The 109,155-nt window shown below is 25.9% G+C and overlaps 6 protein-coding genes across 11 annotated transcripts; 3 read left to right on the top strand and 3 right to left on the bottom strand.

Moving 5' to 3' along the window:
• Positions 1–15,832: 15,832 nt before the first annotated feature.
• On the bottom strand, positions 15,833–24,608 carry LOC113552928. Of its 4 annotated transcripts, none has more exons than XM_026955963.1 (8): positions 24,273–24,608; positions 23,752–23,766; positions 21,896–21,949; positions 21,697–21,735; positions 19,594–19,629; positions 17,134–17,166; positions 16,658–16,711; positions 15,833–16,062 (listed from the first exon to the last, which is right to left on the bottom strand). In XM_026955963.1, exons 1-8 carry the CDS (start codon positions 24,289–24,291, stop codon positions 15,989–15,991), a joined length of 324 nt encoding a protein of 107 aa, XP_026811764.1. In that variant the 5' UTR covers positions 24,292–24,608; the 3' UTR covers positions 15,833–15,988. The 4 variants fall into 4 exon arrangements, with proteins under 4 accessions (XP_026811764.1, XP_026811767.1, XP_026811766.1 ...); XM_026955966.1 differs by having other exon boundaries at positions 15,833–16,076; XM_026955965.1 differs by lacking the exon at positions 17,134–17,166.
• Positions 24,609–52,125: 27,517 nt separating this feature from the next.
• On the bottom strand, positions 52,126–58,719 carry LOC113555087 (formin-binding protein 4-like). The gene is made up of 10 exons (XM_026959416.1): positions 58,280–58,719; positions 57,548–57,628; positions 57,353–57,472; positions 56,577–57,239; positions 55,358–55,588; positions 55,167–55,282; positions 54,255–54,388; positions 53,346–53,562; positions 53,062–53,274; positions 52,126–52,339 (listed from the first exon to the last, which is right to left on the bottom strand). Exons 1-10 carry the CDS (start codon positions 58,404–58,406, stop codon positions 52,247–52,249), a joined length of 1,995 nt encoding a protein of 664 aa, XP_026815217.1. The 5' UTR covers positions 58,407–58,719; the 3' UTR covers positions 52,126–52,246.
• A 191-nt stretch (positions 58,720–58,910) lies between these two features.
• On the top strand, positions 58,911–62,999 carry LOC113555088 (1-acyl-sn-glycerol-3-phosphate acyltransferase beta-like). 2 transcript variants are annotated; one of them, XM_026959417.1, is made up of 6 exons: positions 58,911–59,225; positions 60,900–61,130; positions 61,198–61,331; positions 61,405–61,586; positions 61,826–61,991; positions 62,323–62,999. In XM_026959417.1, the coding sequence occupies exons 2-6, from the start codon at positions 60,937–60,939 to the stop codon at positions 62,475–62,477; spliced, it is 831 nt and encodes a 276-aa protein (XP_026815218.1). In that variant the 5' UTR covers positions 58,911–59,225; positions 60,900–60,936; the 3' UTR covers positions 62,478–62,999. The 2 variants fall into 2 exon arrangements, with proteins under 2 accessions (XP_026815218.1, XP_026815219.1); XM_026959418.1 differs by lacking the exon at positions 58,911–59,225 and adding an exon at positions 59,346–59,910.
• Positions 63,000–63,953: 954 nt separating this feature from the next.
• LOC113554629 (EH domain-containing protein 1) lies at positions 63,954–74,662 on the bottom strand. Its single transcript, XM_026958555.1, has 6 exons — positions 73,523–74,662; positions 66,930–67,038; positions 66,635–66,799; positions 66,300–66,492; positions 65,310–65,480; positions 63,954–65,021 (listed from the first exon to the last, which is right to left on the bottom strand). The coding sequence occupies exons 1-6, from the start codon at positions 74,320–74,322 to the stop codon at positions 64,816–64,818; spliced, it is 1,644 nt and encodes a 547-aa protein (XP_026814356.1). The 5' UTR covers positions 74,323–74,662; the 3' UTR covers positions 63,954–64,815.
• Positions 74,663–85,331: 10,669 nt separating this feature from the next.
• LOC113554630 (crossover junction endonuclease MUS81) lies at positions 85,332–87,767 on the top strand. The gene is made up of 8 exons (XM_026958556.1): positions 85,332–85,516; positions 85,849–85,990; positions 86,075–86,205; positions 86,456–86,559; positions 86,650–86,851; positions 86,916–87,122; positions 87,201–87,314; positions 87,384–87,767. Exons 1-8 carry the CDS (start codon positions 85,391–85,393, stop codon positions 87,624–87,626), a joined length of 1,269 nt encoding a protein of 422 aa, XP_026814357.1. The 5' UTR covers positions 85,332–85,390; the 3' UTR covers positions 87,627–87,767.
• Positions 87,768–87,976: 209 nt separating this feature from the next.
• LOC113554628 (DNA ligase 1-like) lies at positions 87,977–99,970 on the top strand. Of its 2 annotated transcripts, XM_026958554.1 has the most exons (10): positions 87,977–88,047; positions 88,170–88,329; positions 88,518–88,607; positions 90,642–90,957; positions 94,877–95,055; positions 95,533–95,656; positions 96,729–96,844; positions 96,923–97,096; positions 97,299–97,883; positions 99,519–99,970. In XM_026958554.1, the coding sequence occupies exons 2-10, from the start codon at positions 88,183–88,185 to the stop codon at positions 99,780–99,782; spliced, it is 1,995 nt and encodes a 664-aa protein (XP_026814355.1). In that variant the 5' UTR covers positions 87,977–88,047; positions 88,170–88,182; the 3' UTR covers positions 99,783–99,970. The 2 variants fall into 2 exon arrangements, with proteins under 2 accessions (XP_026814355.1, XP_026814354.1); XM_026958553.1 differs by lacking the exon at positions 87,977–88,047 and having other exon boundaries at positions 88,056–88,329.
• Positions 99,971–109,155: the final 9,185 nt, after the last annotated feature.

Raw genomic sequence — 109,155 nt, forward strand, 5'->3', positions numbered from 1 at the left:
TTATATTATTTATTTATTTATAATATTTGAGTATAGTCGATGTAGATTAAAATTCAAAGTATTATATTCGAGTACCTACTATATTATGTTCTTTCATAAAGATGTATAATTATTTAAAAATAATATTAGGTATTATGTAAAAGTTGAAATTAATGAAAAGATATATTCAGACCATTATACGTACTTTTCATTCTTTTAAAATAATCATCGAGAAGTGTGTAGTAGTTTACTTGATTGCCTAAAACCAAAAATGTTTACATTTTGATGAGTAAATACTGTGAATAGTGAAACTATACTACTATAATTCTGTTATTTCATTTTTTATACTATTTATTACTAATACAATTATATTTAGACATTTATTTATTATTGGAATACACTAATATAGTATAATATGAAAAAATAAATCTGTATGTGTGTATTTTTTTTTTTATTGATATTTTTTATTTTATTTTTTTAGTAAGCTTTGTAGAGTAATCGATATATTATGTCTTCACATTTTATAAACCTATTATTTTATGAAATAGAACACAACTAATATGATCAATAAACCTCAATCTCAAATTTATAAAAATTTTACAATAAAGTTATATTTAAATACGTATCATGATACGTAATCAGATATTAAAATAAAAATTACCTGATGACAACACGACCTTTATTAAATCATCTTTAACAAAGAAAATATACGTTATTAAATGTAGCTAAGAATTAAACTATTTTTGTAATTCTTATATTAATAATCAATTCATCATAGTACTCAAAGTAGTATACATATAACATTTTATCCTAGGAAGAGTAAAGATTTAATATACACTTTATGTTTTGGTTTGTTATTACCTGCTGTGTTATAATTATCAGCCTCTAATAAAGTAAATACGAATAACTTTAATTAACTTTGATACTATGTCTAAACTAATTGGTTCATAGGATTCAAAGTATCAAACTAAAGTATAAGTACTATGCACTAAAAAATTGTATAATAATTTTCTTACGAAATTTTAATATTCTCATGATATTGGAGTATGGATTCTCTAATAAATACATAATAATTATTATTTGTCATATAATAGTCCATCTATTATTTATATTTTTCATTTCAATTCATAACAGCATAAAACTGAAATTTAATTACCAATTTTTAACACTTGATATGTTAAACATTTATATTATTATTTTATACCTATTGTATAGGCAGCGAAATTTGTTGTCTTTAAATATTATCATTTAACATAGGTAATCAATTTTTCAAACCACTGACAATGTACGGATATATAAAACATTTCTAAAAGTTTTTATAAAGTAGAAATGTATGTGATTCTTATATTTTTAGGTTGAAATTTTTATTCAATGAAACATTATCGTCTATGAAAAATGATTCTGAGACGGTCTGTCAGTGTATAAATACGAGTATATGACAAAGAATATTTTATAACAATTTGTTTTTTTTTACACAGCTATTAATATCATTTATTTTAGTTTTAATATTTATGGTATATTTATGATTAATATCTTAAAATTTATGAAAAATTTCAATTCATATAATTAAATTTATATTATTATAAAGTATATATATATATATATATATATACGTAGAAGTATTAAGTTCCCATGAATAATGTGAAAAAAATGAACATTTTAAATCTATTAATAGCTTGGTAAGAGTTGAAATATTTTGAAAATTATATTATAAACCTTTGGTTTCCAGAATATACCTATAGTCATTCATTTACGAGTTAAATAAAAAAAAAAACAAAATTACTACTTAAGTAGTAAAATACAATTACTACTTAAGTATATAATTTATATTTACAATATATACTTTTTGCATTTAATAGTACAAAGTGTTCGCATTATAAAAATCTGAAATGAATATTTTTACCCGGCCGTATATAAAGTTACAGTTTTCACAAAAAAAATTATAAATAGCTAGCTTACTTGTAAAAAATGATTGAATTATTGAATCTGTTAAAATATTGATTTAATTATTATTTAATTAATTTAAATACCATATCGACATCTTTGTTAAGCATTGATGGGATAGAACGCTTTCATTTTGTGTGAACTGCGTTCAATCTTCATGAAATTAATGTTATGAATTTAAAATTGTATTATTTAAAAATAAATATCTGTTCGGAACACCGATAATTGATAAGGTGAAAATGATATTAGGATTTAAGATATTAGATAATAATACGATACTGCCGTTGTCCGTCGATATCTCGATTTAGAACTTTAGTATACGTGATTTCGCGACAATCAACGGTCAACAATCTACATCAAAAATGATGTACTAATTTTAACTCAAAAATAAAATTTTGTTATTGTTAATTATATGTGACATTTAAATGTATTAATAATTCTTTTTTTTTTTTTTGTTATAATTTCATACTTGGCGTTTTAAACTATAAAGGATTTTGTGATACAAATAAAAAAAAAGATTTTTTAATATATTATTATAATTAAAATAAACTCGAAACGTACGAAATTAAAAAAAAATGTATAACTAATTTCCCGTTCCACAAATTAAACAATATCAATTCATAGTTATAGCATAGCATTGTATAATCAATGGTTATAGGTAAGTGATATATTGTATAACATCTTAGTGTTAAAACTTCGTTTCATTTTTTATTAAACAAAATATTTTGTTGTAGACTATTGTAAATTTTTATTTAGTGGTACGAATATTAGAAATGATAACACAACAATATTATTAATCTTATATAATAAACAGCGAAACTCGTATTATATATCTAAGTACCTATATTTCTAAAAAATTATTTTTACAAAAATGTATGAGAAAAATGAACAATTAATACCTATTTACTATTTATAGATTTATATATAAAAAAAAACAGAAGCTAAAAGTATCCACTTACCTTTCATTGACATTATTATAAGAAATTCAAAATTTAAGATATATTTATGAACCATAATTTTGTGTGTCATGATATTATGTATATTATTGACTATTTTCTGACTATTACATTTTGTTACTAAGATAATTTACCAAAAATACTAAAAATAACTTTCCTATCATTGCAATTAAAGTATATTAAATAAATCAAACAATTCGTATATTTTACCTGTACACACTAGAAAAAATCAAACTATTATTCTCATAGTTACATATTAATGTACCTATTTTATAATATATTTAATCTATATTTACAGTATCGATAAATCATTATAGAATTTAATAATTACAAAGTACGTGTTCCTCAATAATAGTTATAAATTATATTTTGGAAAAAAAAATTAATACAATTTAAGAAATGTATAAAAAATACATAATAGTTCAAACTATTGTAATAATACCTTTAATTTGTGTAATTTTATTTTCACTCTCTGGAGCTGTAAATTCAAATATTAATGTTTAAGTAAACGTTCTGAATTGTGACAAATATTAATATTTAAAAAAAAAAACTTCAAGTTTTTACAAAAATGTATTCTTACAGTGCTCTAAGAATATCTAAATTCATTCGTATATATATAAGTGTTCAAAGTTTTAATTTTACAAGATTGAATATTTTTCATCGAATATCAAGGCACCCTGAATAAGCAAATTTTGTGTTTAAGTTACAATATAATAATTTATAAGGGTATAATAAAAATGAATGATAAAATAAGTTCATTGTTGAAACTTTAAATCTTCATAATGTACAATTTTAATTTATTCTATCTAGAAAAATATTTTAAAAATATTTAAGTTTATATTAAATTATTATATTGTATGTAAACGTAAAATATGTTCTTATCATTCTAAGGTATATATTAGTACATACGTCATACAATATTATATCAACAAATTTCACATTTCTAAAATTGACCTTATATATTTTACTTTTCTTTCGAAGTTCAGAACAACATTAGTAATTACAATAATTATTGACAATAACTGACATTGGATTTCACAAAGTAGCAACTTAATCCGTTTTTCAAAAATCGAATCAATTTTTCTTTCCCAGAAAGTGATGATAGAAAATAAAAATAAATCATTTTAAAATTAAAAAATACAAATTTTATCCAAGAAACGACGAATTTAAATTTAATAAAAAGAACTTCGTGCAATTTTTTTCAAAAAAAAAAAATAATATTTTTATGTTTTGCTGGATAAATAACTTACTTCTTAATATCGATTTAAGCATTAAACCTGTTGAAAAATCGATTTATTATTATTATATTCTAAATCTGTCAATTATACTATATCTACATCTTTGTTAAGCATTGATGGGAAAGAACGCTTTCATTTTGTGTGCACTACGTTCAATTTTCATGAAATTAATGTTATGACTTTAAAATTGTATTATTTATGAATGCTTGTCAATTCATAGTTATAGGTAATTGATATCTTGTATGACATCTTAATGTTAAAACTTTGTTTTATTTTTTATTAAATGAAAAGTTTTGTTATAGATTTTTGTAAATTTTTATTTAGTAGTAAGAATTGATATATTAAAAATGATAGTATACAAATAATAATATTAATCATGTATAATAAACAGGCAAACAGAGTAACTCGTACAGAAATTAGTAAGCTGTATCTCTGAAGAATTATTTTTACAAACAATAATAAAAAAAATTGAAGATTTATAAAAAAAAAGGAGCTTAAGTTATCTACTTACCTTTTATTGACATTATTTTAATAAGTTTAAAATATAAGATATATTTGATCCATATTATTGTGTCTTATAATATATTGTGTTTTATTAATTTTTTTTTTTTTTTACTTTTGCTGATAGCAACAAAAAAATTTTTATTAAAATAATTTACTAAAAATACTTAAAATAACTTTCCCATCATTGCTATTTAACTTAAAAAATATTTAATATAAAATAAATCAAACAAATTGTTTATTTTAGTTGTTTACGCTAGAAAAATTAAACAGTTGTAAATAAAACTAATATTTTCATAATTACATAGTAATGTATTCTATAATATACTTATACTATATTCACAGTATCGATAAATTATAATAGAGTTTGATATTTACGAATTACGTATTCCTCAATAATTGTTATAAATTGTTTGTTGACAAAATAAATGAATACAATTCTTAGTTATGTATGTATGATATTAAAAATATATTATAGTTTAAAATATTATAATAATACCTTTAATTTGTGTAATTTTACTTTCACTCTCTGGAGCTGTAAGTTAAAATATTAATGTTTAAGTAAACGTTCTGAATTGTGACAAATATTAATATTTTAAAAAAAAAACTTTAAGTTTTTACAAAAATGTATTCTTACAGTGCTCTAAGAATATCTAAATTCATTCGTATATATATATATAAGCGTTCAAAGTTTTAATTTTACAAGATTGAATATTTTTCATCGAATATCAAGGAACCCTGGATAAGCAAGTTCGTGCTTGGAAAGAACTTCTTAAACATATTAAACTTAAGTTATAATATATTAATTTATGAAGAAATAATAAAATAAGTTCATTATAGAACTTAAAACTTTCTCATATTATATGTACAACATTTTTAAACAATTATTTAGGTTTATATCAATTTTTTTTATTATTTGTAAACGTAAAATATGTTCTTATCATTCTAAGATATATATTTTTATGTATAACATACGTCATAGAATATTATATCAACAAATTTCACATTTATAAAATTTGAATTTTTATATTTTTCTTTGCTTACGGAGATCAGAACAATATTGGTATGGTGACTTTGGAGGATCTGTAATGAATGAAAATAAAGATCTTATTTTAGAAGATAACATTATTTTTTTACGTAATAAGTATTATATAAAATGAGTTTGTATGAGTTAAATTCAATTAATTCTTTATATGAATTATTATAAAAACAATTACATTCAAGAATTATAATATGTACTTACCATGCTCATCACATTTTTGTTGTTTGGTATAATTAAAAAATTGTATTACAATATCTAGAAAGTTAAATACATATTTAATTATTATTTTTATTGTAAATATGAATTTTATTAAATGTATTGTATGTATTAGTTACACCACTTGTATTAACTAAGAGTATTATATTTTTAGCAGAACTGACTTATCGGTCTAATTTACTATTCGAATTATAACAATTAAAAATTATTGTTTTAATTTGTTAGGTAGATAAAAACAATAACTTTGATGTAGATTATTGAGAATTACCTATGTATGTCTCCTGATTTTTCCTATTGTTATAACTATATTAAAATACCATCTTTCAAATGAAAAAAAAATACGTTTTTACTTTTATTGGTATTTTAAATAAGTTGATCCTAGCCGCGGCTATCTACAACTATGGACATTTACAATTATGAATTTTTAACTATTTGAACTTTATAACATGGGCATATACACGGGGGGATATGGGAATGGACCTCCCCCGTGATCTTTTTTTTATATATTATATAAACTTATGCATTATACCGAAGATAGAAAAACTGAAATTGCTATGCCATTAATTTTTATACATCATCGTATTTTTTTTGTTAATTTATTAATTATGTAACCTAACTTTGATACTTTGTATAGGTCATATCCAACCAGTTGCATGTTAGATAAGTTGTACATGTTGCATGAGAATACACGGTAATTTAGTATAGCTAATTAGACTTCTTTAGTGAGTAAATTTAATAATATTTTATTTACGGAGTACCCAAAGTTTTTCCAAATTCGCCTAGTGATATGTTTATGTAGAATAAGTAGGCAAGTTGGCTCAATAGAGACATGTATAATGAGTATTATAGTATATTGTGTGTTGGCCATAAATTGCTGTAATTAAATGCGGTTCGGATTAATGACCGCCACAGTTAGTACCTATGCGTAACGACGTTCAAATCACCTGTCAATAAAATTGAGTTATCCAGATTTCCTTAATGTTCCTTATACTTTTAATTATATTAAAATACTATCATACTTTTTTTTCAATGTAATCAAGAAATAAAACAAAAAAGAAAATTATTTTGTGATTTGTAACTGTTAGAATTATTATAAAAAAAAAAAAATTGTTGAAACTATAATAGATTTATAATTGAAAAAAATATATATTTACGTTGATACGCATCTATAAAAATATCCTTTCTACTGGTCCCCCTTTTAATCAACTATATTTACTTGGATATAAGAGATATAACCATTAATTTATAATCATCACTCTTTTCTAGATCATCGTACTTTTAACAATTATATGCAGACTTTAATAGGAATGAAGAAAAAAATATATAGGTGTATTATTAGCACAATAATTTGCTGGCATTATTGATCAACATGAAAAAGCTAAATTATTGAAATACTTAATTGTTAACACAATGAAAAAAAAACGTAATTCACGATAAAAAATTAAAAAACATACCGTCGTAGCTTGGTTTCCATGTATAATGTACTAGGTTTTTTTGCACAAAATTTATAAAATCGGTAGAATTATCTGTAATAATTAATATTTAAATTCCAATCATCTGCACTCATAAAATACTATTTAAATCATGAAATAGAAACATTTCTATTAAAGTATTATCAATTACTATAGACATTAATAAATAGTGATTCCATCTCATGTGTCACGGTTTGCATATTTATATAGATTGCGTTTTATTTGTTCAAAGTCTATATAAAAATACATATCTAATGCATAATATAAAAATATCACAATAATATATTACAGTGACTTGTGAACACATTTTTAGTTTCACGTTTATTTAAATTTTTACGAATAATGGTCTGAAAATAAACTGGCAGATGGTAGACACAGGCAGTTATCTAGTCAGTTTATATTATGATGAATATATGTAGCTAACCGAACCTAGCGCTCGATACACACTTGCTATTTTTCTACAAGCGAATTTGTTTGCGAAAAGAACGCATCTCACTCGCGCATCCAATTTAACACTCTCTACTGTTTCCAGGTTTAATTCCCCTCAACCCCCTCCCCACCACATGTGACTACGGACTCATCGACAAATGTGCATGCCATTCGGTGGTGAGAATGTTCAATAATCGACGAGTTTTGATTGCCGACCAGTTTATATGACTATATATATACATATTATTATTATTAGGTACCTACATATATAATACATTAAATACTGGCTTTCCTATAGTTTTTACCTATTCAAAATATACAAGATAATGGATATCAATAGCGTTGAAAACTGTAAGAAAATGCTTTCTAAATAACTATATATACTTCGATGTAAGTAGCCTATAGGAGCATCTTATTGTTATAAGTTATAAAAAGGTGAGCAAGTGAGTATCGCTCTGCTGTATAGTGCATAATATGAAGAGTAGGTCACTGTAATGGATGTGTTAAATTTGAATGCAATGACAGATATCATTGTACATGAAAAACGATTCTGAACGGAGTTGATTTGTCAGTCTAGGATTATTAATAGGATATATTATATTATTACCTATATTTAAATTGTAATATATCGTTATTTTACTCAATTGCGTAAAAAAATAAATTTCATACGCTCATAAAATGTGTTCTATATTGACACTAGAAATTTTTTCACAGTTATTTGAAAAAAAAATTATAAAAACCTTGTATTCAATTTTAAAAATTTTCTGAAAAGTCACATTTTTTTTACCGGCATTTCATAGAAAATTTTTTAGAAAAATCGAAAATGTCAATAATCTTTAAATAGTTTGAAAAAATTCTAAGTATTTTGAAAATTTAATCGTTAATAGATAACGCCAATATAGATAGTTCAAGTATTTACAATGATTTGTTTTTGAGTTACAGCAAAATCATAAAGTCGATTTTGTCGAAAAGTAGTTATGCGTAAAAATTCTTATTTTTCCATTACTTTTTCAGGGTTTTTCCTGACGCGTTTGAAAACTACTGGAAATTTTTTACTTTTTTCTCCCTAAAAGTACCAACTAGATTCAATTTTCTTTCAAAGAGGAACTAAAGTCAAAAATCAAAGCACTACTATTACTCCAAAACGTAATGACAGACACAAAAAAAAAAAAAATAATAATAAATAAAAAAAATACATCATTGTAAAATCAATACATTCATTACTCCGTTCAGAATCTAAAATGAAAAAATAAACTTCAATTTTCTAAAAAAAAATGTATATATAATTAACCATTTAAATTATATAAAAACAAATTGTTTGATTATTGTTGAAAGTATTAAGTTTGATACTTCAGGTTTGCAACGCATAGATGCTTTAGACATTTTTGAATAAGTTAAAAAAAAAAAACAAATAAGCCGTTGTTAGACAGATTATCTATATAGTCTATATTAAGATGAATATAGGTAACTGCAGTGGTGAATGCTGATTCCGATGTATGAAAACGCTCATTTATCATACTGTATTATTATAGTTCTGTTTAATTTATAATAAATAAATAATACACAAATTTGTATTCATTTATAAATAATGTCGATTCTTCTTTCTTTTTCAACGCACTTTTCTCTTTCTTTATCGTAAGACTCGGGACTCGTTTTTAAATTTTCTAATACTGTTTATTCAAATGATAATATTCCAAGAGAAGTCAATATAGACTTCTTGACCTTGGGTAGACCTACAATATGTTTTTATTCTTTTGAGGGCTGAAAATGTTCTTTCCGCTGATGCTATTGTATTTAAAATAGTTATAATTAATTATTTAGCTGGTTTATATAACTTCTTTTAGCCCTATGTCTAGTTTTTTTAAATTCATGTATTTGATTATTTCGAAAATTTTTTTATCTTTAATTTCTGCTGAACTGTACAAAACATGTGGTTATTCATTTTTTAACCTGCAAATACAAAGGAAACTTTCATACTGCTTCTCTATACTAAAAATTTCATGGACGACCATTGTATTTATGTTACTGTTATTACTTATATTAGGTACCCAAAAATAGTTCTTTCAGTATAATTTTCAATAAAATTATTAGGTCTTCGGATGTCTTTGTAACATTATGTTGATATAAAAACTTACTATTGATATAATAATAAGTCTCTTATAAATTAACACACTTGATTATTGTGCTATTCAAACATAGATTGTAAACATACTTTATAATTAAAATTAAATAAACAAATAAAATTATAAAACTTTATTAAAACCTCTTTAAAATATGTAATTAAACTATGACGTAATTTTAATTTATAGATTTATATGACTAAGCAACTTACTAAATTGCATCACATTATAATAGTTTTTATATCCATTTTCTATAAAAATTATATATTACAAGTAAATTTATATTTTATTTGAACGCTAATTAGTTTAAGAAGTAAATTCATTTTTAATTTGTAAATTATATCAATTACAATCATTATAAAATAGTTAAACCTATTTCATATGAATAACATTGAAGCAATACTTACAAAAATTGAATTTATAACATGTGATTTTCAACATAATTCAACATTTCATATTTCACAAATAGGTTATTCAGAAGTTGCAGTTAATATCATAGACTTATACTAACTAGATACTTACTTCCAAGCTCAGACCTCGCTAAAGCATCTGCAAATTAAATACTGGCATTATATTTATATTATTTAAAAACATAAAATATATTTTAAAAAAAATATTTTATGGAAACTATCTTCAACTCAACATTAAACTTCAAATAATTTATGCTAAAGAATGTTTTTAGAAGAAATGAGTTCCAAAATATTTGTGAAGGTTTGAGGGAAATAGGATAAATTAATTTTAAAGTAAAAAGTGTAATAATCTGACATCCCTTACCACAGCAATCTAAACAAAATAATAAAGTTTTAAGTAAATTAATATAATAAGCATAAATGACATACAAATAGAGATTTAAAAATTAATTTTTTAAAGCTATGTCACTAAGTCACTGAATGGATATAAGACATTATAAGTATATAATTGAACTACTGAAGTAATATAGATTAATACATTATTATAATTTATTGTTTTTCAAAATACACACATAAAAATCGTTAGTTGTTTTAATTTCAAATGTAGTTAATGTCCGATAAATTTCAGCGTTGATTTTGACTTAGGACTCAAGTGTTGATTTTACTATTATTCAACATAATTAGAATAAATAAAAATATATTATTAGGACAATTACATCATAATGCTATGTTAAGATATCATAACGTAGTGAGATTAACTTTCGTAATGTTATAAATTGAGTTTTTAAATTCGTTTTTAATAGAAACTACGTTGTAGTTGAAATAACCCCAAGATACGGAACAATGATGTTATAAAAATAAAAATAATCATTGATATTGAATTGAGTCCATGCTACTTTTATGTGTTTGAATTGAGTCCAGCTTATTATCTTGATATCTTTGAATTGAGTCCGTCTAGATTAAATGTCATAACTACTTACACACTAAAATTCACTCAAAGTCAAATGCTTTTTTTCATTCGGGACATCCAAATATTTTTAGTCTTGTAGACATTCTTCTGGGAATACACTCTGATAAAAATATAAAATTAAGAAGCAAAGCAAAAAGACCATATAATGAAACATCAGAAAAAGAAACATTTTTATCGGAACAGACAAACAAATATATCAATAAGCAAATTATGGAGATTTGCCTTTTTAAAATCTATATCATTTAATTTTTTACCAGCCACTGTTTAATTATTAACATTATTGTACTACACATAGTTGATATTATTATTTTAAAAACAATGTACATATATCATAGGCTATATATAAATATACATATAATATGATACATATTATAGGGTATATATATATATATATATATATATACATCAATAATAGGCTGAAGGGACTCAACTCGAACAACCTAATAATATTGGTCGGACTCAACTCCGATATTCCAAAAGTATTTGTGGGACTAAATTCAATGTCAGCCAAAATAATTTGCTTCCATAAGGGATTCAAACCCAAACCCTTAGCGCCTTATTCTACCTACCTAACGGGACTACATACTGATGGTGATAAGATATACCATTTAAGTAAAAGAATTTCGTAAGCTAATGTAGGTCTTTAGTACTTCACCCACTGTTTGTGGAGAAAAGTAAAACCTTCATAAATTTTAATTTTTAAGAATTATAAGTATACGGTCAGGGGAGTACATATTATTATTTTTTCTTTGGGGAGTGGTGAGTTAAATAATAATTTTTTTTTAACTATTCAAAACCAAGAATTAGAAGTTTAGAACAGCCCCCCCCCCATAAGCAGACTTAAAATATTATTATGTTTTGTTTAATTATTTGTAAATACTTGTTTTAGGAGAAATGAAAGATGGATAAAAATTGGAGTATAAACGTATATCTATGCTTTTTTATGAGATCAGAACTACTACCTAACGTTTTACATAACACAAACTTTTTAATAAATTATACAGAATAAATTTAAAGACTAATTGTTTATTGTTACAAAAACCAAATTTACAAGACGTAAATTGAATTTATAACATGTGATTTTAACAAATAGGTTATTCAGAAGTTGCAGTTAGCATCATAGACATATACTAACTAGATACTTACTTTCAAACTTAGATTTCTCTAAAGCATCTGCAAATTAAATACTGGCATTATATGTATATTATTTAAAAACATAAAATATATTTAAAAAAAATATTTTATGGAAACTATCTTCAAGTCAACATTAAACTTCAAATAATTTATGTTAAAGAGTGTTTTCAGAAGAAATGAGTTTCAAAATATGTGTGAAGGTTTGAGGTAGATAAGAGAAAATTGATGGGACTAACTTCGCAAACATGAATAAAAACTTTGGTTTTTTTTTTTTTACTTTTAAATTCAATTTTATTACACGATTTACGTTGACCCTATTATATAAGTATTCTAAAGGTATGCAAACGACGTAATATTTGTTTTATTTATCGTGGTTAAAGTGTATAAATTCATTTTAACATGAAAAGTTTAATATTTTAACGTCCCATATCATAGCAATTATTTTGTTAACAAACTCTTAATTAAATTAATATAATATAATAAGCATTAATGACATACAAATAGAGACTTTAAAATTAGCTTTTATGTCACTGAATGGATATTACTAAATAAGTAACATTATTATATTATTATAATTTATTGTTGTTCGAAATATATCTTATATTACGAGATCATATTTTTAAATAACGAACGTTTTACGTTATTCAAACTTTTTATTAAGTTATACACAGTAAATTTAAATAAAAATTAGTAATTACTACTTTATTTATTCCATACTTTTAGCTATTTTAATAACTGCATCTATTAAATATGTAGGCTCAGATGCAATTAATCACGTGCAAAATATACCCTACTGGCCACTTCTAAGTTCACTTTGTCAGATACTTATTTATTATTTCTGAATTTTAGTTTTGCTAGAAATTTGCTTTGAAATATCAAAATATTGATTGGTAGATATTATGTATTTTGAAAAATACATATTTTTTATTATTATACTATTGTACTTTGTTAAATATTTTTGCGATTTATTGTTACTGATTTCTAAATTTAAAAGACGTATAGGTAGTTATACAAATAATATAACTGTTTATACGATGTGGAAAAAATAAATAATTATTCTTTATATATTGTATTTTATAAATGTGTATAAGACCAGTTAACATTTTAACATTTAATAATTACTAAAATATGTAAAATATAAAAATATTAATATCACTTAGTTAAATTTCATATTTTAATTTAAATATAAAATTAAAAATCATTGTTAGTTGTTACCTTCACTGTCAGCATCACTTAAGTTTATAATAGATATCAATGTCACTAACGAAAATGTTATTAAAACTTTGTAAGAAATCATAGTTATTAACGAGAGAACTACAAAAAAACAAGCATCGATATGGCGCTGCCAAAATAAAATATTATTTTCTGAAAAATTACGATGTCAATATTTGGTGTTTATTTTATTAACAACTTTTGAAGTATACAATATTTAAAAAATTGTGACTTGTAAACACACGGATGCACGTATCAGTATAATAATATTACATCATTTAGTTTAACTTTTTATCATAATATGAGGCAATACTTATTAATGTCACACACTAACACATACATATATATGATTATATGACGTCAATGATGCGTAAATATAGGACTTTTGGTTTTTACAAAAGAGTTACTCAGATACGTTAGGTCATACGATTTGTTTCTAGATCAGTTGTATATTTTATGTTACATTTATATTATACTATTATTAAAATCATTAAGTCGTGTTACTATCTATGTTAAACACTTCAATCTTAAATTACACTCAGGCTTTAATTTCAACAACAACTAAGTATACATTTCAAACATAACTATTACAAAAATAGTATTGATAACTTGTTATCAATACTATTGTTAGTATGGTCTTGTTAGATTCACATTGGCTAGGACAAATGCAGTGAAGATTTTCGGAACTTTATCATCAATCGTTAACTCACTACAAGGGGAATTATTGATTCCGCCAAAACTACCTTTTTAGGAATAAGGTTTATATCGATTCCGCCGGCTACTGTTTATCACCCCCCTCCTTGTATATGTATTTTAAAATATATAGTATATAATAAGAATAAAATAATAATAATTGTATAATTCAAAATTAAAATATGTATTCCAATTAATTTGTATATGTGAATATATTATAAAATATTAAAATGTATATATAGTCTAAATTGTATAAAATGATAGATAATAATAATTATATAAATGTATAATCTAATTAATATAAATATAATATAAATGTAACTACTTTTGGTAATATTTGGACACATGTTTTAAATAAGTGATCTTAGAAATTTTATTTTTGTTCAAATCATTTAATAAATTTTTAATGCTTTGTTTTTTTTTTTTTTTGTTAAAAGCACTATTTTTACTGATTGTATTAATATTTATTCCATTTTTATGTATGTATCGAAGTGTCAGTTTGTATTTTTGTATTTAAAACATGAGTAAATATGAAAATGTTGGGATGAGCTTTTGTGAATTGTGAATTTAATTTTGAGTGGAAAGACTCGCAGCTATTAGTTGTACGTTCTGATGTTATTTCATTTGAAGCCCAAACACGTGGATTGAATATTTTCAATTTGTTATATTTTACAAGTATAATATATGTATTATAACGATATAAAATTATGACTGAGCACATCCAGCGACGTACGCCGTCGTATCTTACTGGTACGGTAGACGGCGGTCACAACACTTAAGATCAAATCCTAGCCCTAGTTATATTTATAACTGATAATTTATGACTCATTAGGTTACAACCAACTCTTCTTGTATACAAGCACGGTACACGGCATCTCCGTCGGGCACGTCCACAATGATCGGTGCACTAATATTGTTCGTAACGATATTATACAATTATGACTGAGCACATCCAGCGACGTAAGCCGTCGTATGTCATTGGTACGGAAGACCAGTGTTTGCCAACTTCTTTAACTCGCGGAACCTTTGCAGGCGCCTGGACGTTTTGTGGAACCCCCATATGTTTGTTGGAGCTACTCTGTGTTAGAAACATAGTTCAAATCAACAATATTGTTAATTATAATTTATATTTTAACCCTTGGCGCTGGCTGACGTAACCCTTAGGTTCCGCAGAAACACCTGTAGTTGGGAAACATGGCGGTAGACGGTCACCACAGTAGCCTATTACTACCTTACATAATAATAACTAATTACAATGTTTATTTATATTTATGACGGCTATCAGTATTCAGTATAAAACATTAAAGATTGAATTTTGTGATACGTTTATTCAAAAAGTTTACAAAAAACGAGTTATTTTATAGTACCTGTGTACATATATATATATATTTTTTAAACTAATAATTAAGCTATTGTTTAATACATTAATATTTAAAAAGAGCTATTTTCTAAATATCATATAATATTACAATACACATAATACATATAAATATATTTATATAACTTATCAGTCACCATTTAGCATTTACACTTAAAACATACTTAATACACAACATAAGTTGATTCACCGATTTTTTTTGTTAATGTTATATATTTTAAAATACAATGATTAAATAAAATTACAATACAATTGTTTATTGAAAACACATCTTTTAATATGCCTAATATCTATCTATTGAATCTTGAATCCGGCATTAAATTGATTTTCACACCATTTTTTGATGGCCAAATCTTCCGCGACTACATCTAAATATAAAAAGCTATATTACGTTTATTTGCCTATAAAAATATTACATTAAGTTAAATTTATCACAATATTTTTAATATTTAGCTAATTGTTAGATATTATTTATAATATGTAATGTTATGTAATAAAAACACTACTCCACGTAAAAAACAGCAAAATATTTTTATAGAAATTTGAATTTTGAAATTTAAATTTTTATAAAACTATGTATACAAACAAAAACATAAACATTTTAGTGTTGATTGGAATTTAAAAATTAATAAATATTAAAATTAATTTCCTTTTATAACTCAAAACTTTTTGCCGTTATGCATATATTATTTACTATACTAACACGATTGATATGTCACGTGGAAATATAAACAATTTGTTGTAGGGTTGGTTTATTATTTAACATAATAATATTATTTATTGTATTTATTTATTTGTAATGTTTGACTACAGTCGATGTACAATGTAAATACAAATGCAAATGTATATTCGAGTAACTACATTGTTTTTGCTTTCACAAATATGTATTATAATTTTAAATTCATATCATTATGTAAAAGTTAAAATTAATGAAAAGATATATTATACCATTATAATACGTACCTTGAATTCTTTTAAAATAATTATCGAGAAACGTGTAGTAGTTTACTTCATCATCTAAAACCAAAAATGTTTACATTTTGAGTAAATACTGTGAATAGTGAAACTATATTACTGTCAATTCTGTTATTTCATTTTTACACTTTACTACTAATATAATTAAGAAATACAATTATATTTAGACATTTATTTATTGTTGGAGTACACTAATATAGTATAATATATATATATGTATTATATAGTATGTATAAATATACCTGTATGTATATATTTATTTTATTATTATTATTTTTTTTTTTAATAAGCTTTCAGGGTATTCAATATAAGTCCTTAAATTTTATGTTATAAACCGGCTATTTTATGTAATAGAACACAACTAATATGATCAATAAACATTAATCTCAAATTTATAAAAATTTTACACTAAATATATTAAAATACGTATCATGATCATAAACAGATATTAAAATAAAAATTACCTGAAGTCAATATGCAGACCTCTCGCAACATATCTTTAACAACGAAAATGTATGTTATTAAATGTGCCACTAAGAACTATACAATGTTTGTAATTCTTATATTAATAATCAATTCATCATAGTACTCAAAACTGTATACATATAGCATGCTATTCCAGGAAAATTAAAGATTTAAATGATACTTTTTATTTTGATTTGTTATTACCTGGTCTGATATTAAAAAATACTAATAAAATAAATACGAATAACTTTAATTAACTTAGTTGTTATTTCTAAGCTAATTAGTTGTTAGAATTCAAAGTATTAAACTAAAGTATATTATGCACTAAAACTTGTAGAATAATTTTCTTACGAATTTTCATTATATTGCTGTATGGATTCTCTAATAATACATAAAAATTAGTATGAGTCAAATGAACCAATACAATTTATTATATTGCAAATTACATATTAATTTATTATACAAATTTATCAATTTTTAATACATAAAAACGAAATTGAATTACTAATTTTCAATCCTTGACGTGTTAAACATTTAAATTGTTGTGTTTATTGTTTTATTTGTAAAAAAAATATTGTATTTTATAATAGCCTTTCTTTTTTTTTCAATTAAATTCAAAGAAACACCATCGTTTATGAAAAACGATTATGAGACATTCAGTCAGTCTATAAATAGGAGTATATGACAAAGAATATTTCATGATAATTTGTTTTATTTTTTTACATAGCTAATAAAATCATTTATTTTAATTTTAATATTTATGGTAAAATTGAATACATTTTTCCGCAAATATTGCATTTAATATATAAATAATAATTAATTATTATTAAAATGTAACATATTTATACCGCATTATATAATTTTATATAAATCAAATTTTATTAACATCTTTCTACAAATTCAAACTATAGAAAAAATAGATAATATCTTAAAATTAATGAACAATTTTAATTCGTATTATTATGTTCATATTAGTAAAAAGTATAAATATACGTAGAAGTATTAAGTTCTCATACAATATGTAGAAAATAAAAAAACGCAGAAACTTTATAGTTTGTACTATTATATATATTAATCATATATAAAATATAGACGAGTTCATATAAAATCTGTTTGAAACAATAATTCCTTTAAAAATTCATAAGAGACAAAAATCCATTGCTGGTGACAATAATAAACTATTATATTTAGCATCAAAAAAAGAAAATTACATATTTTTAAATTCCTTCCTTAGTTATATAATGACATTTTATTTAGTTTTTACATTTTAATAATTGATATTATATATACTTTCTACTTGGGTATATAATTTATAAATACAGTATATACTTTTTGTATTTAATAGTACAAAATGTCCACATTCTGAAAATCTGAAACGAACATTTTTACCTGGCCGTACAAATAGCTTACCTTTAAAAAATGTATAAAGTATTGAATCTGTTGAAAATGGATTTAATTATTATTAGATTTTAGTAAATTTTTATTTAATAGTACGAATTGATATATTAGTAATAACAATATACCAATATTATTTAAAATAAATATCGTAAACCGTAAATATTTTAGGAACTATTTATCTAAAGAATTATGTACCGATAGCAAACACATTTTTTTATTAATTTAATTTACCAAAAATACTAAAAGTAACTTTCCCGCATCAATGCATGTAAAGTTTAAAATATTTAAAATGTAAAATAAATAAAACAAATCGTATATTTTACTTGTACACTCTAGAAAAATTAAACAGTTGTATATCAAACTAATATCTTCATAATTACATAGTTATTTAATGTATAATATATTTAATCTTTATTCAGTGTCAATAAATCAACATAGAGTTTGATAATTCCAAAATACGTAATTATCAATAATTGTTATAAATTATATTTAAAAAAAAAATTAATAAATTCTTAGAAATGTATAAATGATATTAAAAAAAATTATAATTTAAAATATTGTAATAATACCTGTAATTTTTAAATTTTGAATTTCACTTTTTGGAACTGTAAGTTTAATATTTGATTTTTAAATATAACTTATGAACCATAACTTTGTGTGTTATTATATATTATGTATTATTCAATTTTTTTGGTTTTGTACAGATATCAACCACATTTTTTTTTTTAATATAATTTACCAAAAATACTAAAAATGACTTTTCCATCAATACTAGTAAATATATTAACTAAATTAAAAAATCATTTATTTTACTTCTACAGTCTAGAAAAATTATAACAATTATAAATCGAACTAATATCTTCTAATTACATAGTAATATGTTCTATAATATATTTAATTTATCGATAAATTATCATAATATTTGAAAATTATGAAGTAAATACTCATCAATAATTATTAAAAATTATATTTTGACAAAATAGATTAATAAAATTCTTAGCGATGTATAGACGTTATTAAAAATACATTATAGCTTAAAGTTTAAAATATTGTAATAATACCTGTAGTTTGTGTATTTTGACTTTTACTCCCAAAACCTGTAAGTTTAAATATTTAATTATTAAATATAACGTTCTGAATAATGACATATATTAATATTCAAAAAAAATAAACAACAAGTTTCTACAAAAATATATTCTGAAAGCATTCTATGTATATCTAAACAAATTTTATAAGTGTTCGAAGTTTTAATTTTTCAATATTAAATATTTTTCATCAAATATCAAGAAACCCTGGATAAACAGAGATAAAACAAATTTAAATCAAGAAAAGGCGAATTTAACTTTACTAAAATAATAGAACCTTGTGCATTTTTTTTTCAAAAACAAATAATAAATTAATAACATTATCATGTTTTGTTGCATAAATAGTTTACCTTTAAATATTCTTTTAAACATTAAACCTGTTGAAAAATCTATTTAATTATTATTAAATTCTAAAATTTCAATGATACCATAATATCGACTCCTTTGTTAAGCATTGATGGGAAAGTACGCTTTCATTTGTGTGACCCACGTTCAATTTTCATGAAATTAATGTTATAAATTTAAAATTGTATTACTTATGAATGTCTGTCAATTCATAGTTAAAGGTAACTGATAATTTGTAGAACATCTTAGTCTTAAAACTTTGTTTTATTTATTATTAAACGAACCATCATGTGATAGATTTTTGTAAATTTTTATTTAGTAGTACGAATTGATATATCAAAAATAATAATATACCAATATTATGTAAAATAAATAGTGTAACTCGTACTAATTAGTAATCTATATCTCTGAAAATTGTTTTTACAAACAAAAAATTGAACAATTAATACCTATTTACTATTTGAAGATTTATAATTAAAAAAAACAGTAGCTAAAATTATCTACTTACCTTTCATTGACATTATTATAATACATTTAAAATGCAACATAAATTTATTAACCACACTTTTGTGTATTATTCACTTTTTTTCTGACTTTAACCGATAGCAACCACATATTTTTATTAAAATAATTTACCAAAAATACTTAAAATAACTTTCCCATCAATGCTAGTAAAGTTGAAAATATTTAATATAAAATAAATCAAACTAATATTATCATAATTACTTAGTAACAACGTATTATTTAATATACTTAATCTATATTCACAGTATCGATAAAGTGTTATAGATTTTGATAATTACGAAGTACGTATTCGTCAATAATCGTTATCATTTATATTTTGACAGAAAAATGAAAAAATAAAAATGTATAGATGATATTAAAAATACATTACAGTTTAAAATATTGTATTAATACCTTTATTGTTTGTATTTTTACTTTCACTTTCTAGAGCTGTAAGTTGAAATATTTGAGTTTTAAATACAACGTTCTTAATTGTGACAATTATTAATATTCAAAAAGAATAAACATCAATTTTTCACAAAAATAATTTCTTAAAGCGCTGTATGTATTTCTTAATTTATTCATGTATTTATAAGCGTTAGAAATTTTAATTTCACAATATTGAATACAATGTTTTGAATTTTGACAAACATTAATATTCCATATTATAATATTAATATATATTTTTTACAAAAAATATATTGTTAAAGCTCTATAAGTATATTTAAACTGTGTTTATAAGCGTTCGAAATTTTAATTTTAAAAATTGTATATTTTCATCGAAAACTAAATCGAGTTTATTTTGTAAAACTAAACACTTTTCAAATTCAATATTAAATATCGAATATCAAAGCATCCTGGATAATCAAAATTTGAACTTAGAGAGGAGTTATTAAAAATATTAAGTTTAAGTTATTATATAAGAATTTATAAAGATATGATGAAATTTTATTATTTGTTGATTTAAATGAATAAAAAGATAAGTTAATCGTGGAAACTTTAAACTTTCTTATGAAATGTACATTTTTATTATATTCTATGTACAATTTTTTTTACAATTGTTTAGGTTTATATCAATTAATTTTATTATTTGTGAACTTTGTGAACGTAAAATATTATGTTCTTATCATTCTAAGGTATATATTTTTATGTATAACATACGTCATAGAATGTTATATCAACAAATTTCACATTTATAAAATTTGAATTTTTATATTTTTCTTTGCTTACGGAGATCAGAACAATATTGGTATGGTGACTTTGGAGGATCTGTAATGAATGAAAATAAAGATCTTATTTTAGAAGATAACATTATTTTTTTACGTAATAAGTATTATATAAAATGAGTTTGTATCAGTTAAATTCAATTAATTCTTTATATGAATTATTATAAAAACAATTACATTCAAGAATTATAATATGTACTTACCATGCTCATCACATTTTTGTTGTTTGGTATAATTAAAAAATTGTATTACAATATCTAGAAAGTTAAATACATATTTAATTATTATTTTTATTGTAAATATGAATTTTATTAAATGTATTGTATGTATTAGTCACACCTATTATATTAACTAATAGCATTACATTTTTAACAGACCTGGCTTATCTGTCTAATTTACTATTCAAACTATAAATTAACAATTATTCTTTTAATTTGTTGGATAAAAACAATAACTTTGATGTAGATTATTGAGAATTACCTACCTAGAATTGTTAATCATAGATGAAAATTAATCATTGGTTAACAAACCCCGCGAAATATTATAATGAATAAGAAGAATACAGCATACAGTTCGAGTTGACTGGAATCAGAGGAATGTCATGAATATTGGACATAGATGTTGAATAGTATAGAACCACGTTGTGGTCTTTGAGGTACACGTACACATGCAGGTATATATTTTTAAGTGTGAAGGAGGAACTATTGTTTATTTTTACGGATAACTGTCGGTATTGCAGCAGTTTTCAAACGCAGTATTAATAATGTATTATATTTATTTATTTATTTATTTACTTATTAATTTATTTATTAATACAGACAAATGTCCAATTCACAATATATTTTTATAAATAATAATAGTATAATATATTTTAAAAATTATAAGATATGTATATTTAATTATTTCTGCATTTTGTTATAACCCAATGCTTATTATTATTAGTAATTTGTTTAATTTCATTTGGAGTAACATAATCAGTAGAATCTTGGACTGAATAATTTTGAAGTTCTAAGGTATGTTAACTCTTAGGTCATTACTTATAAGTTTCTTATAAGTTATAATATATGGTTTGGAAGAAGGTGTTGTGTGAAATATTTTAATAAACATTATTATTCTAAAAATCGGAAATGCGACAAGTATTGTGCCAGTGCAGAGAAGAGGAATGGTGTTAATTATACTACACGTATACTATATGGTAATTTAGTATAGCTAATTAGACTTCTTCGGTGAGTAAATTTAATAATTTTTTATTTGCGGAGTCCTTAAAGTTTTTCCACGTGCGCAAAGCGATATGATTACATAGAATAGGTTTGATCATTAGGAGAAAATTGTTGTAATTTAATGCAGTTCGGTTCAGTGGCGTCATTTGTACGATGCAAGAGTGTACAAATGCATCCCATGAACAAAATTATTATTATTTATTTTATACTATAATTTCTATAAAATGATCTACATTTACAAAAAAAGTGTGTTGAAAAAAATTCATGGGATAACTCGACCATGCGAGTGACTGGTATTACTTTAGATTTTCAATATTGGTTTTGCATCCCACGAAAAAATCTGAAATGACGCCCCTGAGTTCGGATTAATGGCCTGACCGCCACAGTTAGTATGAGTAATGACGTTCAAATCATCTGTCGATAAAATTGAGTTATCCAAACTTCCCTAATGTTTCCTATACTTTTAATCATATTGAACACTATCAATTAACATACTTTCTTTACACTGTAAACGAGAAAAAAAACTAAAAAGAAATATTTTGTTGTTTGTAATTATTAGAATTATTGTAAAAATAGAAATATATTAATCGACTGTATTAACTTGGATATAACTATTGCTTATAAATACTATTTATAATCATCACATTTTTATAGATCATAATATTTTTAACACTTATATGCATACTATAATAGGAATAAGGAAAAATATATATAGGTTTATTATTAGCATAATCGGCATTATTAGTAAACATGAAAAAGTTAAATTATTTAAAAACTTTATTGTTAACAAAATGTAAATTAAAATAGGTAATTTACGATAAAAAAAATTAAAAACATACCTTTGGTTTCCTCATCTGCAATCATAACATAGTATATAAATCATGGAATAAGAATATTTCTTTTAAAGTATTATTAATTAATTATTATAGACAAAAAAATGAACAAGACGTTATTTGACAGATTATCTAGATAATCAAATATTATTATTATTAGTCCATATTATCTAAGATGGATATAAGTAGCAGTGGCGAATGCTGATTCCGAGTTATGGGAATGCTCATTTATCATAATGTATTATTATAGTTCTGTTTAATTTATAATTAATAAATAATACACAAAGTTACATTCATTTATAAATAAAATCAATTCTTCTTTCTTTTTCAACGACCTTTTCTCTTTCTTTATCGTAAAACTCGGGACTCATTGTTAAATTTTCTAATACTGTTTTTTCAAATGATAATATTCCGAAAGAAGTCAATATAGACTTCTTGTCAACAGCGAACCCAGAATTTTACTACCTTACATTATGCAAACTTAAGTCTAAAATACGTAATTCACGATAACAAACTTAAAAACATACCGTAGTTGATTGGTTCCATATTATTATATAATTGATCTTTTTCCTCAAAATCTATAAACTGATTAAAATTATCTGTAATAATTAATATTTTGATGTCAGTCAACAGCAATCATAAAATACTATGTAGTTTATTTAAATTTTTACGAATAATAATTTTTTGATTAAATATTTTTGCTCAAATTTAAATTTTTTAAATGCTTTATTGAGTGCTTATAATGGTGATTATAAGCGCTTTTTTAAGCTAAGCTCTGGTTATCACTTATATTAGCTACTTAAAAAAAGTTATTCCAGTATAATTTTCAATAAAATTATTAGGTCTTCGGATGTCTTTGTAACATTATGTTGATATAAAAACTTACTATTGATATAATAATAAGTCTCTTATATAAATGAACACACTTAATTATTGTGCTATTCAAACACAGATTGTAAACATACTTTATAATTAAAATTAAATAAACAAATAAAATTATAATATTTTATTAAAACCTCTTTAAAATATGTAATTAAACTATGACATAATTTTTATTTATAGATTTATATGACTAAGCAACTTACCATATTGCATCACATTACAATAGTTTTTATATCCATTTTCTATAAAAATTATATATTACAAGTAAATTTATATTTTATTTGAACGCTAACTAGTTTAAAAAGTAAATTCATTTTTAATTTTTAAATTATATCAATTACAATCATTATAAAATAGTTAAACCTATTTCATATGAATAACATCGAAGCAATATTTACAAAAATTGAATTTATAACATGTGATTTAAAAAATAGATTATTCAGAAGTTGCGGTCAGTTCCATAAACTTATACTAACTAAGTACTTACTTCCAAGCCTAAACGCTTGTAAAGCAACTGTAAATTGATTACTGGCATTAAACATATAATATTGAAAAACATAATACATATTTAAAAAATGTTTTTTGGAAACTTTCTTCAAGAAAATATTTATCTTCAAATAATTTATGTTAAAATTGTTTTTAGAAGTAATGAGTTCCAAAATATTTGTGAAGGTTTGAGGGAAATAGGTTAAAGCTTAAAGGACGAACGAAAATGCTTTATGTAATTCAGGAAAATTGGTTCCAAATAGTTGTCAATAAGTCTTAAAATATTGGTGTAAGTTTGAGATATCTACCTCAGAGAGAATTTACGGTGCTAAGTTCAAACATAAATAAATATTTTTTTTTTAAATTTTAAATTCAATTTTATTACATATTTACATTAACCCTATTATATAAGTATTCGAATGGTATGCAAATAACGTAATATTTATTTTGTTTATTTTGGTTAAATTGTATAAATTAATTTTAACATGAAAAGTCTAATATTTGAACGTCCCTTACCACAGCATTCTAAACAAAATAACAAACTCTTAATTAAATTAATACAATAAGCATAAATGACATACAATTAGAGATTTAAATGTTATAAAATGATATATCACTGAATGGATATAAATATGTAACTGAAATAAAGATTGAGCATTAAAAATGCAAAACGCGGACACTTTGTACGGTAAGTTAAAAAGGTACATTGCAGAATGCGGACACTTTGGTTGAGATTCGTTTGCACACATACCAGTAGATTTAAAAATTCGCGACAACTCGTTTGCGGAAAAAATTGTGAATAACGAAAATCTGTTAATTATTACAATTTTGGATGTACAGAGTGTGTTAAAGTACAACGATTATTTTCAATCGTAGTATCTCATCAGTTGTCACCTATCAGTATAATAATACATTATGATCGCGATTACTGTGCTCGCCAATTAGTACATGTCGTGTGGGACAAGTTTTATTGCTTTATTTATAATCTAACACTATTTTTATTAAATGTTTCCAGTGATAATATTATAAGCAAACGAATTTTACCTGACCGTACAAATTGTCCGGGTTAAGCAGTTTAAACCAGGGACTGGAACCGTACTGAAAAGAACCGGTTTTGGAACCGGAACCCTTTGAATTTTGGGAACCGGAACCTCACCGAAACTCTGCTTTAAATTAATTTAAAAACCGGAACCTTACAGGAATCGTTACTTTTTTGTAAATGTTTTTTACGATTAATTTCGGTTTTTAATAGAGTAAATTGTATACTATAGATATAGTATGTGGTGATGATAAATAAAAAGTTGACGATATTTTAAAATTTGAAATACCGAATATTGATACAATAAGTGGATAGTTAGTAAATAATACATATATTACATAACAATTAAAGTATAAACAAGGTATACAAATTTAAAAAAACAAGGTTATGTTTAATATACATAACATTAATAGTGTTTAGTAATTGTTTTACTTATTTAGTCTTTTCTTTGACCTATATAATTAGTAGGAAATCTGGTTGAGGGCGGCCCCCTATTCGGCCAACACTTACCGTTGACTTTTCGGCCACGTTTACTTTTTAGCTTTTGAAAACTTATAATTTTCAAAAATTAATAAACACTTTCTCCAGTTACTTTCAATGAATTCAGCCATTATAAATTATTTTAATGTTTTTTAAAGTGTAGTTTAAAAATATCTATCATGACTTGGTAAACTAAAAAGTATAGGTACGTATGCTAGAACACTTTTATACTAAGTGTTTATAATTGTTTCATACAATGTGTGTGTGTGTATTTGTGTCAGTGTTAAATTGATGACCACGATAACATGTAATTGGTTTTCCATTATATATATGTATAAGATAAGATGAAAACATAAATAACATTTTGGCATTACTACTATACTCTATTGCTTATACAGTATATTGTAGGTATACTTTAGACACATCGTTATAACTGATATTGAATGGCGTTTTACATTGTATTAGGTATGTCAAACAAGAAATAACGCTGGTTTATCTTTACTTCCAAAAAACTAACTCGGAACGAAATTAAACTTACATTGGAGAGTGAGGACTACAAAAATAGTAAAAATTGTCAAACAAAAATTAATTTTTGATTTAACATTATTATTTTATTTGTATTCGACTAATGTATTATATTATAATATTTTATTGTATTGCCAATTTTTATTTTATAAAGTATAGGTAGATAATAATTTTTAAAAAAAATCACATTTTTGGATATAATCATAACTGATAAGTTGTTAAAATTGTAAATTTTAAAGAAAACTGTGCTGGCCGAAAAGTAAATGGTAAGTTTTGGCCAAAAAGTAACAGTGGCCGAAAAGGGAACTGTAAGTGTTGACCGAAAAGTGACACTGGCTGAAAAGGGAAGGGAACATTTTGGCCGAAAACGGTGACGCCCTCTGGTTGAAAATTGGTATTGACCTGTCATAATTGATGCCATTTGACACTACTAATATTTTATAATATTTTTTAAAAAATCGACACAACCAAAATTTTTGACAGAAGAATAAAACCAAAATAGGAAACGTATATTTCATTTTTTTTGAACCGATACCCAAATTTAAAAACCGAAAAGGAACCGAAACCAAAATTTTAGTTTTTTTAGGAACCTAACCGAAACCGGAACCGTAAAAATCATTAAGGTTCCAGTCCCTGGTTTAAACAATGGACCATACAAAGTGACCGTTTACCGAAGTAAAGTACATTATTGCTATAATTTATTGATCTTAAAAATATCTATGTCGCTTTATGAGATCAAAAAAACGAACGTTTTGCGTAACACAAAATTTTTATTAAGTTATACAAAGTAAATTTAAAGATTTATTTATTTATTATATTAATTATTTATATATATATATATATTAATAACTTCTTTATTTATTTTACACTTTTAGCTATTTCAAAAACTGAATATTATATTTAATATAAAGGTTATAGACGCATTAAGTCGCGTTTATTATATATTTGTATACATCACTATGATAGATATAATGTATGAATTTTAGCAAAATCACATTTATATTGTTAAGCATGTATAAGTGAATACTTCACACTAATTTGTACTTTATCAAGATTGATTTTATTTACAAAAATAAAAGAAAAATTCAATGAAATTGTTTTTAAAAATTACATGTGTTAAAAATAAGAAATTTACCTATCGAAATATTGATTGGTAGATATTATATATTTTGTAAATTACATATATTATTATTATTAAACTATTGTACTTTAATAAACATTTTTACGGTTTATTGTTACTAATATTTAAATTTAGAAAACGTACTTATACAAATAATATAATTTTTATACGATGTGAAAAAAATAAATAAGTATTCTTAAATGTTTTATTTTTATGGTACGTGATTAAAATAAAACTATATATATTTTACCTGTATAATTTAATATTTATTATCTATATACTTACTTTTAAATTCTAATAAAATAAATTTCTTTAAATTTAATTATGTATATATTATATTTTATTAAGTTCATTATAGCTATTACAATTGATTATTTTGTTACAAAATATCATTGTATTTATAAAATGAGAATAAGACCAGTTAGAATTTTAACATTTAATAATTATTAAAATATGTAAAATATAAAATTTAAAAAAACCATTGTTACCTTTATAGTCAGCATCGCTAAAGTTTATAATTAATATCACTATCATAGGCAATGTTATTAACACTTTATAAGAAATCATAGTTATTGATGAGAGCACTACAAAATACAAGCGTATATATTAAGTTGCAAAAAAAGAATATTATTATTTTCTAAAAAGGTAAGATTTAAAATCTGGTGTTTATTTATTTGAATAACAGCTAATTATATATTTCATTACACGTGTACGTTTATTAATAAACAGTTTCTAATAACATAGAATTTAGATAACCTAAATACATTAAATACATATTATACTATTACGTATATAATAGCGTTTAACATGCTCTGTGACTCTGTGAGTATAAATCCAGAAGATATCTATTACTATAAGTAAACTGTAAGAATAAAACATTTCAATGTTGTAATTAAAAAACACAAAAGTATTAGATACAAATCATGAAAAATATACTGAACCAATAAAAAAAAGATGTAAAAATTAAAAAAAACTGTATGCACATTTTTTTTTGTGTATTGATTGCATTGCTTTAAATTTGTTTATTATTATTATTTTTAAACTAGAAAAATTGTACAATCTGTAAAGATTACTTTACAGATTACAATAAGTACAAGTGATAAAAGAGTTAACATAGAAAAGACAAAATATCATAGAATAATGTAACAAAATAACAAACAGTAAAATAAGTTAGGTTAAGTTACGATTAATTACATTAATTCAGTCAGGGGGCTTGAGTGAAGAGGCCATCCATTGATATTACTTCATGATACGTGGCAGTTGTTTATTAGTAGATCACGACACCGTGTTTGTTTTAGACGCCTTGTATCAAGAATAGTGGGAACAGATGGTTCTGAAATCCTACCTATAATAGCCTACCTATAGTTTATGATTTTTTTTCCAAATCTCCTTGATTTATGACCATGTCATATCTTGATTAAATAAATAGGTTACTACATTTTCTGATTCTGTTACAACTTCTAAAATATATAATAGCCGATAGATGAAAAAATTGTAAATTAATATTGTTATTATTAATTATATGGGTAATGAAAATAATTTTGGATTAATTATATTCAGTATCTACAAAATACCTTAATTCTAGAATTCTAGATATTATAAAACAATATAGTTATTATTAATTCTTGTACAACAAAAAAATGTATAGTTTTACATATGTATAGTTACTATGTATAGTTTGTGGATGAAACAGTGACAAAACCAGGAATTATTCAAGGGAGAGGGGTGGTCCAAAAAAATCTATTTAATTAATGTTATTTTGTTCCTTTTCTAAGTATTACATACATTTTATTATTTAATAAATAAAATTATTTAATACATTATAAGATAATATTTTTGATTCTAAGCGAGGTAATACGTAAGTGTATTGATTTTAGAATGTGTGTTATTTCCTGTCTATAAACATTTTTCTAGTAAAAGTATAATGCATCAATTTCAACTGTGACAATGTCTGCATTTTTTCTGATAGGAAAGTGAATCTAATTGGTACTTTTGAAAATTTCTAGTAATTTTGAAATCCGTTAGAAAAAAAAAAGGAAAAGAAAAGAAAACACGGGACTTTTCACGTAAAATCAGTTTTTGATAAATTTTATTTGATTTTTGGTTAACTCAAAAACGAATTATAGTAGATAACTTTCAATTTTCACCGAATGTTTATTTTATTATATTCTATACACGATACAATATGTTCAAAATATTTTTACTTGTTTTGAGTTATTTATACATATTTCAAATTTTCAATTGTCATTGTTTTTTTTTTTTTCTATAAATGTCAGTAGAATTTTTTCTATTGAATTAAAATGCTTGAAAATTAAATACAATGTTCCTATTAATTTGTTATGATAGCAGTTGTCAACGGCGCTCACAAATAAGGGGGGGCATGCTCGCCCGCTTTTTTAGTCAATATAATATTTATTGTCTTTTTACCTATTTGCATGGCTTTAGTATTTATACCTTTAACTATGCCCCCCTCCCCCGGTGTATATTTCTGCATTTCTACGGGCACCCTTGGCAGTCATTTACGTGATGCAATAACGGTACAGAGTATTTGATTTCTATTTATTTCTTTTCAATGTTCAATTATATCGATCAACGAAGTTTTGTATGCACAATTTTTTTACGTTTTGTTCACAGGATAAGTTCTGGAAAAAGCACATTTACTTATAATTGTTCGTTATATAATTTCTTGCATGCAACATCAAACCGTACTTACGTGCGTGCAAATATTACTTTCGTATACTATAGATGACTACAAACATTAAAATTTAATACCTATATATCAAGCAATAGAAACACAACATTTTAATTTATATATATATCCATGTATATGATCTATATATGTTGTAACTTTTAAATTATTTACATAAGTAGTGCCCAAGAAGCAAATTGTGGTGAAAATCATATACAGGAATAGTCACTGTGTACGATCAAAATTGACAGATTATATATTATAAGAATCCTCATTAATATAAAAATTTAGAAACATTTAGAATCTTTTGTAGTCATATTGTACCAGTCATATGATAGTCATAGTCATATGGTATCTAGATTTTATAATTTATTTACTAGTTTTGTCTTATTTTTTTACGATATTAATGGAAATGTTTTGGTTGTTTGTAATAACACTTTAAGGAATAATAAATATTGTTAATCAATAGTCATCTTACACAATTGCGGTATGTAGTTAATGAATCAAATACTAATCATTTTTCAAATTATTTTCATCAGATAAATGTATCAGTAGAGTAAAATTGAAAGAAAAAAAGTTAAATATAAAAAAAGAACATCTAAAACTATAAAACAAGTTCAGAATAAATAGTAATACAAATCGAAATACGAACCATGGTATAATATATATAATTAATATTGAATATAGAACTATAGTTTATATAATTATAAATATAATATAATTTAGTCTTCTTACCGTACGTACCTACTACGTAATATTATCGTACTCGAAAAAAAAAAATTACATTAAATCCTAATGCTGCCCGATAAGAATGATAAACGTACTAGCTAACCGGGGCCGAAACTAGGAATTTTCTATGAGGAAGGTCCAATTCCATGGATAGGAATTTTATAACTTAGGTATTAGATGTTTTTGATTATCAGTCAAACTACCATTAGCATTTACAAACAATCCAACACCATTAGTTCGAGGATCTATAACATTTAAAAAAGCTTAGATATTAGGCAACATGCATTGGCAAGCTAAGAAAGTAAACTAATTAGCTATTAACTATTATTTAAGAAAATAAAAATTCAATTATAAAATTTTGTTTCAGATTTAGATAGATAGTAAGCTGAATAGTTACTTGACATAAATACGCAATATGTATGCATAATACCCAAAAACAATTCATAAATAAAAAAATAAGGTTTTTTTCCGCTTAAATTTTGTATTATCACTGATTTATTAACAAATGCATGCAAAAATGCATGAAAAATACGTAATTGATTTTGGTCAATACCAACAAGTGCTAATTCATACGATCTAGAAACAATTTCACTATAATTATCATCAACAGAAGTGTCTCCAGAATAATAACATATGATTTTTGTGATATGCTTTTTTTGAAGTATTTGAATACATTATAACTACACTTGCTAAATATTTTATAAAACGTTAACTAAAAAAAACTAACGATTTAAAAAAACGGGTATTAGTAATTCGTGGATCTTTGAATACAGGGTTGTGACTGATATCAGTAATATCAGTTTGATATGGAAAATTTAATATGGATAATTTTTTAGTATGGAAATATCGTGTGATGCGGTCATATGGAACATGACCGATGGTCAGCACACGGCATGCCTTTGAGTGCGGTGACAACGTCTAGTTGCGATGGCACGACGGGACTGAACGAGATCCAAATACATACATTTATGTATATATATATCGAGTGTGGACGTAGTGACGATGTATATATTTATTATTTATGAAAATTACGCGGTGACATCACTGCATCGTGTCGCGGACTAAACGGAGCACATTTATTTGCATCGGAATGCTGTACATATTATCAATAATCTGCTTGACTCGTCGACGGGCAGCACGGATAGGCACGATGCGCAAAATCAGTATCGAGATACTAGACACTCGATACTTACATTTTTAATTTTTAAAACGACGACGAAGAGTAATTTGATTGTGGGTGTCGCTGACCATCGCAACGCTGACCTGTGAAAAATCTCCGCCACCGTCGTAACGTGTCGCTATATCGCCGTAATATTTGGTACTGTAGTTATGGGGCGGCACCGTTACAAGCGCTTTTACAGTTAACCACTACCGCGCCACCAGAATCGTCGAGTGGACGAATAACAAGCGTAGTCGACTTACTGGCCTAAGTAAGTTTATTTACTGCAACGTTTTCTCCGTGTGTCGCAGTCGTCCTGTTCGACGACTTCGGCTGATGGCAAAAGTTTTCGGCGCCGTGTACGATATTTTCACAGACCTAACGCAGCGGAACCACACGCGTTTGACATCACTTCGCTCGGCGGAAATCTGTGGTCGGTTCTGCGGGGCACGTGGTCTGAAGGTTGCTCCGGATCCCGGACATCCGAAATCGTTTCTATAATAGTTATGACTTATATTATCACTTATTAGGGTACAGAACCGCCTCTTCTTCTATACATGCACGTCATTGTCGTCGAGCACGTCCACAATAACCGGTGCATTGATTTTTCGTGGTGCGCCATTGATGAGTATACATACCCAAGATCGCTTCCATAAACATGAGATTATAATAAATTTAATAATGCTGTTATCGATTGCCTCGTTACAATAACAGTGAATTCGACTTCATCAATGTTGGCTGATTGGTAGACTTCATACAACGGTATGCTAATAAGTAATAATCAAGCTTTTGTTTAATAAATTGATGTTAATAAGTGCTATTTAATTCGTATTTTAAATATCATATATTTGAGTACAAATAATAATTATATAATTTATCGGTAATCATTTAGCGTTTACATTAAAAAATTATATTATTTAATACACATCAGAAGTCTTAATGTTATATATTTTAAAATACAATAAAAGATAATTGATCAAATAAAATTACAATATACAACTATTTATTGAAACCACTTCATGTTTTCATACTTTCATCCCCGAAATGTACGTAAAAACTCGATGCTGGGCTTATATTCTTCAATACACCATTCTTTGGTGGTAAAATTTGTTGCTAATTTATCTAATAATACAAACAAGATTACATTTAATATGTCATTCAAAATGTTTAACGTCAAGTTAAATTTATCATAATACCTATTTTATATATTTTATGATAGGTCTTAATTATAATATGTAATAAAAGTATAAAACACTACTCTACATAAAACAATAAATTATTTTTATAGACATTCGCATTTTGAAATTTCAATTTTAATAAAACTGTGTATTTAAACAGAAACATTAAGATTTTAGTGTTTGTTTGAATTCAAGAAATAATAAATATTAAAACTAACTTCCTTTTTTAACTTAAAACTTTTTGCTGTTATACATACTACTATTTACTATACCTATATTAGAGGCGTAGCCAGGATTTTTTATGGGGAGTGCTAAATACTTTTAACTTGAATTATTGATAATCAAAAACAAAACAAAAATACTGATTACATATCAACGTTGATTTGCCGTTAACGTATTTACTATTTTAAATAATTAAAATTTGTAAGACAATTTCCATGTTTAAATTTAAATATTGCAAAACAATAAAAAAAATATGGCCAATTGAGGAGGCTTTTTAGCCCCCCCCTCCTTGACTACGCCACTGACCTACAAGATGTATATGCCTAGTTATTATCACATGGGAAATATAAGCATTTTATTGTATGGTTGGTTATCCACCAACATAATATTACCTATTGTATTTATTTATTTGTAATGTTTGAATATAGACGATGTAGATACAAATGCAAACGTATATTCGAGTACCTACTTTGTTATTACACTCATAAAGATGTATTATAATTTTAAATTAATATTGTTATGTAAATGTTAAAATAATTAAAAGTAATATTATACCATTATTTTATTATTTAACTATGGTACCTCATCTACATACCTTTCATTTTTACAATATAATTACTGAGAAATTGGTAGTATTTTTCTTGAACATCTAAAACCGAAAGTTTTTACAACATTTTGATGAGGAAATACTGTGAATAGTGAAACTATACTACTGTCAATTCTGTTATTTCATTTTTTATATTATTTAATAAATACTAATAAAATTATGTACTATAAAGTAGACATTTATTTATTGTTTATGCAGTACACTAATATATAGTATATATATATATTAGGTGAAGCTTCATTAATTTCGAATTATCGCCCTATCTTTAAATTTTCTATTATCTCGAAATTATTTTCACATTTAATCTCGTCAAAATTATCTAGCTAAAAATTTTACTTAAATTATATTGAAATACGTATCATGATCAATAAACAGATATTAAAATAAAACTTACCTGTCAAAGTTAATAATTGGAGATCATAGTTATCTTTAAAAACGAATATGTGCGTTATTAAATGCACTGCTATTTTTGTATTTCTAATATTAGTAATCAATTCATCGTAGTACTCAAAATCGTATATCTACATATAGCATGATATCCCAGAATGGATGAAGAATTAAATTATACTTTATATTTTACTTTGTTATTATTACCTGCTTTGGTAAAAAATCCATACTCTAGTAAGGTAAAGACGAATAAATTTAATTAACCTTTTGGTTATGTCTAAACTAATTGGTTCTTAGGATTCAAAGTGTCAAACTAAAGTACACTATACACTAAATAGTTATATAATAATTTCCTTACTCTGATTTAATATTTTCGTGATATTGGTGTATGGATTCTCTAATAAATACATAATAATTAATATTAATCATATAATAGTCCATCTATAATTTATATTTTTCATTTCAATTCATAAAACTAAAATTTAATTGCCAATTTTTAACACTTGATATGTCAAACTTAAATTATTTTGATTATTATTGTATACGAAGCAAAAATTCCTGTCTTTACATATCATTTAACATATTAAGTATTCAATTTTTCAAACCACCGACGTCCGACAATGTATGAATACATAAAACATTTATAACAGATTTTATGAAGTAAAAATGTATGCGATGCTAATATTTTCAAGTTGAAATTTGAATTTAATGATACAGCATCGTCTACGAAAAATAATTCAGACTCTCAGTCAGTCTATAATCTCTATGACAAAGGATATTTTTTGATATGTTTATTTTTATTTCCATATCAATTACAATTATTTATTTTAATTTTAATATTTACAGTAGGGTGGAATACTTTTTTCCGAGAATATTGAATTTGCGGTGAAAAAATGGATAATTAGCTGATGAATAATGACACAAAAATAAAAATCGTTTATAAAGACAAAGTAGAAATACAGAAAGAGAAGTGCACAGCGAGAGTACAATTGTCTCAGTGTGTGACACGACGAAATCCGAAAGCTGACTAATTACTGAAGGTAAAGCCTTTTAGTCTATCCTTTCTTGAGATATACCACGAAGGTTCTCGACGCTGAGGTGTCGTTATGTTCTAGATTCTAGAACACTCTAACCGTCACATGCATTTTTCTGTGCAATTGATCGAAAAGTTTTCGACACTGGGGCGGTAAAATAATCCAAAAAATTCAACAGCCACACAATTATTATATAATTGGTATTTAATTATTATTCTAATATATTTAATATTTATAGCATATGATATCAATTTATATAAATAAAATTTTATTAATATCTTTTTGAAAAAATTGTAAAAGAGTAAAAATAGATAATATCATAAAATGAATGAAAAATGACAATACATATCATTCAATTTGTATGAATATAAGGTATGCATATAAGTATTAAGTCTCCGCAAATAATGTGTGGAACAAAAAACTGAGAAATTTTTAAAAATTTACATGCTTATAAATATCTCGATAAGAGTTAGGCTTATTCTAAAGCACATTTGGATATTGTTCTGCGTATTTTGAAAAGCAAAATGCGCACTTGATAATCAATTTTAGCGTAATTGATTTTTTATATTTCATTGCTATATTATTAAGATAATACAGCAAATATTAGTTTCTATAGGTAAAATTAATATTTTTTTATTCATTTTAACATGTCTGGCGCCTGCTTTTCAAAATTGAGATTCAAGACCAGCAATATAGATATATAAATTATGAAATAATGAAAAAAATAAATAAAAGATAAATCATGAATTTTGCATCAAAGACTCATGTGCTGAAGCCAAAGAACAAGAACTGTTTAATAGGCTTTTTATGGCAGTTTCAAAAAGAAAATCTAATGATGAAAAAATATCAAACTGAATACAATTTAAAAAAAAGAACGTTCTAACATTAATCCAACACGATTAATTACGAAAAAAAGTGGTAAAGTAGATATCCCTCTGCTGTGTAGTAGAGATGGAGATGAGTAGGTAACTATAATGGATGTGTTAAATTTGAATGCAATGGCTGGTATCATTGTATATACAAAAAACGATTCTGAACGGAGATGTCTTGTCAGTCTAGGATAATTAGTAGGATATATCAATTTTTATGAATAACAATTTTCTGAAAATATTGTAAAAAAAGTAAAAATAGATAATATCATAAAGTTAGTGAAAAATGTCAATGCATATAATTAAATTTCTATTAATATAATATATACGTATACATATTAAGTCCCCACAAATAATGTGAGAGACAAAAAAAAACCGTAAAAATTTAAAAATGCACATGTCTATAAATAGCTTGATAAGAGTTGAAATATTTTGAACATTTTAATGTAGATAGAAAATGATATGATCGATAATATGAATATTTTAAATCAAATATATACCTATAATTAGAGAGCCTAGATTATTATCTAGGCTCTCTACCTATAATCATTCATTATCAAGTTCCGAAAAAAACACGAATAAATTGTGTAAAATTCCCGTTTTTATTTATTTTATTTTTTGTTTTTCCCAATTTTTATAATTATTGGCAATTCTGATATTGGATTACAAAAAGTTGGAATCAGAAAGTAAAATGATAGAAAAATAAAAATAAATCATTGTAAAATCAATACATGCAAATCTAATCTAAGGAAAGTGCGAAATTTAATTTAACAAATTGAACCTCTTGCAGTTTTTTTCGAAAACAAATAATAAATTAATAACATTTTTATGTTTTGTTGCATAAATAATTTACCTGTAAAAAATGATAGAAGTATTGAACCTGTTAAAAAATTGATTTAGATATTATTAGACTCTAAAACTATCAATGATAAAATATCAATATTTTTACAATCATTTATAAGAAAAATTAATAATTAATACCTATTTACTATTTAAAGATTTATAAAAAAAGAAAACAATTAATATAAGTATCAATTTAATTTTCATTGACATTATTATAATAAATTCAAAATTTAAGATATAGTTATGAACTATAATCTTGTGTATTATTAACTAATTTCTGAATTTTTTGATAGCAACAACATTTTTTTATAAAAGAAATTTACCAAAAATACTAAAAATAACTTTCCCATCATTGCTATTAAAGTTAAAAAAATATTTAATATAAAATAAATCAAACAAATTGTATATTTTACTTGCACAATCTGGAATTATTAAACAGATGTAAATCAAACTAATATTTTCATAATTACATAGTTTGCATTATATAATACATTTAATCTGTGTTAATAATATCAATAAATTATTATAAAGTATGAAAATTACAAAATATGTATACATCAATGATTATTATAAATTATATTTTTACAAAATAAATTAATAAAATTCATAGATATATGAAATATAAATGATATTAAAAATACATTATAGTTTAAAATATTGTTAAAATACCTGTAGGTTTTATATTTTTAATTTCACTTTTTGAAGCTGTAAGTTTAAATATTTTATTTTTAAATTCAACTTATAAAACATAATTTTGTGTGTTATAATATATTAAATTGTATTATTCCTTTTTTCTGTCTTCTACCGATAGCAACCACATTTAATTATCAATACAATTTACCAAAATACTAAAAATAACTTTCCCATCATTGCTAGTAAAGTTAAAAATTTTACTTGTACCTACACCCAAGAAAAATTAAACAGTTGGAAATCAAACTAATATTTTCATAATCAACATAGTAATTATGTATTATTTAATATACTTAATTTATATTCACAGTATCGATAAATTATCATAGAGCTTGATAATTACGAACTACATATTCGTCAATAATTGTTATCATTTATACTCGTATTTTGACAGAAAAAAATAATAAAATTCTTAGAAATGTATAGATGATATTATTCGTACATTAAACTATCTTATATTATGTATATTTTGATTATATTGAAATATATTCCATGTACAATTTTTTTTATATAATTGTTTAGGTTTATACACTTAAGTTATTTTATTATTTGTGAACGTAAAATATGTTCTTATCATTCTAAGGTATATTTATATATTATTATGTATAACATACGTCATAGAATATTATATCAAAAAATTTCACATTTCTAAAATTTGCTTACGGTGATCAGAACAATATTGGTATGGAGACTTTGGAGGATCTGTAAAATATGAAAATTAAGAGCTTTTTTTATTAGATAACAATATTTTTTTAGGTAATAAGTATTATATAAAATGAGTTTGTATGAGTTATATTCAATTAATTCTTTATATAAACTATTATAACAACAATTACATTCAATAATTATATTATTATGTACTTACCATCCTTATCGCATGTTTGTAGTTTTGTATAATTGAAAAATTTTATTACAATATCTAGAAAAATATAATATTTTTATCAGAACTTACTTATCGGTCTAATTTACAATTCGAACTATAACAATTAAAAATTATTTTTTATTAATTCTTGAATAAAAACGATAACGATAATCATAGATAACAATTAATCACTGGTTAAAAATCCATGCAAAATATTATAACAAATGGGAAGGATACAACAATTAATTGAAAAAATAAATTAAACTGGGTGAAGTAGCATTAAATTTACTTTACTCCCACATCATATTCCAAAATTATTCAATAAAAAACACAAAGTTAAAAGAATTTGCCAAATAATATGAATACCTAAAATCATAAAACGTCCAATCCACTTAAATAGGAGAGGATTTTGACAACTATATATGTATAGATATGACTCTTATAAAATATACCTATCAAAACTAAGCTGAGACACTACTCGACTACCTTATGGAGTATGAACAGCACCAAAGAGAATCCTAAAACAACGATAATAGGTTGATTCCTCTTCTTGAAACTGAAATAATAATATGAAAACAATTTTTCGAGTTGACTGGAGTCAGGGGATGTCATGGATATTGGACACATAGATATTGAATTGCATGGAACCACGTTGTGATCCTTGAGGTACACAAACATTTATATGTTTAAGAATGAAGGAGGTACTATCGTTTATTTTTACGGATAACTGCTTATTCCAGAGGTTCCCAACCTTTTTTGACTCACGGCACCCTTAGTCATTTTCTAATATCCTGAGGCACCCTAGGCCCAATACTCTACAGTCTATACTATATAGTCCATAGATTACTTCGGTTTTATTAATCAATGCGTCAGTGTTTTTTTAAGTATAAACAAAAGAAACAAAAGTAGTAAGGTGTATACAGTTATATACTATAATACTTAATACACATATTACATTTTATAAAACAAATTATTACATATTTTTATTTTTAATTATTATTTATTTATTTATTATTTGATTTACAATATTAATTTAAAATTAAGGAACTTATGGAACTAATGTGATACTTGGGCTTGTTTTTTTTTACACAAATCTTTTATTTGTGGTCGAATAGTTGAAAGACATACTCTCATTTCTTCTTCAATGAACTCCATTTTCATTCGTCTATTTGATTTTATGTTTACAAGTGTGGAAAATCCTTGTTCACATAAATATGACATCACAATTTGTATTTTCATACCAAGTAAATCCCATAGCTAAATAACTAATATTATATAAACGTATTTTATTTAAAGCAGTAGAACTAGAACTAGCTAGATTTGATTCACCGGATGTTAACTCAATATTAAGGTTAGATGAAATTTCGTCTTCATCTAATTTCCGTTTTTTAGTAATAAATTTATCCATTATTTTCACTAAAATATATAATATATATTATAAAATATCTAGAGATGACTGAAATATGTTTCGTAATGATGATTAAAACCAGACTGATTGTGCTGAAATTGTTAGTATATTATTAAATTACTATTTTCGATCCATGATTTATAAAAATTAAGATACGATAAAGTCACAGGTATTTCACATCAAAGCGGTAGCAAAAAAATCGGTATGAACATCAAAATAGACTGAACATCGTAATATTTCTACAAAATATATGAAACACAATAGGTTTTATATAATAGTCTGTTTTTACTCACAGACTTTTCATGAAATCGTTTTTTCTTAAAAAATATATTTTAAATAATTTCGCGGCACCCCAAATAAATTTCGCGAGACCCTTACAGATGTTGAGAATCTCTGGCCTATTCAATAAAAATGAATTAATAATATCGAATAGAAGTATTTATAGATTTTAATTTATACAAAAAATCGTCATGCCAAACTTGCAAATGACAATTTTTACGCCAGTGTGGAGAAGAGGAATGGTGTTGACTTTTTAGTTTGGTAATATTTTTGTTACTTTCTATAAGTTATATTCTACCACGTGCATGGTAGATAAATAAGTATCAAATCACCTGTCAATAAAATTGAGTTATCCAAACTTCCTTAAGTTCCCTATACTTTTAATTATATTAAAATACTATCATATTTTTTCCAATGTCAACAAGAAAAAAAAATTATTTTATAACTTGTTATAGTTAAAATTATTGTAAAAACAAAAATATGATAAAACAATTATAGATTGATAATTTAAAAAATATGTATTTGCATTATTACACATTTAAATAAAATATCTTTTCTACTGGTTCCCTTTTTAATCCACTGTTCCACTGTATTAACTTCGATATAACCATTAATTTATAAATCATTAATTTGTCCTAAATCATAATACTTTTAACAATCATATGCAGACTATAATTATAGGAATAAAGAAAAAAATACATAGGTATATTATTAGCATAATCGTCATAATTGGTCAACATGAAAAATCTCAACTGTTTAAATACCTAATTATTAACACAATATAAACTAAAATACGTATTTCACGATAACAAACATAAAAACTTACCATCGTAGGTTGGTCGCCAATACATTATTCGTATGTTTTTCGCAACTGTTATAAACTCGTTAGAATTATCTGTAATAATTGTTATTTAAATTTCAGTCAACTGCACTTATAAAATACTATGTAAATAATGAAATAGAAATATTACTTTTAAATTATTATTAATAATTATATAATAGACATTGATAAATTGTGACTACATCTCATGTGTCACGGTTCGTATATTTATATAGACTTCGTTTTATTTGTTCAAAGTCTATATAAAAATACATCTCTAATGCGTAATCAGTGCCGCAGCTACCGCCTGAGGGGCTTTCAAAATGTATGTATCAGGGCCTCAAATTTGTATGAACTTTTTTTTTGTATATAATAAATATAAGCAAAATTCCAAAATATAATAAAAAAAATATATATTCTTTATCAGCGTGAAATGTAAATAATAATTATGTGATGTTATATTGTAGTCAATTTCGTTCGAAAGGCTATTTTTATGCATACTGGAAACACTATACGGGCTAACTCTCACCAATCACAACAAATTATATGATCATAGGTATAATGTAGCTTAATATTAATAAGTAAAAACTCATCACTCATCAGTCATCATACGATTATGAGAACCGTCAACCGTTTATATTTTATTGTTAACGTTTGTTTTCGTACTTTGTGTCTTTGTTGTATGTGTTTGGTACTTTGGTAGTATAGATTTAGTTTGTATTTTATAGATAGGAGGCTTGATATAAATGAAGAAAATCTTTGTACAATTTCTGTACCACTACATACAGCAATCGTTGTTCCATAGTTTTCAAAAGTTTTTGAGGTAGAGTGGAAGTTGATATTATAAGAGAAAGTAGCTTAAATATTTATTTTTGTGGTGTATGATATTTGAATACTATTGTATACCCCATTAAATCATAGGTCATTAATTCATCGACGACTCAAAATTTAGACACCATATAATGAGGGGCATTAGGGGCCTCTAAAATGAGATGGCACCTGGGCCACAAAATTGTAGTTGCGGCACTGTGCGTAGTATAAAAATATCATAATATATTACTGTGACATGTGACGATATTTTTATGTGCACGTTTAGTTACATTTTTACGAATAATAGTCTGAAAATGAACTGGCAGATAATAAACAGTTGTCTAATCAGTCTATATTAAGATGAATATAAATAGCAGTGGCGAATATTGATTCCGATTTATGGACATACTCATTTATCACAGTGTTTTATAATAGTTCAGTTTAATTTATATTTAATAAATAATACACAAATGTGTATTCGTTTATAAATAAAAGTCAATTCTTCTTTCTTTTTCAACAAACTTTTCTATTACTCATTTTTATATATTTTAATACCTACTATTTTTCCAAACGATAATATTCTGAAAGAAGTCAAGATAGAATTTTTGTCTCTTGACCTTGAGTAGACCTACAATAATATGTTTTCATTCTTTTGAGGGCTGAAAGTGTTATTTCCGCTGATGCTGTTGAATTGGAATAATTAAAACTAATTTCGATAGCATAAAAATACTTCTTTCAGCCCTAAGTCTAGTTTATTTAAATTCATGTATTTGATTATTTCAAAATTGATTTATCTTTAATTTCTGCTGAACTGTACAAAACATTTGGTACCTCATTTTTTACCGGAAGATATCAAAGAAACTTCTGTTCAGCTTCTCTAAACACTTAAGGTCAATAAAAGGAAGTACTTTATTATGTTTTGATAGAAATAAGAATTAAGTAATGAAAAAATCCCCAACTTTTCCTTTGAATCATTTAATTCAAATCTACTCATAATTTGATTCAAACACTATCTAATATTTCACTTAATAGACGTCTATAATTAAAGTTATCAATGTTATCATCAATTATTCGATCTGTACGTATTCGTTATGGAGCTCACCTCCTAGCCTATCAGATAGACATACACTTGCTACTTTTCCACATTACACAACGTATTAGACCGCCACAACTCATAAATCCTAATAATTCATAAGTTTCATGGACGACCATTGTAATTATATTACTGTTATTACTTATATAGTTATATTAGGTACCTAAAAATTGTTTAGTAATTATCAATAAAATTATTAGGTCTTCGAAAGTCTTTGTAACACTATGTTTATATAAAAACTTACTATTGGTATACTAATAAATATCTTATAAATTATCACATTTGATTATTGTGCTATTCTACTACAGGTTGTAAATATTCTTTATAAATAAAAATAAATAAACAAATAAAATTATAAAATTGTATTAAAGTCCCTTTAAAATATGTAATTTAACTATGATGTAATTTTAATATATGGATTAACATGGCTAAGCAACTTACCAAATTGCTTCACATTACAATAGTTTGTATATCCATTATCTATAAAAATGTTGTATTACAAGTAAATTAATATTGAAGTTGAACGTTAATTAGTTTAAAGCATAAATTCATTTTTAATTTGTAAATTAGATTAATTACAAATATTTTAAAATAGTTAAACTTATTTTATCTGAATAGCATAGAAACAAGATACACAAAATTGAATTTATAACAAATAAGTTATCCAAAATTTGCAATCAGTATCATAAACCTATACTAACTATGTACTTACTTCCAAACCCAGACGCTATTAAAGCATCTACAAATTAAATACTGTCATCATATTATGTATAATATTGAAAAACATAAAATATATTTAAAAAAATATTTAAAAAAAATATTTTATGAAAACTATTTTCTAATAAATATTAATCTTCAAATAATTTATATTAAAAATGTTTTTAGAAGAAATAAGATTCAAAATATTTGTGAAGGTTTAAGGGAAATAGGATAAACTTAGAGGAATGTACGAAGTTGCTCTATGAAATTCGAAAAAATTGGTCATGAATAGGTCTAAACAAGTTCCAAAATATTGGTGTAGGTATGAGGTAGACATGAGAAAGTTGATGGGGCTAACTCGCAAACATAAATAAAGATAGTTCATAAAAAGATGTTAAATGTGTATAAATGTAGTTTTTTTTAAATTTAAAATTTAATTTTATTACACAATTTACATTGATCTTATTGTATCCTAAATGTATGCAAACAATGTACTATTTATTTAATTTATCGTGGTCAAATTGTATACATAAGTTTTAAAATGAAAAGTTTAATAATTTGACGTCGCTTACTATAGCAATCTAAACAAAATAACAAATTTTAATTAAATTAATATAATAAGCATAAATGACATACAAATAGAGATTTTAAAATTAATTTTTATGTTACTGAATGGATATAACTAAATAAATAACATATATTATAATATTATAATTTATTGTTTTTCAAAATATCTGTGTTTTTTATGAGATCAGAACAACTAAAATAAAAATTTTACCTATCAAAATAATTGATTCGTAGATATTATTTATGTTGAAAAATAAATATATTTTTTTTATTAAACTATTGTAAGTACTTTAATAAACATTTTTACGGTTTATTGTTACTGATTTTTAAATATACAAATGTACACATAATATAAGCTATAGCTGTTATACGATGTGGAAAAAATAAATAATTATTTTTATTACGCACAATCTTCGAATTGTTTTACCTTTATATAATACAATACCTTATAATTATAGTATGTGTGCAAATTTAAATTAATTTACCAATTGTCTTAGAATATTATTAGCGTAGTATAAATAATAGTTCTTTCTGTCTTTGAAAAATGTTTTTTTTTATGTAGCATGATTAAAATTAAAATATATATATATATTATTTTTAACCTGTATAATTTAATATTTATTATCTATATACTTACTTATAAATCCTAATAAAATATATTTTTTTTTAATTTAATTATGTATACAATATATTAAACTAAGTTCATAATAGCCATTACAATTGATCATTGATTATTTTGTTACAACGTGTAATTGTATTTTATAAAAAGAGTATTAGACCAGTTAATAATAAAGTACTGAAGTAAATATGTAAAATATAAAAATAATAATATCACTTTATTTAAATATCATATTTTAATTTAATTATAAAATTAAACAATAGACATAGAGGTCCATACTAGCCATTACGATTAACTATTGATTTTTTTGTAGCAATATATCATTGTAATTTATAATAAAAGTATAAGGTCAGTATAAAATTTAAAATTTAATAAATAAATTATATAAATTAAATTAAAATTAGTGATACTTGATATTTCATATTTTAATTTTAATATTAAATTATAATATCATTGTTTTTTGTTACCTTCATCAACAGTATCACTAGGTTTTGACAGATCGGCGCGCTTGCTCACTATATGTTAGATATAATGTATGAATTTTTGCATAGTTACATATATATTGTGAAGTATAGATATTATGTGAATTTATAGTTCTTCACACTGATTTGTACTTTATTAAAAATGATTTTCTTTATAAAAATAAAAGAAAAATTCAATGAAATTGATTTTTAAAATAACATGTGAAAAAAATAAAAAAATTATAAGTCAAAATATTGATTGGTAGATATTATATATTTTCAAATAAACAAATTTTTTGATTTTATATTTTGTACTTTAATAAGCATACCTATTCAGTGTTTATTGTTAATAATATTTACATTTACAAGACGTATTATTTATATAAATATTATAACTGTTATACGATGTAGACAAAATAAGTAATTATTATTACCCAAACGTCAAATTCTTTTACTTTAATATAATACAATTTTCAATGATAGTATGTATGCAAATTTATAAATTAATATTCCAATTGTCTTAGAATATAATTAGCGAAGTATAAATAAGTCCTTTCTGCCTTTGAAAAATGTTTTCTTTTATAGGGCGTGATTAAAATGAAAATATATTATTTTTAACCTGTATAATTTAATATTTATTATCTATATAGGTACTTACTTTTAAATCCTAATAAAATATTTTTTTTAAATTTAATTATGTGTACATTATATTAAAATAAGTTCATAATAGCCATTACAACTTTTTATTACCGTTGTATAATACAATAATTTAAAATTATAATATGTGTACATATTTAAATTAATATATCAATTGTCTTAGAATATTATTAGCGCGAAGAATAAATAAGTCCTTTCTGCCTTTGAAAAATGTTTTTTTTTATAGAGCGTGATTAAAATAAAAATAAATTATGTTTTACCTGAATAATGTATTACTTATATCTATATCCTTACTTTGAATTTCTAATAAAACAAATATTTTTAAATGTAATTATGTATACATTATATTAAAATAAGTTCATAATAGCCATTACAATTGATCATTGATTATTTTGTTACAACATGTCATTGTATTTTATAAAAAGAGTATAAAACCAGTTAATAATAAAATACTGATGTAAGTATGTAAAATTTAAAAATAATAATATCACTTAATTTAATATCATATTTTAATTTAATTATAAAATTAAACAATAAACATAGACGTCCATATTAGCCATTACGATTAATTATTGATTTTTTTGTAGCAATATATCATTGTAATTTATAATAAAAGTATAAGGTCAGTATATAATTTAAAATTTAATAAATAAATTATATAAATTAAATTAAAATTAGTGTTACTTAATATTTCATATTTTAATTTTAATATAAAATTATAAAATCGTTATTTGTTACCTTTGTCAACAGTACCACTAGGTTTTGACAGATCGGCGCGCTTGCCCACTATATGTTAAATATAATGTATGAATTTTAGCATAGTTATATATATTGTGAAGTATACATATCAAGGGCGCATCCAAGAGGGTGGCTAACGGGCTTTAGCTCCCCCCCCCCAAATGGCTAGCCCCAAACATTTTGATAATTTGATTAAGTATATTGACTTTAAATTATTATAGAAAAAAATTATCAATTAACGAAATTGAAACATTATAGGTATAACATAATATTATATATTTATACCTGTCATTCCAGGCCCCGGGAGAGACCTCTTATTATATTATCATAAATACTATTGATATTTAAAAATGATTTGAATTTACTCCCTCAAAAAAATATCCTGGGTGCGCCCCTGATACATATTATGTGAATTTATAATACTTCACAATGATTTGTACTTTATCAAAAATGATTTTCTTTACAAAAATAAAAGAAAAATTCAATGAAATTGATTTTAAAAATAACATGTTTAAAAAAAAAATTATATATCAAAGTATTGATTAGTAGATATTATATATTTTTTTATTTTATATTTTGTAGTTTAATAAACATATTCAACGTTTATTGTTAATAATATTGCATTTAATATATTGACGTTATCGTACAAATATTATAACTGTTATACGATGTGGAAAAAATAAGTAATTATTGTTATTACCTAAACGTCAATTTTTTTTACATTAATATACTTAACACTTTTCAATAATAGTATGTATGCAAATTTATAAATTAATATACCAATTGTCTTAGAATATTATTAGCGAAGTATAAATAAGTTCTTTCTACCTTTGAAAAATGTTTTCTTTTATGGAGTGTGATTAAAATAAAAATATATTATTTTTCTCTAACTTTTTCTAAACTAAACCTATATAAAGCCCTCCTTAAACCTATTTGGATGTATGGAATTCATATAAGGGGTTCTGCAAAAAATTCGCTTATAAACAAAATTCAAATAACCCAAAATAAAATATTTCGCTTAATAACAAAAGCTCCTTTTTATGTATCCAATCAAACTCTACACTCTGACTTAAAAATGAACACCGTGTTAGAAACCGCTATCAAATCCTACACTCGTTACAACAACTCTCTCTTCGACCATCCAAATATCCTAGCTAAGAATCTTACCAATCCAATAGCCGGCAACCCTCCCAAAAGATTAAAAAGAAAGTGGTGCCGCGACCTACTTCTCTAATTTAACCTTATAATCCTGACCATGGAGTGTCGTCAGTGGGCGGCTTCTCCAACATGTCTTCTGCCAGCAAGCGTAATTGTTCACTTTTAAGCTTATAATACATAACTTGTATAAATTGTTTAATTCAAATGAAGTACAAAAAAAAAATATTATTTTTAACCTGTATAATTTAATATTTATTATCTATACATACACTATTTTTAAACTCTAATAAAATAATTTTTTAATTTAATTATGCCTACATTATATTATATTAAGTTCATAATAGCCATTACGATTGATGATTGATTATTTTTTTACAAAATGTCATTGTATTTTATGAAATGAGTATAAGACCAGTTAAAATTTTAACTTTTAACTATTAAAATATGTAAATATGTAAAATATAAAAATATTAATATCACTTTATTTCAATTTCATATTCTAATTTAAATATAAAATTAAAAATCATTGTTAGTTGTTACCATTATAGCCAGAATCACTAAAGTTTATAATTGATATTACTGTCACTAACAATGTTATTAAAAATTTATAAGAAATCATAGTTATTGATGTGAGAACTACAAAATACAAGCATATAATATATTAAATTTCAAAAAAAGGATTGGTACCTAGCTATTATTATTTTCTAAAAAGGTACGATGTCAAAATTTGGGGCTTATTTATTTTAACAACAGCTAAGTATATATTTAAAATACACGTCATACGTTTATTAATATATAATTTCTAGTAACATAGATGACCTAAAAATATTATTTACATATTACACTATAAAGTATTAGCGTTTAACACGCTCCGTGAATAGCTCGTAGACAAATTAAGAAATGATAGTTTTCTGACATGACATTGTTCACTAATATTATATTCTTTCAGACTACGAAATATTTTGTTAAATATTATAATATTTTTTAGGTGCTATAATTTAAATTACTGATATCTATTATTCCTAATATAAAAAATGTGTACTATATGTCTATATACGTATACGGTATTATTAGAAATAAATTTATATGACAATGTTAAGTAAGCTTTAAAATATATAAAAATAAAACAATAGTCATGGGAAGGGGTGGTCTACGCCCCTGAGTGTAGATAAAAGTTTGAAACATATACATAAACACATATAGATAGGAACTTACGATTTACAAGCAGCCAACTAACTGCAGGCAACAGCTATATAAGTTATAAATTATGAATTTCAATGCATAAAAATATTTATTTCTTAAAATTATTGCGTACAATATTCTCCTCAAACCCACAATGATCTAGAATCTAAGTGTTGTGGATAATAATTGTTATTACTTACTTTCATTATTTTTTGAATTATTTAATATTTATCCTAAGAAGTAAGAATAAATTAATTTGTAATTTAGGTACTCTAATAATTAGAAAACGTATACCTATTTTTGGCTATTTATTTTGTTTTTGATTTGCTTCTCAATTTTATTCCATTTCAAATCTTATAATATTTAGTTTTATTAAATTTTTTTCTGCAGTATTTGCAGGTATATAATTGTATTATAATTATTTTAATGTTACCTGATCTTCAACACCATACAGTGGGTTTAAAATATTTTTTATCTTTTTGTCACCTTCTGTTCTTCAGATTATACAATACAGGTACATAGATTCAGAGGCGTAGTATTACATCAAGAATTCAAAAGTTGTATGTCTGTACCTTTATCTGTAGCATGGTTGTCCCAGGAGGGGGCAATACGGGGCACTTGCCTTCCCTAGAATAAACATGATAATATACCATAACAAAGTGTAAGTATAAAATGTATAAAAAACTCTTCATTTATTTTTAATTAATTATTCCCCCCCAAGAAAAATATCTGGGAACACCTATGATCTGTGCCATAGCTAGGCCAGCTAGAGGAGAGGTTAATGAATCCTCCCAAATTTTAAATCGATTGTTATAACATTAGAGATCAATAAATACTGTGTGTTGTTATGCGCTTAGACACAATACCTTGGTCTATATAATTCTCAACACAAATATTATTTGATTAATCAGTGTCATTTTTTAAAGAAAACCTTAAATACAATATTTATTTTGAATCTTATCACAATACCTCACTCTTATGTTATAAAACAATTTTGAATTTTTACTGAAAATACCATCGTCATAATTCATCATGTTCACATTCCACAATAGTACACTTTAACTTAAATAAAATAATTTAATAAAAATTCTCCCCTATCCTTAATCTTTAATCGCGGTATCTCAATTATGTAGGTACCTATGAATATTATAATAAGAAAGTAGTACACATGTATTTAATAATATGCCATAAGTATAATAATAAAGCTATATTACCAACTCAATTATGTTTATTGCTTGGTTTTTGCTAGATTATGTTTGAGAAACTGCTGCAGTAGTCATTGTGATATTCAATGACAATTTGTTAAATAACAAAATTGGTATTAAATTACTTCACACATGTACTACATGTTCGAATACTTCTACTTTGCTTGTTTTTATCCATTTTTTTTTTTTTTTAATATACATTTATTTGATAAAGTACAACTACAGAATTAATGAAAATACTATCATCATAAGAACGTATGGTTTAATCAATCAATGGTACAACATGGATCATATTAACGCCACAACAAAGACATATTAGTAAGCATCAACAATTAATAATTATGTTATATTATGTTATAAATTTAAAAATATATAACACTTAGTATACAAGAATATATCTAAAATAATATATAACATTATTGATTAATATAAAACATTGATTAAATTCACCAATAGCCATTACATTTTATAATTTAAGAAAAGTCAGCATATAAATTTAATAATTACAAAAATCTAAGCACGAAAACTAATTGTATGCATAAAAAGTTAAGTTGTATACTTTACTATTGAACATAGCATATAAATTAATTTCAATGGGATCTGTTAGATGTTTAATGTTCTATATTAAATTGTATTTATTAATACATACTACATACATTTTCCTTGAAAGAATGTCAGCACAATCATTTTTATGTGATTTGATATAAGCAATTAAACAAAATTTTATAAAAAATAAAGTATACATTAATTTTGAATTAGAGTTAATCTTTAATACTAAGTTTCAGTGTATAAAAATAAGTGTGCTGACATTTTCTTAATAACTGACTTTACACATAAAAATGTTTCAATACAAATTTAAAATTTAACTTATTTAAAATATATTTTATGATATATTTCTGAAAGTAATTACAATATTTACAAACAGATTATAAATAATTGAATTGGTAAGACTAAAGATTTAGAAATTAATCTAAAATAAACAAAATTGAATTATAAAACAGTCGTCATTTGATTTCGTTTTGAATTTGTTGCCATTTTTGTACCAGTGACGATACATATTTTTGTTTTAATCCTAAACCCACATCCAATTTTCCAACCTGTAAATAAAATCCATACAATACAATCATGTCAACATTATATTAATTATACATTTTAGATTAACTATAAGGAAATTTAATTCCATTTAGATACAACGATATATTAATATTAAATATTATTTCGATCATTGTTTTATTTGTGTTATAAAATTTATAAGTCGATTAAAAGTTTAATAAATTTAACAAGATGTAAAAATTGCCAGTCTCTGCAATAGGACGGATATTATACTAAATACGTACAAACTATAGTACAACTATAGTAGCGACCAAACATATGTGCAGTTGGTAACTCCGCCATTAAATTAAAACCTGTTATTTTATGTAATGTTCACACACCAAAGCTTGCAAATTTCATATATATACATATACAAGATTAAATAAAATAATTTTTTGCTGACTCTATGTGAATGAATACTATCTTGTAGAATTGAAAAAAGGCGTTAAAACTAATAATAAAGGTATTAGTTTTCTAATACTCCGCCAACAGCTGTTTGTGTTTGAAGACTATCTTGTGTAATATCGCCCCAGGTAAGAGGAGTCACCAATCACACATACGTTTGGCCGCTACTATAATATACAATTACATGTATATTAAACTGATACACATAGATTTCAAATTTTTATATTAATAATAATTTGTGTCAAAATAATATAAACAAAGACCGTAAAGAAATTATTACCTTCATTTTAATAATAACAACTAGTTGAAATGATATTAATACCTTTTTTTTCTTCTTTGGTTTGACAATTTCTTTTTCTTCATCATTAGTATTTTTGGATGTATCAACAGGGATTTTTAAATTTGGTGCAGTTTCAACTATTTCAGGTGATGGAACTGCAATCATTGTTTCAATAACTGGTTTTGATTCAAACTGAGCAAGATCAGCATAAAATGAATTCAATTCATACGATAGTTCATCTCCAGGGATTGGTGGCTAATGTAAAATAAGAGTTTAATAATTATACAGAAAAGAATGGCAAATACAATTATTTTTGTTATCCATACAACAATAATTTCAGTGTCTTCTTTATGGTTATCTTCATCGATATCCATGTCTACTGGTTCAGGGTGACAAGAATTTTGTTCGGAAATATTTGGAGGAGGAGGAGTACTTGCATTAGATATCATAGGTGGTGAAGGAGTATGTTCAGATTCTTCTGTTGGGTATTGCCATTGGGTACGACCATCAACATCATTCTGATAGTAATACCGCGTGTTAATTCTAAAATAATATCCATAACACAACATTATAAAACAAACAGTATTACTAGTTTTGAAAACACATTTAAAAATTATAAAAAAAAAAATTATGCTTAAAATATTACTAACAATTTTTTTTTTTTTTTTGTAAATTAATATTAATAATTTAGATAATAAAACTTTATTTAATAATGATACTTATGTTCGACTCAAATAACCATTTTAATAATGAAAAAATGTCGTTGTAGAGCCTGTTGGAGACAAACCTGTCTTGTAGATATTAATTCCGCCATATTATTCCACCTGCGCTTAACACGGCTCATATGCAAACCATACAATTGAATACTATTAAATATAAAGTAGTAAAAATATAATATTATTACAGTAATAATTAATTCATTTGCACATTTCAAGTCAATTTTGTTGATTTTTCTTCTTTTCAATAAGCATTGAAGTTGATCATGTTGTAATCTAGTGCTTCCATATACATACCTACTTGTTTTCAGATGAATATGATAAAACACTGCTTTAGCCTTTATTACAAAATAATTGCACTATTGAAAATCAATAGTACTACTAATATTTTGTTTAAAAACTCTCAATAACAATAAACCCCCTCCTAAATGAATATTATTAAATAAAATACATGTTTTAATTCTTTTATAATGAAACATTTTGTTAGTCCATAATCTTAACAAATTATATGTCACATACTTGTCCCATTGGCATGTCCATCCATCCGGTGCAACTGACTCTTCTAAAGTACATAACTCGATAGCCATTTCATCCAACCACTTAGAGAAATATTCATCATTCAAAGAATTATCTTTCCACGCCTCCATTAAAGTCTAAAAAACAACATAGTGTTATAAATTCAAGAGGATATACCTGCATGTGTTGTCTTCATCTTAAAAACAGCAGGGAAAATTTAAGTTTAGTAAAACCAATTTTGTATGTTTAGCTTGAATCTTGAATATTGGAGTAACATAATCTATTTTCAAACTTTATTTATTGAGAACATAATCTGTGTTCTCTCATTAGTTTTTAACAATATTTTAATTTTTAAGTGAGTTAAAAATATGTAAAATATTAATATTTAAAAATGCTCATAATTCACATAAAAATTAAAGTATTGTAAAAATATTGATGATAGAACTCAGACATAACATTTTCACCTTTATGTTTGATAATAGGTCATTCATTCTAAGCTATTAACAAATAAAATTGGTTCTACTGAATGGCTGAAATTCAGGCTACAATTGAAATTGAGACCAAAGAGGTTTTCACTGAGGGGTGAAAGTGCATAATTCACATACTTAAGCATGATTTTTTAAGAACATTAAAAGAAAAATCATTATAAAATAAATAAATGAAAAAAAGATTAAGGCAGAAAATTGTTAAGAATATTATAAATAATTGGTATACTTATAAAGTTATAAATATAATTGCTATTTTTTTTTTTAAACATTTTACATAATAATTGATGACTTTTTTAAGTATAGAAAATTAAATTTTAAATTTCAAGGTCATGCTCGTAAAAGGTTAGTAATTACTGCTGTATATAACTGTTAACATGTACTACTATGATGATAAAAATTGATTTAACTATAATAAAATTAAGCTTACATCAATTTTAATAGTCATAATTTGAACAGATGATAATTTTTCATTATTTTCACAATCCGACAGAAAATGTAATTTTGATGAGATCAGCAGTGATAAATCTTCAATATAATTTTTAGCTAATAGTAAAAATAAAAATACTTTAATAGTAATTATAATAAAAATATTAGTTTAAAATAATAACAATTCATTACTTTTTTTCATATCACAATTTTTGATAATGTCTTTTTCATGTTTTGTTAAAACATTATTTTTATTGGTATTATGATTATCATGTACATTAATTGTCTCGCCTTTAACAAAATTTATAGAACCTCCATTTTTATGATTGGAAGAGACAGAATAACCAAATCCAATTTTAATATTAGCACATGGGTCTTGGACATAAGAAAATGACTTCTCGTTTAATTCACTTTTTTGATCATCTGTAATATAATAAAAAAAATATTTTATTTTACCATGTATATAGTTAGTTTACTAATATATATTTAATTTCCTATTCCTTATAAATTATAAAATAAGATTTGGCGATTGTATTTGAAAATACTTAAAAGCAGGGTTAGATACAAGAGGAGGGATCTTACCTCAAAAGTCTTGTTTAGGAAGCGCCAAATTACCAAAGAATAAGTGAATATATTAACAGTTTTTATTCATAAAAATATAATAAGTATTATAATACAAATAACATTTTACTTTTACTTTGGCTATGAATACCACCATTTTCTAAGTAGATTATCTGTGTTAAAATTTTTTTTATCTAAAACGTACAAGTCAAGCAACAATTTTTATTTTAAGGTTTGTATTTAATACACATTTTTCCTAATCAAATATCTAAGATTTTTTTCTTTTCCTTTTTTTTCTAGTGTTTTTTCTAGCGGAGCTAGGGGAGGACTATGGGGGATAAGCCCCCTAAATATATACCCTAGTTATGTACCTACAGTTTTGTATCATTATTCATAAATATACTACTTAAAAGGCATATAACAGTACTTTTTTTTTTACTTACAATTTAAAATATTATTTAGTACCTAAAACAATTTAAGTTATTTCTTCTAAATCAGTTTTTTTATTTTGCAGTTTATTTTTGTATCTGTAGTAATATTGCAATACATTAACACATTTTAGTTTATTTGTTAAATTGGTGGCGGCTGATTATTATTTTTTTGTTTTTACAATACATAAACAAGATTATTTCTAACTAAATAAGAAGTTGTTAATAATTATTTTCATTAAGTAATCTGGAATTTGAGCCCCCCCCCCCCAACTAAATTTATCAAGCTCTACCTATGCTATAATACTTATGTATAATAGTAGTATAATAGAGGAGGTTAAATTGAGAGAGCACTAATTTTATACTTAGCACCGGTAAAAAAATATGTTAGATCCTGTCCTGATTAAAACTAAAATTTTTACCTAAATCTTCAATATCTTCTTCGCCATAATTGGCAATTAGATTAATAGATTTCAATGAATTTTCTTTAAGAGAATCTGAAGTCGAAATGTTTATTCTTTCGTCAGTACTTGAATGGTATTTAGATTTTGAGTCATTAATAAAAGTTTTTGGATGCAGTTTACTATTTGTATTAGTATCCAATGGAACAATTAATTTATTTTCTTCTTCAGTATTATTGTTTAAAGTGTCATCAGCATAATCAGGAGGTACTTCACTTTTTAAAATATCAAAAATATCACCAGTAGTTTTCTTTTCTGAAGATTTTGATGTATTAGATTTTTCTATTAAATAATCTGGAGGTACTTCTTTGTCAATAATATCTAAAATATCAGGCTGTCCATTTGTTTTACATAGACCAGGTGAAGTAGCTTTAGGTACTTTGGCTAATTCTTTTTGTTTGAACATTTCAGCCTTTTGTTGTAACCTTTGAAGTATAGTAGTTTTTTGATCTGTATCATCTTCATTCTCATCCTCGCTAGAATCACTTCCATAAGCCACTAATGCACTTAAAACTTTAGATTCCAGTTTAGATTTTTTAGAACTGTTACATGAATTTGGATCAAGAGTAGGTAAAGAATCACTTGAAAGCCGTTTTCTGGAGTTTTTTGTCTTGTTTAAAACATCTAAAACATTATTTCAGCAATTTATTACAACATTTATATTTAAATTATTATAATTCATAATATAATATAATCAGTTATATAATTTTGCATTTTATTAACTATGTCCATCATACCTTGGTTTTCAATACTATGTGCTGTTTCATAATGTTCAGGTTTTTCCCATGTGACTTTATTTGTTTGAGTATTCCAATAGTATATAAATCCTGATACATCGTCATAACACTCCTGCCATACTACATAAAAAAAATATACAAAATATACTTTAGTTTAGTTTAGTTTACCTAAGTAGGTACTTATTATTAACAAACCATAATCAGAATTATTATGTTCAGTTGTATTCATAATTTGTTCTTTAACATTATTAACATAATTTTCAACTTCTCGAGATTCTGTAAACATAAAATAATTTGGTATAGGTAATAAAATATTTTAATTATATCATATATATGATCAGATATTGATCACTATAACATTACTAATTATAAAAATTAATAATTGCACAAAGTTTAAAAAAAAATTATGACTTGGTTATTCAATTTACTAGAAAATACTACCGATAGTATTCTATAAAGAAATTAAATGTTAAAATTATGAAAAAATGTTATGGCTAAATGGTGATAAACAAAAAAAACCACCGACTTAATTCAACTAAAAAATTACTCAATGGTAATTCAATCTGCTAAATCACAAACACTGAGAAATAATGTATGGTTCCGTGTATGGTTAGGTTAGGGTGCAAACAATCAGCAAAACAAAACCAAACGGTTCTATTGGTTTCTAAAACAGTTCATAGAATGTAAATAGTTAGTACATCAGTTCAAAGCAAAAACTACGTTTTAAGGTCTGACCTGACCTACAACGACGATCACGTGAGAAAATTCCGTCGCAATCGGATGGTAAAACAATTGCTTAACACCAGTACAACACAATAGCACAATCAACTAATCGAATGTGTTTAAAAAGAGCCGATATAATCATAGTAACCAATCAAACGCGTGTACTAGTCTCGGCCTTTGCGGCGAAAGCTTTTGTAGACTTACCCCCATCCGAAGATGAGTGTGTCATGTCCAATTTCAGTTTTCTCCTGTTCATCGCGGAAACAGTGAAAACCCTCTGTGATGGAAAAGATTTGTCGGACGGAAAGGTGCAAGCTGCCCGTAAAACCATAAGCTCGTAGACGACGGTTCGATCGAAAGACCCGAACGTACTTAACGCGGAAACTCGAGAGTCAAGAAAATCGACGGAAAACCGGAATTATTATTACTATATTTATCACTGTTGGCGGTTTCAAAAACAACTGGCACAGGATATCGTCTCGTACTCATTTGAACGCGCGGTTGCGATGACGATACGGTTTACTGTTTTTTTTTTTTTTATTATTATCGTTCCGATGTTTGACGACAGTAATATAAATAAAAAAGTATAAAATAATCGCCTTTTTCCCTTTACGGTTTGTATATTTTGTAGACGGAAAATTAATAATTATTATCGCACCGTGATAACGACCAGCGGATTGTTCGGCGCGTGACATCATTACCACACGTCGAGACCAACAAAACCACTCGCCGAGCAATGTGACCAACCGACGACAATTATAGATTACGCACGGGTCTTATCATCGGGGAACAATCAGACTTATAAATAATATTATCATAAACGAACGTCGTTATATCAACGGCCGCTGCAGCTGTATGTGCTTCTCTCGAATTGTCCACCTACTTGGGACAAATTTTTTAATGGTTTTCGATTCTGGCGCGTAGCTTGCCTCGGCGGAGGACGCGACCGTGATACGATCGCCGCTGTTTTTGGCTCGAATTGTCGCCGACCGGACACCGTTTATCTCGTCCGATCGATACATATCATACCGCACGTGTTGAAATATTCCGATCTGACGATTTTCTCCCACCCGCGCATCGTTCTAGTTTTCACGCACTGTGGGATACGTACACGCGATGCGTGAGCGGCGGTATTCTTCAACTGAAAACGGTAAATGACTTTTTTTCTTCTTTTTTTTGGAATCGTTAACCGATCTATATAATATATATGATATGACATTAATTCTGTCCGTCGCCGCTTCTGTCACAATCACAATTAACGATATTGTATTCTTATCCACGCTTAGTGCTAACGCCGGTCGTCGTTCGGTCTAGCGGTTCGGTGCATAATCAGTCTAGTCAATCAATTATGCATGCAATACATTATCGTAACAATATCGTTTGAGTGTTATTTGTTATTACTATTATTACACTCGAGACGGTGAGACATTATTGACGCCGTACACGTTAGGCGAGTGGATTAGTGGAGCAATGTCATTACACGACGACCAGTTTACATTTGCGCAATAATAAGTAGTAACGCAACTCCGTCGTCGAATAAGCACTAGTTTTTCGTTTCGAGTTCGGCAACGACTCTTCATAATATTATTCTCAGAAACCCTATCGAATATGTTATTATTGTTATAAATTATTTCGACGAAATCGTCCAAACCGTGTAGTGTTCGGAATTCCCTTAAGTGTCAATAATTGAACATTTGTACGATATACATATATAGCCATATAGGTACCTATCGTTTCTTTTTTTTATTTCATCACCGTCGACCGTGTCAATGATGTAATATTCAATAATAATACCATCAAATCCGACTTTACACGATCATTGAAAAACTAATATTGTAAGTACGTTTTTTAAAGTATTCCGATCCGAGATGAAATCTTTTGGAATGTTCCACATCGAAATAATGTAATATTAAGAAGTACCTAACTTACCACGATGACTTAATAAGTAATAAAATAACAAGGCTTGTTCAAATTTCTTTATAAACATCTTAAACCTCGTGATTTGTATCTCAACATTTTATACATTTTTCTTCTTTGTAATGCTATTAAATTTAAAAATTGTTTTTGTCTTTGCACAATGCTAAGCAAATTCGTGCTTATCAAGTATTACGCAGCCCCTTTTTTATATTATAATACCTTATAACAACAATAAATGCTAAGTATCAAGCTCATTAATAAATTTTTTTTGAAAATTTTAAATATGAATATAAATTACTAACAATATCCGCTTATTTTAATTTGAATACATTTGATTAATGTTAACTCAACAACACTAACTTGTAAAAAATTAAATAATTCCGTTCGTTTATCTGCCTCTATTGTTACTATGTATAATTAATGTGTTTATTAATATTTATTATCATAACCAATTTATAATTTGTCAGAGTATGAATAATTAATAATGTTTGTCTTATTATTGTAGAAGACTTAATATCAAATAACCTAAAAATTGGCATACTCATATACATGTCATCAGAATTGCATAATAATGATTAAAATAATAATAATCTGTTCTGTTGATTAAATCATTAACGTCATATTATTACTCGGTATAAAAAATATGATTAAAATTAGATATACCTATATAATGTTGTACGGAGCTGACCTCGATAGCATATATCAAACACAATTATTATTTATGATATGCTACAAATTAGGGATCACAAATTATAAAAAAAAATAATTAATAAATTCAAGATTTTTATGTTAAGCATATAATATATAACTACACTCAATTTTCGTATCCTGTAAAGAATTTCTTCCAAATAATTTTTAATTTATACCTATATAGAATTGTTCAACAAAATAAATTATTGTGTTCCAGAGCTCCTGATTATGTTACGACCTTAGACCTCATAACAATGTTACTGATAAACGACTATAAGTTTGAAATAACCAGCACTGTCGCAATCATGTTTATTATTATCATGTACACTTCTAGTCATGCTTTTCGTTACTTCACCAAATATACCATATTCACTGTATTGTCATACATCTCTGCAACTGTATTCATACCATTAATGTTATGGAGACCGAGGGACTACAGGAATGGATTGTAAATAAAGACATGTGTATATTTCCATCAAATATCAAGCTTAATAATTTATTTATAATTTTATCAGACTACCAGCATGGGGTGGACGTCAAGTATCAAAAGTATTAGGGATAACTTGGGAAATAAATGGTAAAGAAAATATTGTACAAAATTCAGGATGTGTTGTTTTGATCAATCATCAGAGCTGTTTGGATTTATTAGGTAAATAGATTACTTTTAGGAACTGTTGTTATAAATAATAAACTGTACATTTTCTGATTAACTATTATTTCAGTTTTGTCTGAAATATATCCAATTATGGAAAAATGCACGGTGATCTCCAAAAAAGAAATATTTTACTTTTGGCCATTTGGTCTAGGATCATGGCTGTGGGGAACAATATTTATTGACCGTATGAATGCAAAAAGTGCTCAGAAGACCCTTAATAAGACTGGAGAAGCTATTCGTGAAAAACAAGTAATTAATAGCATAATTTTTTCTATAGTACTATTGTTATCTTAATTTATTTTAATTTCCAAAGAATTTTTGATGTTTCTTTTATAATAAACATTACATTTAAGTGAGAGTACATCATCAAAATGAAAAAAGGTACAACATTATAATAATCGTTAGTATCTTATTGATATTTTAAATTTTTGTTTAAATAAATATCACAAAGTTGTTCAATTGTTTTATTTTCTCTTATTTTTTGACAGGCAAAGATTTGCATGTTTCCTGAAGGAACAAGACACGGTGGACCAGAACTCTTGAACTTTAAGAAAGGTGCATTCCATGTTGCTATTTCAGCTCAATGTCCAATACAGCCAGTAGTTGTATCTCAATATTTCTTCTTGAATCATGGAAAACGTATATTTGATCCCGGTAAGTAATAAATGTCCGACACCAATAAATTTTACTCATAGAAATCAGTTATTGATATTATGTGTGAGTTTTTATGCTGTAATAGCTGTGAACATTTTACAAACTAGTAATTATTCGTTTAATCAAATAAATAATCTTAAGTTAAATGCCACAATAGCTCTTTTTAGGAGGAGAGAGGGGAATAAATTATAATTTTATTTGTATGGAGTAAGTTGTAATACTAATTGTTTTTTTGATAAAAGATATTTACTTTCCAATGTTTTAAATTTTAATCGATATAAATTATATTGTTATTATTATTATTTCTTATAATCATTATATTGTTTAAAAGGCCACGCAGTCATAACAATACTGCCTCCAATACCCACAGAGGGAATGGCCAAAGAAGACTTAAGTGGTCTTATTGAAAAGTCTAGAACTTCAATGCAAGAAATGTACACAAAATCCTCTGCTGAAGTGAAAACAAAATATTATAATGTCAGCTAAAATTATATTATTTTTATTTTTGTGAATATTTAAATTTAAATATTTTAGTGTGTATATTCGTGATTAGATACCATTGTGACTATGATTCAGCATTAAGATTATAGTTATTTGGTACTAATAACGTGTGCTTTACAGTATTTTTTATTTTTTGACAAAATATTTTTGTTTGTTAAGACATACAATATCATAACCTGTGAACTTTGAATTAGAGTCTCTTCATTTTTCATTAGCATTTGTCACGCTTTAAAGTAAAAAATATTTAAATTTATAACACTATTTTTGATTGAAAATAAGATAATGTTATTTTTTTATTAAAAAAAAATTATATACTGAATTAAACAAGCACATAAACTTGTTCACAGAATAAAAGAAATCAATCAGATATTTACATCGAAAATTACTTTTTATATTTTATAAATTGATGTGTTCTCAAATCAACCAAACAAAGATTTTTAAATGTATATCCACGATGTACTGCAACTTGTATTTTTATTTTAAAATAAAAAATGTATTTGTTTTAAATATGTTTTTTATTATGCGTTATATTTAGTTTACAGTGTTGTAAATGATATAATCTTTAAATTAATAATTTATTTTGTTATTAACATAAATTTAGATATAGTAAATGAAGTAAATGAAGTAAATGTTAATAGTTGATGATTATTCACAACACTTAGATTTACTGATAGGAGAAATGTCATTATTTTTAAAATGTAATAAATCATTTTACAAAACTTAATGACATAATTTCTTCTGAATTAGGAACTTATAGTATTTTATTGAGTTGATTTACACATCTGCATTGAAAACTTCAAGTATAAAACTAAAAAATTAAAATTACGTTTAAATGGCTACATTATTTCTCAAACAATTTTGATATTTTAGAAAAATGGATAATTATTTTATAGTTTATAGAACTAATAATATAGGTCGTCATTAAAGCATGGGAAAAAAATTATTAAATTTAAGCAAATACGATAATAAATACTATTTACTATTTAAAAATAAAAACAAAAATTGATTTACAAACTGGTATAATCATTTAAATGAATTGCTGTTTATTCATGATAATTATCTACAATTCTATTTTATATAATATGAATATTAAATAATGTGTCACTGTTTTTTAAATCAATTTTAGTAAGCAGCAAAGAACTAACTAGTTCTGCTAACTTACCGAGACTGAAACAATATACTATTGTACATCATTTTGAAGATATCACAAAAACATTTGTTGTATAAGCTATTTAAAAGCTTTATTATTTTCACCAGTGACATGAGAGAATACACTATACTTGAAAGAAAAATCGAAACATTGCGAATACACAAGCAACAAATGCATGTTGACACATTTTAAACAGATTTCAAAAATGTAAGGAAGAGCAGTGAAATTCTTAACTTCCCAGCACAGGAAAGTTAAATGCGCATTTCAGATTTCCGCTATAGCAATAAAATATTATTTAAATAAATAAAGCGTTTAATTTCAAAAATATATAATAAAATTCAAAAACATGTGTAACAAGAAATATAAATTAAATACATTTCTTTAAGATAAATTACATAAATATTTATTAAATACAATAAAAATATAATTTAACTAGGTATAAAGTGGTAGTTTACTTGTTACAATATATAATATGTATATAAAAAAAAAATATATTATATTATTATTGGTCTCTGCTGACACCGTGTATGTATGTTGTATGGGCAAAAACACTTTGGACGATAATATTAAGTCTGTCGAGTAGTACAAAATAATAATTTAATTTACATCGTATAATCTACATTAAAATAGCGTATAATTTATCAATGATTGAACAAAATTGACATTTTCTTCTCATTTTAAGTATATAATAAATAATAAATATCACATGGTCTTGCGATGTTGATACAAAAATTAAATGCCGCAAAAACAACAAAAAAGCAACACTTTTTCATCATACCGTAAGTGTATAGTAAAGTATTCTAAATTATAAAATCATTACCTAAAATATGTATTTATATCAAATAATTTATTCAGTTACCGTTCGGTGATTATAACGTGTGTTATTATTTCGTTTAAGCTCGCTGCAAGCGACGAATTTTGAGTGGCCGGGACTTAGGGGGGGAAGTACTTTGTGCTACGCATTTCGTTCGATTGACTATAAAAATTTATAAATTAATTAACGTACACGATACATCCATAATATATAATATACACAAAAATCGTATTGTATAAATGATATAAATATATATATATATATAATATTAATTGTACAGTCGAGAACGATATTTTTTCGCGTTTTGGTGTTGTGTCTACATAATATACATAATAGGATTCCTGTTTTTTCGTCTATCACTAAACGTCCCGTTTTGAAGGAGGAACTAAGTGATCGGGTATTTTGACGGGCAAATCGTGTCCGCCCAGCTTCACTTGTATCAGATGCATTGCCAACGCGAACTCGTCTATGTCCAGGAAACCATCGTGGTCGATGTCCGACAAATTCCATATTTTGCCTAGCACAGAGTTGGGTAGTTTCGATTTAATCATTTCCGCTTTGGCCACTGCGAAAAGAATAAAAAAAACTTGATTAAACAAGTCTTACAAGAAAAAAATAATTGTCTCTATTGCGACGAGAAGGTTAAAGATTAAATGAGCCAGGATTTTAAACTTTACAAGATTACAACTTGTTACTTTTGAACTGCTCATTTTTTAGTGATTTTAAATTAAGTTATAATAATTAATTCATTTTTGACAGACCAACCTATTTTATACATTTTTAAAAAAAAAATGTTCGTGTCTTAAATGCATTAATTCACAGCCATATTGCTACATATAATAATATTATGTACCTGCTCCCGACAGTTTTCCGTCGGACTTTTCCAGCGTATTGAACACCGCGTCGTATTTCTGCCGTTCCTTGGCCACCACCCAACCTGTTTCGCCCTTGCCAGCGTCGATACCCTCTCCCCTCTTGTACCCAAACGGGCTTGCTGTGTCCTGGACGCTCACAAATGCGCCGCCTACAAAGTGAACAAAAATGTGATTGTTAATAATTAACGTAAATAATACAATATTATTGAAGGGGCCACCCCACATACACCACATAATATATAACAAAATATAGTTGAAACACATAACACTGATTATTGATTAGAATATTATAGCGTATTACAGCCCACTCAAAATAAGAGGGTGAGGATTAAATTATTTAAAAATATATATTAAATAGTAACCTTTCAAATAAAAATTAACCTAGGGATTTATAAAACACCTATAATATGTAAAAAAAAAAATTTAAAAATAAAAATTTTAGTATATAAAATTAAACGCGCGGTACCTAATAATCATACGTAATATAAACTGATTCAAATAAAATTTAACAAACAAATTACTTACAATAAGTCTAAGCGACGTGGATAAATTATACAATGATTCTTGGTAAAATAAGCATTTTCATAAAATTCAAAGGATGCATAATATATTATTTTTGAAATAAAAAAAAATGAAGTTGTGTTAAACAGTTGAAAATGTAACATTTTATGAATAATTATCAACATTTCGAATTATTTAGGAAAATAGACATAGACTAGGTATATTATCAAATATAATATTCTATAGGTAGTTGATATAATAATAAAATCTCAAATTCATTGAAAATTTGTATCTTATTATTTGTGTTTAGAATTTTTAAATAATTAAAAAGGTAATTAAGACTATAATAAATACTTAAAATCGATTTTACAAAAATCTCATGGTGCACCATAAATTGTAGTGTTTAATTGCGATGTTGTGCGTATCATACATAATATGATGTCGTGAAAAAATCTAAAAATAAATACCTTTGACTACCGCTTGCTGCTGCTGCTGCTGCTGTTCGGCGTCTCCATTGTTCATCTTACGATTTTGCATGTCCTGTAAAGGAATCATGGCCATCAACTTGGCAATGTCGTTGGCAAGCATTTTATCAACTTCTTCTAACAGATGCGGTTTAAGACTTTGGAATTTACTAAAATCTAAATTCACCAGTACATCCTGAAAAACATCATTACAAGTAGTTCGGTTAATAAAATATGACAAAACTCATAAAGAATAATACATGGGATATTATAAAACGAAAACGAATCAATATAATACAGAAACTGGTGATATCATAAATTTATAACTTATTACAGACCTGCATTTTTTTTAGATCAGGAAAATCTCCGGGCGAAATCTGTTGTTCTTTCTGGATATTTTGGTAAATAGTGCCAAGGTTTTTGATCAATTCTTTTTTTTTTCCATCTCTTCTAAAAAGAGCGGGCATTTCTTTATGTAACGCGCTGATTATATAAGCGTGAACCTGTAAATAACACATACCGTTTTTTTTTAACATAATGATACTGCAATTATCCGCTATATAGTAACATGCGCGCATTTATGATTTCAATAGTGCACGATGACGTTCGTGCTCCACCAATATCAATAATTACTTTGGCTAATCTTGCGCGCTTTATCAAATCGTTTAGTTTCCTTAGTGCCGCGTTTCCCGGCAAAGACTGCAGGTCCTTGAACAAGTCTTGTTCTTCGTCTTCAAATAATCTACAATACACAAAACCGCTTATTATTATATTATATTTATTTCCGACACGGCGTTAGTATATTTAAAATATATTCGTAAAAAAATCGTGCAGATCTTGACAAAAATAATGAAGAGTGGCGAGAATTAATTTATCGATTTCATCGGTCTTTTTTATTCGGTGAAAAATTTTCATACGTAATACATAGTATATTGTATCGATTTTGTAAGTATATTAATTATGCGCTTTTTAAAAAAGATAGTTTATTTTTAACTGATTGACTCTATCGACCACCATACCAATATATAACTCTACATTGTAAATATAATATATTATGAATACGAATACTGTACTCAAAGTTCAAAACGTGATTTATACAAACTATAATAAAAAATAAGTAATTGGTCTCAAATTTAAAATAATAACAAAAAACTACAGTATTTTGCAATGTGTTGAATGGTAGTGTAGATTATTGTTATTTTTTATATACAGGTCATAAACGGTATTCAGACATTCCTGTCCCCCAATTATAGGACATTTCCACCCCTCCCACCATTCAGTAATTTATGCCCTACTTTCATTATTACATTGTTTTTCACAAGTCGACGGATACGTCTGCGATTTAAAATGTTCGGGGAACATAGAAAAAAAAAAGTGAACAAACTATGATTGTTTTTGACTTTATAAAAATAAAAATAATAATTCATAGCTGCACTAATTTTTAGTAAATTCAGATGTTTTAAAAAAAATATTTTATTTATTTTGTTAATATTAAGCTTTGATAACAGTTTCTTATGCTATTTTACATCAATATATAAAAGGAAAATTTAATAATTTATAAGGTTTTGAATAAATTATGCTTTACAGCTGAAAAAAATGTAAATTATTTGGAAGTATTAAATTAATGTCTCTAGACTTAAGTTTGATTCTCCTAAGAAATGTGATAACATTTTATGGTTAGCAATCGGAATCGATCATTTTATATTTAATTTCGATGGTATATTATGTACAACTATGTTTTTTTGTTGGATCTGAATTCAGTGATTATATATTTCATCGTTTATAAAAAAAATAGTTTGAAATATTTATAGCACATTCTATAATTTTGTAATAAATCTATCGATAAAACACTTAATCAACAAAAATTAACTCATAGTAAGTGTAGTGAATCAAATGCATCAATCTCGAAACTTCTGTAACAGCAGAAATTTAGCAAGTGAAAATATTATCTACAAATATGCATAATATGCTATGAGGAAAAATTTTTCATGGTTCATTTTTCGTTTTATTGTTCATTTCATAGTAGAGTATAATTTAACTAAATAACAACACAATATTACAATTAAGCATCAATAATTGTGACGAACGGGCGGAGTTGTAAAAATTACACGAGCAAATAGAATATAATTAATTAATTTCAAATAAAGCAACTATTACTATAAGTAAATAAAATTATAATTCCTAATTGTAAACTATTATCATGCGTGTATTTAATACGGTTGTAATAAAAATATAATTAATGTGGTTTAAAAATAATTTGCATAAAAAATAACGTATGAATTACGTTACAATTATTTATAATTTCGATGAACTTTTATAAATACGATAAAAAATACTAATATTTCTTAGAATATACATTATAATAGAAGTATTACCTCTTCGTGGTACTCATATTATTATTGACTAAAAATGTTAAATGAATACAGTTTGCAACTGCAGTTTTTCAAATCTATTAGAAATATAAGCCAAAATCATTATATTGGACTTGAAATAATAATAGTAATATCAATTTGTATTATTTTGTTATACATAATGTATTAGTATAGTAATAAACTAATAAATAATTATACACAAACTACAAACATAAACGAATACTCCTGGAAAACTAATAAAATAATTTCCTAACAAAAACAGTGATGTTTGTAAGTTATAATAAATAATCTTCCTTTACACACATTTATCAGTCACGCTAGGGATTTTATATTATGTATTAATTAATTAAAAGTATTTCATAAAACGTTAAGAACAAGTCACAAGACATGTGAGCTACAATCATAAGTTATTTTTTCCTCGTATACAATATACCTAGTTTGAAAAATATAACACCTTAGGCGAGAGTAACAAAAATAATAATATATGTAGCATTCTAGCCATATTTAGATACCTACATTTAACACTCCCGTAATAAAAGCTTTCTTTCAAATTTTCATTACACAGTTTTCAAAGGCTACCATTTAATTTACACCGTATTTCACTTACACATATACAAAGTCATGTGTTAAGTATAATATACAAGATACAACATAAAATTTAATTAAAATTTAAGATCAATGATGTGAGATCGAGTTTGTTCAATGGCGGCAATTAAGTCATAGTATTGGGATTTTAAATTCACATTTTAGCGTTTTACTTTTATCATAGTTTATTTATTAAAATAAGAATATTCCCAGGTAGACTAATTTAACTTCATCTTGGATGATTTTTAATTATACGAGTATGTATAATATGATAATAAGTAACAATTTATGAAACGAATTATTTATCTACGAGTATATATCTACTATATTGTCGAATTTGATTTTTAAACAAGCAAAGTTATGGAATCAATAAAATCATATAAAACCAACTTGCTTTTTTAATTAAATAAATCAATTATAAAACTAAATAATAAAACATTGAATAATCTAAAAAAATATTATTTTAATTTTTTATAAATGTTAACAAGATTTTGTTCTTATAATATAGCCAAATTCAGCTAGCTTGTTGCTATTGTTTAGTATATAATTTTCTTCCTTAAACTTTAAAGTATTATTATTATAGTGGATACTTTAATATGGTTAATAAACTATATATACTAGTTATATATACCCTTATATACCCTAAAAGTTGATAATACTAATAATAATTGTGTTAGCTTACACGTATACATGTTTGTAATATATTATTGGGTTCAATTCGACGAACAAAAAAAAAAAAATAATAAAAAATAAACCATTCGTCACTCTTTCACGACTGAGTATATCCATCAATGTCTATTATATAAATATTATTATTGTAATAGATTAACACAGTTGAATCAATATAAATTACAACGGCTGATGCCTGATAATAATGTTCGTCGTGGTTTTTTTTCCTCAAATATTATAAGCGACATTACGAATTATGTTTAATAATTATTAGCACGTCATTTAAATCTCATTATTAAAATATAGTACCTTAGTGTCTATATTAGATCAAAGAAGTTCAAACGTTTACATTTACATTGATCGACCCAATTGGTAATTTAATACGTTGCAGTTTAATATTTAACCGAACAACAAAATGTTTCATCGTTATTTTACCAATTTATGTATACACAATCATATAATTATTATATCAACATAATTTGATAGTTTACAGGCATACCGCATACGCATTTCTTTTAAATTGTATTATAGAATATAATAAAATAATTTATACTTAGGTATGCATTATAAATATAAATTTTCGAACAAGTAGTCAATTATATAGAACATTTAATTTATATGAGTAGGTATATATATCTTAAATTTAGATAAACGGAATAAAGTGGTGCTGAGTTATCCAACACCCCATAAAATATTTGTACACTACTAATCAATGTTTTTACGCATTTAAACTTTAAATACTTATACTAGTTATCAAAATTCTTAGAAAAATATTATTTTTTCAGAGTATTAAATGTATGTTGTTATTATTAGAAAAGGTAAAAATATAAATTTATTTTAAAAATATTGTTTGTTTTAAATTCAAATCATGTAAGAAATATTTCAATAAAAGTTAATACAATTTAATGTTTGAAATGATATTTAATAATTACTGTTAAAAGAATTACAAGTATATACAGATAAGAAACGTATAAACTAACCAAAAAAAGAAAAATTAACAGTTAAAACAAATATTTTTATTAGATAAGGATAAAAAAAAAATAGGGCTTGACTCTGTTTAAACAGATAATTCTTATAATAAGTTAAATGTAAAAAATATAATCCTAATAACTAGCAACAAGGATTGAAATAATTGTATCTTATAAAAAAAAATACATCAATTTAATGACGAATTTTCCGAATTACATAATTATAGTCTATTTAATATTCCCAACTAATTTATTATATTTCATAATTTATATAAACAATAATCATTATTATTATGATTTGAAAAGATCACTTGATAAAAATTATAAAATTATATTGGCACATTAATTTTTATAAAGATAAATTTAAAGGCATATTATTAGACGGAAAGTATTACATAAAAACTCTTAGCATAATATTTTCTAAGTCTTTGCTAACTGCAGTATTTCGTTAAATTTTCAATTTTACTTTAATACAATTTAATTTTGTAAAATATAATTTATTGTATACTTAGAGTTTTAAAGTTTGAACACATAATCAAAATAATGTGATGTCAAGCCGAGATCTAAATAGATAGGAAACACATTATACATTAAATATAAATGTTTCAACGTGACAATAGACATAAGAATATAAGGCCTATAGATATTTTATGAATTGCAGTTCTAGTCACTGACCTTAGTTGTAACTATAGTAGTTCTACATAATGTTATAAGGAAAAGAAATTGCGCCTGTTAGAAAACTCGCATATAGTATCCTACTACAGACTCCAGTCGGAATAGATTTCTTTTTTAACGTTTTTAAATATAGATAGGTTAGTTATATTTCATACGAATTGAGACGTTAAATATTTATTAACTAACAGGTACACTAATATTTGCACATCGTATCCCCGATCACATTACTCATTTTACAAGCCGATGTACATATTAGATAAAATATGATATCGTCGTCATAAAATAATTTTAATGGTCTGTTTCGTCGGTATTTAATAATGTGTGTTTAAACTCAAGTTTTTGCTTGTGATGTTGGAACATAAACACACGCCTTACTACTGTTCAAACATTATATTATTATAGATACATGTATTTAATATAATAAATACTATATCATTATTTTTTCATTTGAAAGTGTTTCAATGAATGTTTCTAACCCTGAAATTAAAAGTATTCAAATGCAACAAATAATTACGAAAATTACAAACTGACGGGCATTGTGCTTAAATTATGCTTTTAAAATAACTTGTATGGGCGTGACAGCAATTTATCTATTTATCCTCTCGCTATACACTTGAAAATATTAACTGTGTTATAGTATTCTTTTTTTTTGTAAATATAATATGAAAATAAAAATCCAAATGTAAAAGAATGTGAATATTTTTGTCTTATAGATTATTTACTTGTACCCGCGATAATATCTACGTACTTGACTACACTTTAATTAATGTGACATGTTTATCAACTTGATATTAATTTGTTCCTATAAATAATATTATTGAACTTTAATTTATATAAGACGAAATTATTAAAAAAAAAATACTGTGCAATGCAATAAATTATAATACATCTTCGTATCTAATAAAAACAACTAACAATTTACACTAATTTTTTCTTTTTTAATAAAACGAGTTGAATTTCAATTAATTGAATAAAAAAATCATACCTATAAAGTACAAATATTTGAATATCAGAATTATAATAAAATTCAAATTTTACAATTAGCTTAGTATATAATTATATAAATATAATAATAATAAGTATTTAAATAATAACAGGTATTAGACAAACTGACAAAACCTTCAATTTATTTGGATAGCTATATGCCAATTGTATCTAATGTAAATCAATTTCATTTATAAAATATGATAATTTTTTTATTTGAATTATCAAATACAAAATTGTTGATCAATATACACTAACATTATTAATAGTAACTTAAAAATAAGTCAAATTTTTCACAAAATTCATTGCATTTTTAAAATTTACTAGTGAATTTTCAATTGGTTTGTTACAACAACAATTCAATTAAATAAATTATTATATTCATAATATTGTTTGTACAATTGTACATTGTCAAAACATTTGTTATGGTGAGTAGTATGGTCTTGAAAGTATTGACCCACTAACCTTGTTTATCTACTTAGAAATAAAGAAAATAACAATATCAAGGTATATATATATATGTACAAATATAAAATGAATCTCCAATCATTAGAAACTGGAACAATTTATAGCCAATTGTCATAATATAAATATAATTGGTTAGTCAATTGTCTTAAACCTAATTCCAGATCTAGTTTTATTCAGTTTTATTGGTCTAATTAGCACAAGTAACTTTAAACCCACAAGAGCACTCTAATTGTTCTGACTGAAGAATTTAATTTAAAAAGGGTATTTATTTTGTAAACAATATGATCAACTTCAGATAAATCTAATTATTAGCTAAGCAATCTTATAGGTACTTACAGTATAAATATATAACCAAAGGCAACTTAAATATATTTATATTGAACTTTTCACATATTAATTTCAATTAAAATAATTTATTAAGTTATCAATTTTTTATATAACATAATATATGTAGATAAAAACATAATATGACTAATAGATAATGGTTTAAATTAATAATTATTACCTTCTGTTTCCGTCATATCGTAATGGTTTGTCCCAAAATGATCCAATATAAACCCTGGCTACTTCGGGAGTTTGTAGAACTTTTCCTAAGGACCACATCAGTGCTCCGTAAACACGCATCAGTTGTTGGTGATCAATCATATCAGCTTTATTTAAAATAATTCTAATTTTATCATCGTGGCCTCTAAGTGCTTCTATTGATCTACGGAATTCATCTGATATATCCAACTTGTGAGCATCAAACAGCAAAATAATTCTATCTACATGCTCAGCAAACCATTCTAATACGCCGGTGAAGTCATATCCTCTGTCTACTCTCTGTTTTTCCCCCGATAAAATACCAGGTGTATCAACTATTGAGATACCCTTTAGAACGGGTGAATTTACTAAAGAACACTGAAACCGATTGAGGAATGCGTTGCCGAATTTCGACAGAGGTCTGAATTGTCGTTTTGGGTCTACTACCAACGCGTTGCCTGGAATAATCGATTCATTGTCATCGTACATGACAGCTATGAAACGGTCGGTGGTGGGTTCGGGTCCAATACGGATGCCCGGAAAATCGGATTCTAAAAGGTGTTTGATGAAAGTAGTCTTTCCCGTAGAGTACTGGCCGACCAGCAGTATCATTGGCTTGGCATCGAAGTCGGGGTCGTCCAGCTGGGGTGAGTGGAAATCGTGAAACTGATACGCCAGTTCCAGGGGCAATAGTTTGGACTTATACTTCTCCCGAAGCCCGTCCAGGACGGACTCGTACGTCTCGATCTTTTTGTTATCATCTTTCCTCAGCCAGCCCAGCATGATCAGCCGATTTGCATAAACGAAAATGGGTATTCAGGACGCGCACTCGTACGTGTTTGTAAAAGCACCGACACCGACTCGCGATAATATTATACACCGTTACTGTGTTACCCGCGCACCACAGACATGATAACAAACGGGACGAATAGTGAACACTGAATATTAAATGTCAAATGATTAATGAACCTGCCAGATTGGGTTGTGTTTGTATAGGAACGGTGGCAGATAAAACTGCGGCGGCGAAGAAAAAAAAAAAAAATCGTAACAACTGTAACGACTAACAAGTGCCCGAACGGCCAACACTGACTTCACGGTTTACACTGCATAGTACATTAAAGCGGCTGGTGCATAAGGCATAACAACACTGCCGCAGCGCCACGGCTGAGTTGGACGTTCGCTTATCAACAGGCTGCGATCGCTACGCGTCTTATCAAGCAAGTGTACCAAACCACCGAACAGGTTTTTCGCAGTGACGCAACCGAGCTTAGAATATGCAGTCACATAATCATAATAATATGATTACGAATTTTTTGTATGTTAGTCACGTGATTTTTAACGAATCCATTTTGGTGTCTGACGTAAAAAAAAATAAAAAATAGCGATGAAACATTGTAATATTTGTAACCATTACAGAAATATGCCAAGTACAATAATAATAATTTTAATTTGTAAGTAATAAAATCGAGATCTATGTAGGTACCTGTCCTGTCTCGACCTACTCGACTTAGACGGTTTCTTATACTTTTATCAATTTATTTTTAAGTTTTTAATGAATTTCGGCGGCCGACGAATGACGATTATCTAAATTATTACGAGATTTCGATAACATACATTAATTATGTAATGAATTACTGTGTGATGATATTTTTTGTCAAATTATATATACTCATGAATTATTTATTATTAAGATTTAATAATATGCTACCTATATGGCTGTATCTGTCTATAAATATATAATAATTTTAATTTATAGAGCATCTTTATGAATTATTCATTATTAAATTATTGTAATATTGCCAATTGACATTAACAATAAAAATATTTTATTCTGCAATAATAACATCGTTAAAAAATAGGTACCGAAGAATTCTTATATTTCTATAGCATTAAAATATATTTGAAAAACATGTTTTTATAGAAAACTTCGACACAGAATATCTACGTATTTGATATTGCTGCACTATACAATATGCCCTCGATCAGCACTTAATTTGTTGAATCAATAATAACTAATAACAGTAATAACTGTTCACATTTCTTTATTTTAAATATTTTCAACTCACAACAATTTTTTATACGTATTATTTACTTAAAATTCAGTGGTGGCCGCGCGGTGGCGCCAGCCGCCAAGGGCAGGCAAGGTAGGGCCACGGCCCTACCACTGGCCTAACCTTAAGGCTTAAACATAATAATATGTCATTTTTAATTTTTTGTAGCCCTACCTTATAATTTTTTGGCCCTACCTAGAAAAAAATCCTGACGCCTCTACTGTTAAAATTTAATGCCTCTTTGAGAGCACCACACCCACATTTGTTTTTTTCATTTTGCAACTTGCAAGTATGTAACAGCAAATTTACGCTCAGCAGTTCACGTTCATATTAATAAAATAATATAAAATGTACCTATTTGTAACACAATTGTCTATAATATGTTCTGTATGGTTTATTTTATTGGATAGGTATTTTAATTGTAAAGACATAGTTATGACATATTGTTACTTCAACAATGTAACAAATAGCAGTGTTACTGTAAAATGTAGTAATAGGTTAATAAATTCACCCAAACAATTAATAATTAGGAATCTAAACGTGAATATTACTGAACGTAAATGGTAAATGTATAATAATACATGCTTGAAAGACAATAATTAAAGCTGAGCTGACAACAAATAATACTCGTGTAGTGTTCTTTCTTTTCGGCTCTCATCTGATTGTGTACATTATAACATATTATAATATTATTACTATTGTACCCACTCAAAATTAAATTATTCTTATAATAATTTAAAGATAATATTAGATGTACTTATAGTTTATATACTCCCATAAGGATATATTAAAAATAATATTTTCATAAATATTAATTTTGTTAATATTGTTATAATTATTAATAGTATTTAAGCACGAAGCGTCGACGCATTTATATTGTAGGTGTAGTTTTAAGTAAATATAAATATATAATCGCAATTTCCGTGTACCATCGGCCATCGGGCATTTAATTTTCCTTGGTGAGGCTCAGTATTTCCCCACGTTAGGAAAATAGAATAAAAAAAATAAACATAGGTAGATCTATTAATCTATTATATTTTATATCCATTGATTGATGAAACCGTACACTATATCGTCTATATCTATAAGCATTGATTATTGATTGATTATTTACTTAAATATTTAACCCTGACATAAACATATTATTATTATTCAATAATAAATTAAAAATATTATATTTAATCGAAGTACTATAATATAATAAAATACACATATACATGCATAACAATTACCCATTAACAATAATATTCAAAAAGATCAAGGTATAAAGCAAAACCTCGGAAGCACCTATTTAATGTATGAATCATAATATTAATTTAGTCATGCAATATTTATAGGTATATAGTTAGGTAACTTTTAAATCGGCACTTCATATTTCCTCATAACTGCAGAATAACACTTCCTTAATTCTAATTCATATTAAACCATTATCGAACTTCTCTGTTCTCTATGAGTTATTGGGTCATTAAACCACTTCTATATAGTCCGTTTAAATCCTATATGAATAGGTAAATATATTTTACAAATGTACATCTAAATAATATGCAATAGGTATAATATAAATGCGCGGTAAAAAGTAAAAACTTGTGATATTTTATATTATAAATATGTATTATAAGGAAAATAAATTTAAAATTAAATTTGGGAAGGTTTTTTTTTAAACACATCATAGAGTAAACTAAAATATAACAAAATATCAACATTTCATTTGAATAATATGTTAGGCAAAAAATTCTGGATGTGGATGAACTCAAACCTCTCTCAAACATCTGCAATAATAATTCATTTTGTATGTAATGCACTCTGTTAACAAATATAATTATACAAATAAGTAATGTTGTTGAACGGTTGCTTCACTCACGATTAATGAATATATTATTGTAAATAAGTTATATTTTTATAAAAAAAATGTTCATTTTATTTTTGTAAAACAATATTTATAATCTATATTTAAATAATATTACAATCAGCATTTTTTTTTTAATAATTTAGAAAATATATATTACTTGAATATAATATATGTTAAAGGAAACTACTCATTAGTAGCACCTCTGAATTTGTACAAACCTATATTTATATATATATTTTATTACTATTTTTTTTTTATTAATTTAGAAAGTCTCTAAGCCATTTTTTTTTTTAGTTTTCTATTAGAGGGATTTCCAGGGATAGTTAAAAAGGACATCTGGGAAATGATAGGTTATTATATGATAGGTTACTGTAAAATTTGTTGTAATACTTACACGGTAATTTTTTAGGTTGTTATATGTAGATTTTTGTTTAGTCATAGGTTAGTAACGTACCATGGGTATCTAATAGTGATTATACATTATAAAATCTGAAAAGTTATATAAAATTTAAAAAAATGGGGAAGTATATCTCTCAATGAATAGGTAGGTCACTATAATTGATGTGTTAAATTTATGATTAAAAAATTACTGAAAATGATGTAAAACGATTAGGTGGAAATACATTTATTAATAGTAATCGCTCTCTAATAGAAAATATAAATATTTTTAAAATTTTCGCAAGAAAAAAAGAAAAACTTATGAGAAATGTTTTGTTAAATTTTCAAACCTATGGTATGAAAATTAAAAAATTCAATTATTAACTACAAAATTGTAATTGCCAGTTTTTGAAATGTTGATAATTTTCTTAAAAATTTAAAATTAAAAACTTATAAAAAAAACTGAATATTTATTGACGATGTTTTTTAATTTATTGCTGTGTGAAGAACATTATATGAATTTTTAAGCTTTTTACTTATAAATAAAAATATAGGGAGCTAAGGCAAATCAATAGGTACTCAAAAGTCAAAAATTAAAAATGTTTAGAAAAATCAAAATATTTTTAGAATTTTATCATGATTTTAAAATGCTATTATAAGCACTTGATGAAAATATCGAGTTTCAACAATTATTCGTTTTTGCATTACAAAAATATAGATTTTAATAAAAACTGGTTTTGAGTAGATATTCCTGTTTTTTCATAATGTTTTTGTTTTTTCCGAAGCTTTTGTTTCTAGGTATTAAAAAAGTATCTTTATAATTCAGATACAAATATATATAATATATATTAGAAAAAAATAGTATTGTATAATCAACATTCATTCTTAGCTCCGCTCAGATTCTAGAATTACAAGTTATATAGGATAAGGATAATTCGTGATTTTAAATTCTACTAGATATTTAGCAACTGCAGATGTATTTATATTAAATATAATAATATTTACTATATCGTTGCATCATATTATATAACATCATCACTTGAAAATATTAATCAATTATTGACTATATAATAATTTAAAATTAATAATAAGAAATGACTACATAATAAATTCAAATAGTTATTACATAATGTGTATTTAATAAAATTTCCATTATTTAAGAATATTAATAAAATAATATTATTAAGACACATAGAAAAATAAACGTATGCGTAATAAGTGAATTTATGAAGGATTTTACCTTTCCAAAATTTAGCTGGTGGCATACGCAATATTTTAATATTTTTTTCGTATAAAAACTATTTTATAATTACAATTAAAACTTTAAAGTTTATACGGTTTAAAGTTCTTATAATTGAGTAATTTGTAGTAATACGGTTCACTTATCAGTTACCCATCGTTATCATCACATAGTGAAATTATTAAGTTTACATATTACAGAAATATTATATATTATAATCTATAACTCACAATAATATTATTCATTACTTAATACTAATAATACTTATATCCAATGGTTATTAATTAGTATATATTTTAGAATTTATTATATTTACATTAAATAAATAATATTCGATGACCTATTTAGTGTTTACCGTGTGTCCGTGTACTTAACAAATAACACCAATGCAGGTGTAAACAATACATTGCATATGCGTACATAATACATTGTATTATACAATATATTTTATTACTTGTCGAAACAATAATATAATATCTCATAAAAATAAATATTAATCATGAATTGGACAATAGTTATATAAAGGATCATAAGTAATCTTTAATGTACAAAGTATACATATTATAAGTTGCAAGTATTTAATTTTTAATTTTAAAAATTTAAAATATAATGTTATTTCTAATCGATTTGATTGTAGTTATGACATAGTGTTAGTAAATATTAATGTGTTGTAAGTCATAAAAAAAAATAATACTTCGTTGTATTAATATATACAGGAAATTACCTATGGACCGTACAAAACTTTTCATGGTCTTGTATTTTATATCTTTAATTAATATAAAGAGAACTATTATAATATCATAGAAAATAGAAAAACTAGGTATATTATTAATACATGGAAATTGTTGAAAACAACACATGCCATATGGCATATATACATGGGTACGATTCATATAATATAGAAATTATTATATAATATATTTTATTTAAATTATACACGCTAATATTGTTTAATATATGGTCATTACTCATTAGTCAATGTATACAATGTGTTCCGGGGAGGTGGGAAGTGACCGGCCGACATATATGAAAGTATACCTAAAATGATGAAGAAATGCCCTTTAAAGAGGGGGTCTAACATTTTATTTTTTAAGTTATGGGCTAATTAACTTTTTTTAAATAAAACCAAACCTACCATATATTTTTTATGTTTCTCCAAAACTTTTCAACATTTTAACATAATTCTTTTTTTATTTTAAAGCTATTTAATTATTCTATCAACTAACATACGCAATTATATCATAATTATGCAAATTATTGTTATTAACTTAAAAAAGCAAACATTTTTTATTAAAAGTTAGAATTTTTAAAAATAAATTTTGTATTATTCCAAATAATTCAATATTTAGTATGGGTGTTTTTTCGTTTTAATTTAGTGAATAATACCTAAAATACCTTACAAGTTTGGTTTTCATATCTTCCATACTTGCAGAGTTATACGCTATTAATGGTTACTATCTTAATTTTTTTTAGAAACGAATATCGGTCGTTAAAACAAAGAACTAGTTACAAAAAGTGTTTTATTTAGAGTTCAAGTTTGTTTATAGTCAGGTGGGGAACTTTGAAAATCTGATTAACTAATTAAATAAACATAACATTTATTTCTTTGTTATTTATTTTTGTATGAAACTACATTATTATTATTTTGTGTTTTTTTTTCGTTAGTTATGTACCATTTTGTTTTCAAAAATAAACTAATACTTATTTAATTATTTATATCACTTTTGGTGAGTTTATGCATCATGTTTAGTAAAATTATAAATAGCCAATAATTACGATCCCAAAAGATCGGTTATGTTTAGCTGCGTATAACTCTGCAATTATGGAAGATATAAAAACCAAACTTATAAGGTATTCTAGGTATTATCCAGTAAAATAATAAACAAAAAAAACCCATATTAAATATTGAATTATTTGGAGTAATACGAGATTTATTTTTAAAAATTCCAACTTTTAATAAAAAATGGTCACTTTTCAAGTTAATAATGATAATTTGCATAATTCTGATGTAATTGCGTATGTTAGTTGATAGAATAATTATTTAGCTTTAAATTAAAAAAAGAATTATGTTAAAATGTTGAGAAGTTTTGGAGAAACATAAAAAAATGTGTGATAGGTTTGGTTTTATTTTAAAAAAGTTGATTAGCCCATAACTTAAAAAATAAAAATGTTAGACCCCCTCTTTAAAGAGCATTTCTTCATCATTTTAGTTATATTTTCATATGACGTCGGCCGGTCACTTCCCCCCGGAACATATTGTATAATAAATAATAACTATAACACTCGTTTGAATTTTTTCAAAGTATTGGAAATTTAAAATGTTAAAAATGTTTTTCTATGAATGATGGTTATTTACATTTTTAATTGTATCTTCTCATGAATAATCTAGAAAAAAATATAGTAATAGTATATTAATACTGAATTAATTTAGAGTATAGCTAGGTAACCACAATGTTTCGACGAATCAAATAATATAAGTATTTAAAATAAGTTATAAATTACAATTTAAAAATTATTTTTTGTACCTGTCGATATATACATATCATTAATGTTAATAAATTTATATGTAATAGGCATGCTTTATCAATAAAAAATTGTTGAATACTGAATAGGTTTTTAAAAATGTATAACTCCTATCTATACATTATGAATGTTACGTCTGTTATAAAATATTGGGATAGTTAGACGTCAAACGTGTAATAATACACAACCTGTCAACTAGCTATAAAAGAAACTATTTAATATTATTTTTAACTTTAAAAGTACCTATTTTTAGAATTTTTATCACTGTTAATAATTGTATACTTTTTAATTAACAGAATAAAATAATACACCATCTATGTAGATCTAATAAATATTAGTAATAAACTAATACGCGTATAATGAGTAATGACGACGAAATAAGTTTTTACTGATGATGTTTATAGTACCTATGTAATAATTAAACATTTAAATAATTATATTATACATATAGTAGGTATTTAAGATTTACTATACTATTGCTATTATAAATTATTACCTAACGGATAGTAAATAAGATAAGTGTGTTAAATTATGCAACTGCAGTTTAGGTACAATTACAGTGAACTTATAATAAGAGCAAAACAATTTGAGTATACTATATAATACTATATTACTATATGTATACTTTAATATTGTATTTAAATATAGGTATATGTATTATATTCAGTGCACGAATTGGGGAAGTGCGCAGAGGGACGGAGCTCCTCTACTATTTTTTTTTGCGTACCCAAACTTTATTTTTTCTCTGGAACGGCATAGACTATTATATCCAAAAAAAATATTATTAAAATGTGGATTTCAATTTACGTCAATTATAAAACGAATTTTACGATTTTTAATATCAAAAACAATAATTATTAATTTTGTTATCTATTTAGTATTATATTGAATAAATAAATTATGTATGATGTTGATTATTATCATTTATTTATTTTCTACTTAACATTTACGAATTTACGATGTGGGTATTACTATCAGAATAAATTGTATTTGGAATTTAAATATCTGTGTAGGTAAAAAGTGATATTTAAAATATAAGTATGGTTGGTAAAAGGGTGGAAAAGCCCCCCATGGGCCACGGGTCTGTGTTAAGTAATTGTGCACTTAGAACAGTTTTAAAATCGTTGAATTGAGCTTCTCTATTTCATTTTTCCCAATTTAAGCACTGTATATATTGTATATTAAGTTCACTAAAAAAATGATTAGATATGATGAAAATTCTGTTGAAACCACACTTTCTTAAATAATTTATCAATTTCTTTATAGTACATACTAGAAACAATAACTAGTAGGTACAGGATTTTCTATAGTAACTAGTAATTTTTTTATATTTATATGCTAGCAGAAACCAAACAGAATATTTCTTGCTGTATAGATTAATAAGGATAAATGATTCACCTATACGGCTATACCGACTATACTTTATAGAAAAACGTTATTATGTAGTTTTTTATTTGGTCCCTATAAATATCACACACTCAAAGAAAAGATTATACTAAAAGATTATAATATACTATTTAATATTATGATGAATAATGAACAACTTACAAGGCATTGAAAATTAAAATCGTTCTTTCCTTTATAAAATATAGTCTAAAGTAATCTAAACATATATTTTATACAATACTTAGTCAAATCGTACTCCTTTGTCATAATACTCCGAAGATTTTTACAAGTTATAAAATGTTCTTATAAATGAAATTGACAACTTTTTAAATATTTGGGCTATTTGATAATAATACATTACTATATTAAATTGGTATTATATTTTTAAAATCATCATAGTCTATCCTATCTTCTATAAATCTATTAACATAACTTTGTTTATTGTCATGCCTAAGCCTAACTCTGAAGTATATATTACAAGCCTTTTCAATTAAAAAATAATAATAAACCCTGTAACCATACAATCGTATTGTCATTTAAAAAGTGGGCAAGTGATGGGTCTAAATTGACTGTATATAGTATAGCATAGTATAGGACATAGTTGTCGTCTGTCGAGTGGGTCACTGCCGAGTCTTGTGTTATATCTAGATGAGTTTAAGAGGACGCATGCGTTGTCTCTATCTTATACACGCGTAAAATAGTTAAAAACTGCATTGCGCGGGACAACTTTACTCCGTCGATATTTTTATCAAAATTACCAAAATTATAAATCCCATTGGGAAGAACTTTACCTGTGACGTAGCGTTTTAATTTTTTTGATAGTGGTAACCAATAATTTTTAATAATTAAATGAAAAAAAACCTAAAATTTTCAAACCGATAACTTTAATTGCATTCATTTTATAAAAAAAAATTAAAACGCTACGTCACAAGTAAAGTTCTTCCCAATTGGATTTATAATTTTGATTGTTTTGATTAAAATATCAAGGGAGTAAAGTTGTCCCGCGCAAAACAGGTTTTAGCTATGTCACGCGTGTATAAGACAGAGACAACACATACGGGTATAGCGTCCTCTTAAATATGAATTTAATTACATATCAAGTAAATAAAAACTATTCTAAGCAGAGACGGTCTTCAGCCTATATCAATTTAGTACATTTTATGATGTTTTCCTGTTTTTTTGATATTACTATTAAAGTAATTTTATTTACTATTAATACTTAATATTAGTATATATCATGATTGATGATTGAAACATTGCATTTATCGTCTATATACATTATTCTGTATAATAAATATTTAATCATTATAATAATAATAATTTATACTAATACTATATTATTATTATATCACTGTAAATATTTTAAAAATAATCTACATTTTTGAAAATATCTTTAGGCGAAATAAAGTTCATAACATACTTAAAAGCCTTAACTCTTAAGTTACCATAAATAATGATTTTAAATAACAACAAAATAATAATGAACATCGATATTTAACGTTTAAATATATAATTTTGTCCAAATTTGAACTTCAAATGTCCATAAAAAATAATTGATTTTATACATTTTTTAGTTGGCCACTATGAAATGGTTATAACATTATGAGGAATATTGTATTATATTTTCAAACTTTAGTTATATAAATTAATGATTTTATAAATTATAATTTTTTTCTACAAAATACTTAGTTGTAATTTTGACGAATTTTACAAATATTTGAACTTCAAATGCATACAAAACCGTGTCTAAATAGTTTTATAATTTTTATATAGATATATACAACAAAAACATATTTAGGGTTTTTATTAAATTTTCAAGAATTTTGACTCGACGAATAATTTTTTATCGTTATCTATAGAAAAAAATTTCAATTTTCAAATGTCTATAAATAGCTCAAAATGAAGAGTCGAATTATTTAATTTGTATTAAGGGCAGAAAAGCACAAAAACAAATAATAAATCATTTTTTCTTGCACGTTACTTAAAATAATTCACATTGTTGACTCTTAACTATTGTAAAAGCAATACATTCATCGTTTTTCTTCAAATTTAATAAATAGCGACGAAATTGAATAAAAAGCATTGTTTTATTTTAAAGTATTATGGAATTACAGTTGGTTACACCGTTTTTTTGTTTTGTGACTATACTGTTTTGTTATCACCTATCAAGTTTGATAAGATCAAAGGGCTTAGACCAATGATAATAGACGTGCATTTTTCTAAATTAAATTTTTGAATTTTTCGTTACTGAATTGTGTTATTTTCCAATTATTTTTCTATACATAATGTTGTTTTTGAAAATTATGTGACCGTATTATTTCACCAAAATCTATTATAAACTGATTGTTGTTTATTTATTGTAATTAAATTATAGTTTAATTTTAGTAAAAAAATCTTTCTATCTATGAATTTTAATTATTTAAAATGTCACAGAGGGCTGCCAAAAATAAAAGTCGCAAATCACCAAATCCGTTGTTTGAAAAATGGATTTCAGAATGGTTAAAAGAAGCTACTGAAAAAGGTTTGGAAGTCCGTCATGGTTATCAACGTGTGAGTTGTAAAATTTTTAACTTAAATTTTAGGCTATTAAAATCAATATCTATGTTTATATAATGATTTCTTTTAATGTTAAATGCGTGTAAATATACATAGTATTTCATACATGTATTGAGGCTAGACTATGAGGGACTGTGTAATGTATTAAACTGTAAATATAAGTCTATTATTTTATAGTAATACAATTTACAAATTTTATATTTGCCTAACTGTTTTAAAATTAAAAGAAATTATATAAATATATATCCTATCATTATACAATATTATATTGTATCTATGTACAATAATTATTTTGACAATTTTAAATGATTTATATATTATTATAGGCATTAAGTTCATTGCGAAAATGTCCATTGCCATTTAAGAGCGGAAAAGAATGTTTAATTCTAAAATTTTTTGGTCCAAAATTATGTGCTAAATTAGATAAGCAGCTTGAACAGCACAATAAGCAGATATCTACAGTTTCAGGTAACTAAATAATTATCTTTTGTATTTTAATTATTCTATTTACATAACATGTTAATATTCACAGATTTAAATGATATATTGCAGATGCAGATGAAGGTATTACAGCTGACATTTCTAAAAATACAAAAATTGTCAGTGTTTTAAAACCTTCAACAAGTAATCAAAGTAATCAAAATCAAAATCCAATTATTTCTCTTACTCATAATGATTTTCCTGTAAGTATAAAAAAAGTATTAGGTAGAGACTACAGAAACCCATCACTAAAATAAACACTAACTTTTTATGTCACTGTTGAATTATAAAATATAAATATTATACAAATATAATATAGTAAACATATAGTAATCAATCTTTTTTTAATGGTTATACATTTTTCATTACATTTATGTTTGCATAGATTTTCACTACCTAGATCAAAAATAATTTACATTATTTATATTCTGTAATTGAATCTTTTTGAAATAGAAAAATAACCATACAGCTGTGGTAGAAAATGAGAAGATAGTTTTGTGGCCAAATGAATTTACTGTAATGTTGTTAATTGATACAGGCGAATCTAGTAGTTTACGGTATGTGTATTGTATAATATTATGATTTAATAACAGTAGGTATATTCCAAACAAGTATATTTAATTTGTTGATACTTATTTTTATACTAGAAAAACCAATCTAGACAAAGTCATTTCAGAATTGTCATCTTTAAATGTGACTTTTGAAATGAGACGATTGAGTGTTGGAGATTTTGCTTGGATTTGTCGTGATAGAAGTGGAAAAGAGCTTATGTTACCATATATACTTGAACGAAAACGATTAGATGATTTATCAGGTAGCATTCAGGACGGCCGTTTTCACGAGCAGAAAGTAAATTAATTTTTTATGAAAATATAATATTCTACAATAAGTTTGTAAATCTTAATTTTCATAGTTTAGATTAAAACAATGTGGACTTGAAAATAAAATCTATCTAGTTGAGAATGAAAAAAAATATCATGGATTACCAATATCTCATTTACAACAAGCATTGGCAAACACTGAGGTCATAGATGGATTTACAATTGTGAGAACAGATAATCATTTGGAGTCTATGAAATATATTGCAAACTTCTCTAATATACTTACAAATATGTTTAAGGTATAGTATAATTGTCTTACTCTTCTATATAAATCAATTTATTTTTGAAGTTTATTGATATTTTTAAATTATTTACAGGACAAAATGCTTACAACTCATATTGATGAAGTCGATTCCGGCTATGGAAACTCCTCAAATATTGTAAAACTTATATCTTTTAAAACTTTTTCCTCGAGCTCTGCAAAAAACAAGGTATATTAGTGTCATACAAAATAATTTTAATTTTTAATTTTCTATAGTATGATATTAATTAATTAATAGAACATGACTGTACGAGATATGCTGATTCGACAATTACTTCAGATCCGAGGTTTGTCTGTTCATAAAGCATTTGCAATTGTTGAACAATATCCTAGTCCGAGATTACTTGTAAATGCATTTAAAAGATCAGGTAATCCACTTTTATTATCAAATATATCTTATGGTATACCAATCAAAACAGTCGGTCCGGCCATCAGCAAGACATTGTTTCAAATATACTATGCAAATGACAATCGTGTATAAATTATGATACAAATGTAAAGCTAAATAATGAAAATATGAATACTTGTTTGGTAAACTTTACTGTGAAAATAATTTTAATAATAAAAATAAATGTGTTAAATTTATATTTAAAATATAGTCATTTTTGATGATGCTATTTAATTGGTGTTTTCTTGAGTTTCATTGAGATGTGTACGAGTTTTTTTTTTGTATATCCTCGCCCCTCTCCTTGTCTCCCTCACATGGTATATTATTATATATGATATATATAAATATATATATTTACACCGAGTATTTGATATGGAATGTCGCCAAACAGTGTGAAATATCTTCCCACACCATAATAATAAATTCTATTTTTATGCCGTCCAGTTCGCCACTGCCATTCGTTCTGTTTTTCTGCGTTTTTAACGAATTTTCTTTCCAGTTAGTCTAGCAAAATGTAATAAATACAAATATACCTAACTATTATTATTGTTTTTGTAACACAATTAAATCTTAATTTATTACCATTATTATCCATCGGTGTTAATATTGCGTTTGTTGTCTATTTATATTGTACAGTAGAACATTTTGAATGTCCGGCGGAAACACTCAGAGATTTCGTCCACCGTGGGTGAAAGATGGACCCAACTCGGTACCGAAGGCTACTGTGCCGTGGAGGACCAAAGATAAGACTGCAGCTGCCGCTTCCACCGTCGCCGATGACCAACCATCGAACGCAGTATATAATTTTAAATTTAAATGCATATTTTTGCGATGCGTTTCGTTTGATTGCTGCACTTTAAAAAATTCGTGTCCACTGCACTTTCGCGCATCGTGAACCGCTGTCAAACGATTTGCTCAGACACAAATTCATTATTGTTTATTATTTTAATAAATATTATTTTTTGTTACGTCTCATGTCGACAGGCCGCCTCCGACGAAGCGAAACATTTTAAATTAAGAAAAGTTGGACCGTCAGAAGGCAGAAAAGTTACCGAAATAAAAATCGTGCCCAAAGTAAGCAACAAATTTATTATAACATACCTAAAATAGGTATATTTAGTACAGTTGTACTTGCACTTGAAGCATTTGAAGCTGGTAGGTTGACAATTATCAAGTTATTATAGATAATTTAGAACGGTTCTGAATTTTAATTTTGATAAAATGTATAGGCATTGGCACAATTACATCGTATATAGTATATTTACAGTGCGTATTGGGAAAGGTGATCTGATACGTTACCATGCATATATATATATATATATATATATATATGCATTTAAAATGCACTTAAAAAAATAAAGTCATGAGGACGTTATTTATATATAACTTAATGAGCTTACTTCCCACGTGAAAAAACACGAGTAATTAGTTTAAAAAATATACAACTTATTCAATTAAAAATCACACTAATCATAGGTATGTACTGAAATAGCTTATTCATACGAATGAAACGAGGAAACCTATTGGTAATAAAAATGTAATATACAGAGTTCAAGTATACATCGATAGAAATAGTTAAATTATTTAAAACAAAATAATATTGTACCTACAGATGAACAGTTTAGTATTAAAGTTAGTTTATTTTTATGTAAAACGGGTCCATAAATAAACTGTAAAAAATATTTATTTCTATAATTCATTTTAGTTGGCGGAGTTACTATAAAACAAAAAATAATTAAAATTGGAACGGAAAACTATTTGTAACCTATCGCTAGTAATGTACAACTAGTATCATAAATTCATAACCGATATGAAATATTTTTTAATAATTAATAAAACCGCAGCAGTGATAACATTTAAATAATAATTACATTTTTAAATCATATCATAATATTACCATTAACTTATAAATTTTACAACTGTAAATCAAATTAATATTGGCCTTTTTGTGAAATCGTGTTAATAAATTTATTAGTACCTATTGTACAAGTAATTTAGTGCAGACCTAGGTAATACAATTTAGGAAAATAGAAGTGCATAATATAATTTTTGTATCTCCGCAGTATGAGATTATTAAAAATTACAAAAAAAAAATATTTTACCCGAATAAAATGCGCTGATGTATTCTTCGTATCGATTAGAGTAAATATACATTTCTAGTGTTTAATCCGAAATTAAATTGTTGATTATGGTTTGATCGAGTTACGAGTATAAGTACTCATCACCAATTTTATTCGGTTTTCTATAATTATTTCGGTTAATACGGGTTATACAGGTTACGTTATATATTATGGTTACACGCCTTGGCTCTGTGATTTGAACTTTGAAAAAATCCGATAAATCGCATAGTTATTAGGTATCACTGCACTTTATATGAAGTGTTATTACAAAAATTGTTACTTTAAAAATGCTAGAAATATTATACGCATATTTTTTATTCAAATTAGATTAAGATGTTACACTAATACACTACAATTTAAAAAAAATGCGTCTGATTTACAATTTATATTAAAAAGGTTGGTTCTGCCATAAGGTACTTCTTTAATTGATAAGAAAATAATTTATTTAGCGTGGTTATTCATGATAAACCCAGGTACCAGATAAATAGCTGAATCAGTAAAGTAATTTTTTTGTGAAGGAGTGGGACAAAATATTATGTTTTTTTGTAATTGCCACCTTTGACCCTTCAAGCTGGAGTGAGGATCATATTGACTCCTAATATACTTTATACTCGTATTTGTCGTAAGCTTTGAGGGGGGAAGGACGTAGTAATTTATACCAGATATTTTCTTAAGGTACTTTTACTTTATTAAATTTCCTTTTGTAGCTGATAATACTTAGAAGTTTTAATATTGACTATTACGATTAGGATTAATGTGACCAATATGAGATATTGTATCGATATGTTTTTTTAAATGATATGACATTGCATTGAAACAGATGGCCGAGATTAGTAAAAAATGTGTGGACATATATTTTTTAAAACGTTTTAGGATCTTTGAATATTTTGAATTTTCACTAATGTGTGACTATAAGGGAACAACAAAAATTAATCGTAATAATGTTATTATATTAAACAAGTACGCACTTTTGTTTTCATATATTCAGATCGATCACCAAGGCCCGTTGCAGATCAACAGTAGAGTCGTGCCAATAGCCGTTGCACAAGTTCCGGAAAAGGTGAAAAAACCGACATCTGCGACTACTACCATGGCATCGCCATCATCAAAACCACCACCGACTAAGGTGGTCCAGGTTCCTGTTACTCCTGCACCGGCCCCAACACCTCCACCGCCCCCGAAGCCGCCTTCCGCACCGGCACCGCCTCCACCGCCACCAGCACCGGTAATGCCGTCCCGAGCACCAGGGCCACCACCGCCTCCACCACCACCCGCGAGTTCTAACGACGGTTTACCACCCATAAGTAAGGAATATTCACTACAATAACAATGTTTAACGCTTTTTATGACTTAATCTATGTAATATAGTATACTATACAGCTGTCGGCTATACAATAACAATTGGTAGGTACTATTAAAATTAAAAAAAATGTTAACTATATAGATTTGAAGTAATTATGTATAGTTCTATAGATACGCTATTTTAGAATTTATAATGGTATTATCATAATGTTAAAAGTTAGAAATTTAAAATAATTCAAAAAAGTAAATTACTCATCAGTAGAAAGGGATATAAAGTGAGTGAGGATCCAATTCACTATCGTCTCGTTTGTTTTATTATTAATTATTAGTTATTAGTGTTATTACATAATATAAGTATAAAAGGTGAATTTAAATAAGGCTGATAACACAATTTTTTTTAAATATACCTAAGTGATGAGTTGGGAGGGGAACAGTAAGTTCTTACTCAAGAGTTTTAAAAATTAAATACGTTTATATACATTTATTACTCCTAAAAATGAGAAGTGAACACCTACATGAATACAACAATGCGATGTATGGATTCTTATAAAGAATTGTCTACTAAATAATCACAAAAAAGAGATCAACAAAGATTATACATCTATACTAATCGTATAATATCAACCCATAATTAGAAAAAATGTATTCTTTGTGTTCAGTAAAAAACTGCTAGTTTTAATTGATTTTAATTTTTTTTTAAATCTTGCAACTTATAAAAATGAAAAAAAACATTACAGCGTGTTATAAATAAGCGTATAGTTCAAAAGTCTTATATATTATACAATGGGTCAAAATGTTTAATTAATAAATACAGATAAATCGTATTTTAATCATAGTCATGCAAGTGACAGAACTTTAAAATGACAATAAATTAGAAATTTTTATTAGAGAATAGTTATAGACTCCACTAGAAAAACCATAAAAAATTATATGAAAAGAAATATTTAAATATATGTTTACAAAGGAAATTATTGATTTTATCCGATTTAAAACTTATACCAGAAAAGAATGCATTGTTTTTCTTATATGCAAAATCAAGAAAAGAAGTTCACAAATTATTAAATTATTATTTCAATATGATAATTATTTGCCAAAACTATATATTCATAAATTTGTTAAAACAATTAGATAATGGATAATTTAATTATTCTAAAAAATATTACACATAATTTATAGTAATACAATTTAAAAAAGAAGTATAATAGAACCTATACATTCTGTTCATTTTTGTTTATTACCAAATGTATATAAAAAAAAAGATATATATATAATATTACATCAATGAAAATAATTGATATACCTACCTATACGTGGGTTAAGTGGGAGTTATATTTAAAAGAATTATTTAAGATATCGAAATAGTAAAAAATAGCAATGTATCAAACAGTTTTTGAAATTTTTTCGGAAACAGAGGTGTTTGGTTGTCATTTATATTTGAGTCACAATATAATTCAGAAAATTCCAATGTAAGAAAATGGTCGGTATTTATTTTTTGACTTCCTTATTTCATTCCAGGGGAAGCGGAAGAATGTTTTACTATAGACTATTTTATAGCAGACAAAACTGAATATTCAGCAATAATAGAATTTTGTCACAGAATACATATGATAAATGCATGTAAAAGTTATTTCGGATTTTATTCATATTTATATTTATATTAATAAATTTCAAAATTTTAAAATTATCGAAACTCTAAGACTTTTTAAAATTAATTTATACATAAATAAAATAACCGAACCACCGCAAATGGTAACATACAAACAAAAACCTATAAAAATATACCACTAAAAAACAAAATTTTAAACAAAAATTTAGATTATTCAACAATTAAAATTAATTAATTAACGATAATATTAAATATTTAGGTTTTCAAAATAGAACACAAAAAAATGTAAAATGATTTTTTTAAAAACATTTCTAAGACGATTGTACACTAATTTGACAATGCATATTTTAAAACAAAAATAAAACTATGTTTAAACTTACATATTATACCAGCGGTTCTTAACCTGTGGTCCGCGACCCCTTGGGGGTTCACGGCAGCTTTGAGAATATTAAAAATAAAATAATTTATATTACAGTTTTATGAAAAATTAAGTTTAATAAAAATAATTATAAATTTGTATGTTTTGTTATGTCTACTTCTATAATTTGTAATATAAAATAATTATTATAATTTTGGTTATGATAACATCAGATGTTTTGTAAAAAAAAAAGGTATCCGACAAAAAATTAGTAGGGGGTCCACGATTTCTAAAAATCTTTCATCGGGGGTCCATATTCTACAAAAGGTAAAGCACCACTGTATTATACCATTTTTTTCTAAAATATAGGAATTGACATGGGTATACATATTTAGCTTTTACCTGCTAGGTCAAGTGTAGGAACTTGCATTAATAATATACATAATATATAATATAGTTGTAAAAAGTACAATATAAATCGATGAAATATAAAATTTAGTAAATGCATGTAATTTTATCAATATAACTATACTTACAATGTTGTAAGTAAAGAAATTTATAATATTTCTACCTATTTAAAAATGTATTATTTTAGTTTTTTATTATTGATTGTGTTAATATATCTTTATATTTTTCATTTTTATCGCTTAATTCACGTTAGATTTGTATATGTTTTTGCATATGTTAAAAACATATTATGTTTTTTGTAGTTATTTTGCTTTTAATGTAAATAATACTAACTATAAACTATAGAAACAAATAAAATTAATTTAAATCAAAATTATTAAGACAGCATAATTACAATATAAGCATTATGTAATAATACATTTTGAACGATTTTTAAATGAGCTATCGCTTTAAAATATGAAATGTAAAATTTTTTTTCCCTTCTTATTATGAGATCAACCTTATGAATATATAAAATGCATTAACAATTAACTACTTAAATATTTTAATTATTAACTTGGTGTAAAAAATTTAATTTGTAATTACTTTAATTTTTAAATTTCTTAGAAGTTAATAAAACTGTGAATGATACGATTATTATATTGAAATAAGATCTAGGTCATTCATATAAAGGTTCCATAAAAAAAGTCTCTAAATAATAGTTGGCTTTTATCCAAACAAGTCATAAAAGTTTAAATTATATGGATTAGTACGAAAGGAAGTATTTTTTAAAACATATTATTAACTAAGTTCTCAAACGAAGTATTTATTTATAGTATCTATATATATACATATATTATGATATACATTTATTTTTTTTTGTAAATATTTGGTTTCAGTGATTTAATTTTCTATCGTAGAATACATTAAACTGAATTATTAGGTATAAAAAATATTATACAAGCTTATAATATTTACATTCAAATTTAAAAGCTATTAATTGTTATAGAAAATTAAAAATTACTTGCATGAAAGAACTGAACTTTTTTTCATGAGCTAGTAAAAATTATTTTGTAATAATTAAACATTTTGTTCTTAAAAATAATTGCTTGCTGTATACCTCCATGATTACGGTAAAAAACAATATTTTCAAATAGCAAAATGGCAAAATATAATGTGGAGCTATTATCGCAGTAAAGTGATGTTTAAACTGAAGGTCGAAATTGTTAGTATAGATATATATTTGTAGGTACCTGTAAACGCAAGTGTATAACGTAGTGTCGAAGGATGACTATAATGTAACATAAATATAGTGTTGGAAATGTTCCAATCGAAAAGTTTAATTAGAATTTAGTTAGTACATAAATCCGATAAGAACGATTAACTAATAAACTATTGTCTGCTACTTATATATTATTATATTGTCACTTCGATTTTGAAGCGCGCGAGAGTGCATTTGATTTGATGACAGCTATTATTGCGAGCGTGCCATATAAATATTGCAAGAACCTACTTGTAAGTCAGTTTTGGAATAATTGTGCATTAGTGATCGAATAATTTTATTTGTCAGTTAAAAAACCGCCGACGCCGGAAAAAATGAAGAAGTTGGAATCGTTACGGAGTCGACCGAGGAGACGTCCAGACTGGTCGGACATGATGAAAGAAGTAGAAAGCGGTAGGAAGTTGAAACATGTTGAGTGCAACGATCGCAGTGCTCCGATCATATCTAGCACCAAGTCCAAGGGTCAGGTAAGCGTTGAAATCAGAGGTGTTATTGTTTTTCTTGAAATTTCTCCGTTGCGATCTGTATACAATATTATACAAATAAGTAGTCGTTCTCTCAATTTTCTATATACCTACTTAATATACTGATGTTACAAACTGTTTGGTTCAATTCCAAAATTGATACCTATAACTATGTATATATGTACTTATCTATACGTCACATGTATAATTAAATAATATAAAGTTTATTTGAACCTTTTAATTTGTTTTTATAAAATTTGATCGGATTCGATATACAATTGAAGGTTCAGTTCGGTTCGGTCTCAAAATACATGCGGTTCGTAACATTGCTATTATAAATTACTATTGTTGAAATGTAATATTGACAATATAATATATATACAATACACCGTATATATACGTATATGGTATGTAGTCATATAGACTTGGTGAATAAAATACCATTTATGCACAATAATCGAAATGCGTCTGTTTCAACAGTTTTTGTATGAATCTGAAACGAAAGCAGAAGAAACCGATCACCATCAGCTGCTAAAAGACATCCAGCACGGAGTCAAACTTCGCAAAGTAAAGACGAACGATAAGAGCAAACCGTACATAGAAGGTATAATATAATTGCACATATTTAATATAATAACATGATGCATGTGTATTGTGTACGACAATAAAAGGCCATACAGCCATACAGGAGGTTAATATGTGGAAATTATAATGTATTATAGTATATAGTGGTGTAACTTATAGGTCTCGTAGGGACATGCAGGGCGAAGTGAGTAGCAGGAAACTTGTCGAATTTTATAATATTATACATGTCGGCATTAAAATCCCAACTACCCGATTTTGATTAAAAAAATCTGAAATCCAATTATATAAATACAGAAATAATTTCGAAAAAAATACAATACCTATTATTGAGTGTTGACCAATACAAATTTTAGTGAGATAAAAAAAGTAATAATTATATCGAAATTGTTTTTTTTTATTTAAAAGTGTACACATAGAAACTAATAAATAATTTATTTTTGTCGTGCTCAAGATATATGGTTTTATCTTTGTATTTTATACTACAGTTGTAGTGATAACAGTGATAAATATTTATTAGGTAAATAGTCTTAATATTTCAGATTGAATAATGTATTATAATTTTGATAAAAAAACTATTCAAATAACATTTGATATTTTTTAATTTCAATAATTAATAATTTATTAATTCCTATAAGAGTTAAATAGGTTTTTAGTATAATATATTAAAAATATAAATATATATTTATATATAAGTACTGTAACGAGTACCTACTGTCTCCTTGTAACGAATGGATCCACTACAAGACAGAAATTTCCGTTGTATGGAAAATAATAACAGTTTCGTATAGCTTATATATTCCTTGGATATATTCCGTATATTTTAGTATCTCTATATCGGAAACTCGTTTATAACGAAAAAATCAGTCTAGATTCTAGAGTGAATCCATCATAAGAAGGTTTTTTTATGTATGTATTTTATATAAGCATAAAATACCTTAAAATGAATACTAAATAATAAAAAATCAAAGAGATTAATTTTGTATTTTGTTGATATAGTTTCAACATTAAATGTATTTAATATAATATGTTTAACTATATGCAAAATGTAGTGAGTAGAAACTCATAATATATATATATATATTTTATACTAGGTCTCAGAAAGTTTAGAAGACAGGAAACGATTGATGAAAAAATTCAAAAGTCTGTGTCGATGGCTGACGTCGTAGCTGCCGCTGCAGAGCCCGATGAACTCGATGACATTGATAAAGTTTGTCCATAATATAATAGATTGTCTTAAGATTTTTGTCACTTAATTTACTATATACCAGATTGATTATTGTTTTAGGTACGAGACGATTTGCAATCGGCCAAGCAAATGCTCGCCTTGGAATTGCGAAGCAAAGAGGCATTAGAACGGGAAAACAAACGACTTTTGGCCAGAGTTGCAAATCTACAAGAAGAACTCAAAGACAAGTCAACTGGCACCTCGGGGCCGATGAGATCAGACACGGATCAACAGGTGCATAATAATCTATATAATTAATTATGTATACCGAGTTATTTAAAATTACTAAAAATTATTTAAAAGAACATTATTATTTTGCGAAACGATGAGCGTCTTACGTTAAATTGATCATTCCATATATTTTTGCGATTAGCGTAATAACGGCTCATAGAACCTCTGCCATACATTAAAATGTTTATGTCTTATTTTTGTGTAGCTCATTAATAAATTAAAAGCAGAGGCAACAGAAGCTGATCATATTGTCAAAGACATGGAACAGAAGTATCATGTGACGGCCGAAGAACTGGATAGCACTAGACGGAAACTCGAAAGCGCTTGGCTTAGAAATCAAAAACTCGAGTTAGAGCTGAAAGCCGCGCTGTCTAGCAGAGTGGTCGCTCAACAGCCGGTTCCCCGACAAATGTCCATGAAAAAATTGTCTGTGATGCCGTCTGTTGAACACCTGTCCGAGGAAGAGGAAGAAGAAGAGGACGAAGATGATGACGACAGTTCAGATGATGGTTCTAGTGACGCGTCGCAAGAAATCGACGAGGCTAGGAGGACGGCCAGAGAGCTGAAACTGTTGGAGGTGAAACTGAAAGCCGTCCGTGATAAGCAGAATTCCGCGCTCAAGGACCGCCGGATGTATAAACAGGAGTTGGCTAAGAAGCAAAAAGAGCTCAAGTCCGAAAAGAAAAAGTACAAAATATTACAGAAAGAAGTGGACAAGATGGCTAAACTTATGAGGGACACTGACGAAGAGGAAGAAGATGAAGAAGAAGAGGAAGAAGAAGAGGAAGAAGTGAGTGCACTAAAAATGCTTTTACTATGTAGAAATAATTATAACTCGGGTAAATCGTATTATGGATATAGATGGGTTGTCATTGTTAAATGATTATTACGTGTTAAAATCAACGTAGGATAATATAGTTATAGTTATAGGTATATAATAATTTTTAAGTGTTCATAAAGATATATTTTTTTACAAATAGATTTTGAAATATACCCAAAGTCCAACATTTTCATGAAATATATTAATAAAAAAAAAGTAATTAACACAGGTAAAATGCAATTAATTTTATTTTAAAATATAATTACTTATATTTTTAAAAACTTCAAAGTATGTGAAAATATGCAAAATTTCATTTTTGAACTCGTTAGATTGTGAATCAATTTTTTATTTCATCCAGCAACTTTTTGATTCACTCAGTAAATATATGCAAATGCATGAACTCTGGGCCCTATTAATTTTAAGTTATTTGCAAGACAAGGTTGAATTATTCGTTTTTACGTGCTTTTCTTTGTTTTTAAAAAAGACATAAAGTTTGGTAAAAGTTGTACATTAAAATCATATAGTGTATGTATAAAAATTAATTTTTATATTTTTTATAAATTTGAGAACATTATACATAATTGTGTAATTTAAAATTGCTGTACACAATTATTTGTAGCTATTGTCATTAGTTTCCAAGACGAATGAGTTTTATGGTTGATTTCAACAATAATCTGACTAAATCATTTTTATATTTGTTGTTGATAATAACGCTGACAAATACAAATTTCAATATAAAATATAACGCAAAACTTTAGATTGTTATATTTAAATACAAAACAATACTTTAAACAATAACAATATGTAAATATGAATTAACATATACTTTTCTACTTATTAAAAATATTTTTTCATTATTGTTTTATTATATTTTCTTTTGGTATAAGTGCGCGCACGTTTATATTTAATTAAAAAATATTTTACTATTAGTGCATTCAAATCACAGCTGTGCTAGGTTATTAATCACTAATTTCACTTGTTAGTTGTTGATCGTATAATCTAAATATTACTATATTATAATATAATAATAGATTCAATATAATCTATATTTTGATTAAGTAGTACACCAAATATTAAATACTGGACTCCATGATATGTTATAGATGATAATTTATTTCCGATTATGGTTTAAAATTTTACATTTTTTAATTTAAAAAATGAAAACTGTATTCTGATCGTATTAGATTAATAACCAGATCTCAATTTAATAATAATAGTAAAGAAATAATATTTAAAATACTTAAAAATTATTGATTATTTAAATTATATAAAGCATAACTTCTAAAAATGAGTTTAACTATAGAAACCAATGTGACTTGCAGTAAAAAGTCTTCATTGTTCAGATAAAAAAAAAATTAGGTAACTATTTCACAAGGTGTTAGAGCTTAATTGCAGATTATTATTATTATTTATTACTTTATAGTATAGTAATTAATTCATTATGTAATGTACGATTGAGGGATGTTATTTAACATTGGTATTTTGAACTAATATATTTTTTATTTTAATCAAATATCAAATATCATAAAATTTATTGCCGTGTGTTGTACGATAATAATTATGAAAAAAAAACTATTATGTTTACGGCACGTGATATGTTTTCAGGAAAGCGAATCGTCTGAGAGCGAAGAGAGCGACGACGAACCGCAGAGCGAGGGTGAAGCCCCCGCGTCGGCCACGCCCGAACAGAAGAAGGACAACCTATGCCGCCGGTCCAAGTACTACGAGGGGCGGTTGACGTCGCTGAAAAAAGGAAACTACTTGCTCAAGGCCAACGTGGAACGACTCCAGGATGACGTTAACAAACAAAAAGAGATGTCGCTGGTGTTGCAAGAAGACTTGAATTCGGTGTTGGCCGAACTCGGATGAAAATAAAAATAATACTACAGTTTACCGCTGTGGCCGGCACGCGCGTATATAATAATAATTATTATTGACATCAATTTCGTGCTGTAAAGTATAATACATACGTTATAATAAATTGTCATTATTCTATTATAGCATAATATTTATATAACGTGGTTTTAGCCCCGTTTTATTATAATATGACACAATTATTATGGTATTTAACGAAATAAATATTATTTATTATGACTTGTGCGAGCTTTTAGCTGTGGTGCACCATTGATTTCGCGTGTACTTTCCGTAAACAAAATTCTTTTTTTCTATTTATAATACACAAAAAGGCAGAGTTAAAGCAGTGCCACAATCAGTGTTGTACAAGTACAATGATTATCCAAAAATTATCTACATAATATAAGATCATAGATAATTCATTGAAATTTTATCAAGATAAGATAATAGAAAACACTTGAAATGTTTATCGAGTTAAAAAACAATTCATATAAAACTTTTTCATTTGCAAGTAGTACTTGCTATATATTTAAGTTTGAATTTTCACACTTACAATTTATAAATACGATTTACTCATCGGTGTTTACATAAAATGAACAATATACTTCAAAATTTCTATACAGTAATGTGACTTTATCTGCCCCGTATGTAAAATTTCAGTCAGGCTCTTCTAATTATAATAATATGCGATATAGTTGCAAGTTATAATATATATATATGATTTTTTGTATTTATAAATAAGTAATGAAACTACGTATAGAAATTAATAATTGTCGGATAGGTAAATATTATTTTTTGATTTCTGATTGAGGTGGGCATGTTTGGAGAAATAAAGGTATAATAATATAAAGCTTAGATAATATCTAATATATATTATATCCAGATGCGAGAATATATTTATAGTATGTATTATATACGTATACATTTTATATATTTTATACCCCCACATGTTGAATCCTTGTAAATACGCCAATTATAAGTAACTACGGCCATTTTTGTCAATGTTTTTTTGCTTCTAATATTTCAAACACAACATTGAAATTAAAAAAAAAAAAAAAACTGTTTCTGTAACTACTGTAACTGTCAATTGACAAGTCCGAATGGCTGAAATATGTACGCAAGTAAGTTTTATAGTATCGAGGGGATAAACCATATAAACGGAGGGGCTGGGTATATTGTATGTATAACGTTGAGTTAATTGCATTGTTTATTTATACGCATATAGACACACATTATTGTTTTTAAAAACTTCGTATTTTATATGAGGTACAGGGTACGTCATGTAAAATACAATTTTTTTTTTATCCATTTGATGCACAATTTGTCCAAATACATTTTTAAATAGTGTAAAATGCTTATTATATCACTTCGTTTATAAAATGTTGACTTTTTTTTACTAACTATTTTACTTATTTGTTGAAACTATATGCTTAAACCGAACAGAGTTAAATACACTATACACACCATCACCGCAATCTACCATATTATATTAATTTTATATAGTATTCTATAATATTCAACCTATAAGATAAATTTATGACTAAGTTTTCATTTTTAATAAAATCTATTGCATATTTTTAAAATGAATAGTTTTAAATAAAATAAATTCAACATCTTTCCACCATTACCCAATTTTTTTTTTTTGCGTACCTCTCGAGATCATCTCGTGTAACACAAGTTGGGTAATGGCGGAACAATTTTGTATTTTTGGTTTTATTTAAAACGATTCGTTTCGAAAATATGCAATACATTTTATTATAAATGAACACTTAACCATCAACTTATCTTATAAATTGTATATTATAGAAAACTTTATGTAAAAATATAATATAGTTGATTGCGGCGATGGTGTGTATTGAACTTTGTTCGGTTATTCAACCGCGAATATTTCAAACTGTTATATGTATAAAAATAACTTAATCATTGACAAAAGTTTGGCCTCCGAAAACTTATAGAATTACTAGATTGGCTACTCTAAAAATATTAATTGGGGGTCCTTGAAATAAATTAGCGAGTAGGTTACCTAGCTATAGTTGTACTAAATAAAATTCGTGTACATTTTATAATATTGAATTATTGCCGTTATGGTAATAATAATGATAATAATAAATAAATAATAATAATGAAATAATATATAATATATTATAATTAAATGGCTAAATTTAAATTAACAATATTGTATTTTTAAGTTTTTTCAAAAAAAATATCTTTTTTTTTATTAAATCAAATCAAATAAATACAGTTCACAAATATTTACTATAATTAATGACATATTTATTTTTGATTACCTTCCTAACTTTATTGATAGTATTGAAAATAAGGAGTTAGACTATGTAATAATGCTTATACATATTGTAATAACATGAATTTTAAAAACATGTTTAATGTTTTATAAGTACAATTAATTGATCTACAGAATTTAGATTACGTTTTATAACTTGTGATAATTAATCGCATATAAATATACTATAGAAGGTTTATATAAACGGGTAATGGCATTAATTAACGTATAATATATCTTAACTTATTCTATGAGTATATTCAGTGTTGACCCGATTTTTAAATATTTCTTTCTTTTTTTTATTTTTATTTTTTTTTTTTTGGGGGGGGGGGGTAATTTTTTTCTTACATTTAACCATTTTATATAGAATTATAAGATTTAAGATTTTAGACTACGATGAACCACACTTTTTTTACCAAAAGAAAAGTTTGTATAATTAATTTTAAAATAATATGCTTTCGCTAATTTTTTTTGATTCACATAAACTTATATTTATATCAGTTTTCCATAATTTACATCGCCCTCACATAATTGTATATATATTTTTTTTATAAACGTATGTAATTATTGGTAAGATATTAAAATATTTGTAATCTTGTGAGTTGTAACTCAGATCTTTCAAACTACGTTTATTTTTAATAATTTTATTCTGCTGAAGTTGCAGAAGTTGTATATTATATCATAGCATTTCTTAAAATACAACAACAAAAAAGACACGGGGCCTCGGCAAGCATGGAAAATTCGAAACATCCGCGGAGAGTCCATTATTGTCGTAATAGCAATAGATTAATCAATAAGCAAAAGCTTACACGACACTGCCGAAATAGTCGAACGCGCGTATCACATTATATTTAGAATATAACAATTTACAGACATTGTATAATAATATCTAACACGTATTATGATGATCTAAACGAGCTGAGTATTATCGTTTGGAAAATGATGATTTTTTTTTCACGCGATTAACATTTTGTTATTATAATATTTTAATATGCGCGACAGACGGCTGCAAGAGTGCAGAGGCAATAACAATATTGGCCCCGACTGACGATCGTGCGAACCGTTGTCGGGAAATTTCCACGCGTCCTCTGGGGATAGCGCCACCGCGCGCCGAGCCGCTGTCTTTATCACTGCATTGTCGCACCATCTACATGACCATTAAACTTTTGCACACGAAGTATGCGATGTTGGCCAAGTGTGAATTTTTTTTTATAAGTTTCACACGAATATTTATTATGGGTGTTTATGCGCATGGTGTAAAAGTTCGTGGGCGGGGGTCGGTGATGATCGGTGCAGATATTTTTCGGCCGAAGAAATATGAATCTATGAGCGTCAAACCCTTATTATTTTCTTTTAAAAAAAAAATTTAAGTCTATTGCACTTCTGTCCTCATTTTGACTTTTAAGTAACAAGTGCAGAAGATACAAATCTACAAGTTAATAATTTAATAAAAAAAAACCTATATAATTTCAGTTACCTAAACAACAGTTCGTAACGCCATTCACAACGTTATCATTTATATCACGTAATGATTAGTTTAATTATGTTCCTACTTATTTCAAGCAAAAGTTAATAATTTTGACTGTAAACTATAATGCATGGTTAATGTCTTTGTTAATTTTTTCAAGTTCAAAGTTAGGCGCATGTTCTAAACTTTAAAGAATTTTATAATAAACCAATTTTAAAATTTTAGAAGAAGATAAACATACTAAATAAATACTTTTTTCCGTACATCTTTTCGTCGTGATTCATTTAAATACAATTGAAAACTATGATCAAAATGAATAATGCATTAACTGTAAAATGTTGTAATGCGTATGTATTGATCTTTTATATTTTGTTACACCATTTGTGCAATATTATATAAGTAGATAAATTAAAAAAATATATAATACAATTACATAGGTACTTGTACTTATTAAAAAAAAAAACTTACACACACATTAAAATACATTATAAATAATAATAATATTTATTTAATTATATGAGGTAATATACTTTTGTCGATCTCAAACATAAAAATGTTTCAAACGTGCCATATTATTATATACATAATATACTCCTTGACCATTGTATAATAAATAATTATTGAGTTAATTATAAGGAAAATAGATTTAAACAATGCAGTTAAGAGATGAATTCCGAACATTGGAAGTGGAAAATTGTGCACCCTCCAAGGTTTTTAGGATCCCGATTTTGATACAATAAATATGTGATATAATAAAAAATGTTGGATGTCTACCATAATTTTAATTATGGCAGTCGATCACCGCTGCAGTATTGATAATTGTGTGTGGCCGCCCCCACAAGTACACGATATACTTAATAATTTTACCATTTTAGACTATCAACATTTTCTTTTTTGAAGCAATATGTTTTCACATAAACACAACATTAAAAAAACATCAAATATTTTATCTTCAAAAAAAAAACAACACATTTTTACCACATCGTTTTTGCCTGCACAATGACTCTCTAGATTAACACACTCCATAACGATCGCTGTAAAGGCGTGAAAAATTCCTATACTCGTACTTGATCAAACGGACGGACGGACGGGTGATGGTGGGCGCGTCGGTGTAGGTAGTACTCGCCCGTCTGTGGCTGTATCAAAATTTTTCGACATCAAGTGTCTCTCCGCCGTTGTCTCCGTCAGCGACAACAACAACAACAACAATAACAATAACAACGACGACGACAATGACAACAAAAGCTGCGGTAGCAGCCACTGCAGTGTATACGCGTGAGTATATAGATTATATGAGAAACGCACAAAGGTCGCGGTGGCAGTGGCGACAGTGGTGGCGCGTGTTTTTATTGCTGGGAGCACTTGACTAACCACTTTCCCACAGTGTAAACAAAACCCGCCACCGAACAACAGAATATAATAACACGCACACACACACACACACTTATATTATACATAGAAATATAGGTGTGCCTGCAGTGTGGTGATGTGCGTAGTGTGCGCGCTGTTCGGGCCGTCGTCCTCCCTCGGGACGTTCCTCGGCAGCGGCGGTAGTTCCGAATTCTGCGCCAGATGCTGCGCGCGTATATATACACGTGTACACGATGAGACGCGTCCGCCACTACTGCCACGGGGTGATTGTAAAATAAAAATAATAATAATAAGTAATAAAACACACACACACACACACACACACACACACATACACACATATTTACGATACACAAGACGGGATATTACTGTGACGCGTGTGAAATCGACTCGTCGATATTATTATGTTATAATATATAATATTAAGTATATTGATACTCACCCTATACAGCGCGCAGTCTTTAAACGGTTGCCCGACGATACAATAATGTGTACTACGTGTTAAATCACTGCTGCCCGCCGTTCATTAATAATTATATTATAATAATATTATCATACACCCTTTCGGCCTGCCGCGTTATTGTTTTCGCGCTAAAAAAATTGGTTTTGCAGCCGCGGACTACGCGTAACAAAAAAGTGACGGCCCTATATGCATATTCGCAAACTGGAAAGCCTACCAGACTTTCGGCACAGAATAGATTAGATCTAATCTATTCTGTGCTTCCGGCATTTATACGCGTGATATCGTGTAAATTACGAAAACTACATTTGTGGTAATAAAAATTATAAGCGCTAAACATATATATGCAGTAGAAACTCGAATATCCGAACTAATTGGGACCACACCTAGTTCGGATATTGGAAATTAAAATTTTTTTTTTTAAACATAGTTAAAATTGTATATTATGTATATACATACATATTTATTATTATTATTAATATTTTATTAGAATTACATACATTACATACATAAAAATATATAATATAATGTTTATTAATTTTTTTTTAAATTTACCCGGTGACGAACCCGAAACCCAAAACCCGCTAAAAATGTTAACTGGTTTCAAACCCAAAACCAGTAGCCCGAAATATCTAAACCCCTTTTGACTCCCTGCGTTCGGATACGCTAATAATTGGAGTTGGGATAATAGAGGGTTCGTATAACGGAGATTTGGATAATCGAGGTTCTACTGTATCTATATAATATACTCGTATAACGATAAAATAAAGTCAGTTTATTTTCCAAAGACTGAAGAGGACGTTAAGAAGAGGTTTTTAAATGCGCCAATAAAATATTTTAATGATCTACATAATATGTATTAAATAATTTTTCCTATACCTATGGATTAACGCCGAGTTACGCTGCAGTGCACATTTGCACCCGATAAATTTAACGGCTCGTTAAAATATAATGGAGCCTATCGTGGACCCACAAATATGCCACAAATAGCTACCTAGCTATAACGACTATACAACCTATCTGATGTTTAATGGACGACTGTTGAATATTCAAGGATCTGTTAAACTTTAATGGTGGTTTTGTGCGGGACGACGACGACGACGTAACTATATGTGAGAATTATATTATAGCTGCCACGCTAAACCTATACCCATCGGCTACAGCGAAGTAACAAGCAAAAAATCGAGTTGGTTTAGGAGTTATTTTTTTTCATTACTCACTATACTCGTAATTGTATCATGTTTGTTGAATCGCGGGTCGCAATACGCCGTACCTTTTATGTCTGTATTACTTTTGAAACTCGCAATAGGTACCTACAACCTTCATCCCTCCTTCACGTGTATAATTCATGAGCACTTCATCAAGACTTCTCATGCTATACATGCAATAGCGTGCTAGAATTATATTATACGTTTTTTTAATTTTTAATTGACGATATTCGTGTGGAGAAAAACTGGTAGCGTGAGGGGTGGATATAAAAGCTCTCAGTTATTAGTTATATAGACACTTGTATGTGGGCTTCTATATTTTTTTTTTTTTGCTTATACTCGTACGCAACAGAGTGGCTCCGGTCTTGTAGGCATTCAGTCCAGTTATGTGTATGTATAATATGTTTGTATTATAAATTACAATTTTACGTATAAACAAAGTAAATTATTAATTTATTCCTTTTTAAATAAATAAGTTAAACTATCAAACATTATTTTACAATCGCCTGTGTTGCAAAGAATAATCTGATAAATTATCATCTTTTGGATACAACCAAAGACACAGTGTAAAATGTAGCAGAGCATCACGTCTATAAACGGCGGTGTTAATAACGACATCACTGAATAGGTGACGTTTAAAGTGGGGGTATGGAGATCCAAGCGTCACAGGATTGTTTTAGATACCATGTTAACATTAAAACTTACACATATCAAATAACCAGAATGTATAGCTAAAAGAAATTCTCAACTTGTATAATATATTAGTAAGACGGTGTTTATAATTTTAAACACCCTATCAATTTATGTAATCAATGGAAACATTTACGGAACACAGAATAGTATCATCTATTTATTATACGCGATAAAATTTCAATATAAAAAAATTATTTTTTTTCTTTATGCATTTATGCATTTTTAGTCATCATACTAACTGGCAACTCACGTGTCATAAAGAATCCTAGTTAATCGTCAATTTTATAATAATTTGTCAGTCTTCTTTAACCGCGCAGAAAAAATCCTACAGGTCTACAACAACTGGGAAAACAAAAATACCTATGATTGTTCAAAGCAGTTTCGGAACGAATACACGATAATGATGATGATGAATCTACTGTAATAACATATAAACGGATATTAAAGGCCCGAAGACCGTAAACAACGTTTAATGTGATGATGGGATTGCGTTCCTCGGGGATGGGCAGAGAAGACGAACGGCAAGTGGCCGGTCGGCAGTTTACCGTATATAAATTGTCTATTTCGTTATAATTCCCGGTACAAGGGGCGTATATTATATAATATTATTACACAACATTATATTTGATACGCCCACAATAAGCTCGGAATCCGCTTATCCGTTTATTATTGCTATTAGTTACTATTATAGTTTACTACACGTCTATGTACGCCAAAATCGACGATAAAACCAGGATTTCGCTTCCGAATTATTTATCTGGGTTTCGGATGCTGAACGGGGGTTTCAGATGCCGGAATAAAAAGTTTTAAACAAACGTTTGCTTATTGTTAATAGTAACACTATTTTTTTTCAGATTGATATATGTGTTAATACCAGTGTTTAAAACATAAGAAAATTAAAAAAAATATAATTTTAAATATAGACAAAAATCTTTTTTGAGATTTCAAGTGCATTTCCTAAGGGTTTTTAACGCATTAAATTCATAATATTACTTATAATAGTATTAATATATACTGCTATGTAGTATATACTATTAAATCAAAAACAAACAAGTTGTATCGTTAAAAAAGTAAAAAAAAAATTTTGACAACAATTATAACGATAATAAATGATAAAAATATATAAATTCATTTTTTGACTATTTGAAATTATCTATTAAAAACAATGACTGATGTTCGGCAAAAAAGATCACTCAAAATATTATAATAATTACCATATATTATTAATTATAATATATACTATTGTACTATCGTATACTAAAAGAGGAAGGGTACTGTAAAAATTGTTATATATATATAAAAACGCTGTCAGGCCGACAGTTGCTTGAGCAGCAGGTAGTACGTAGTGCATATAGAGTTGTTGTGTACACGCAGAAACGGCAGCTTTAAAGTTTTAATTAACGCTTCGGGTGGCATACTGCTGAAACAAAGTTGAGAAAACCGGCGGGCACCGGCTGCGTAATAATTTATGGACGGCAAAGATTGAACGATATATCCGGCCGTGTAGCGCTCGTTTTGTGCGATATTACAATTTTATATATATAATATTATGCATATACAATATTATTATATAGGTGAACGGTGTACAGTCGTGGCGCGCGAACGCGTTAAAACACTACAAAACAAACTGAGAAATGAATTAAAACCGCCACCGCCGCGCCGGAACGAAAGCACTTCCGCCCTTTGGCCTTCGCAATGTTGTTATATTATTATTATTATTATTATTATCATCATTACTATACATATATCTTTGTGACTTCTCTTGATTCATCTTCTTCTTCTTCTTCTTCTTCTTCTTTCGCTTAACCTCACCGCAAACAGTTTCCCTTGGCCGTATTTTATAATAGTACTTACTGCAGGTATTACATTAGACAAGGTGAGATTTTAAATTTGTATCGTATACGCAA

This window comes from Rhopalosiphum maidis, chromosome 2, assembly GCF_003676215.2.
Source record: "Rhopalosiphum maidis isolate BTI-1 chromosome 2, ASM367621v3, whole genome shotgun sequence".
NCBI lineage: Eukaryota > Metazoa > Arthropoda > Insecta > Hemiptera > Aphididae > Rhopalosiphum > Rhopalosiphum maidis.

What these genes read in the sequence shown, in the direction of transcription:
- LOC113552928 (XM_026955963.1), bottom strand. An exon ending in TCAAAATACACAAACTACAG is followed by an intron (nt 17,167 to 19,593) that starts GTATTATTACAA and finishes TCGTTGTTAAAG; the next exon opens with ATATGTTGCGAGAGGTCTGC. An exon ending in GGTCTGCATATTGACTTCAG is followed by an intron (nt 16,712 to 17,133) that starts GTAATTTTTATT and finishes TTTTGGTTTTAG; the next exon opens with ATGATGAAGTAAACTACTAC.
- LOC113555087 (XM_026959416.1), bottom strand. Translation starts at nt 58,406, where the DNA reads ATGGTTTTACGGGCAGCTTGCACCTTTCCGTCCGACAAATCTTTTCCA. An exon ending in AGAAGATATTGAAGATTTAG is followed by an intron (nt 55,589 to 56,576) that starts GTAAAAATTTTA and finishes ATTATATTACAG; the next exon opens with ATGATCAAAAAAGTGAATTA. An exon ending in TTATGACTATTAAAATTGAT is followed by an intron (nt 54,389 to 55,166) that starts GTAAGCTTAATT and finishes GTTGTTTTTTAG; the next exon opens with ACTTTAATGGAGGCGTGGAA.
- LOC113555088 (XM_026959417.1), top strand. Translation starts at nt 60,937, where the DNA reads ATGTTACTGATAAACGACTATAAGTTTGAAATAACCAGCACTGTCGCA. An exon ending in AGGGACTACAGGAATGGATT is followed by an intron (nt 61,131 to 61,197) that starts GTAAATAAAGAC and finishes TAATTTTATCAG; the next exon opens with ACTACCAGCATGGGGTGGAC. An exon ending in AAGCTATTCGTGAAAAACAA is followed by an intron (nt 61,587 to 61,825) that starts GTAATTAATAGC and finishes ATTTTTTGACAG; the next exon opens with GCAAAGATTTGCATGTTTCC.
- LOC113554629 (XM_026958555.1), bottom strand. Translation starts at nt 74,322, where the DNA reads ATGCTGGGCTGGCTGAGGAAAGATGATAACAAAAAGATCGAGACGTAC. An exon ending in GCAGCAAGCGGTAGTCAAAG is followed by an intron (nt 65,481 to 66,299) that starts GTATTTATTTTT and finishes TTCACTTTGTAG; the next exon opens with GCGGCGCATTTGTGAGCGTC. An exon ending in CGGAAAACTGTCGGGAGCAG is followed by an intron (nt 65,022 to 65,309) that starts GTACATAATATT and finishes TTCTTTTCGCAG; the next exon opens with TGGCCAAAGCGGAAATGATT.
- LOC113554630 (XM_026958556.1), top strand. Translation starts at nt 85,391, where the DNA reads ATGTCACAGAGGGCTGCCAAAAATAAAAGTCGCAAATCACCAAATCCG. An exon ending in GCCGTTTTCACGAGCAGAAA is followed by an intron (nt 86,852 to 86,915) that starts GTAAATTAATTT and finishes TAATTTTCATAG; the next exon opens with TTTAGATTAAAACAATGTGG. An exon ending in TACTTACAAATATGTTTAAG is followed by an intron (nt 87,123 to 87,200) that starts GTATAGTATAAT and finishes AATTATTTACAG; the next exon opens with GACAAAATGCTTACAACTCA.
- LOC113554628 (XM_026958554.1), top strand. Translation starts at nt 88,183, where the DNA reads ATGTCCGGCGGAAACACTCAGAGATTTCGTCCACCGTGGGTGAAAGAT. An exon ending in GAGCAAACCGTACATAGAAG is followed by an intron (nt 95,657 to 96,728) that starts GTATAATATAAT and finishes ATTTTATACTAG; the next exon opens with GTCTCAGAAAGTTTAGAAGA. An exon ending in AACTCGATGACATTGATAAA is followed by an intron (nt 96,845 to 96,922) that starts GTTTGTCCATAA and finishes TTATTGTTTTAG; the next exon opens with GTACGAGACGATTTGCAATC.